Below are 143,522 nucleotides of genomic sequence, written 5' to 3'. Positions count from 1 at the left end.
TTATCCAGGATATGTTTGCTTTTGAATATTTCTTTAGCTACCATTGGCTTTAATGACGAGAGAGTTTATTATGTCTCTCTTTCTGATTTTCGATTTCAGTTTTGTTGGGAGCACTTTAAGAATAAAGTCCTGAATGCACCAGGTCCATACGAGGAATTGAGCTTTTAAAATTGCCCGAAAATGGTCCTGTCAAGGTGTGCAAAAGCTTATCCCGACATCACTTGAGTGTTTAACATTTCTTACCCGTGAAGGTTGTGAGTGATTGAGACAAAAATATTGAGTCCTAGCTGCTGGAAACAGTAAAGAGGAGAGAAAATTCAGCATAAATAGAAATAGAATAGGGAACATTGGGGTTGAAGAAAAGAAGAATGATTGAAATTATTTGCGTTCACGCTATTAAAGAACGTTATCACATGACCATGTTCACACCATCTTTGCTTCGAAATTAAATAAGGAGTAGATTATGTGCGTTCACATTTGGTTTCCAACAAGTCAAAGGATAAAACATGGGAATTGGAGCTGTGCATGTTCATAGCAACATGGTACCAGGGTTGTTTAAAAACTTCTCGTCTAATAAAATATTTTTGTCTAATATAGTTTACAAGTCATAAGGACTTACTTTCAACTAGCTGTCTTGGATTTATATTCGATTTCAACTTGATTGCGAGTGTTCTGATTGAATTGTGGGGTACCTTCTGCACCTGTATGCTTAATGACCCATTTATTCCCTTCTCTAATCTCATGAAGCCCCTTTACTCGTCTTCTTCCATGTTGGATCGATAGAAAAAGCAAAAAGGCATGTGCGATGCATGCACTGATGGAGTAGTGTGAACACTAGATTTGTTGAAATAACTTACCGAGACAAAAGTAAGGTAGTTGTGTTAGTGGTGTGAACTCTAGATTTGTTGAAATAACTTATTGGGACAAAAGTAACTTCTAAGCTCTCATGGAAGAATGCATATTGACAAGAATTTGAAGTTGGTGAATTATCTTTTCTTAATCTAGAATATAAAAGTAGTCGTGACTATGACTAGAGCTGGGCCCAATGATCTCTTAAAAAATCGTAATTTCACCTTGATCGAGGGTTTTAAATGGACGATAATGTTTACACGCTTCGGGCGTCATGACTGATGCATTGAGATTATCACCTAAAGTAAGTGCGATATTATGTGGGAAGTGATGATTAGTTTCATTTTGTTCTTTATTATACGCCAATGAAAAACAATGCGCTAGAGTAAACTCTATCGGCCAAAGCCGTGATTCGTGGATAGTGACTATGATGATCGTGAAAGCTGCCATGCTTGTTAGTGAGAAATAGCTAATTTTCAATTAATTGGGTGTTAGCTCAATGATTTATGCTCAAAGAAACTTCGAATTAGATTAAGTAATGTATATAAGTCAACTTTGTTCGGTGAATCTTACGAGGTGAGCTGACACAGTATATAATATAACAAGGTAGAAATGCATAAACCACCTCTACTTATGCATATAATGATATACATGTCAACACATACAAGAACTTGCAGGCCCTTATAGTATCAATGCATAATGTAAACGTACATGTACATAGAACTTATAGTCCTGACTACCTGATCATTTTTCACATCTTGTCCAAACAATTTCCTTCAGTTTGCATTTGCCTCCAAATTCTTTTGAGAACGAGACCCAACGGGGTGTTGCCTCCGTGGTTGCATGCTGCTTCAGCAATTTTGTAAAAAGAATTCTTTGACAACTTTTTAAAATACACTTTGCTGATTAGCTAGTTATAGTACCTCATCGTATCCAGTTGATTCTGTAACTACGTTTTCGTTCGTGGCTGGATTCTTCTACTCATTGCAAGGCCTGTAGTGATTACTTGAGAGAACCTTCACAGTTCATTATCTTAAATTTTTGCTGGGGAGATGAAATTCATTGCTTCAACACAAAAGATTTCTCAAAAGGATCACTACTTTTTTGTACATTAATTAAATAAAATATGACCGTTGACAATTATTTATTGGGGTGATGGAAAAATTATTGTCACTACACTTAACGATACCTCCTATATTTGGAGCAACTCCTCAGTTTTACGATTATACACTTGTTTCAAAAAGGCCAAAAAAGTAAGGGGGAAACAAAGGCTGATCTCTCTCTGCAATTCGTTGTACCTAGATCTCCATCAAGATTTTGCAGGTTTTGTAAGAGCAGTAGAGAAGCCAAGGTCTTGGTCTTATCAGACTCTCACGATGAGTTATTACAATCAACCGCCGCCTCCGTCCGGTTCCCATCTTCATCCATCTCTCCTTCTTTCGTTTATCTGCCTTCCCATTTCTTGATTTTGAATACTCCGCAAAATGAGTGCTTGCATCTCCTGATTTTAAGTGTCGAGGCATTCTTGATGCTCACAGCAATCACAGATTTGATTGAAAATGGCAGATCTTAAGTTTTTTTTTTTAGAGCTTTAACTGACTCTTGTAAGATGAACTTCAAATTAGGGTTAACTTGGGTTTATGGTTTTCCTTGTGGGAGTGTAGCATATCCGCCGGGACCATCTCCAAAAGATACTTATCCACCGCCTGCTATATATCCACCACCGGGTTACGCTCCGCAATAACCCCCGCCGGCCTATGCCCCGCCACCTTCAGTCGTCCAGCCTCCTCCTCCCCCCCACCAAGACCAACAAAAAGTCGGTTTTTTGGAAGGCTGGTTAGAGCCCCCTCTCTCTCTCTCTCTCGCGTGCGCACTCTCTATCTTCAATTCTTGAAATGAATTCCCAGTTTTTATATCTAGTTTGTTCAGGGTCAGTAGTAATCAGAAGAAGAAAAACAGTCCTTCAGTTAGAACTAGTGAACAATGATGCAACGATATGTTAAGATATTGACAGGCCAATTTAAAACACGCTTATGTGATGTGTCTTTCTCTTTCTTTATTTCTGTGAATTTGCAGTTTGGCTGCTCTGTGTTGCTGCTGTCTCTTGGACGCTTGCTTCTGATCTCAGCTCCAACACCTCGTGGAATGGGCTCCTGTTAGTTATCTTTGTTCTGTCTATTTGAGATTGTTGAATAAATTCGGGTCTTTTCTTTTCTGAAAAGGAAACTCGCCATGATGTTGAATTAATAATTTCATGAATGTCCTTTTTATTACCATAATATTTCATTGGGGGTGTGCTATTCAATTCAGCAGCATGATAATGTATTTTCCAGCATTATCTGTAATGAATGAAGCTCAGAGATGTCCTGTCTTCTTGCAACGTTGTTCATTTTCTATTCTGTTCAACCATCTTGATTGCATGAGCTATCTGTAATTGAAGAAAATGCAAAATGATAAGGAAAAACTTCAACTGTAAGATCTATATCTTTTTCAAAAAGGCTGCATTTGCCATTAGATACACTTGAGAGATACCCTTCATAGTTTTCTTACGGACAACCTTCTCGAGCAACATTCCAAGAGAAAGTTCTTCATCGCAAGAACAAGATGGCAAATTAAGGATGAGTAAAGCTAGAGCTACAAAAATCGGTTTACAAAAATAGTGTAAACACTTCCAATATCTTGGCAGAAGTTTTTGCTCATCTACATAGGAGTTGATCAAGCACGACACAACAAAGGTAAAGTACTCCATCAAAATAAAACCAGTTGCATCCATACAGTGCCTCAGCTGATTTTCAGCTCAACTTTGGAAGTAAATTATTGTTTATATGTTCTACTTTAAGAAAATTACAGTCTATACCCTTACCAATCTCTGTGGGACATGCATACATACTTACATACATACATATGTACCTAAGTAGATACGGTAGAAGATCAAGCGAAAGAAAATGTTATTGCCATTCAATATGGTACATTGGGTTGTCATCAAATTCCATTTGGCAATTCTTTTCTATTTTTTTGCCAAATCAGTCTTTCGTGACAAAAAATATTGAACTTTAGCTCGAGAACGTGGATCATTCTATAGGGCGGGCAACCTAATAAAGACAATTTCTTATTGACTTTGGATCTATCGAAAAAGCAAGACGACGAAATGTCAGGTTGTCTAGATAAGTTTTTATATATCATACAGACTGGCAAGAGAATTTAAATACTTCATTTCATATTGTCACTCCAAAAGAATAGATTTTACCAAGATCGATCGCTCTTTGTCGCGTGTTCACACAAGTCACTCGTTAACCTCAAAAATTAATAACCCCATGATGTCGCATTGAGCAAAGTAAAAACTTCAATAAATTGTTCCTTGAGATCAATAGTTTAGTAATTCGGAATTTAAGTTAATGTCCACTTCCAAGATCTAGGTGATATAGCTCCAGAGGTAGACTATAATCGTAACACAACTACTAAAAGGAAAGAAGATGGATGAAGTCTGGTCACATTCTCGAACTCAATAGACCCAAAAACTTAGTCAATACTGTATTCTAGCGATTTGACTTTGTATTCTAGAGATTTCATGGAATGTGCCGTCCAGTAGAGGAAAATGCATTGGTGGGTGTTTATACAACGTTATAATTAGGAAATTGTTTAGTTACTTCCACATAGACACTTCTGAAGATCGTTGGAGACGATTTTGAATTATAGGGTCTGAGACAGCTTTCTGGTTCGCCAACCAAGATCCACCGGCGTCTCACTCCTCTTAAGTGCAGCTCGTTCATTTTTTTTTTATCGAGAGATCACCATGCATGTGACGCCACTAGATAGTTTCAGACAAAATTATGCTCAAAACCGTGAATCGCTCGAAACTACAACTTGTATCTAGACATCTAAAAGATTCTCCTTTTCCGCTAATCTCTACCTTGATGTAGGTTCATCATATGTCATTCTTATCTAGGGAAGCTTTATCCCACAAATAAGCCCATTGTAAAAGAGTGTTGGGATTTATGTTATGGTGAAGGGCACAAAGCGTGCTTTGTGAACCAATAATGAAGATCTCTGAAAACTTTAAAGTAAGTTAAAAAAGATCTCTTTGGCAAATTTATAAAAGATTGGAAATCTTATTTTATGGAATAGAGGACGTTTCCATCAAGCATTGTTTCATATTATTCAATAGATATATAGTTTATCAGTAAGTGAGTATTTATTGCATCAGGAAAAACACTCAGCAGGTGTACGAGTCCTGTATACAAGCCCTCGTGAGGTTACAAAACTGTTACACAAAACCCCCCAACTATCACAAAAAGACCTGTGAACAGTGTTGCTCAAATCAAATTTCCCTGACTAATGAAGCCTATATCCAATATCACATTGTACGGCATGTTTTGGCTTGTAAAACCGTGAGAACAACGGAGTTAATGATTTCTAGCTCTCCAATCAAGGAAATGAAATGCATTTCAAGCCAGTTTGTATAAGCGACAAGAGAAAGATTTGCCTTAAAACTGGAAGAAGACCATTCAAGCTCTGCTTCCCACGATCCTGGATTCCTTTGCATGTTGCACAGCTGCCGAATAGAGTGTCATATACCTCTTGGAATAAGAACACTCAACGAGGATGAAGAGCCATAAAAGAATGCCTGGGAATATGAGAGGGAAACCAAAGCAATGATGCCAAATTACTCGAGGCTGCTTAAACCTTATCCCACTCCAAGCGCTACTCACCGAAATGCTTTATTTCGAGCAGTATTCCATATGATTTTTTCCTCACTGGAGTGAGGAAATGTAATTCCACAAACCGCTTGTATATGAACCAGATTATTAAACCTTGCACTAGGCCAAATCCAGTTAAAACTATCTATAATAGCAGCTGCTTTGGCTTGATAAGGCAAACCAGTGTCTTGAACCACTCTCCATCCATATTTGTCGAAGAGAGGACCATGCGTCCGGATGCCGTCGATCATGCCATAAGAATGTGTTATTGCCATTACCAATGATGTGCTCCAACTAAAGGTCTAGCATAAGTCCTTAGCCTTACGGTAGCTCCCCAAGAGTAAGAAGAAGAAACTAAAATAGGCAGTGTCCAAATGCTCCTGCCCCTTAGCATACAAGTATCAATTATCCAAGCCGCCCATCTAGAACCTGCCTTGGTCATAAGCAGCCAAATATCAAGCAAGATGCAAGCAATATTCCAATGACTAAGATCTTTTAGCCCAGTCCACCCTCTTTTTATGGAAGGCGTACTATTTTCCATGCAACTCTTGTAACTTTAGTACTGGTGGTATTTCCCTTCGAGAGGAAAGGTATACCCTTGCTTTCAATCCCCTTGATGAGTTTCTTCGGGAGAATGAAAACATTGCACCAATACTCTGCCCAACAGAGGTTACAAGCTGCAATCTACCTGCGAAAGACAAATCCTTAGAAATCCAGCTACATACCGCCTGCAGTGTTTTATCCATCAAAGGCTTGCGATCATTTCTTGCCACCTTGCTTGGAGTTTGAAGAATTCCCCGGTATTTAAGGGCGCGTTTGGTAACGCTTCTGTTTCTCTATTTTTCTATTCTTCTGTTCCCTGGAACAAAAAAAGAATAGAAATCCGTTTGGTAACGCAATTTATTTTTCTATTTCCTGGAATAGAAAAGTGGCCAAGAAATAGATTTGAAGCAGAAATAAAAAGTAGAAAAAATCTACTTCTTTGTTCCTAAAAATAGAAATAGAAATAGAAAGGTCCGGTCCTCAAGTCGCGACCTCAGCTCCTCCTCCATCCTCCGTCGTCTACAAACCGTCTCAAAGCACCGGTCCGGTCCATTCTCGGCGGAAATAATAAAAAAATTATAAAAAATTAAAAAATTCCAAAAATTCATAAAAATCAGAAAAATTCTCAGAAAATCCATAAAAATCAGAAAAACTCAGAAAACCCATAAAAATTTGCAAAATTCCGAAATTGAAAAAATTTAAAAAAATTCATAAAAAGCCTTCTGGAAAATAAAAAGAGACAAATTTCGGGAAAGTAAAAAGTTTTAATAAACTTTTCCCCAAAAAAACAAAAATAAAAAATTCACATAATGGCTTAGAATAAATTAAAAAATTCCGAAAATTCATAAAAATTAGAAAAATTTCAGAAAAATCCCATAAAAAATTAGAAAATTAAAAAATTCCCAAAATTCATATAAATCAGAAAAATTCTCAGAAAATCCATAAAAATCAGAAAAACTCAGAAAACCCTTAAATATTTGCAAAATTTCGAAATTGAAAAAATTAAAAAAAATTTCATAAAAAATTTTCGGAAAAATAAAAAGAAAAAGATTTAGGGAAAGTAAAAATTTTTAATAAATTTTACCCCAAAAAAATATAAAAAAATTCACATAATGGCTTAGAATACCTGTGGCCACCCACTTTGAGTGAAATTTAAATTTTTGAGGTGCCCAAGTGGTATTTTTGAAGATTCCTTAGTTTAGGGATTAAAAGGGGTTTTAAACCCATAAAAAGGATTAGACAAACCAATAAATCATGCTTATTGATTTTTTTCACTTATAACTTGTACTTATAGTTAAATAAAAGATATAGATTTGAATGCAAAAAATTGGAAATAGAAATTTTGTGCAGTTACCAAACGCATTTCTGTTCTTTTTCTATTCTAGGAATAGAAATTTTGTGCAGTTACCAAACACATTTCTGTTCTAGAAATAGAAATTTTGTTCAGTTACCAAACGCATTATTTTGCTCAGAAACTCTTCCAGGAAATAGAAATAGAAAAAACTATTTCTGAAAAGAAATTGTTCCCAGAAATAGAAACGTTACCATACGCACCCTAACAGGAAGTTGGCTATGCTTAAATCCAGAAATATCCAAGATAGCCATTGAAAATATGCCTCAAGTTTGAGCATGAAGAGGAAACTTTCCTAATTCAAGTAAGTTTTCTATTTTGAACTCAATTATTGTGTGTGTGTCTATATATATAAGAACAGTGACTTCTTGTGAAGAGTATCAAAGAGGCTTCTTTGTGAATTACACCTGAGAACTTTTAGGGTTGAAGCCAATTAAATATTGTAAGTAAAATTTTGAATTTCTTCATGAGATTAAGAGATTTTTTGTGAAGAATTGTGAGGCTAAATACTGTGTAAGTTATTAAGTGTAATTGAGAGCTGTGAAACATTGAGAGTGTTCAAGTGACTCAAGTGCAATTGTAATATCTATCGTCTTACTTAATTTATAGTGAAATTTTTTGTTGCTCTCCCCGTAAACGTAGGTTATACCGATCGAACCATGTAAATCCCGATTTATTTTCTTGTTATGTTTACTTTATTGTTTGATCGCCTGCTCTCATAACAATAGCTTGAAGATGGTCACCAAATATTCCTGCTCTATAAATCTCAGTCTTCACGGGATTGAGCTTAAGGCTAGACATGTGATAAAACTCCTCAAAAAGAAACGAGATATCTCTAACTCCTTCAGGTTTTCCATCCAAGAAGATAACACGATCATTGACAAAACAAAAATACAGAAGTGGTCCAGAGAAGCGTGGCCAGCTTTATGGGTAGTTAAAATTGTCATATCACAGGCATTGTCCTGAAATCTGGAAGTCAAGTGTATGAAGTGGTCTTTGACATTAAGTACATAATAAATAGCGAGCAGAAAAGGTTTAGGTCTTGTAGGATCTCCATCTGTCATTAGTAGAGTCTAATTAGGCTCAAACAAAACTTGATCTCAGCAAAGCACCAGTCACCAGTCCATAGGATTTTCCTTGAAGATGAATAATCTGTTAGCTAAAACATTTAAAAAAAAATTCTTCGCTATGCATTAGAATGAAAATAGTACTTTCCTTCTTATTTAAGTTTTGTGATAGTCATCGTTGCAGTTGAATCAGCATTCGCTTAACGATCTTTTTGAATTATCATACTGAAAATTGAGGAAGTTGTATTAAAAGAATGATTAATTTTGTCTTCGTTTACCAAACTTCGAAGGTTCCATCTCGTGCAAATCGCCAACAGCTTACAAGGAAGAGGCACCAAAGTCTGAGCCGTCGGGGGGCAGATTTAGTGCTAGGGTTTTATGCTCGACCGAGCATTAGAAAAATCAGTGGCAGTTTTGTCATTCCACCAAATGGTGATCCAAAGTTTCAAGAACGAACCTAAATAATTTCCATTCCTCACCCCTAGATAGAGCCTGCTCAAAGACAATCACACACTACTACTTCTTTCTTTCTTTCTTCTTCTTCTTCTTGCTCTGCTCATTTGAATATTCTCTTTCTGTTCTTTCGTGTGTGTGTGTAAGACAATGGCTGGATATGGCTACGGGGGGCCATATGGAGCTGGTGGGAGGTACCCACCTCCAGCTCAGCCGTATGGGAACCCATACGCAGTGCTGGCACCGTCCTCCTTTCCGCCGGGCACCGATCCGAACGTGGTCGCCTGCTTCCAAATGGCGGACCAAGATGGAAGTGGCCTGGTTGACGATAGAGAGTTGCAGAGAGTTCTTTCTTCTTACAACCAAAGCGTCAGCCTCCGCACAGTTCGCCTTCTCATGGGACTCTTCACTTTCACAAACACCAGAAAGATTGCTTGACCTCCCTCCCTCCCTCCCTCCCTCCCTCTCTCTCTCCAACTTGGGAAAACCCTATTTTTGTATCTAATTTCCCACAATGATCAAAGAGCAATTAGCTCCGTGCAAAATTCTTATGTTATTTCTCATTCTCTAGAGGGCGACAAGTATGACTCAAATTTACTTTGAAATGCTTGATATTTTGCAGGGCCAAGGGAATTCACAGGACTCTTTCACTGTCTTCAAATATGGAGGGTAAGAGCCCTAATTTTTTCTCATAGTCTTTGATCAGATCCACTCATCCGTAATTTCTAATCAAGGGAAAATTATTCAGGGCACATTTGAAAGATTTGACAGAGACAGGAGTGGGAAAATTGATGGGCCAGAGCTGAGAGACGCGCTCTTGAGCATGGGGTTTGTGGTGCCACCAGTGGTGGTTGACATGCTGGTCACTAAGTATGACAAATATGGAGATGGAAGCCGGGCAATCGAATATGATAACTTCATCGAGTATGCTCCCTCTTACATATCTTTTTTAAATGTATATGTGCCATTTCCACATAGTACTTTCAGAATTATTAAACATTTTCTTTCTCTTCCATGGTTTTATCTCGTGCAGGTGCTGCCTCATTGTCAAGGTAATTTCCTAGCTTATTAACATTATTTATTATTGGCAAAGTAGTCTTCATTCACTGATTACTTCCAAGGGTCAAACCTCTCTATTTTAGTTTGGAAACTGTTCTAACTAGCTATCTAATATGATGCCTCAGAGTTGAGGAAACCTTTACAATTTGCATAGCTAAAATTGTTATCTAAGAACTAGTTATTGATTATCCCATTTATACCATAAAAATGCATGATTGATTGTAAAGAGTAATCATGGGCACTGCGCGGCATCATCATATTCCCAACATATGGCGTCGCTTTGGCAGCGGCCTTAGGTCATAGAAAATTTAAAAATTCGTAAAGTTTGGTACATAATTAGTTTCTTTAATTTTTTTGGCTATATTCAACACGTGAACTGTCGGGAGCGCCAACAGAAGTCTAATATCGTCACTTGGGGTGATCACAAAGACGGAGCTCTAGTCTGTGCTCGTCAACATATCCGGTTGGACCCACATTCACTCAAAGGCTTAAGTCAATGAGCAATGGGCCAACTATGATATATCAACAATCTCTCCCTCACTTTTGAGCTCAATGTTAAGTATGCTTCCCCTTAGTTAAGGTATCCTACTGCACAAGATGTCTCAACTTGAATAATCAACGCCTATCGTCATCACAAGTCACTTTCTCCGGACCAAATCATGAAGGCCGCAATTGTACCGTGTTGCTGCACCACAACGCCCACCTTCACCTCAAGTCTCTTTTGCCAAACCGAACTATGAAGACTATCCTAACCACGTTGGTCACGTGATTCCTTTCTTGAGATATTCACCAAATACCAATACACATTGAGAGTGGCCATCAATCAACCATTGACTTTGGTACCATTTATTGGGAGCACCACAAAAGTTTGGTACTTAACCAAGGGAGATTGCTAAGATAAAGCTAAAATTTGAGCCTGTTAACATATCCAGTTGGATTCGCCTTCGCTCAAAAGCTTAAGTCAATGAGTTATAGGTTAATTATGATATATTATGTCACGCCCCGAACCCCAACGGGCTCGCGACACCCCTTCAACGGTCGTATTTAACGCGACGTCCCAGGACACACCGCCGACCCAAACGAACTACGCAAGCGGAAGCGAAATAAAACAACCTAGACAACTAACATGATGACAAAAGGATAGCACGAAACAATAATTGCATAACATCATAAAGCAGTCACTATTACAAAACGATAACCCAGGCTACCAATTTAAAATCACAATTTTCAAAAGAGGGCGGTGGTTGACAAGCTTATCTCCTCTACAAAAAAGGAACTCAAAATACCGGGTACTTGACCCATCCTCGATCTCCGAGACACCCTTGCAGCGTCTCCAATCACTCATGGTCGCGAATCTGAAATGGTTATATAATAACCGCGAGAACGAGTCTCAATAAGCAACCCCCTATACCCCACATAGGCCAATGTGTACCCAGACAAGTCGTACATGCAATCTACCCCATAACATATAAAATTCGCATCATTGTACTTACCTCGCCATCAAGCCCATGCCAACTCTACACGTCAGTCACAACGTGATAATACAATAATAATAATTCAATAACATATCACAATCGCTCAAACACCAACCACACTTGCACTCAATCAATGCAATTAACTCAACCACATATCCAACCAGCCAATTCAATCACACGCTCAACCAGTCAATTCAATCACACTCAAATCGCATGCATGGCCGAAATTCTTTCTCACGACCCGCGCCACTGCGCCTCAGGTCTATTTTCACTGCCCGCGCCACTGCGCCTCAGGCCCATTTAACACACCGGCTATTCATGCTTTCACACGGACCGCCGTCAACACGTCCCAAGTCCGTAGCCCTCCGATCAATCCGGGCTCAATTCTAATGACCGACGTAAACACGTCCCGGTCCAACACACCTTTAATGGGCCACCGTCAACACGTCTCAAGCCCGCATCCATTTGGCACACCGGCCATTCATGCCTTCACACGGACCGCCGTCAACACGTCCCAAGTCCGTAGCCCTCCGATCAATCCGAGCTTATAATCGACAGGCATACACACGTCATTCAATTCAATCAATTTCACGCCAATTGCACCAAGCGATCCACATTCACAACTCAATTTAATTCATGACACGCCACACCAACCCACAAACTCGACATTTAATCGGCCACGTATGAACATCCAAATCATGCATATAATCTCATCCAATCCTACTAACACAATTATATAATAATATGATTAACTTAAACCGCGTCCTAACCGTTTTGAACTCTAAACAAGTCTATAAAATACCCAAAGTACTAGGTAGGGTTTAGGAAGTCACTTACTTGGTTTTGGCCCGGAGAAAATCGGCTCGGGCCTAAAATGGCCCGGGTGAACAGTGCTGGGCTAGGCACGGGCGCGGGCCAAACGGGCGCGCTGACCGGCCAACACGGGCACGGTGGCCGAACGGTGCGCCTGGCGCACGGGCGCGGTGGCCGAGCGACGTGCCTGGGGCGCACGGGCGAGCTGGACGGGCGACGTGCCTTGGCGACGGGCCGGCTGAACGGGCAACGCGCCTGGGCGTCGGGCGAGGCGCCGGGCCGGTCGAGCGGGGCGCCGGGTGCACGGGCGAGCGGCCGAACGGGACGGGCCAAGGGCCGAGTAGCGGGCGAGTGGCCTGGTCGTGCGGGTGACGGGCCCGGCCACGGCCTGAGCAGCTGGCCCGGGGCGACGACGGCGACGGCTGGGGCGCGGCGACCACGACCAGGACGACGGCGGCGACTGCTGGCGTGGTCGGGTGGCGTCGGGCTGGCCGGCTGGAGCGACGGCGAGAGGCGGGAAAGCGAAGGGGGAGCTGGAGGGGAGTCGCGACGGCAACAGGGACGTTGGGCGACGGTGACGGCGGAGCTAAGTCGTCGGGGCGGTGCTGGGGAGCTGACTGGACGACTGGACGGCGGCCGGGACTCGTCGGACGCGGCGGCTGGACGAGGCGGAGCCGAAACAGGGGAGAGGCCGGGGAGGAGAGAAACAGGGAGAGGGACTGGTCTCTTGGCGGTCGGAGGCGACACGGCGGCGCCACTGGTGGCCGGGCAACGGAGGACAGGCCGGCGGGCGGTGCCGGGTCGCGGCGGTCGCAGCGACGAGCTGCTGCACGCGCGCCTCGCGGGCAGGCCGGCGACGGGCGTCCCGGCGACGGACGGCGGCAAGGCTCGGTCGGGGCGACGGCGGCGACGGGGCTAGAGGCGAGCTCGGTCGGCGTCGGCTGGGGCGAGCAGAAGCAGACGCACGAGCAAAACCAGAAACGATGGTGCGGCGAAGGAGAAGGAAGAAGAAGAAGAGAAGAGGAAGGGAAAGGAGGAGAGAGAGAAGGAGGAAAGGGACGTGCATGGGGGAGAGGGGGAGGGGACGCGCGGGCAGGGGGGAGGTGATGGGCGCAGAGGAGAGAGAGAGAGCCAAAAGTCAAAGGTACTCGAGCGCCATCGAATGGTCCGATTTCAAATCCGGAAATGATCTAACGGTCCACGAAAAATCTCAATAATAACTAGGACAAAAGCCGGACACCCACACTAAATAAAATACACTAAGAAGGAGGTCTACTACTCCAAATCAGCACCCGGTCCAAAATTTCACTTTTCCACTATTCCTGGCAATCTCGAGGCTGGTCACAATAATATCGACACCGTCAAATTAAATTCATCCCGGAACTCCGAGAAATTCGGCACCAAAGTTTGGGCTCTAAATAACGGCCAAATTCGATCGAGTGCGATTCTAGCGAAATCTCTAATTTAAAAATAACAACCGAGAGAGATCAGTTCTCGGGCGAGATTTTACTATAAGCACAATGACGAATTACACGTTTTATAAATCCCAAAAATGGGCCGAAATTCGGAATGTCACGTATTAACCTCCTATATCAGGGAAAATTACCAAAAAAGTCCTAAACCTTTTGCAATTGTGCCAATTCAATCTTAAACCTTTTTTTTTAGCCAATTCAGTCCTAAACCTTTTCCAATTGTGCCAATTCAGTCCATCTGGCCACTTTTGGCCGGGCGACGCTGACGTGGACGCTCGCCTGCCGGCGTGGCAATATTTTAATGATTTTTTTTTCGAATTATTTTTATTTTTTTTCTTTCTTTTTTTTCCCTATCTTCTTCCCCGGTCGCCGGTGCGGCGACCGGCGAGAGGTTGTGTAACAGCCCGAATTTCGATGTAATTCCGGGATCAATAAAATTGACATTATTTTGCATTTCATTTTAGTAAGTCTCGCCCAGAGCTGATCATTCTCGGGATACTAACCAATAGGGTATGGCTAATTAGGAAACGATACGTGGACCAAGGACCTAATCGCGAAGCGGACACCGATCACGAGAAATGATGGGAGAATATTATGAACCAATGTGGATCGATCTTAGGAAAGGTGACAGATTTGGTTTGGCCAAGGCCAACGATGTACAATCGGATCGCAGGTGATTCTGCATAACCGAGAGTGCACGTGGCCAATCAGTCTTGAACTTAAACCGGACGATCGTGACTTCCGGGACTAGTGATAATTTCTCATTCTCTCAATGATCGGACCGTTATGACTCGGATAACCCTAGGTCGATACGCGTAACCTCTAAACAGCCGCCCGTTAGTGAGAGACCCTGAAATTGAAAATTTAGCGAGTTTTGGTCACGAAATTGGACCCGGACTTCGGTGTCGATCTTCGAGGACTTGTACAGCTATTTTCACGATTCTGACATCATATTATGCTGACCACGCACGTTTGGGGATAGTACGGTCGAAAAATGGAATTTCTACCCGGAAGTCAAAAATTACGATTTTGCCCCTCGGGACCCCGACGTTGATTCTGAGGCCGTCTGAGGTTACTTTTCGCGGCCGATATCATTTTAGGGTGGCCACGCGCATTTAGATTGGTTTCGGTCAAAAATTGGAATTTTGGCTCGGAAGTGAAAAATAATATTATTTTATCCCCAGGAATTTGCAGTCGATTTTCAAGAGCTTAAGAAGCTATTTTCGCGATTCCGACGCCATATTATGTTGGCCACACTCATTTAGGATTGATATAGCCAAAAATTGGAATTTCGCCCCGGGACCGGAAAAATGACCGTTTTGCCCCTGGGCCGTTTCGGGTCCGAATTTTTGAGAAATTATTTGGGATAATTATGGAGGGTTTATCAGCTCAATTATTGGCCCAATTACCTTTTCGCCCTCAATTATTTGGATAGGGTTAAATTAAGGCCGTTAGATTATGGGTGTTTTGGTCATTTTCGCGGATTGGCGACACTTGGCACCCCTAGCCCCTATTATTTGACCAATTTAAACCTGTTTCTCTCTCCTCTCACCCCCATCTGGCCAGAACTCTCTCTCTCTCCTCCCGAAATCTCTCTCCCTCTTTTGTTCTCTCTCGGCCGGCCGCCGGAGCGCCGCCGCCGGCCACCGTGCCTCGCCGTCGACCACCTCAATCCCTAGCCTCAGCCTTAGCCTCACCCGACCCCTTTCTCTCTCTCCCTCTCTCTCTTTCTTTCCCTTTTTCTTCCTGGGATAGCACCGCCGCCGCGCCGGAGCCTCACCGCCGCCGCGCCGGAGCCCGATCGGCCGAGCTGTTGCCACTATGACGTTTCCGACGTCCGTACGTCACTGTTCATCTCGTCTGTACAGTGTCCGTACGGTCCGTACACCGCCGTCCGTACGTTGCCGCCGGGAACGCCGCTGCCGGTTCCACTGTTCACTAGTGATCGGCAGCCGTTCCTCGTCGTCGTGAGTTGGATTAAGTGAGTGTATTTCCTAAACCCGGATTAGGACTGATAGTGCATTTTCTAGACTGGGTTGAGTATTGTCGGTGTATATTGGAAAAAAATTAGAGTACCATTTGATGAGGTATATTACTAGAATAATATTGGTGATTTATTGGGCGAGCATGGATTAGTTGAGGATTAGGTGACTGGACTGCCGGGTATGCCCGGGGCTAACTGACTTGTTGATTATTGTGCCCATTTATTGGGGAATTGAATAATGCCATGTCGTGTGCTCGTGTGGCCGACTCGTGCGGAGTGTGATCGGCCATTTGATGGCTTGAGTGGATTATAGAATTACATATTGTAAATTTGGGCCACATGGTATTAATAGGCCAAGTAAGCACGTGGCTTGTGAATTAGGCACTGTGGATTAACTTTGATTGAATTGTGTGCCTGTGCTTATGTTATGTGGATGCTCATGTTGCATTTCATGGCACGCGTTATGAATGCCGAGAATGAGGCTTGTGAGGAAATTGTGTGAGACTGTGTGCCTGTCATGAGCATGTGATCACCTAAAATACCCTGATGCGTGTTACGCGGGGTTCAGATAATAACTGGATGTGTGTATGTGTGATCACATTTTGCCCTGATGCGTGTTACGCGGGGTGTGCCGTCCTCATGCACTTTGAAGCAGGACGATGCCCGGTTCGTCCGGAAGACGACCATCCTGATGCGTTTTACGCGGGCTCTGGTTCATGAGGAGATTAGTGTTGCGCCTCATGCACTTTGAAGCAGGCAAGAGACACTGGGCCAGATCGGTGTTGCGCCTCATGCACTTTGAAGCAGGCTAGACACACCGGGCCGGGAATTGTGTTGACTCGAGTCGTAATAAATATTAATAATTGAGACAGTGTGCAGTGTGAATTGAAACGGGAGCATGGCATAACATTGACATCACATGCATAGAATGCGTGACCCGGCATGCGAGATGAACGCTGTGAGCATGAGCATGTGTGTGGCGCACGTATGATCATTGTATTCGCACACGTATCTTGAGGACATTTAATGAACTGCCTAACCTGCAGGGAAATTCCTATGTTCTATCTGGGCCCGAGGGCCCAGGTTATTGTTTGCGTATTATGTTGTTTTGACTGTCAGGAGATTGCATGTTAGCCTAGCCTAGGTTTAGGGGTTATACTCATTGAGATTCGTCTCATGGTTGTAATAACCCACCTTTTCAGACCCCCAGCCATAAGAATGCCGAATCCATCGCTTTTTGGAATACCTATACAGATATATCAGTATACAAGTACATACCCCGCAGGAAATGGGGAATCGTATGTCAGATACCGATCCATGGTGTTTGTAAACGTGGGAGAGTATTTTCATCAGACTCAGGAATATGTAGCTTGGTGCTTGAGAGATGCAGATGGAAACCTCGGGCAACCCCTTAGGACTTTTGATGTGCCGGTTGATCAAGATGGATTGATGGATCCACAAATGGCTGATGGTGAGATTGTGGATCCCCAGATCATAGACGAGCCGGTCAATGAAAATCCGATACCCGCGATGTGGTATGAGGACCCCGAACCGATGGAAGAGGAGCCGGAACCCGAGCCGATGGATCAAGACTCAAGCGAGGACGGAGAAGTCGCTGAGGTAGGATCTGACGAAGAGCTGGGAGTGGACGACGATCTCTACCTAGATCCAGAGTTGGAGTAGGACTCTGAAGATGAGCGAGCTCAAGCCGAAGATATGGATTCTGAACCGTCCGAGTCTTCAGAGAATCCTTTCGAGGAGCCGTCGGATGACACTACTGGATCTTCCGACCCTGAGTGGGAACCCTAGGTTTATCTTGAGCCATAATTAGCAGTGAGGACTGGCAACTTTTTGGCTGTAGCCCTCTCTTTGAGTTAGTCTGACCTCCCTAGCCACTTCCCTTTTTGACCTCGTGGCATGCTGATCGTATAGGTATGGACTTGTATCTTTTCATGGTTGTGTATGGATGTTTGTAAAGAAGTTTTCAATAGCAATGTAAAGTGCAAGTATGTTTTCTTCGTTGTTGGTTACTTGTTTGGTTATCCTTGGCTCATGTATATACTGTCAGGGTTTATTATTTATTATTTCCGCTTGTGCTTTACTCTCTGTTTGGGCGTTGGGTCGGCGACGCTTCCTGGGAGCGTTGCACCATAATCGACCAAGGTAGGGATGTTATCGCTTCATGGGGTACGGGGCGTGACAGGCTGAGGCCGGCGAGGGCGAGCCTCGCTGTCGCCGAGCGAGGCCTCGCCAGATCTGGGCGGCCTCACCGTTGCCGGGTGGGCTTGACCTCGCCCGATCATGGTGAGGTCGACCTCGCTCGGTGACGGCGAGGCCGCCCAGATCTGGCGAGACCTCGCCATCGTCGGGCGAGGTCGAGCCTTGCCATGGCCGGGCGAGGTCGAGCCTTGCCATGGCCAGGCGAGGTTGAGCTCGCTCGGCGACGGCGAGGTCTTGCCAGATCTGGGCGGCCTCGCCGTCGTCGGGCGAGCTTGATCTCGCCCGTTCATGGCGAGGCCGCCCAGATCGGGCAAGACCACGCCGTCGTCGGGCGAGCTCGACCTCGCCTGGCCATGGCAAGGCTCGACCTCGCCCGGCGATGGCGAGGTCTCGCCAGATCTGGGCGGCCTCGCCGTAGCCGGGCGAGGTCGAACTCGCCCAGATCTGGCAAGGCCTCTTTGGTGCCAGCGAGGGCCAGCCTCGCCCATGGCCGGCAAGCTGGGAACTCGCCGGCCTCAGCCTCTCGCCGGTCGCCGCATCGGCGACCGGGGAAGAAGATAGGGAAAAAAAAAAGAAAGAAAGAAAAAATAAAATAATTCGAAAAAAATAAAAAAAAATTATTAAAATATTGCGGTGCCGACCGGACAAAAGTGGCCGGATGAACTGAATTGGCACAATTGCAAAAAGGTTTAGGACTTTTTTGGTAATTTTCCCTCCTAAACCACATCAATTCACCGATGTGAGGCTTTTTTTATTTTTACATAACTCAAATTTGAATTTCAGCTGTCTCCCCCTTATGTATGAGCTCAACGTTCGGTCTGCTTTTGCATTAACACGTCTCAACCCGAATCTCCAATCATTCGCCAATTAGTAAAAACACGCCTTTCACCTCCTCCTGGACCGAACCGTAGTGGCAAACTGCACCCGGCAACCGTGAACATCCATGGGATTCCTTGTTGAGTCAAAACAACCAATTAACAATCAGCTTTGTTACTATTTGTTGGGACGGCGCAGGAGAAGCTTGATACCTTTAGGTGGGGAGATCACCAAGTGGGAGACAAGTCCAAGCCTGTTAACATATTTAGTTAGACATACTTTTGTTCAAAAGTTTAAGCTAATGAGTTATAAACAAACTATAATTTATTAACTGCTCAATACCACGGCAATTCACCAATGTGTGACTTTTTTTAACCCGACTCACACATGCATCTCAACATAGATGATCCATAAATAGTTTGATTGTTTTTTCCCAATTGACTTCGGTGGATGGGGTATACACCAGTACCGAAATGATATTACTAAGTTATATACAACTAGTATATTGACGTCTTCCTTTGATCTATATGTCTTAGGGATTAACCGAGAAATTCAAGGAGAGAGACACCATGCTTTCTGGTTCAGCAACATTCACTTACGAGTCCTTCATGCTCACCGTCTTGCCCTTCCTCATTGCATAGAGACCAGAGTGTCTGGAATTTGGATCGTATATTCGAGTGCACTCGTTTCATTTAAATGTTCTCCAGAGTATGCTGTATAATGAGAGTTGATGTTTTTGTGTGCTGTTTAATTTTTAATTTTTTTTGTTACTTTCATCGCCATTTCCGGCAATACAATGCATTGCAAGTACTCCAATGGAGTTAGCTAAGATTTGAATGTAGCACGGCTGTAAAATAGATTGCCAAATACCACTGGAACAGTAACACTCAGTCAGGAGATGATCTCTTGTTTCATTAGCAGCTCCACATAAAAAGTTGGGGCGAACCCCAACTATATTATCAATTGCATCAATCTTTTCGTCCCGAAGATCATCAGAGCACTTACTATCATCAAGATTGTACTTCGAGATATAAGCTTGAGCAATCCTCCTCAAGGTCCGATGAAACCGGAACACCCCCATCACCAAAGGAATCTGTTAATCCAGTTTGAGGATCGAGGAAACAAGAAGCGAGCTTACGATCACCATTCGTCTGCAAAATTCGAGCTAGACAATGGAGGAGATCTCCTTGGTGCACATCAGCAATTTTGCGCCTCAAAGAATCAGGTTTCCCGCTGTGAGATTTTGGTGGGATCACAGCTAAATATTCTAAAAGCTTAAGCTGTTAGATAAATGCGTGATTTAATATTTTATTCTAATACTCCTCCTTACGCTTAGTCTGTCTTTTTGCCTAGTAATAACTGTGGACATATTTAATTGGGGAGGCAAATGGGGCCTGGAAAGGTTTGAATTCATGACCTCTAGCTCTGATATCATGTGAGATTTTGATGGGATCACAACCAACTATTTAAAAAGCTTAAGCTGTTAGATGAACGCGTGATTTAATATTTAATTATTCTATCACCCGCCATCGACGGTTTTGAGAGAATTTTCTCTCTTTAGGTGGTTAGAGTGAGGGTCCATTTTTTCTTTTTGGGTATAAAAGTTTGCTTGGAAAGGGAAAAATTGAACCTGAATTTTATTTATGAAAGTAATCGCAAAACATGCATTTTGGAAAGTTGCAAAAAAAATAAAAATAAATATATATATCTAATTCTCTCTTTATTACGCGAAAAATTTAGATATTTCTGAAAAATATTTTTCAAGAAGTCAATTTCCAAAGAATATGCAATGTTTTTTGGTGTTTGGTGGAAATATGAAATTAACTACAAATTATTTTTCGTTGTTTAGAAATGAAAAGTTGTTTTATTTTCCTAAATAGACATGCATTGTCCATGTGATACAAGAGCTATGCATATTTGTGTATTAGATTATTCATGCACTTTTCCTAATGACAGTCCTTGAAATTTTTAATTTGTCTCACAAAGGCCTTGAACGTATTATGATCAAATTCGTCCGGCTCCATATCTGGTTAAGTGAGCTGATGTGATTGTTAGAACTAGCAAGAGTTTTAATGTGAAAAAATTAAGTGCATTATATGTGTTGAGAAATTTCATTGCTCAAATGTTGGTCTTTGATTTTAAGTCTAATGAATTAAGCAATAAGTCACGGCATCAGACTTTTGCCGGCTTCGATGCATACGTCAATTACAAGTAGCCAAATTCGGAGCTGGCGGGAATTTATTAGAAAAGTCATACTATGCAAGTTCAGTGACTTGATTAGAAAACTTAAAAATCCAATGACTTCATATTGAAATTCTTGTTGGGTTTGCTTTTTACATATTAGAGATTAAGTCAATTCATCACCTAAATGGGGAAAATCCATAAGCTTACCTACCGAGTGGAGGCATATTTGGGTCGGATCATATTTAACATTGGGAGGACATTCTTCGGATAATAGAATTTTTTTTATGTAATGAGATGATTTTATTACTAGCAAGTGTCAAATACGAAACCACTACTAATTACAAGTTCATAGATAGTTGCTCTATTTAAATCTGAGACATAATATGATCTTACAATGTTAGGAAGAGAGTTAAAAACAAAAGTCCGATGCAGCTCTTTCATCCCCAACTTAGCCAATCGATCAGCACATTGATTCACTTCTTTGAACACATGGGAGATCCTTCATTAGGACCTTGAATTCATCAACTAGTAGGTACAAGTTTCTATCAATTCTCGAGCATGGTTGCCAAAAACACAGGCATGGGCACAAAAGTCTTGGGCCAGGGCTTGAGGGACTCGGGCCCAGCTGCTGATGTCCTGAGCCTAGGTGCCAAGGCCTAAGCTCGAGGTTCCACGTGAAGGAGCTAGGGTTTCTCAGGCCCAGTCGTTAAGAACTCGGGCATTGGTATCGGGAACCTGGGCTTGGCCTCGATGGACCCGAACTCAAGCCTCAATGACTTGGGTACTGGAGCCGAGTATCGGGGCACAATCGATGGGGACCTTGGTTACTTGGACATAGGCACCAAGGTCCTAAGCTCAGCCTCGAGAGACTTGAGTCTAGCCTTTGTGGACCCAGGCTCGATTGCCGAGGGCTCGGATACTGGTGTCTAGGTGCCCATGCCCATGTGTCGATATCTCAAGTCCAAGCGTCAAGTCTAGTCATATTTTCAGGAAATGATTTTTAATTTTTTTTAAAGAGGATATTATTTTTTTGAATTTAAGCATAAAAATTCCGTTGACTTTACAAGATTTTTCATTGACTTATTTTCTAAGTGTATCAAACGTTGGAAAATAAAGAAAATATTTTTCCATAATAAATTGTCTGCGAAAGAATCGGATAGGTTAAGTTATAGATTAATTTCTCTTTAACAGCTAAAACGCATATACTTCTTTTGAAGCCATTGATTGAATACATATCTTAAAGGTGAAGATATGGATATATGGTCCTGAGAGAATTATATCTTTCCCTGACCAATACCATTAATGAAGTGTGATTAGGCTTAAAGCCATTGTTGTTCTTTTTTCCCCTCTCTCAGGTAAATATCTATGGGGATATAATTCGTAAAAAATTGTCTTGTTAAAGAAAGAACATTATAGTGAGGTCCAGAGCAGCATCGCCAGCTTTATGGGTAGTTGATATTGCCATATATCGCATAGGCATTGTCCTAAAATTTGGAAATCAAGTGCATGAAGTGGTCTTTGACATTAAGTACATAATAAATAGCAAGCAGAAAAGGTTAGGTCTTGTAGGATCTCCATCTGTCATTAGTAGAGTTTAATTAGGCTCAAACAAAAACGTAATGTCAGCAAAGTACCTAAACTTAAAGCATCCAAGCATCCAAATGAGTCCACAGGATTTGCCTCGAAGATGAGTATTCAATTTGCTGAAACATAAAAGACAAATTCTCGGATGTGCATGATAGCCACTTGGTTCATCGTTCGGCAATCTGTTGACCGTTTCAAATTGTCGTATCGAAAATCAAGAAGTTGTATCAACGCACTTACCGAGGTATTGAGGGGGCAGGTCCACCAAGAAATTTGAAAAATCAGTGGCAGCCTTGTGATTTTACCAAATGGTGATCCCAAAATTTCAAGAATGAACCTATATTATTTGTTTTCTTCACCCCTAGATAGAACCTGCTCAAAGACGATCACACACTAGTTCTCCTTCTCCTTCCTCTTGCTCTGGTCATTTGAATACTTTCTTTCTTTCCGGGTGCATGTGAGAGAATGGCTGGATATGGCTATGGTGGTGGGTACCCAGCGCCAGCTCAGGCGTACGGGAACCCGTTCGCTGCGCTGACGCCGTCGTCCTTTCCACCGGGCACCGATCCAAGCCTGGTCGCGTGCTTCCAGATGGCGGACCAAGACGGAAGCGGCCTGGTTGACGATAGAGAGTTGCAGAGAGCTCTTTCTTCATACAACCAAGGCTTCAGCCTCCGCACCGTTCGCCTTCTCATGTACCTCTTCACTCACACAAACACCAGAAGAATTGGTTGGCCTCTCTCTCTCTCTTAATCTCTCTCTATCCAAGTTGGAAAAACCCTAGTTTTATATCTAGCTTGTCACATGTAGAATGATGCTAAATCGAGGAGGGAGAAGCATGGTTGAAAATGCCATGAAAAGAGTAAAGTAGTTATGCACAGTAAAAAAGGCCCTGGTGATGAAGCTAAGCTAGAACTTCCCACAGTGATTAAAGAGCAATTAGCTCTGCACAAAAACAATCTTATGTTATAACCTCCCGTTATTTGGGCTCATCATTCTCAAGTGAGGGACAAGTATAACTCAAAGTTACTTTGAAATGGTTAAAATTTTGCAGGGCCAAGGGAATTCACAGGACTATTTCACTGTCTTCAAATGTGGAGGGTAAGAGCTCTAATCTCTCCTTATAATCTTTGATCAGATCCTTTCATCTGTAATTATAATTAAGGGACGATTGTTCAGGGCACATTCGAGAGATTTGACAGAGACAGGAGTGGGAAAATTGATGGGCCAGAGCTGAGAGAGGCGCTCTTGAGCATGGGGTTTGCGGTGCCACCAGTGGTGGTTGACTTGCTGGTCACTAAGTACGACAAATATGGAGATGGAAGCCGGGCAATCGAATATGATAACTTCATCGAGTACGCTTCCTCTTATGTATCTTCTAATTTATCCTTAGTACTTACTTAATGTTTCTTCCAAATATATGTGCCATTTCCAAATAATAATCTTAGGATTTCTGAACATTTTCTTTTCTTTACATGGTGTTATCTCATGCAGGTGCTGCCTCATTGTCAAGGTAATTTCCTGGCTTATTAACATTACTAATTATTGGAAGGGTACTCCATTTTTTCACTAATTACTTCCAAGGGTCACGCCTCTCCATTTGAGAACAATTATCCTATTTATAAACAAATGCAGGATTGATTGGAAAGTATGGCCACCGGACTAGTGGCCTGGATTATTAAATAATAAAATGTTTGTAAAGTTTGGTATGTACTTTAGTTTCTCCTTTTTTTCGGCTAAATTCAACACGTGGACGATTCATAAATAGTTTGATTTTCTTTTCAATTGGCTTTGTGTGGATGGGGTATATGCCGATACCGAAATAATAGAACTAAGTCCATGAATTATATGCAATTAGTATATTGACATCTTCCTTTGATCTCTATATGTTTTAGGGATTAACCGAGAAATTCAAGGAGAGAGACACCATGCTTTCCGGCTCAGCAACATTCACCTACGATTCCTTCATGCTCACCGTCTTGCCCTTCCTCATTGCATAGATTCTAGAGAGATGGGAGTTGTTGCTGTTGTTTGCTTCTTAATTTTCGGCAATAAGGTGCATTGCAATTACTCCGACGGAGTTAGCTGCAATTTGCGGAGTAATATCTGGGGTTGATGTTTGGGGAACTTTTCTGCCATGCCGTCAATTTCAATGTTCTTCGGGATAATATTATATATGGATGTGTTTATACCAAAAAAATAGTTAACTCTTTGAAATCGACGATCACTGAAGTTTGATCAGTTGATTGGTTTTAATGAAGATGATACTCACATGGAGAGAATCGATAATTACATGGTGTGGCTTTCGTCAACAATATGGCAGTGGTTCATCATCATCACGCACACAATTTCCCAGATGTCAAAAAGCCGTACGATTCTCCTATCCGAAATAAACGCAGAACCCTTTTTTTGTACAAAAAATTAAAATCAAATTTTTGGTGAAAGATTGTCCACTGTTTAGGGAAAACCCATTTTTAGTGAAACGAGATGTGTCTAAATATGATGTGCTGCAACGAGTAATTAACTGCCTCTAATGTGTATTAATGCAAATTTAAGGACATCCTTTCGTAGCTATCATACAAAAAAGACATCAATCCGGCCCAAGTTCTTTGGTTGTTGACAAGACTAATCTAAGAACTTTAAATTCATCATTAGAGAGATGCTACTCAAATTGATAGCGTGTTCTTACTTTTAAGACTTAAATCACTCATGACATGTTCTCAGCCACGGTACATAACAAGTTCAGCGAACAACACACTTCCTCTGGCCTCGTGGCTTGAGTGCCTTTCTCTTAAACCCTAGGTCAGGAATTGGAAAACGGTATCGAGAGAGAAGAGGGAGAGATTTACTGTTCCACTGGATTCCATATTTCATATATGCATTGATGTTTCAAATACACATTTACAATAGGATAGTGACACCGCAAATACCTGAACTCTTACCCATTTCACAATCGAGTATCTAAACTTTTTTTTATCATTCAATCGAGTATTTCAAATTTTCAAATTGGGCTCAATGCGAGGCCTTCACTACAGTTGCGAACAGTAAATGTCAACCTGTACACTCCACCTCTCTCTTCATCACTCAACACCTACGTGGAGATGACATAGTTTTCATTGAGTAAGTGAGCCACATCGGCAATTGTACTTATTTGGTATTGAGTAAGCGAGTCATGTAGAAAAGTTGCGTGATGTGGTTATATTCTTTGTAACGAATGCCTCGTATTAAGCCAAATTTGAAAAGTTGTGGTAGCAAAAAATTATAAAACGGACAAATATTTCAAGTACTTATGATGTCATTATCACTTTATAATAAGAATGACATGCTTTCCTCTCCTGAACTTTTTAATCTTTAGCTAAAAATAGGACGTTTTTAAATTTTGTGTATGGTTTCTCCCTTAGAAAGTATTCTCAAGAAAGTTTGTAATAGATGGGTAGGCAACTGTAGCCTGAGAAATAGAGTGTGTTTGTAGAATGACTTTTACTTTTTATTTCTTTGTTAATATTGCATTTACACATGGCACTTTCTAAATTCGAAACACTCGAAAGCTTTCAAACTTCACACGTAGATTGACATATAAATCTTTTAAAATCTTTTGAAATTTGAATAATAGATAGAACTTTGGTGGAAACCATGAAAAATACATTCTGCTTATAAGAAGTCCAAACAGACATTGAAAATAGACCTGATAAATAGTAAGTTTAACATCTCAAGAGTGCTTCATTAGCTCGGTCAAGTAACAAAGTGCGATGAGAATTATTGCGGATCCGTTGTTCTTGGCTAGCCAGGGGAAAGAAAAACTAAGCTATGTTACTGATATCACATTGAATTAAGCACATCTAAAGTCAAATGTAATCTATATAGCTTGGACTTTGAGCGGTTGTATCACACAAGTTTTTAATCCACTAAGAACATTTAACTATCTTATTCCTAAGCATATGAAGGTATGCTACAATTAGTTTTGATGGTATCGCAAAGTACAGTCGTCGGAGAGAACTAGAGTTGTGGTTGCTCCTCAAAAAACTAGGACTGTATTTTGGCACTACCATATAATTTACAATCGTGAGTTTTATTCTTTAGTGGGAAAATGAATTGCAGTAAGTATCCATATACATAAATTATTGAAGGTGAGAAAAGAGATTCAGAAACAAGTACCCATCCATATGTAAAAAGCTCTTCTTTCCTGGCCTCTAGATCTGATAGTAAAGATGCCCACTGTAACAACTGTTCAATGATTCCAAAATCTTTTCGGAGTTTGAGATCTCCACATGATGATGAGTTATCCGAGCAAGTGAGCACGAACAACAACCGCAGAAGATTTTGCAGAAGTGGCAGATGATGTCCCTTATTTAAATTGATCATATCAAGGATTCGCTTGACTAGTCCTCTGTAATGGAAACACGGGAAATAAAAGCTCAAGTCTGAAAATCATGACATGGTGGTAGGAGAATAATTAACTATGGACTGCATTGTCCCATGATCAAAAAGATTCTGTCTTATTCGTAATCGGCACATGGAAATGGACGAAATAGGAGGCAAAAAGAGATTTTGGCAGATGATCATTGCACGTTCTGCTTAGGGCGAAGTAAACAATGCTGCGTTCACACTCATAAACCAGGAGCAGGATTGATTGTGTTTGCAAACCCTAGATCCTCGGTTCCAGAAAGCCATGTCCTGAAACTTTTTGTGTTCACACCTGATTTTCAGTTAAATAATCTGAGGCCAAGTAGTGATGATTTAGGGTTCTCTGGCACGCATGATGTTTATGTTCATGAGCTATTTATATGTACATCATTATCTTCCCTGCATTTCGATCATTCTACTGATGTTGTCTGGTCCAAAAATAATATCAATCGACACACTCATTATTCGTGTTCCAAAGGTCTAATGTAGATGTATGGCTTGTTTGACTGATGATGAACCCATTGGACACGATAATAATTTCTCGGAACTGATTACCTACAAGCTTCTCTCTTTTATTTGACGAGCTTTCGAGCTTACCTTGACCTTTGGATCAATATGGAATCAAATGGACTACAATCTCCGCTCGGTTCCGTAATTTAAGTGGGGGGCCCTGGCGGTGGGTTGCTGGGCTAGTCTTCCCCGAGGTATAGGTGCTCCGATTACCTGTGCGGGCTCGTCCCCTGGAAATGGTGGTGGATCCTCGGTTATCAAAAAAAAAAAAAAAAAAAGGACTACAATCCCTAGTTTCATTTGAAAGAAGCAAATGGTTAGACATTTTAATAATCTACTTTGCGCTGTAAAGTCATTTTTGTAGTTCTCCAAATAAGTACCGTGTAAAAACGATGACAGTTATAGATCCGCTCATGATATATCCAAGATTTTCAGTTGATGATATGTAACTTTCATATTGAGCTGTGTTCCAAGGACCTCACTCAGGTTGCAATCCATTGAATCACCCAACCTCACAAGTCAATATATCGACACTTAATTACTACTCTTATCGAAGAAAGATATCAGGTACCCAGGTTGCAAATGCACTTGGTGGATACTATGATGCCCCTTTTTAAGTTTCACTCAACTGATAATGTGTATACGATACATAACATATAAAGTATACTGGTTACATTTATTGAGCAAGTACATATGGGAGAACAAATTCAACACAATGGTTCGTGTCAATTGACATGGGTGTAAAAGACTATAGCTGATTCTAAGGTTAAATGTATGCAAAAAGGTATACGTCGCCTGAGAAAATGTAATTCTACACCACATGAATCCACTTTTATTTGTAAGTATGCCGTCGTAGGAATTCATCTGTAGGGCAGCATATCCAACATTCCTCAACGGCCATGACTATCTGCCATCAGATGCAACGAACAAACGAACAATGAATTGATCTTGTAGTTCGTAGACAACAATATTTGTGGTCCATAATGGAATAGAGACTAACGTGGAACACGTTCGGGCATGTTTCTTCAAAGCAGAATCCTTACAGCTATCCACTTGCAGATTCTTGCGCATCCAAAAGATAGGGCTTTGGTTGCAAGCTTAACTGGAGAAGGATACGTTCAGGCATGTCATCTTTAAACTGTATTGCTTGAGCACCAATCTTGCTCGTATCTTTACTGGAACTACTTTCGGCAGAAAACTGAGACAGAGGAACCGATTTGAAATATTGATAAGTTGGAAAAACTGTTGAGTCCAAATGTTGGACAATTACAAGAAAGCAGCATGATTCCAACACGGTGAAACCCTATCTGAGAAATTTCAAAGTCTTTTCTTGAGAAAAAAGAAAAAAATGTTTAGGTGTTTGTAGAAGCATGAGTTCCTTATCCATCCAACCGAATCATTGACGGTCATCATCGACTCGAGTCCAGGCAAGTCCTTCCCATGTCCAGGAGGGACTTGTCTATTATGTGACAAATAGTTCAAGCATTGTCCTTTATTTTGACCTTGGTAAAAGAAGTGATTTTGTAGTGAAGGCAAACAATTCCTTGATTGGTCTATGGGCTCTTAGGAAAAAAGTATGTACCTCCCCCTTTGATTCTCTATGATCTCGACTTCCGACTCTCAACTTCTTCCGCAATTCTACATTTTCTTGTTCAACATCATCAACCTGCAAACCCCTCAAGAAATCAATTATGTGCAAGGATGAAGCAATTCTATTTTAGGATCATGAGAGAGAGAGAGAGAGAGAGAGGGGATATTGTTTTCCATGCTAAACCTTTCTCTTTAACTCCCGCATTTCTTCCATGAAACTCTGGTCCTATGCAGATGAACAATAAGAAATTATCGTAACATGAGAATACAAAAGCATGCCGAGAACAAATCAAATAAAACTGAATCAGGATCTTTCTCACAATATCAATGATAGGGTCATCATGTATATTACCTTCCTTGAGCGGACATTTTTCAAACCCAATTCTAAGACATTTTCCAAATTTTTCAAGTCCTCCAAACTCAGTTTAGAAAGCTCTTCTCCCCTCAGTCGCCTGTGTGCTCGATCACGATCAAATTAATGGCAAATGCTCAATTTTTTGACAAAACATTCACGAAATACACTAATGAAATGCATTATTCTTGTGGCAAGGACCTCGAGTTTCACCGGCAAACTTAATTTATTTCATTTGTACATGATATTTCGGATTACCAATCCAAGAATGAACAGTTGTTTCGATTCATATATGTAGAAGAGGAAACAAGTACACAAACACATATATTTTTCCGCAGAAGGAAGATCATCACCTCATTTCTACACAATGCTCAACGATATCAACAGACATAACAAGAACATTAATGACATGATCCTCTGGTTGGAAAAGGTCATATTTGTTAACTGCATGTTCACTAGTGGTTACTTAAGACTTCAAATCTAGCCAACATTGTCAATGGAAACCCATTTACAATATCTTTCATCAAGTTTGGTTTTTCATTTACTTCAAAGTAAATTTGGGGGACAAAAATAATATTTAAGATGGTATGTTGACGTTAATATAAAGGTTACGTATGTATAGGCGAGAATCTCTATCATAGGTCGTCTTACTTTGATTTCCTTCACTTCCAAGTGTGATCCGAAGTTACATATTAAACTACTTGTAGTTACAGTATTAGTTAAGCTTAGCTTGCATAGCTTTTTGAAAACTCTGACTATATGCTGGTCATTTCCAGGTTGAATTAATCCTCATTTAAAAGGAAAAAACAACGTAACCCAGTCATTAAAAATGGGGTAAAGCAAAAGATGTACCTGTTGCATTCCTGCACACAGCTCAGCTGTTGCATCAAGCTATCCGCCTCCTTTTTAAAAAACTAATGGAGTAAAATTAGTGCACAGAATTGGACTCATGCAATTAATCATGACTTCTACATACGGATGCTGTATCAAACTTAAATTACTCTCTGATCCTTCACATTCTTACTCTGAATAGTACTAATCTAGCTCTCTCCGTTTTGTTTGCAAATTTGTAAGATAAAAATTGTTGGAGCTCGTAAAAACGAGAGGGCCTTTTATCTCATTTGAATATAAGATCACACGATTTACAAATCTATCTACTAGTTAAAGCTTCTAATATTGAGAGAGGGGCACAAGATTTCACTAGTATTGGAGTCAAGTTCAAATACTACATGCCCCCTTTTACGGCATAGATTATCTGGTTCATCTTATTTTTTATTCTCCAAGCTTCAAGTCCAAATCTTTATTCTAAATGCACTAAGCGGTGGTGCGTTAAATTAACATCTGACCATGCTCTACCTATATGTTGCTCAAGTTTTTAGATTAATATTAGCGTCCCCATAGAATTTTTCATATGGTATTGCCAATGGAGGTCTTAAATTTAGCCCAATTTATCTAGACCATCATTAGTTTGCATCCCTCATCAGAACTAACTTTCAGTTCTTTAATCTTTGGTCAAGAGCCAACATGCATGTGCCTAGAACATCTGAATCAAATTATGCCTCCATTAAAAACCATAATCATTTAGAAGGATTGGCAGTGATCTCACAATAGATACAAAGATCATACATATCTCGCGATAAGATATTTTAAAGCTCTGGGATATAATATAAGATAATTGTTTGGGTCTTCTCCATCATTGATTTGAATATCTTGTTAGTTCATGAACTTCCATGGGCAAGCGTTTGGCATGACTTAAAGTTGAACCTCCAATGCGGTTAAGCAAAAGAGAGCTTTAGTTTGTAGGTGTCAAGTGAAGTGTCAGCAAAAGAAATGATTAGCTATCGCCAGTTAGGGGGTACATGTGTGTTTTTACTTGGTCTTTGGCAATTACCTGGATCTCCGTGGCAGTAATTGATTGTTGCTGGTTAACTTGCTTCATTTTGTTGTAGCGTTCGATAACTGAATCCATGCTACAAAGACAAAACAAAAAAAAGAACAACTGCATGAGAATGCAAGAGTAGACATCGAGCTTGAAGAAAAATTAATTTCGTGACAATTTTTCAGAAGATTTGTCTTTTTTTTTTCCACAAAATTTGTACGGAATTATACGAGAACTTCTAAGTTTTAAGACAAAATCAAAATTCCCCCAGTTTAGCTAGCTAGCACAAATAATTAGCCCAAGGTAAATTGAGAATTGGAACTAATTGATGAAATTCAACTTTCGAAATACATTTCCTCCATATTTTATTACAATGGAGTATTATTAAAGATATTCAGGCTCTGTTCTTCACAGAAAACAAATGAATCTCGTTGAAATGATTGAACACACAAAGTCTATGTATTTTCAACCACAAGATTGAATTCTTTGATCTCGATCTTTAATAGAGGCTCCAATCAACTGGACTTAAAAGGGAAATATAGATCACCAATGGATTTCATATGTCCAATTTTTTCTACCAAAATTATTACACCTTTTCTTTTTCTTTTTATTGGGCACCAAAGAAAATTTATTTTGATGATGGGAAGAGAGAGCTTACCTGGTGCTTGCGTAGTCGTAAAGCTTGCCGGTGCAAGAGAAGATGATGACACCGATTTCAGCGTCGCAAAGAATGGAGAGCTCCTTTGCCTTCTTTATCAGCCCAGTCCTTCGCTTGAAGAAAGTCACTTGCCTGCTCTTCGAGCAATTAATCTTTCGGATCGCGATCTTCCCCTTCACCATTTTTGCTCCTCACCACTCGGAAACAAATCTTTCCAGATCAGGAGGGATGATGGTTCCTCTTTTCCAGGAAAAAGATGAGAAACAGATGATGGAAGAAGCTCGCCGAAACGAACGATGATGACCACAAACCAGCGCCTCGCTGAAAACCCTTTGTGATTTATAACCTTCAAGAAACAGAAGAAGACAAAAGAGAAAGATCAGTAGGACTCGCGAGTTCTTGGTTAGGTCTTAAATGGAGGCGTTTCCTTGTGAGGGAAGATTGAAGAAAGTCGTCGGTCGTCTTGAAAATGTTCTTCGTAGCTAAGGCTGCGATTTGAAGTGGGTTACAATGAGGGATAAAAAAACAAGAACAAAGAGCAAACTAAATTTATTCTAATGCTGGTCAGTTTTTTTTTAATGAGATGGGATTAGGTATCGCAAAGCCCATTGTGTTTTCTAAGGCTTTTGCATGAGGATCAGACGGCTAAGGTGGTGAAGAGAGACATAAAGAGATGTGTCAGTTTTAATGTGTGCAAAGGTCCACTTACCCTAGTGTAAGATATATTGTCTTTGACAACTTTTTTTAGCATTTGATTCGTATAAATAAATATGAAAAATGCCATTAACTCTGGACATTTTTCCCTAGTTCAAAATATAAAAAAAATGAAGAAAAATAGAACAAAAATGAAATGAAAAGGCATAAGGAAATATATATGTGGAGATTGGGGTGTTGTGGTATTAAATTGGATACAGTGATCTTAACTGTTGTGTGGCTTTAACTAAGGGAAAAGCCGAATGATTAGTTGATTCTACTTGGGGGAGGTGTTAACTCGGTTCTGCAAGATGACATGTCTTGTTCCGCACCATATGTTCACAATCTTGTACTGTTATATGGTGAAAGCATTATTTTGTGATCTGGTATTTCTCAAATGGTGGATTAACTATGCTTCTTTAATTAGTTGCAAACGACGTAAAACTGATCGAATTTGTTATTTTGCAATCAAAGCTAACCAATCGCTATCAGTAGCTTTAATACATGAAAATTGAATGATTTAGATCTTTCTTTCGACCATACTTCAGTTTTATTGAGTTCTACTCGAAATTTGATGCTAGATAATCACGAAAAAGCATATAGAAAATGAGATATCCAAGTTACGTAGCTTTACGTTCACAGTTGCAAAAATACGTAAATATCTTCGATTCTTGATTTAACATATACACTCATGTTTCAGAGCCATTGAATGCATCTAGGGTCAGGACGCATGAGGCATCCGGTCGTTGTTTAATAGGTGGATCCCCATGCATCCAATTAATGGGATATTTGATTCACGGTGAGCGGAAATCTAGCATTTCCCATTGGTGTTCCGGGTTCAAATATGGGAACCCTTTGCTTCGGCCGTCTCTAGAACTTCTAGCATATGGTGTATTCAATTTCCTATTTAGGGTTTTGCTTCTTTTTGGGGGGGTCTAGGAAAGTGGGATGGAGTTTCCAACTTGCTTGGCTCACTGCTCAAAACGGACCCTGAGATAAACAATGGAATCCTAATCTAATTTGACTTGTGAACTGGCCTTTGCCAGTTCTCCACCAGATGACTTCTTGCCAGCTTCTCTATACAACACTCCTCAGGGAAAGATTCAATCCCTCTAGCTTATTGTCTATGAGAACAAAGAATTTACCTTTAAAGCAACATGTTAGGTGTAATAGTATATATTGGGTCAATGTCGTGAACCGTGCCGAAAGCTCATGCGATGCGACTGCCGATTATAACTTGACTAAGTCATATGTATACAGTGATGTCGGTTTTTAAAATCATGTAAAATGATCGAAATGAGAAGCAGTAATCATACCACTTCAGCGGCATGAGACTTACCACCACATTTCAAATCGATGGTTGTCAAGCATGCATTAGGAACAATAAATGAAGGAATTGCTTCACGCATGTATTATTACCTCGTCCAATACCGCCCAGAGAAATTTGATTCCCCATTCTGCTGTACTCAATATACATGTTGGATATCAAAGTATATATATAATATAGATCCACATGTACACTCATATGTGTGTGTGGATGTCTTAAGTTGCCTTTCCTTAAATAGAGGCTTTTCCACATTTGGTTTGAAGTAATTTAAAGGAAATGGGAGAGTTGGGTGCTGTCTTTGTCTCTTGAGTGGCAAGACACTTTTGGCAAGAACGTGAGAAGACTCTAGATCTTAATTATAAAGCGTGGTCATTGGCAGCGATTTTAAGACAGGAGGCAAAATCATCCCCGGCTAGATAAAACCTGCAAGTATTATTTTACAATTTATTTCTGCTCTATCTTCAGATGAACCTTGTTGTTATCGAATGGTATGATAAGTTTCTGACCCGTTTTTTTCACTAGAGGGTGGTCCATTGATTCCTTATTTGTCTCCACTGTTGTCTCAAACATAAAATTAATCGTTAGTGCACTCACTTTGTGCCATCATTAGGTCTTTCGAGTCATCTTACTTTGTTTCCCGCCAATTCTTGTCTATTTGCATATTCAAATTAAACACAAAAACACCTCTTAGGACACCTTTAATCACATATTAAAAATTCATGGAAGTTACCAAAGAAGTCCTAAACATATTGCATTTGTACCGGTTCAGTCCTAAACCTTTTGACAATTTGCCAATGAAGTCTATCCGGCCAATTTTGGCTTGATATCGTTGACGTAGATACCGACCGTCCTACATGGCAGAGCCGGCGCTAACGTAGATAACTTTTAGAAAAATTTTAAAATTTTTCCTTTTTTTAATCTTTCCATTTCTTTCCCTTTTTTTTTTGGCAGTGATCGGTCGCCGGCCATTGCACATAGGTGATGGTCGGCGAGACGCCCCCTCACCAAATCTAGCTAGGTTAACCCTCGCCATGCCTCGCCCTTGCCCATGCGATGCCCGGCGAGGTGACCTTAGCCTAGGCAAGGGTCGACCTCACCAGATCTGAAGAGGGAGGCCCTCGCTGGCACTCACCCTAGGCTTAACGAGGCCGACTATAATGCTTCGAAACATCATGTGCAGCACATTCTTTTTCGATTATTACACGTAATTACTATTGGCATGCGGAAGGACAATAAAATTTACACAACATACCATATAATAAATCGCATGAGTTTAATATACATATGCCTCATCTTTTATAAAAACTTCAGAAGTTGCTATCATTATATAGTGGCCAAACAAAGTACAAATACAACACATTACATAAGTCTTGAGAAAGGTCGAGGTCACCTATCATCGACACACCACTCCAACACCCAAAAACTTGGTTGTACGAGGCCACACTTCTAAATTACAGATTAACAACCTCACCCCGACAAGCCATCGTTGTCGAAACTAGGGGGCCCATAGAAACCTCCAAGTGGTCCAACAAACTCCTCGTCAACCCATATCACAGAAATGCACTCAGTATAAACTACGGCTGGTTCGGGTATAAACATATCGTAATAATTACAACGAAAATAAGCAGAAACTCCAAACTGGCATGGTGGAGGGCGATCCATCCTACAAATTTGAAAAAGAAGGGGTGAGTCCAATTTAGTAAATGAGATCTCTAAGTTTAAGGTATGAGATCATCTCACTACTCAATTTAGTACTAACAAACAACGTGAGTTTAAGTAAAGTGCAGAATAACTATAAGAGGCAATTGAATGAATAAATGCACTATTCTTTCCTATCATTACATGTTAATGAAAACCATTAGCAACGTTACACAAGATTATTCACTCAAATGCATGCGGATGGCATAATATATTACAATGCACAATTTTCACCAATTAGTTCATTAATAGACATGCATCATATCCGTTATTAGCATGTCATTTCATCCAAACTCTTAGGGCATCTAGACACACGAGGCATATTGCCTCCCGAGACATCCCGAACACTCTCGGGGCATCCCGACACACTGGGCATCTCACCTCCCAAGGCATCCCGAATACTCTTAGGGCATCTCGATACAAGGGGCATCTCAGCTCCAGGGCATCCTGACTCATGGGCTTCTCAACTCTGAGGCATCGTCACCACCAATATGTGGGCGACGGAAATAATTTTCATATTATTTTCCATATTTAATCACATAGCAACAATGCATATGATAACATTATAATCATATGATCACCCTTGAATCAACAACGAAACCAACGTTCTTTTACATCCGGTACACATCATATTTTCATGCAAATCTCTTCCAAAACATACTTACCTTGCTCTTTCATCTAATCACATAAGAGGTGATAACATTCTTACCTCCTTTCTATTCTCATGAGAGCAATATTAACAGATTCAAAAAACCGACAAATGTGTAATATTGACCAGTGGCTAAAACTAACAAGTAGGTATAATCGACAAGTGGATATAATGGATAGGTAAGTACAATTGACAAATATATATATATATATATAACTAACAAGTGGGTATAATCGACAAATGGGTATAGTTGACCCGTGGATATAATCAGCAAGTACGTGTACCCGGCAAGTGAGTATAACCAATAAGTGAATATAATCGGCAGGTGAGTATAAGCGGCAGGTCACTATAAATGGCAAGTGTGTATAGCTGGCGAATGGGTATAAACGGCAAGTGGATATAAGCTACAAGTGAGTATAAGCGGTAGGTAAGTCAAGCTTGCGTAAATAACACTTTCAAGCCTAATATCGTCATTTTCGCATACAACTTGCTACCACAACTCAAGGAAATCAATCAAAACATCTCAAGGTCATTGCAATATCGTAACTTGCCATTATTGACTCTTGCTTAACATCAAATTCAAACTAAATTAACAAACATCAACTAACCAAGTCAAAAGTATTAAGTTTATCAATCTACTTAGCCCCTAGAGTTTTTTACTTACCTTGAACAAAACTTGGACAAAACAAAACTTTAACCACCTTTAAAGCAAGATAAGCAAAAACAAAGATTAGCATCTTTTTATCTTTTAACAAAACTTGTTTAAGAAAAGAGAATAAAGTTCACCAAATCACATTGTGACTCTTGAAAGATGGAATTTCAAAGCTTGGACAACACAAGTATGAAATTTTTGCTTTTAAATCGAAAGAGCAGAAAGTGAAAATAGAAGATGAAAGTGACAGGAGATCTCCCTTTTCTTTGCAAGAACAAGTTGGAATTCTTTTGAAACTTAAAGACATAAGGAGATACGGTTATACAAGCAAGGGAGATAAGAACAAGTAATGAAGATTAAAAAAATGATGACTTGAGGTTAAAAAGTGCTAGGTGGAGAATGCAAGAGATGTGTTCGAGTTAGAAAGTCACAAAAGGCAAAATCATATAGTTCCTCCCAATGATGCGACCAAGGGAAATGAACTTAGAAGATCAAGACTTATCAAGAGATAAGAATAACCAATCAAGCTTAAAAGTAATGATGATCTTTGGTTAAAAAACACTAGGTGTGAAGAGAGAAATAGGTGTTCCAATCCAAAAGATACAAGTTGCTTAATAAGAGTAGCTAAAAGGAGATATTTTGATTGGAAAAGACAGAGCTTCTTCAGCCAAGTGAAATGCATGAATGAGTCATCAAGAGCATTAATTGGCTAAAGTTGAAAGAGTTTATATAATACATGATATCATTGTTAGACTAAGTTCAATGTCACCAACTAAGAACATGTGGGTAAAATACTTGGTGGAAAATGAAGAGACACGTGTACAAATTAAACAGTGACAAATGGCTCAATATATGATTTTCAAAGTATAAATTTCGATAGTCTATCAAGATATTTTGTACTCCAATAAATAAACAATGATGTTTGTTCTAATTATTGATAAATGAAAAAAAATATTTTGAACTCGCTAAAATTATCAGTGACATATATCAAACATTAGGAAAATCTTAACTCAGTCAATCTAAAATTCGAAAATCATCAAATATGTAATTCAGAGCATAACAATCCCTTTCTACAATTACCGTCACTCTACACCATTAACGAATATGTTAACATTTATCAATTTAATTTTAACGCATCGGACTTCGGGCGACTACGGTCATGAAAACCCATCATTCATACTTTTCATGCGTCACAAAATTATAAACCAACGAGATTCCATAGGTGCCATCCAATACTCCTAGCTGATTAGTACTTAACTTTACATCCCAAATATTATTATCGAACCTAGAAAATTATAGATGTCACTCCGACCCTCTCCGATGGCAGCATGGGTGACTCTCACCTAGACGAGGCCATCCCTTGCCGACCATCGCATGTGGCTGCCGGCCATTGACAAAAGGAAAAGGGAAAGAAAAAGAAAATTTCAGAAAATTTATTTTAAAATCATAAAAATTGTCCACGTCAGCGTTGGCCGTATCACGTAAGATGGCCGGTGTCCATGTTAATGATTTCCGGTCAAAATTAGCCTAATGAACTTCATTGGCAAATTGTCAAAAGGTTAAGACTAGATTGGCCAAATTGAAAGGATTAAGACTGAATTGGCACAAGTGCCATATGTTTAGGACTTTTTTGTTAAATTTTTTTTTTAAATTGTTTTCAAGTGAAGACTTTTTTCAAATTCTTTTACACCTACCAAACCAAAAAAAAAATTATTTTCAAAATTATTCATTTTGAATGAGAACCTCGTCTACTTTAAATTCAAAATGTGCTTCTTAACTTTAGAAAAATAAACCACAAACATTTTCAACATTTATTCCCGTTGAAAACTTTTTATGTTCGGGAACCATGTGTTTTATAAAAACGGACAATTATGCATAATGGGCTGTTTTCATTTTGTGTAAAATGAAAATTGAAATTGTTATCACGAACTTAATGGGTCTCTATATGTTTCAATTGTTAGATGTATGCCCTAAAGTCACCATGTAATAGTTACATGTTAGGGATTTAAGTTGTATCAATTTCATTATTTATTTAATGGCAAGGACGTATTCATTCATTTGTTCAATTATTTAAATATATGAATGATTCCATAAAATCAGTTGTGACTAGACCTATTCTTGAGACGTTAAGAATATGTGTGACAGGTTCACAGTTAGATTGACTCTTTAAATTGTTCCTGGTCGATGGATCATTGAGTGGATATTAATAATCCTGTTAAGACCGGTGTATTCTTAACTTCACCATTAAATATTGGATACTTAAGGGAATGACGAGTCATGAGTCATTGGGTATTGTGATGCCCAAGTTAGAAAACAGGTGCTTATACTAGACAAGTTCATTGAACGTGACACGCATAGAACGATTAGCAACATGGAAGCTTTTAGCGTGGTCAATGTCTAATCGTTCATGCTCTGGTCTTGTGTAAATAATCCTTAGACCTGAGGCACAATGTTGACTTGTATGTTGGATGGCTATGGTTCATAGGTGCGCATATTGCCGGTTCGTTGATCCGTCTCTGTACTTGTTGGCCATAATTCGTTCACATACGAAGTTACACATGTGCGCAAAATGGAATCTGTCTTCTTGTTATATGCAAGGTACAATAATGATATCCTATGCAATCTAATCTTGACACTATATTAAAATCCTCGGCCGGGGTTGTAACCGAGAATGAACTGTTCATGTCTCATATAAAATATATGTCAATTAGGTTTGTACATATGATCGAATTGGTGGCTTGACAAATATTCCATGGTCTTTGTTCGATCGGAACATAGTAAGACAGAGGGATTGAATTATATTATAGCCAAAGTTGACAGGTTTGTTATGTTATTAAAGCATTCACACTGTCTATGTAGCCATGACATATTGCTAGATGTCAATCGTGGCTTGTAAGACCTAGAGGTTGATCGGGACAATCAATTCTCTTGGGAGTACTAATGTGTTGGTGCAAGTCTTACTACCAGCTCAGTGATGAACCTAGGGATGTCACACACCATAATTAATTTAGGATGACGTTGTACGGAAGAGACGATATTGTAAATATGTTTGCAATCGACTTGAGTCGGACTGAAATTAAATTAAATGGGATTTAATTTAATTTAATTTTTGTCATGGGCATGTGTGCATACGATGCTCACGAAATACATATATAATGATTGTGCACTTTTATGTTTGTATATATATATATATATATATATATATATATATATATATATATATATATATTTGTTTATATATATAAATTTAAAAGTGAACACCGACGCTGTCTGTGACATTCCGAATTTCGGCCCATAGTTGGGATTTATAAAACGTGTAATTCGTCAGTGTGCTTATAGTAAAATCTCGCCCGGGAACTGATCACTCTCGGTTATTGTTTTAAAATTGAGATTTCGCTAGAATCGCGCTCGATCGAATTTGGCCGTTATTTAGACCCCGAACTTGACAGTCGATTTTCGGGAGTTTCAGGACGAAATAAATTGGACGGTGTCAATATTATCGTAGCCAGCGTTGAGATTGTCAGGAATAATGAAAAAAGGGGAGATTTTGACCGGGTGCGAATTTGGACTAGTAGACCTCCCTCGATATAGTTTGATTTAATTAATTCGGCCTTTGTCCCTTTTTTATATGCGAGGCTTATTTTGGACCGGTAGATCGCTTTCGATTTTGAATTTGGGTCATCGGATCGCATTTAATATTTGATTGAAGTTAAATTTTTTTATTGTTTTCTCTCTCTCTCTCTCTCTCTCTCTCTCTCTCTCTCTCTCTCCCCGGTCACCTCCCCCTGCGCACGTCTATCCCTTCTCCCCTGTGTCGGACCCATCCCTTCTCCTTCTCTCTCTTTCCTTTTTCTTTTTCTTCTTCCTTCTTTCTTCTTCTTCTTCCTCCTCCTTCGTCGCTCGATCGTTTTTGCTTCGCTTTCGCACCGCCTAGACGCCGACCGAGCTTGCCTCCGCCGTCGCCGTCTGCTCGCCGTCGCCGCCGTCGCCCGACGAAGCCAGGCCGCGCTCGTCGCCCGCGACCGCCGCTCGTCGGCCTTGTCCGCTTGTCGCCGGCCACATCCGCCCACGCTGCACGCGAGCAAGAAGCCTTGTCAGCGCGCTCCGCCGTGGTCCGGCGCTGCCCGGCCGTCCGCCGGCCTGTCCCTCCGTCGCCCCGGCCACCCGAGACGCCGCCGTGCCACCTCCGGCCGCCGCGCGACTTCCTCTCCCCGTTTCTCTCTTCCCCGACGCCTTCCCCCGTTTCGGCTCCTGCCTTCATGCCGCCGCGAGCCACCGTTCCGGCCGGCCGCGCCCGCCTCCGCCACCCGGTCTCTCCTCGCCCACCTCCGCCGACCTCCGCTTCCCCTTGGCCGCCACCACCTTTCTTCCTCTCGTTTTTTCTTCCTCCCCGACGCCTCCCCTGTTTTGGGCTCTCCCCGCCGCCGACCGACCAAGCAGCCGCGCGCGCCGTACCGGCCGCCGTCGCCGCCCGTCTACCACCACCTAGCCCCGGCGACCCTGCCCAGCCAGCCCGAGAGTGCCCCGAGCCGTGGCCGAGCCCGCGCCCTTGCTCGTACGGTTCAGCCGAGGGGGGGAGGGGCGTCACTGTTCATTCCGAGTACTGTTCATCCGGGGCCCATTACTGTTCATTCCGAACCTTTGTTTCATTAGGGCCCGTTCTTGTTCATTCGGCCTTTGTTCATCCGGCCCGTTTTTGAGCCCGTGCGGGTTTTTCCCGAGCCAAATTGAAGTAAGTGACTTTCTAAACCCTACCTAGTACTTTGGGTATTTTATGACTTGTCTCGGGTTTAGAACGGTTAGAGCGTGATTTAATTTAATTATATTATGATATGATTGTGCTAATTGGATTGGATAAAATGATGTGCATGATTTGGGTGATCGTACGTGGCCGACTTGAACGTCGGGTTTGTGGATTGACGTGGCGAATTGTGAATATGGATCGTTTGATGTAATTGGCGTGAAATTGATTGAATTGAATGGCGTGTGCATGCCTGTCGATTATAAGCCCGGATTGATCGGAGGGCTACGGACTTGGGACGTGTTGACGGCGGTCCGTGTGAAGGCATGAATGGCCGGTGTGCCAAATGGATGCGGGCTTGAGACGTGTTGACGGTGGCCCGTTAGAGGTGTGTTGGACCGGGACGTATTTACGTCGGTCATTGGAAATTGAGCCCGGATTGATCGGAGGGCTACGGACTTGGGACGTGTTGACGGCGGTCCGTGTGAAAGCATGAATGGCCGGTGTGCCAAGTGGGCCTGAGGCGCAGTGGCGCGGGCAGTGAGAATGGACCTGAGGCGCAGTGGCGCGGGTCGTGAGAAAGATGTTCGGCCACGCATGCGATTTGAGTGTGATTGAAATGTCCGGTTGAGTGTGATTGAATTGGCTGGTTGAGCGTGTGATGGAATTGGCTGGTTGAATGTGTGGTCGAATTAGTAAGATGAATTGCGTGCAAGTGTGGTTGGCGTTTGAGCAATTGCGATGTGCTATTTAGTTACTATTACTGCATTACCATGTTATGACTAACGTGCAGTGTTAGCATGGGTTCGATGGTGAGGTAAGTATAAGGATGCGATTTTATTTTATATGTTATGGGGTAGATGTAGATTGCATGTACGACTTGTCTGGGTACGCATTGGCCTACGTGGGGTATAGGGGGTTGCTTATTGAGACTCGTTCTCATGGTTATTATATAACCACTTTCAGATCCGCGACCGTGATCGACTTGAAGATGCCGCCAGAGTACTACAGGGATTGAAGGATAGATCAATTTACCCTGTCTTTTGAGTATATTTTTGTAGAGGAGATAGGCTTGTAAACCACCGCCCCTTTTGAAAATTGTGGTTTTTAAATTGGTAGCTGGATTCTTGTTTTGTATTAATGACTGCTTTATGAAATTATTGTTTCGTGCTATCCTTTTGTCATCTTGTTAGTTGTCCGCAGGTTGTTTTATTTTGCTTCCGCTTGCGTAGTTCGTTTGGGTCGGCGACGCGTCCTGGGACGTCGCTTTCAATACGACCGTGGAAGGGGTGTCGCGAGCCCGTTGGGGTTCGGGGCGTGACATCCCGTTGATTTGGTATCGTAGCAAGGTCGGCTCGATCCCGGTGGTCGAAACACGGAGTGATAAGGAGCGATGACTTTGGGGTAGCCGAGTTAGGGAGATTTGTGTGCCATGCGTACCCCAGACTGTGTGATTATGATTTGATAAGTGATTTTTATGCAATAATGTGTGAGGTGCAGGTGCGTCAGGACTTGAGGTAAGTGCACGAACTATGTTGGTTGTGATTGGTTGTCGGTTGTGATTGGCTGCCTGCTTAGTGAATTGTGTTGTGATTCACTGCCTAGGGCTTAGACTGGTATAGTTGGCCTAGGTTTTTAATTCCTGCGTGGAACTTAGCAGGTGAGCGTTTGTGAGAATCGGTAAGATGAGCAGTCGAGGTCGAGGTCGAGGTAGAGGTCGAGGTAGAGGTCGAGGTCGCGTAGCCCCGTTAGCTGGAGTTATGGGGGACCCCAGGGTAGATGAAATGTGGAGGGCGCTAGAGGATGCGGGAATATTATCAGGTAGACAGACGGGGGAAAGAAGTGCTACTGTTGCCGCTGCAGCTGCTAGTGAGATTATTGGGGATAATGGAGGTCAGGGGAATAATGTGATTGGTGGAAATCCTGGTTCAGTGCGAGTAAATGCGATCAGGCCAATGTCCAAGCTGGTCGAACAGTTTCTGAGGTTGAAACCCCCAAAGTTTGATGGGAGAGGTGACCCCGAGGCTGCACCGAGATGGGTAGAAGAGCTAGAGAAAGCTTTTGAGGTGCTGGGGTGTGCTGAGGAAGAGAAAGTAACCTTAGCAGTCTACCAGCTTCAGGAAAATGCCAGCGATTGGTGGAGAGCCACCAGAGGTCAAGTATTCCCTGCTGGTACTGCTCCAAACTGGACCATCTTCACTGAGACCTTCAATGGCAAGTACTTTTCGGAAAGCGCCCGAGAGCAGAAATTGGCGAAATTTATGAGACTTCGCCAGGGTCAGATGTCGGTGGATCAGTATGAAGCCGAGTTCGCAAGGTTGTCCAAATTTGCCCCCAGAATGGTGGAGGACCCAATGGACAAAGCTAGGAGGTTCCGGGATGGGCTGAAACCGGACCTTCGCAGTCAGATGATCTCATTGAACTTGAGGGGCTATAACGAGATATATGAAAGGGCCCGGAGCAATTGAGCGAGATCAAACGGATCGGGCCGCCGCTCTGGATCGCGGTATGCCCCGACTAGGGATGACCATCAACTTGGGAAAAGGCCCATGGCGAGAAATAGTCGCTTTGTCCCTCCCGTTCGGAGGAATATTGGGAAGCCAAACCGTTATCGAACGCCCCATGTAGGCTATGTGGAGGAAGGCACTTGGAATGGACCGTGCCCAAATAGGAGCGAGTCCTGTTTTGTATGTGGCGGAAGGGCCATCGATGAAGGATCGCCCCCAACAATAGGCAGGCCGGGTCGCCCGCACTCCCCGCCGCCGCCCGGAATGGAAATCAAACTAGAGCTATCCACCGGCCAATCGGGAATAGCCGCCGCCCAAGGCCGGTGTATGCAATGGCAAGGAGGAGGCTCGGGACGCGCCTAGCGTGGTCACAGGTACTGTCTCTCTCTGTGATCATGCTGCATATGCCTTGTTTGATCCGGGGGCGTCGCATTCATTTATATCTGAGCAGTTCGTTAAATTATCTGGGATTGAGCCGAAATCGCTTGATGTTATGCTGTGTGTTACTACTCCATTGAATGATAAAGTACTGATTGCGTTTGGATGTCCCGATTGTAAGATAGTGATCGGTGATAGGGAAGAAAGGATAGATTTGGCGGTTTTATCTATGCATGACTTTGATGTGATTGTCGGTATGGATGGCTAGTCAAACAGAGAATTATGGATCGTAGTAGCGGGGTGATCCAATTTAATCCAGTTGGACATCCTAGATTTGAGTTTGTGGGAAACCGAGGAGGAACCTCGATCCCTTGGATTTCGTCGCTCGAGGTAGCCAAGCTTCGAATGAAGGGTGCCAAGGATTTCGGCAAATGTAGTTGATTCGACGGCCTGGAGAGCCGAGGCTAGAAGATATAGCCGTGGTGTGCAATTTTCCCGATGTCTTTCCTCAGGAATTGCCGGGACTGCCACCTGATAGAGAAGTGGAGTTCGTGATTGAGTTAGCCCCAGGGACGGAACCAATCTCGAAAGCGCCCTATAGGATGTCACTGTCTGAATTGAAGGAATTGAAGGTCCAAATGCAGGAGTTGCTAGATAGAGGCTTTATCCGTCCGAGTGCGTCTCCATGGGGAGCACCGGTGTTATTCGTGAGAAAGAAAGATGGATCTTTGAGGTTGTGCATAGACTACAGACAGTTAAATCAGGTGACCATTAAGAATAAGTACCCACTACCAAGGATAGATGACCTATTTGATCAGTTGCAAGGAGCATCGATGTTTTCAAAGATCGACTTGAGGACGGGGTACCATCAACTGAGGATTAAAAAGGAGGATATCCTAAAGACGGCATTCAGGACGAGGTATGGGCACTATGAATTCACGGTAATGCCGTTTGGACTAACTAATGCCCCTGCTGCTTTTATGGACTTAATGAATCGGGTATTCAAAGAGTTTTTGGATCAGTTCGTCATCGTCTTCATAGATGATATTTTGGTGTATTCAAAGAGCCCCGAGGAACATGAGGTACACTTGGAAAAGGTTCTACGAACGTTAAGAGAGCATGCACTGTACGCTAAGTTTAGCAAGTGCGAGTTTTGGCTGAACCGAGTAGCATTTCTTGGGCATGTAATTTCCGGAGAAGGAATCTCCGTGGATCCGGCAAAGATTGAAGCAGTGATGGATTGGCCGAGACCGACGACGGTTACTGAGGTTCGAAGCTTCTTAGGACTGGCAGGTTACTATAGACGATTTGTGGAAAGATTCTCAGCAATAGCCACTCCATTGACAAGGTTGCTTAAGAAGGAGACTAAGTTTGAATGGACGGAGAAGTGCGAAGTGAGCTTTCAGGAGTTGAAGCAGAGATTGACGACTGCGCCAGTGCTAACGATCCCTTCAGGACCGGGAGGATATGAGATTTATAGCGATGCTTCGCTCAAGGGATTGGGATGCGTGCTAATGCAACATGGAAGGGTGGTTGCTTATGCATCGCGTCAGTTAAGGCCTCATGAGATGAACTACCCAACTCACGACTTGGAATTGGCAGCAATTGTTTTCGCACTTAAGATTTGGAGGCACTATTTATATGGAGAAAGGTTCCAAATTTATACGGACCATCAGAGCCTCAAGTATTTATTTTCGCAGAAAGAATTGAATATGAGGCAAAGGCGTTGGATGGAGCTTTTGAAGGACTATGACTGTGATATTTTGTATAATCCCGGAAAAGCCAACCGGGTAGCGGATGCCTTAAGCCGGAAATCGAGCATCGCGCAATTAATAGTCAAAGAGTGGATTTTATTGGAAGAAGCGCGAGACTCGAGTTTAAGTTCGAGGTAGGACGCCTCCAGGTTTGGTGGCAACGTTAAGGATTGAACCGGAAGTGCAAACCAAGATTAAGGCGTTACGATCTACGGACCACGAGATTCGAAAATTCGGAGATGGATGGCACTAAGAGGAAACCGGACTTCCAAGCGTCCGAGGACGGAATTCTTAAGTTTCGAGGACGGTTGTGCGTGCCAGATGATTTGGAGCTTAAGGAAGAGATTTTATCGGAAGCTCATAGGAGCAATTATAGCATTCATCCGGGCAGCACGAAAATGTACCAGAACCTTCGACAGCATTATTGGTGGAATGGAATGAAGGTGGATGTAGCCAAGTGTTTGACGTGCCAACAAGTGAAGGCACAGCATTGTAAACCTGGTGGAATGTTGCAACCGTTGGAAATCCCAGAATGGAAATGGGAGCATATTACGATGGATTTTGTAACGGGATTGCCAAGAAGCCAGAGGGGACACGACTCTATTTGGGTGATAGTGGACAGATTGACCAAGTCAGCGCACTTCCTGGCAGTGCGAATGGATTTTGAGCTAGAAAAATGCGCAGATTTATATGTACGGCAGGTAGTCCGATTGCATGGAGTACCGGTATCGATCACTTCGGACCGTGATCCCCGGTTTACTGCGAATTTTTGGAAAAGTCTGCAATTGGCCATGGGGACTAAGTTGCAATTCAGTACGGCCTATCATCCTCAGACGGACGGCCAGTCTGAAAGGACGATTCGAGACATTGGAAGACATCTGCGAGCATGTGTTTTGGATTTTAAAGGTGATTGGGAGGAAGTTGCATTTAGTCGATTCGCCTATAATAACAGCTTTCAGCAGAGTATTGGGATGGCGCCGTTTGAAGCACTTTATGGCAGAGCGTGTAGAACACCGTTGTGTTGGGATGAAGTGGGGGAAAGAAGTATAACGGGTCCAGAGTTGGTTCAACAGTCGGTAGAAACAGTAAAGATTATCCGGGAAAGGCTAAGAACAGCTCGTAGCCGTCAGAAAAGTTACGCAGACCGAAGGCGTAGACCGTTGGAGTTTCGAGTTGGCGACCATGTGTTTCTTAAGGTCTCGCCGATGAGAGGACTATCTCGATTTGGCAAGAAAGGGAAACTAAGTCCAAGGTATATAGGCCCATTCGAGATTTTGGAAAGGATTGGGATGTTAGCATATCGTCTCGCCTTGCCGCCGAATTTGTCGCAAGTTCATAACGTCTTCCACGTGTCAATGTTAAGAAAGTATGAACCGGACCCGACCCACGTGCTGAACTACGAGGAAATAGACGTGGACGACAGAGTGTCGTACGTGGAAAAGCCAGTTCGGATCGAGGACAGAATGGAGCGAGTGTTGAGGAACAAGACAATTCCGATGGTTAAAGTGATTTGGGAACACCATGGAACCGAAGGTGCGACGTGGGAAAGTGAAGAGTTGATGCGACACCAGTACCCCCATTTGTTTGAATAGTTGGGTTGGATTGTAAATTTCGAGGACGAAATTTTTGTAAGGGGGGAAGAGTTGTGACATTCCGAATTTCGGCCCATAGTTGGGATTTATAAAACGTGTAATTCGTCAGTGTGCTTATAGTAAAATCTCGCCCGGGAACTGATCACTCTCGGTTATTGTTTTAAAATTGAGATTTCGCTAGAATCGCGCTCGATCGAATTTGGCCGTTATTTAGACCCCGAACTTGACAGTCGATTTTCGGGAGTTTCAGGACGAAATAAATTGGACGGTGTCAATATTATCGTAGCCAGCGTTGAGATTGTCAGGAATAATGAAAAAAGGGGAGATTTTGACCGGGTGCGAATTTGGACTAGTAGACCTCCCTCGATATAGTTTGATTTAATTAATTCGGCCTTTGTCCCTTTTTTATATGCGAGGCTTATTTTGGACCGGTAGATCGCTTTCGATTTTGAATTTGGGTCATCGGATCGCATTTAATATTTGATTGAAGTTAAATTTTTTTATTGTTTTCTCTCTCTCTCTCTCTCTCTCTCTCTCTCTCTCTCTCTCTCCCGGTCACCTCCCCCTGCGCACGTCTATCCCTTCTCCCCTGTGTCAGACCCATCCCTTCTCCTTCTCTCTCTTCCTTTTTCTTTTTCTTCTTCCTTCTTTCTTCTTCTTCTTCCTCCTCCTTCGTCGCTCGATCGTTTTTGCTTCGCTCGCACCAGCCCGACGCCGACCGAGCTTGCCTCCACCCTCGTCGCGTCATTGCCGTCGCGCTGCCGCCCGACCGAGCCGCGCCGCCGCTCGTCGCCCGCGACCGCCGCTCGTCGGCCTTGTCCGCTCGCTCGCCGCCTGTCCACGCTGCACGCGAGCAGCCAGCCTTGTCAGCTGCGCGCCGCGCGTGGTCCGGCGTTGCCACCGTCCGCCGGCTCGTCCTCCGTCGCCCGGCCACCCGAGACGCCGCCGTGCCACCTCCGCCGCCGCGCACTTCCTCTCCCCTGTTTCTCTCTTCCCCGACGCCTTCCCCTGTTTCGGCTCCCAGCTTCGTCGCTGCCGCGAGCCACCGTTCCGGCCGCTGCCGCTCCGCCTCCGCCACCCAGTCTCTCCCCTCAGCCACCTCCGCCGACCTGCCGCTTCCCCCCTTGGCCGCCACCACCTTTCTTCCTCTGTTTTTCTTCCTCCCCGACGCCTCCCCTGTTTTGGGCTCTCCCGCGCCGCCTCGAAATCAGCAGCCGCGCGCGCCGTACCGGGCCGCCGTCGCTGCCCCGTCTACCACCACCTAGCCCCGGCGACCCTGCCCAGCCAGCCCGAGAGTGCCCCGAGCCGTGGCCGAGCCCGCGCCCTTGCTCGTACGGTTCAGCCGAGGGGGGGAGGGGCGTCACTGTTCATTCCGAGTACTGTTCATCCGGGGCCCATTACTGTTCATTCCGAACACTGTTTCATTAGGGCCCGTTACTGTTCATTCGGCACTGTTCATCCGGCCCGTTTTTGAGCCCGTGCGGGTTTTTCCCGAGCCAAATTGAAGTAAGTGACTTCCTAAACCCTACCTAGTACTTTGGGTATTTTATGACTTGTCTCGGGTTTAGAACGGTTAGAGCGTGATTTAATTTAATTATATTATGATATGATTGTGCTAATTGGATTGGATAAAATGATGTGCATGATTTGGGTGATCGTACGTGGCCGACTTGAACGTCGGGTTTGTGGATTGACGTGGCGAATTGTGAATATGGATCGTTTGATGTAATTGGCGTGAAATTGATTGAATTGAATGGCGTGTGCATGCCTGTCGATTATAAGCCCGGATTGATCGGAGGGCTACGGACTTGGGACGTGTTGACGGCGGTCCGTGTGAAGGCATGAATGGCCGGTGTGCCAAATGGATGCGGGCTTGAGACGTGTTGACGGTGGCCCGTTAGAGGTGTGTTGGACCGGGACGTATTTACGTCGGTCATTGGAAATTGAGCCCGGATTGATCGGAGGGCTACGGACTTGGGACGTGTTGACGGCGGTCCGTGTGAAAGCATGAATGGCCGGTGTGCCAAGTGGGCCTGAGGCGCAGTGGCGCGGGCAGTGAGAATGGACCTGAGGCGCAGTGGCGCGGGTCGTGAGAAAGATGTTCGGCCACGCATGCGATTTGAGTGTGATTGAAATGTCCGGTTGAGTGTGATTGAATTGGCTGGTTGAGCGTGTGATGGAATTGGCTGGTTGAATGTGTGGTCGAATTAGTAAGATGAATTGCGTGCAAGTGTGGTTGGCGTTTGAGCAATTGCGATGTGCTATTTAGTTACTATTACTGCATTACCATGTTATGACTAACGTGCAGTGTTAGCATGGGTTCGATGGTGAGGTAAGTATAAGGATGCGATTTTATTTTATATGTTATGGGGTAGATGTAGATTGCATGTACGACTTGTCTGGGTACGCATTGGCCTACGTGGGGTATAGGGGGTTGCTTATTGAGACTCGTTCTCATGGTTATTATATAACCACTTTCAGATCCGCGACCGTGATCGACTTGAAGATGCCGCCAGAGTACTACAGGGATTGAAGGATAGATCAATTTACCCTGTCTTTTGAGTATATTTTTGTAGAGGAGATAGGCTTGTAAACCACCACCCCCTTTTGAAAATTGTGGTTTTTAAATTGGTAGCCTGGATTACTGTTTTGTATTAATGACTGCTTTATGAAATTATTGTTTCGTGCTATCCTTTTGTCATCTTGTTAGTTGTCTGGGTTGTTTTATTTTGCTTCCGCTTGCGTAGTTCGTTTGGGTCGGCGACGCGTCCTGGGACGTCGCTTTCAATACGACCGTGGAAGGGGTGTCGCGAGCCCGTTGGGGTTCGGGGCGTGACACTGTCCGTGTTCGTTTTAATAAAAAAAAAAGGGGAGGGCACACGGTCAGCAAACGGTTGCTGACCGTGTGCATGTCACACATGATCAGCAATGGTTGTTGATCATGCATGCGATCAGCAACGGTTGCTGATCACCATATTAAAAGCGCGATCAACAACAGTTGCAGTATGTTGAAAAAGTGTGTATGCAATTATCATGTGTTCATGAGAGTTAAAAATTACGTTTTCTCTCTTCCGACGCCATGACTGAAATATCGAGATCGCGGAGAATTGTCGGCACAAGATTGCTAGCACAATTCTATTGGTGATTACCCGCAAGTTCTTCCTTTTGTTCGTCGTGAGATTGGTGGTGTGTCTAAACTAGAGGTCCGACGGTTGTGGGGCTCGAACTGAAGAACATCCGAACGGAAATCGTTTTGGACACACTACGAGAGGTAATCCGTTTAACCTCCTATTGTCTTTCGATTTTTTATTGAAACACACGAACAACGCCTTTGGAGATACATGTATGGTTATATCTTTCCGCTACGTTTATATTTAATTTTAACTATTGTCGCGACCTAAAATTTCTCTCAGGCTAATGGATTATTAAGTCTAAGCTTAACTCAGGCACTCCCAAGCCCTACAAATTCGCAACTTAGGGTTTAAGTTTTTTAACATGCAAAAGTTTTCATGCTTGGAGTCGCCACTAATCTATTTATGGTAGGTCGATTAGAAATCTAAATAAAACATAAAGAGATATGTTTTATTCCTACGAACCAGAGATTCTAAGCTCGGGGACTTGGTTACGTTAGATCTAGTCTAACACCCTTTCGATACCTTTTCTTTTCAAAAAATGTTTATGCATGCAGTCTGGATCCGTTTTAACTTAGTCACTAGCATGTGAGGTGATCATGCGGGTGCGCAAACCACCAAAGTAACACCCAATAATCAAAACATTAAATAAATTGCAAGATTTGGAGAATTACTTACCTCGAAGCAACGTAAGTATCTGCATTGTTAGCTAGAAAATCACATCATCAATCCTAATATGATTTCTAATTAACAAGCAATTCACTCAATATTTTTTGGATTTTCACTTATTTAAATGAAAGCTAACCTATATGTAATGACGTGCAAAAATTAACACGCGATTAATGCAGCCTAACATGCAAACTATATGTCATGCGACGACGTGACCTAATTAATGACGGACAAATGATTTATTTTTGGTATTTTTTCAATGAAATTCGGGATTAAAAAAAATGCCTAAATTAACATGCAATCTATTCTAAAAAAAAGATAATTTAATCTATCCTAAAGTGGCTTCTTTTTGGTATTTTTATGAAAATTCGAAATCAAGAATTACCCTAAAATGAACCGTCGAGATCAGGATAATATGTAAATTAAACTAGGAAATAAATTACTCTAATTCCTAATTTAAATTAAAAAGTTATCCTATCGACTTATTCAAAAAAAGTTATTCTAAACCTATCATAAACATGCATCATTATCTTCATATAAAATCAATTCAAATCCTAACTAATCTTTTTTTGGAATTTTCTTTTTAAAAGAAATAAATCAAACAGACAGATAACCACCGCGATCAAAATCAATCCACGCGATCCGCAAGATTTGTTTTATTATCTTTGAATTAGGGAAACGATATAAACCGGTGATCATATCCATGTGGTTATGGATATTGATGGAAGGCTATTCGTTTGAATTTGGAAACAAAATAAAATCTATTATCGTATCCAAATTGTTATGGACAGGATAAAGATTTTCCGTGCCACCGAGTATCGTATCTCATGATTGAGATCGGATAGTCGTCCCGACACGTTGTTAAGTTAGGAATTTCCTAACTTAGTGTATTTTTTGGAATCTTGCGAATATGCCATGCATCATTCAAATATATCTACTAACCAACCAAAAACAACAAAATCACTCGAATTAGGAATTTAAATATTTGAAACGATATCGGATAAAGTTTCTTACCTAATTTATGGATAACTTCCAAATTCGAGCTTGATGCCGGATCGGGTTTGCGGATCACGGGACGGTCGACTGCAAGTGGGACGGCGGCGTAGACTCAGCTCGCAGCGGTTTCCGGCTCAATTTGCGGTGATGCTCGCGAATCACGGGAATTGGTGATAGTGGTACTCGACGGCGAGGACGGTGGGATAATGAGGCGATGCTCGGCCTTGGCGTGAAGCTTTCATTGGCCGATGGTGAAGAGTAGCGGCGATGTAAGTGACTGTCAACAGACCGTAGGGAGCACCTAAGAATCTGCAAGAAAAACCACCAAAAGCACAAAATTGTTTCGTCGAGTTTCTAGTATCAAGATTAACTCGGTTGAGCACGTCGGGGACTGATCACTCTTTTCCAATCCAACTCTTTTTACTTTCTATTTATTTCTTTCGCTGGGAAGGTCCATGAAAGAGATGGAGTGCACGAGAGAAATTCAACAGATCTACGTGTCGATGGAATGCTCTTGAGGTTCTCCCACTTTGAACCCTTTTTTATTTTAATCTTCAATCCACCACTTGACTTTTGTCCTCTTCTCTTCTATCAACTTTCGGTCACTGATTGTGCGGCGGTGTGGGACGGACCGAGGTTGCGGGGACAACAGGGAAGTCAAACAAACTTGTTGGTCGCAAGAGAAATCGTCAACAAACTGGGATCGCCTGGAACCGGGAGGTCAGAGACGCAAGAGCTCGCGACGACTACTTTGACGTTCATTGGATTCGCTGGACGTCCTGGATGAGCAGCTCTCGGTGGCAGGTGCAGCAGGAACCAGTGACGGTACAGAGTGCAAGCGTTTGTTCAGGTTGGTGATGACAGCGGGAGCAGCGGCGGGCCAGGCGCGGGAACAGCGGTGGGGCACGTCGGATGGCGGCGGCAACGATCAGCCCTCTCTCTCTCTCTCCCTCCTTGCTCTCGCTCTCGTGTGCCTCTCGTGCTCTCAAAAATCGTGTTCTGGAAATTATGAGAGCTCCATTGATTATGACGCATAACCACATATTTATATCGCAACCCTAGGTTAATTAACCGGGCTTCCTAGTCCTAATGGGCTTAGACTTAGGCTTTATCATTTAATTTAATTTTAATTGCAAATTGGCTAAATTAATTCGGGCTGATTTAAGCTCAAATTAAAACAACCAAAGCCTTTCAGACCTGTGAATTTTGGCCCCCAATCCCTTGAGTGAGCTGAGTGCTCGAGCTCGGTTTACACGATGAATTTTCAGCTTTCTCGCCACCGCCGGTCCGATGTGGAATGCAACTAACCTATATGAACTTAAACTATATGCTATGCAATTTTAATATTTTTGTTTAGGGGTTAAAATTTAATCCCTAATTTTCTATGCAAATTATTATTAAATGGTCGGTCGAAATTTAGGTGTCAACAACTATGCATGTTCCAACGAAAACCAACATCAATCACAACTTCGATCGTTTATTTACTACACATCAAGACATAGTGAGATTCATGGTAGATTTCTTTTGCCTCCTCTTCTCTGTTGAGGTCTATCTAGTTTAAAATATAGAATATTGGAATGAGCTATCTTAAGGAAAATGAAAGCACTTAACAAAAAAAAGGCATATACTTCCCCCAATTCCGGATGTGCAAAACATTGTCTTTAACTTGTGCAAACAGATAAGAATCTGGCCGCGCAAGAGTTTCCAATCAAAACTTTCATTTAAAGACAACTTACGAGGTTGAGGTCTTAAAAACTCTATGCATTAGGTCAGACTGGGATTATTCTCTTGAAAGTAAGAATAAACTAAGTTTATAAATGTTTTAATTCAGATGCTTCAACCAGGATAAATGTTTTAAATGTTGAAAGTTTTGAAGAACCTTGAAGTATTCCGGTTATTCGTTTTCCTTCCAAAACCTCACTCTGATAACATATAACTATTTAATATATATGAAAAATGGAGGAGTCTAATCTTTTGTACCAAAAAAAGTGATTCGTACCGATAGATTTCTAAAAGAATTGGTAAATGTCCAAAAAACCATGGTAAAAGGAAATTATTTGTAACCCAAGTTAGGTTGGTAACTTATTTTGACGAAATTTATGAAGCCGCTCTAACTTAGGTTGTTAATTTCATATAAGAGTTAATTCATCTAAAGCACTAGTGAGTTTTGCAAATTATAAAAAGGTTGGTAATTTCATAAAATTGTTGATAAGTTACCAACAAGTTACCTAAAAAAAATTCGCAGGTCCTTTTTTATCGCACTAACAACTATTTGACGCTTATGAATACTTATTAAAATTCACTAGCAAAGAAAAAATTCATACTTTAGGCTCCGTTTATTTTGCAAAAAACGATTGATTTTTTGGAAAATATTTTCTTCAAAATAATCGCTTGTATTGTTTGAAATAATTTATTAATGAATATGACTTCATCATTAATAACAATTTATGTCTAAATATTTTCGTAGATGATAATAATATTTTTCGTTCATCTATTTTTATAAGCAATACAAAACATCATTTTTAGAAAAAAAATTTTCAAATTATTCATTTTCAGCGAAACAAATAGAGCCTTACTATGCATTCGAAAATTAGGCGAAGGCTCTTTTAGAATCTACTCACTCTATTATGCAATATGAATTTTTTGAAACTTCCACATGACAAAGTGAAACCCGTTGAAGTAAAAGGTTTGGTAGGGTGATGGTCAATCATTGGATGATCTAATGGTGTTATCTACTCGTTGGATCACGTGATACCTACTGGTACATCATTAAACGTGATGAATTCAGTAAGACTAGAATTTCATCGAGGATTGGGCATAACATTGCATAGAATAAAACCATGCTATCATTCTTCAGCAAGTTGTTTTTCATCTAATGATTTACTTGATCTATGCAGATCAATCCTTAATTTTTTTTTTCCAGTTTTGGGTCCATACCAAGGTGTTGTAATCGCTTCTTTTATCTCACTGAACTTTCGTTTCCCTCGAGAAGCAAAACGTGCAGAGGAAATTAGAGTAAGCACCTGCATATCTTTCTGCTACTTCAAAAAATTAATTGATGTAACCAAACTGTGCAAGCATGTTCAAGTCAAATTGGAGCAGACACTTTTGACAGTTCGTACAATGTGGCAGCGCACCAAGAACACAAAACTGGCACATACAATTCCCCGGTCAGAGTGGACTCTTTATACTGTCGGGAATATTATATATCGTGTTCACACTCGGGGTTCGATTTTAATATCTCATATCTGATTTGTGTTCACATTTGGGGATTCACTTATTTTGAATGATCTTTCATACAATTCATGTCGCTTCTGCATCGTGGATGAACCCTAGCTTTGCCGGAAAATCACTAAATATTTTCTGGGTTAGATCTGTGCTTACCATAAATTGCCACTAAGTTGATGTTGAGATGATATGTTGCATAAAAAAAACATGTCATCCTAGATATAATCGGATCTCTCACTTTTTTGATATTATAAGTTGGACATATATTGTTATCCATTGTTGCCTATTTCATCAAGGTAATCATGTTGTGTTTTTAAACCGTCGAATGATTTTCAATTTTGTGGATGCCACTTTATCCGTTTGACTATGTGAATTGTTAGTTCCATCCAAGACTTAGAAAGGACGTTCATTACTTATTTGCCATAGACGAGCATAGACATGTAAAAATAGTTACAGCTGCTCGCTTTTTTGGTTCCTTAAGAAACTCATATCAAAGTAATCAACTACAGTGGACATCTCTTTTTTAAAAAGTGGCGACTCTTAATAAGTTTTATCGTATACGTGCCTCACAAAGCAACAACAGATCTAGGAGATGGTGGTGACCTCATTTCACCGCTTTAAAAATTATGAGCCTGAGGAGTACATTTGCAAGAATAAAACTCAAAGGAATTGATGGGAGCCCACACAAGCGGGGGAGCATGTGGTTTGACCCTTATTTATGTGGTTACCAGACACTCATGTAGAGGCACATTATAGTATTTGTATTCTTCTAGCCAAAACTTTTATTAAAATGGGAGCATATGGGTTGTTTAGTGCCTAACCTTGAGATGTGGATCATCCAAGGCAAATTAGCACAATGTGCTTCTCCTGTTCGAATCGGGGTTGAAACCAAACCTCTTCTCAGGAGGATAATTGGGGCCATTTAGCTGGGATTCGATGTAGATCTAACTTTCTGTTCACTCGAGGTCCGGGCAATACCACCACTAGCTCCTCTTTACTCAAGAATCTATACATCATTTATTAGTGTATGAACAGCTATCTCTCTGATACAATGCCCAAATTATTACACCTTTCTTGCAGATCGGAACTACCTAAGAAGGATTGTGATTCTTCAGAGAGAGAGCCATCTCACGTCCTCAGGTATCCTCTACCTATTTACCTGTGACGGTTTCGCTTACACAAACCCTTTTTTTGAAGTTTGTTCGAGCTTTTTCTAGGAGTATGGCATAGGTTACTTTAGTGTCGTAACCCTGGTACTTGAACATTTGGTTGGGACATTTTCTCAACCTGTTCTTACCTTTAAAAAGCAATGGCACCTTCATCTTTCAACTAACCAAGCCTCCTCTATCCCTCGGGACCAACAAGGAGTAGTACAGGAATATTCGCCCGCTGTCCATCTACTACGTAATTTTGGCATAAAGAAATTTTGTCGTGAACTTCTAATCGCAGCCGCCTCAATCTACTTATCCCCTTCACCTAAATTCGATGTCCGTCTCTGTCATAAAGAGTGGGTGGGATCACACTTATCTAAAAAAGAAACTAGGTGAGGACAATAAATTAGTCTCTAAGATATAATTGAGCAACATCTTAAGCTCATTGTATATGCATCTAGATTAGATCATTAATTATGACGTAGTCAATTCAATGAGAAGTACTATAGTTTGAAACGCCGTTCGCACCAAGCTTTGCAACAAGCTCTATTTGATAAGTAATCAATATATTCGATTATATCCACTTCACACAAGTGATCAGAATGAGTAAGGTTAGTATGAACAAGTTTCTCAAGAGCTTCTCCAAGCAGCGCGCAACAACAATGCAGAGAATTATCAACAGTGTGGTCTTCCTCAACATGCATGTATTAAGCCAGTTTAATCCGTAATGTAGTTGCAACCTGTCGAAAGACATCACATGTAAATGGTCATTTTAACTAGAATTTGGTTCGAGCTGCGAGATGAGAAGTTGAAATTTATTGTATTACTGATCATACCTTAGCTCCATGTCGATCTGTGCTGCTTCACTTACTTCAGAGGGTGAATGACTTGAATGCACAAATTGTATGGAACTTCCGTACTTATAACTTCGCTGGATTCACTTGCATTCGATGCCTATGATGCAAATCATAATATGATGTTATTGTCTTTTGTTCGAGATATAAACAGGATGTAACTACTAAAGAAATTAGGGAGCATTTGCCTTTTGTTTATTTTATCCCACTTTAAGTAAACAAGTTTGAAGAAAAAGTAGACCATAATGAATAATATTCATTATTTTCCAATTAAAATCCAAATTCTCATGATCGTGTCCCTACAATGTCACTAGATATCAGCATGAAAGAGTTCACATAACTTCGAATGAGAACCAAAAGAATTTGATTAGGGTTGAGAAATTAGTATCCTAGCACATCATAGTGAGAGATTCCTAGATTTTTTTATATATTTTGCGGGGTTGCCTATCACCCATGTCAACCGCTGCAAGGAAAACATTATGGGAAGAACAAAAAAATTCATAATACGGCGATTGATTTGAGTAGATAGGCTTACGCTCCGAGAGGACCTAAAATTTCCCTATTTTTATAAACCAAGTTATTTACGCATCAAGAAATAATGAGAACCCCATCCAATTTCATAACACTTAAAAATGTATAATAATATATATTTTCTCTACTATGATCCAATCCGCGTATCATGCTGCATCCAAAACGCTGTGAACCTATATGACTTTTTTCCTCCATTATTGGGCAGTTATCAACAAGATGAACAGATAGAGAACCTTTTTATAGATCTCTTCTATTTCTTCATTCAAAACCTGATCCTGTGGTGGGGCAAAAATCAGAATGTTAGGGTCGAGTTACCACACAAGAAGAGAAAGTACTTGTCTTGTGACATGCTTGTCTAGTTAACTACATGTACTGTGGTGCTCCTTGGAGAAGTCAATGACAACTTAGTAGGGAAAAGGTAAAATAATAACACTAACTTTCTAGCTAAAGTTTTTACCAAAACGATTCAATTGAAAGTAATTATAGATTCTAAGACCCAAGTCCTCGATATCGAACTTTTCTTTTTGATGAAGTTTTGAAACATTAAGGGGAGAAATAGATGCAACCTCCTGAATATTAGTTAGGAATAAGTAGTAAGTGAGTAATTGTTTCTTTGATGCAATAATTGAATGAATGATCAAGGTGGGATCAAAGTAATACATTAATTAAAAAAAACAAAAAAAAAGAAACTAACAGTTCATGCGTTATCACACTTACGTGAATAAATTTGAAAAAGCTTGAGATGATAATTTATGTAGGTTCTATGTAAGGTATGGTTGATTGTCATATAATTGGTGTATCATTACTTTACTACTTATTTGCAGACACTTTGTTGTCTTGATGGTCCTATTGCTGTACGACAAGCGACATGCTTTTCCAAAGCTCATGTTTCGATAAAAGGTAGAACAAAATGTGGTTTTAACCAAGTCTTAGTACATAGTAGCCCGTGCATAGCACGGGTCACATGCTAGTTTATCATGAAATTTCAACAATGCGTACTTATACCTTTCTCATCCGGACACCCTTCAAGGTCTTCTCAAATTGCTTTTCCAAATTTTGAAAGTTTTCGATGCTTAGGGTGGAAAGTTCTTCGCCCATCAGATGCCTACGTATTTATATAACAAGGATATGTCATTATGCCTATATCATGTCCTGCAAATTTTATTTGGGAATCTATAGAAATATCTTTGCAGGTACATAGTAACCGAAATCATAGAACGTACAGACTTAGTTTCGAACCAAAACCTAGCCCATTTCATCTTAGGAAGATTGAGTTCCTGGTTGAAATTTGGATTCACTTTCGGTGATCCTGTTTGTCGAGTAGTTGCTGCCTTAAACATGCGACCTCCTCTTGCCAAAGCTAGCATAATGATCAGAACTGTTAAGTTAAGCCTCCATTTTGAAGCAACCAAAGTAACCAATCATCCTTCTTAAGAATATCTGGGGAAGTATACATCTAAAACTTATGTGCATATATATGATTCTGGGTAGCATTGGTTCATTGAGCTAGATAACCGGTTTGAAATGGTTCCTTGCAACCCACATTTTTCATGTTCACGGAAGAGAGCACGGCTACTTATTCTTTTCATGGCTAGATCAGATAGAATTCACAGGTTCACCTAAGTAAATCTTAAAAGGGAACCTTAAGAGAACAAGGACGAACCATAGATCTATCTGGAAAACAGACAAGGAATATGGCCACGACACACTTAATTACCTTGAGTTCTTCGACGGGATTCTTCTCTCCATTATGACTTTTTTTGGATTTAGTCTACCGGTCGATTGTGGACCTCATGCTGATTCAGTAGGATTTAATTTGAAATACAGATTTTAGTATACTAGAGAAGTGGAATCATAGGCAATAGCAGATATGAAATGATCCGCAATCCTTACAGCAGAATAAGGGCTCCATGGATGATGGAGGAACTGATAAAGCTGTACGATTAGAGAGAGAGAGAGAGAGAGAGAGAGAGAGAGAGAGAGAGAGACCAAGAGCTGGCGAATTCATGGAGCTTGCCGGTGCAAGAGAAGACGATGACCCCAACCACGGCGTCACAAAGAATGGAGAGCTCCTTGGCCTTCTTGAGCAGCCCATTTCTTCTCTTTGAGAAGGTCACTTGCCTGATAGCCGAGCTGTCTATCTTTTGGATCACAATCTTTCCTCTCCCCATATTGATCTGCACACTTTCTCTTGCTAACCTCTACTAAATTCTCTCGGGAAAATTGTCAAAAAAGTCTTAAACCTATTGTACGGCGGCCAATTCAATCCTAAACCTTTTAAGTTTGCAAATTCAGTCCTAAACCTTTTTAATTCTTACCAATTCAGTCCTTCCGGCCAATTTTGGCAGGCCGGCGCTGACGTGGCAATTTTTTATTATTTTTTTTTCAATTTTTAAATCTTTTTAAATCTTTTTTTTTTCTAATTTCTTCCTCTGGCCGGTCCTGCGACCGGCGGCCGGCCAGAGGGGAGGGCCGGCGAGGTCGACCTCGCCGGCCTCGCCCAGCAGAGGCGAGGCCGACCTCGCCGTCGCATGGTTCGCGATGGCGAGGTCGAGCCTCGCCGTCGCCTAGGTCGACCTCGCCGTCCCGACCCAAGCGACGGTGAGGTCGGCCTCGCCGTCGCGACCTAGGCATCGGCTAGGTCTGCCTCGCCTCGCCCAATAGCGGCGAGGCCGACCTCGCCGTCGCGACCCAGGCGTTGGCGAGGTCGGCCTCGCCTCACCTAGTAGCGGCGAGACCGACCTCACCGTCGCGACCCAGGCATCGGCGAGGTCGGCCTCGCCTCGCCCAGTAGCGGCGAGGCCGACCTCGCCGTCGCGACCCAGGCGTCGGCGAGGTCGGCCTCGCCTCTGCTGGGCCTCGCCTCCCCCAGCAGCGGAGAGGCCGACCTCGCCGTCGCCTGGGTCACGACGGCGAGGTTGACCTAGGCGACGGCGAGGTCGGCCTCGCCTCTGCTGGGCGAGGCCGGCGAGGTTGACCTCGCTAGCCTCCGGTCGCCGGACCGCTCAGAGGAAGAAATCAGAAAAAAAAAAAGATTAAAAAAGATTAAAAAAATTGAAAAAAATAATAAAAAATTATCACGTAAGCGTTGGCCGGACGGCCGGCGCTGGCCGGCGGCCACGTCAGCACCGACCGGCCAAAATTGGTTAGAAGTACAAAAAAGGTAAGAATTAAAAAGGTTTAGGACTGAATTGGCCGCCGTACAATAGGTTTAGGACTTTTTTGACAATTTTCCCAAATTCTCTCCCTTGTTTAACTGATCATACATCAACGCAATACCACACAAGAGCGACCTCAGCAGTTAGCAGATACACAGATCTAAGCGAAAGAAATCTTCTTCTTCATGGAAAGACGTATCTTTCAATACAATTCTTATATGACAAGTGGTCTTTTTATTGCATAACCCCGTCCAAGTTTTTCATAGTAGTACCCACGTTGACTTCGGCTTTACTAATAACTAAATTGCTTCGTTTAATCCCATACTATGACTAGCATTTGCTGCTGCTACTACAATATTTCTTAGAGATCTCACGCAAATTACCTTGGACGACAGACAAAGAATCACCTGCAGATTGCTGATGAGCAACCAAGAAAGCAAGGTATCAAAGGGGTTCACTCCGAATGCTTTTGATCTGATGAACTAATGAACCATTAGAGATCAGAGAAGGACAACTCAAATTAAAGACAAGAAAAAACGCCATCTCTTTTTGTACACATTTTTTGAAGTCATATACCCATTACATGTGATGTACTCATGACTTTGCTTAAAACCTCGTAAGAAGGAAATAATTACCCTATAGAGTACTAGTTGCAACCGTTTCGGACTTATCATGATCATCGTGGTATCCTGCTATCATAGATTGACAGATCAAATTAAATTAAGTAGCAGAAAAAGTCAATCACGAATTTCAATAAAAGGTATTTAATACAAAAATGATTTAGTCGGTAGAGATCACATCTAGAAACAATTATAAAGTCCATCACTAGCATCCAATGATACGATTCATTTGCAGACACTAAAGTTAATTTATATAATGAGTTATAACAGAGATAATCCATGAATGATGACAAAGATTATTGCACAGTTTTGATGGAAAAAAAAGTAAATAATGTTAATTAATGGAAAGCAAGGAAAAATTGTTCACCTTGCCCTTGTTGTAAGCTCCAGAAGAATTAAAGTAGTACCCACCACAACAACATTAAACAAATACAAATGAGAGGCAGAAAGCCAAAAACAGCGAAGCATTTTGTATCTATTTAATTGGGTATCTACATAAATTTAATGACAACTTAGAAGGTGGCCTCATGGAAAGAGACTTCTAATAAAATGTGCACGCATGTTATATCACCACTTGCTTGGGAGCACCAAATTAGAGTTTACATGGTGTAACAGTCTCAATTTTCGATCTTTTTCCCGGGATTTAAGAAATGAATATTTTGGCCAATGCACTTATAGTGAGATCTCACCCGGAAATGCGCATTCACGGGATGCTAACCTTAGGGGTAAGGCCATTACGGGACTGAGTTCGCACGACCAAATAACTCGACCTTGGTTCGACCTTCGACCATAAGGATTGATGAGGGAATGTTTTGAGCCAACCGAGACCGATCTAATTGATTGATCGTGTCCGAAGGGAACTAGCGACAGACCTTCACAATTACATGACAATCGAGGTCGCCTTGGTACGAGTAAACTTAAACGTGATTGGACTTAGTGTCGGTCACGAGTCGAGAGCGCATAATTCCAATGAGCCACCCGTTAGCCAGAGATAAGCTAAAGTTGCGATTGTTCGATTTTAGTCATTTCTTGGAATTCGGGCTCGGGAATCGAGAATTTTAAAAGTGACAATTTTGAGCGGCCGATGACGTTTTTGGCTTGGCCAACCTTGGGGCCACCCATTTCTGCAAAAAAATGAATTTCGGTCCGGGACCGGAAAAATGACCGTTTTGCCCCTGGGACCGCGAACGAATTTTTAGGACTGGATTAAGTTGGGGGACTGAGAAATACCCAGTGTGGCCGAAAATTGAAGGACAAGAATGCCCTTTGACTTTTTGGGCAAGAACGATCGTGGGCCGTCAAATTTTGGATGAGATTGAATCGTGGCCGTTAGATCGGAGGGTAGTGAGAAGGGTATTTTGGTAATTTCCGGGAGGCAATTATTGGGGTTAGATTATAAAATTAGTTTTTCTCTCTCTTTCTCTCTCACTTTCACTCTCACGCTCTCTCTCCTCACCCCCCCTCCCCACCGATCGGTCTTTCTCTCTCCCCTCCCCCGTGCGTGAGCCCCTTGGCCGGCCACTAGTCTGCCCAGCCGCCTGGTCGCCCCCGGCCAGCCGTCCGCCGCCGCTGCCCTTCCTTCGTCAGCCGCGCCTCACCACCGCTCGTCTCCCTCTCTCTCTGTTTTCCTGTTCCGATCAACCCAGCCACCGCCGAGCCACCTCTGGTCGCCCTCCCCTGTCCTGTACGACCAGGACGCCGCCCCCAACCGCCCGTGAGCCGCCCTCCAGCCGCCCGTCCACGGAGGAGCAGCCGCACGCCCGCCTGGTCGCCAGCGACGCTGCTGCTGCTGCTGGTCCGGCTGTTCTAGCCCCTGTCCGGCCAGTTTGCCCTGTTTTTCTTAGGTAAGTGACCTCCCCAAATGTCGTCTAGGACTTCGGGTATTGCTAGGCTCGTTTAGGGCTCGGTTTAGGGGGTTTATGTGGCTGTTTTGGGCGTAGATCAAGGCTGGATGTTCGGGTTGTTATGGACTGATTTAGTGGTTGAAAATCTGTGGTTTGGTAGGTTCGGATAGGGCTGAGATAGGGCTGAGGTGTTATGGATTGATTGTGGCTAAATTGTGCGATTGATTGGTAGGAATATGCCTTGAATCGAATTGTGTATGTGGTTGTGCGAATTGTGGATGTTGGCTGGTTTAGAATATGTTCTAGGCTGATTGTTGTTTGGCCGTGTGCCTCGTGTGTGTGGCCGTGAGATGTGGTGGTGTGGTAGTGCGATTGCACAATGAGTTCGCGTGTCAAGTATGGGTGTTTGTTTGGTGCTTGTGTGGTGAGAATGTATATTTGCGAAGTGTATGTGGAATGTGAGATTGGGTATGGCCGTGAGTACATGTGGTACGTGTGGAGAGTGTGGAACGAAGGTACGGGAATGTAGGATTGGTTGGAAAAGGTCCGTCCTGAGGCGTGTTCGTTTACGCGGGACGATGCCGTCCCTGACGAGGTGACGATGCCCGGCCCGACGGGGTGTCGATGCCTGACGAGGTCAAAAGACCGTTGGCCTGATGCGTTTTACGCGGGCGCGGTAGAAGGGAAGTTGAGTGTAGGATTCCGTCCTGAGGCGTGTTCGTTTACGCGGGACGATGCCATCCCTGACGAGGTGACGATGCCCGGCCCGACGGGGTGTCGATGCCTGACGAGGTCAGAAGACCGTTGGCCTGATGCGTTTTACGCGGGCACGGTAGTGGTGGAAAAGTTGAGAATGAGTTGGAATTGGCAGACGTGGGGGAATTAACGCATGGCGTGAGTTTGCGTGCGAGTGTGGTTGGTATTGCGTAGCGTAGTGTTCGATTATAGGATAAAAACTACTAGGCATGGTATAGGACGTGCACAAGTGGGTTTTACATTATAATCGAGGCACGCGCGCGGCTGTGTTGTATTACTATGGAATGTGGACTGTAATGTTATCTAACATGCAGGGACGTGCATGATGGGTTCCAGGTAAGAGTGCATGTGTTTGTGAGCATGATTGATCGTTGGGTGTTATGTGTGTTTCGTCTGGCGGTACGTGAGTGCCTACGTGGGGTTTGGGATTGTACACTTATTGAGATTCGTCTCATAGTTGTATAATCCATAATTTCAGACCCCCAACCTTAGACCCAGGAGGCTCGTCTCCTCTTTTTGGAATTTTGAAGAGCTGCCCATGGTGCCTAATGGAGCTGTAGGTGATCCTCCGGAGCATAAGCCCGAAGACTCAAGCACAGAATGGAAGATGGCGACCGGTAGTTTCCCCCTAGGGTATTTTAGGGGTTGTGCAGAATAGGTCGACCTATAGGGAAGCTAAGTTAACCGGGCCATCTGACCTTTTTGTTATGTCGGTGGTTCGAATGCTTGTCTGTTAAGTTTGCTGTAATACTCTGTTTGTATGCGTGGTGTAATAGCGTTGTATATATAAATGAATGGTTGTTGTTCTTTGACTGTCCTGTAGTCGTCTTTTATAGTCAGGGGTTTTGTGTTCGCTTCCGCATGCGTTTCTGATATTTGGGTTTGGTCGGCGATATTCCTAGGACGTCGCAATATTTCGATCGGAGCAGGATGTCGCGAGCTCGATGGGGTTTGGGGCGTGACACGTGGCAAAATCAATAAGGTCACTCGTCAATAAAATTTTCCAATCTGTATACTTATAGAACCTCCAGTAAATAATTCAAGGAGGACAACGTGATTGCTACAATAGGAGGTTTGTATAAAACAGGAAATCAACTGTAAACACATTTGTCCAATTTATCGTTAATCATGCATTGATTGATAAAACAGTACCAATGTGTCCTTTCATTCATTCATTTATATTTTTTCACTCCTCTTTTGACTTAGACACTCATTTATTTTATGTTTTGACCTTACTAACCCTTGTATATGTAACCACTTCAGTTACCATTCTCACTTTTTTGTTTTGTTTCTTCTTTTTCTTTCCTTGCGGATCCCATCTTCCTTTTGTTATTACTTCTCTTTCTCTGTTAGAGACAATTCTTTCTTTACATGCTTTTGATGTCTCTGATCTCGTCTTTCTGTTCATGAATTTGAGTTCAAGTCAAAGAGTTTCAATTAAGCATATAAACGTGCAAGGGCTAAGAACTCCTGATGGAACCTTCATCTTTCTAGTGAGAGGCTTCCAGGAACTGTCCATGAAATTTTTCATGCTCATTCTACCATCATGAGCATCCTCTTTCCACAGCCACCGGGTGGGGTTGAAATCCCTAGTTTGGCTCCTCAAGAGCATCAACTTATTTGACTTCATCAAGGACAAGTTGCGGTCCACCTTTGCCCCCACTGTTCACACCGCCACCTGTGTCGCCCGGCCATTGCATTTCAGAGCTGAATCGGGTCGATTGGTACCCCTCGAAGTGTCCCTTTGGAGTCCAAGGATGTGCTCGGCCTCGTCAACTCAGCCATTGGATGTGTCGCGACCTAAAATTCCTCTCGTGCTAATGGATTGTTAAGACTAAGCCCTAACTCGGGCCCTCCCAAGCCCTACCAATTCGCAACTTAGGGTTTAAGTTTTTAACATGCAAAAGTTTTTATGCTCGGAGTCGCCACTAATCAATTTATGGTAGGTTGATTAGAAACCTAAATAAAACATAGGGAGATATGTTTTATTCCTACGAACCAGAGATTCTAAGCCAATTTATGGTAGGTTGATTAGAAACCTAAATAAAACATAGGGAGATATGTTTTATTCCTACGAACCAGAGATTCCTCTCTTTTCTCTCTTCTCTCTTTTTCTCTTAAAATTCTCTCGTGTCTCTCTAAAAATCCGATCTGAAAAATTATGAGAGCCCCCTAAAATCCTAACCTAATGATGTATATATAACACTAATCTAGGTCAATTAAATGCAATTAATCTAAAATGAATTTAAACTATATGTTATGCAACCTAGATATTTTTGTTTAGGGGTTAAAAATTTAATCCCTAATTTTCTATACAAATTACGACTAAATGATACGTCAAAATTTAGGTGTCAACAGGATGGTTGCCTAGCGTGGGCGGCGTGATGATTGTTTTGGCCCACGAACTTGCCAGACATGTCCAACACATCACCTTGGGATAGGCTAACGATGTGTCGGCTGAATGTCCATCTCGAGAACTTGACAACCCAAGGTGGGGGCTGGCCACAACATGGAGGATAATCTTTTTGTGGGACTTGTTGGGTTGCCACTGTATGTTTACCTTGTCTTCATGCATTCAATCTTTATTACTGTGAATGCAAGCCTATGGGATTTCATGGGATTGTAAACTTGAACATAAGAGAAGCAACACAACGTCTTGAATTGTGAAAGAATTGTGATGAATGTGAGACCCGCAAGATTACTTGCAAGAGAGAGGAGAGAAATTAGAAGAAGAAGGAAAGTGGGACCAGAAAAAAAGAAAAAGAAAAACAAAACAAAACGAGTGAGAGTTGTCACTAAAGTGGTGGGCCACCCAAAGGGTTACTATCATCAAAACACAAAATAGGGAGTGTCTCAGTCAAAGGATGACTAGAAAAAGCTCGACGCTTTATTTATTTATCAGTGCATTACTTTATTGGAGGGTGGTTCATTCTCCCAGCGACTAGACAGCATGGGGATCCCGCTCCCTGAGCCGCTAAAGAGCTCTTATAGTTTGAGCTCGAAAAATGAGAATTTTCTAATTCAATTAGGTTTCCTGTTTTGAATAGATTTCCTAATTAGAGTAGGTTTTTTAGAAATAAGTTTCTTATTTTGAATCAAATTATTGCACATATATATATTCCTTTTCTCTTGTAATTGAGAGATGTAATAGAGAGGTACTAGGTACTAATTATCTTGAAATCCTCAGCTAAACATAGCCATGTTCATGTGCTTTTTCATGATCACTCGAGCGAGCTACAAAGAACAAGAAACCGCTAGTGCCATGGATATATGCTAAACTGACCCCTGGAAATGGACTGATCTGATTGGCGATCGCACAGAATTCAAGTAATTCCATGGGCAGGGAATCGGAGCCGTCCTAGAAAGATCTGATTAAATTATATGGAATGTTGCTCTGATATTTTCTTCCGTCTCCCGAGGCTCGCTTTCTCCACGCGACCACTCTTCACTATAAAGAGTGTACAGCTTCCCCACTTTCGACGAAAGTGCAGCAGGCGATCAAGCTTCGTCTTCTTCTTTGCATTTAAAGTGGAGGGTGTGTTTCAGTGCGCCAAGGAGATCGCTGAAATGGCCTCTCTTCACCAAAGGGTAAGAGCGCATGAACCTGACCGTCTTGTTTCTGCGATCTCTTAACATCATTTACCTTCGTCCAGGATTTGTTCCTAATCATCTACTGGTTTTCCTTCTTCCACATCTTCTTCTTTGTTTCTTTCGTTGAGATGGATTACGAAGAAAACGGGTCGTTAATGAGTATGAGAAGATCGGAAATCGACCTTTTTTGATGCGTCTCCACCCGACTGGGCTCGGTTTCGTGGCGACTTTTGCTGTTGATTTCTCTCGGCCAACAAGCATACCAACACACAGTTACGGAGCAGTTGAATGGAGGAGAGATTCTCATTTCTTGTTCGTGATTTTCTTCAGTCTTTTGTTTGATTTGTGACGCCTGTGCTAATCCGAGCGCGTATCGGGTTATAGATAGGTTTGAGGCACCAAATTAGTCGCTGAACTGAGCTCTAGTTCTTAGTCTTCTTTTGTAGCTTAACTCATCGTTTTCAGTTGGACATTGTACATTCTGTGCGTGCATCTGCTTATTGCGTCTGCCTGTCCACACTCTTCCTCTATCTTTTCTTGCTTTGAAGAGCTTCGAGGAATGTCAAAAACCAGCTCGATTCTTTCTCATTTTTTTTTTGCATAAAATGCCAGTATTATAAAGCTGATGAATTACAGCATCTTAGGAGTATCCCAGCATTACAAAAAGTGCTAATAATTAGAAAAGATGGAGGAAGGAAGTCTCCACATTATAGCCAATACAACATTTATCTAGGAGTATTTAATTTTTTGGTAGAGTAAGGCTCTACCTCTTATATTTTTACGCGCCTTAGCCAAAATAATATGGATGTCAGTGGACTTATTTTGAAACCATCTTCAGTTGCGCTCCATCTAAATGCCATAAACTGGCTCGATTCTGAAAAGCCATATCATGTCCTTGGTCGATTTCTGTTCTTCTTTTTCATGAGGAAGCAAATTGCAGTTCTCAAATGAAGTAAGTAGCCAGGAATATCTGCTTTTTTCCATAATCAGATCCTGTTTCCATAATTCAATCCTGTTCTTTCTGGGAATACTTTGCTTTAGATAATGAGTAGAAATTCTTTTTTAAGCTGTTACGCCAAGTTTGTTCTACATTTTCGTCCTTTGAGATTTGTTTTCCCATGTTATGCAGTATCTAACATGGTGTTTCAACCAACCCATCTAGATCAAGATTATCAATCTCATTCAATGGGGCAAGGCTTGATCATTGATGTTGTTTTTACAGTCAGGTCGAACTGCTGGGAGGCTGTCTTGTGGAGATGGAGTATGGAGGAACTGCATAACTTGGCAAAGCTGATGCATGCCTGATAGAGCAGAGCCTTTTTGCCAGCTCTATTGAAATGTGAGTAAGATAAAATATATCAGTTCCTATCAGACTGAGGGGTCTCCACCATAGGAATCCATCGTCTGCAAAAATGTAATCCTACACCATATGGATCCCCTTTTATTTGTAAGTACACCGTCCTTGGAATTCATTTATTGAGAAGCATATTTGACATTCCTCGACGGCCATGGCAATCTGCCATCGAATGCAACATACAATGAACTGATCTAGCAGTTTGCAATCAGCAATTTTAGTGGTTAATAATGGAATAGAGGGTAACATGGAATATAAATTGTATCCATATGAAAAAACCAATATCTTTTCTCGAAACCTGTTAGGCAAAGCAAAAGACTGACCACTATCCACTCGTTGTTTTTTGCTCATCCAAAAGATAGGGCTTTGATTGCAAGCTCAATTGGAGAAGGAGACGTTCAGGAATGTCATCTTTATCCGGTATTGCCTGAGCACTCATCTTGCTGATTTCTTTACTGGAACTAGTTTCTGCAGAAAACTGAGACAGAGGAACCAATTTGAAGTATTGATAAGTTGGGAAAAGTATTGACTCCAAACAATTGCAATAGAACAACATAGTTCTACATGGTGAAACCCTATCTTAGGAGTTTGAAAGTCTTTTTCTTAAGAAAAAAACTATTGCTGTTTGTAGAAGTATTACGTTCCTATCCATCCAAACCAATTGCTTTGTGTCAACTTGAAGTTCATGAATTCGCAAGTTCTCTTTCCAAAAGGATAACACTACTTATGTGGTGATTGATTTGCATGAACAGAAAGGTTGTGCTCTTGCGGCACCCAACGGAAAAATTCTCGGACCTGGATACATCCCACCCGTTGATCAAATGGCTACGTGGAAACCCATATAATCAATGATTATCACAACTCGAGTCCGAACAAGTCCTTCATAAGCACAAGAGTGACTTGTTTATATTGTGACAAATAGTTCAGACGTTGTCCTGCTTTTTTTTTACCTATGTGCATGATAAATGTCTAAGGAAAAAGAAAGGAAATTTTGCAGTGAAGGTAAAATTCCATGAATGGTCTATGGGCCATAAGGAAAAAGTATGTACCTCGCCCTCTGATTCTCTATAATCTCGACCTATGACTTTCGACTTCTTCCGCAGTTCTACATTTTCTTGTTCGACGTCGTCAACCTGTAACGCCTCATGAAATCAGTCAAATACAGGGATGAAGCAATTCTACTGTACTATTACAGAGAGAGAGAGAGAGAGAGAGAGAGAGAGAGTATTTTTTCCATGTCAAACCTTCCTCTTTAGCTCCCTCATTTCTTCCACGAAATTCTGTTCCTGTGTAGACGAACATTAAGACATTATTGTAATGTGAGAACATAAGTCAGGATCTTTCTTGCACAATAAGTGATAGAGTCTTCATGTATATTACCATAGAGTCTTCATGTATATTACCTTCCTCGAGCGGACATTCTTCAAACCCATTTCTAAGACATTTTCCAAATTTTTCAAGTCCTCCAAACTTAGTTTGGAAAGCTCTTCTCCCATCAGTCGCCTGCGTGCTCAATCACAGTCATATTCATCGCAAATGATCAGTTTTTTTACAAACATTCATGAAATGCTCTAGTAACATGCATTATTCTTGTGCCGAGATACATGTTGGAGCATATAGCAAAAGCTCGATACCTTCACTAGGGGAAACTGCAAAGTGGAAGGTTATATTTGAGCCCGTTTACATATCTAGTTGGACTTGCCTTCACTCAAAAGCTTAAGCTTATGAATTATGGACCAATTAGGATTTACTAGCTACTTCACACCACATAAGTTCTCCGATGTGAAACTTTTCTTAACACAAATCACACGTGTATCTTAACAAGGAAAATATAATGTGTGTTAACTCCATGTTCACTAATGGTTACTTAAGACTTCAAATCTAGCCAACATTGTCAATGGCATCCTTTTATGCATTTACTATGTCTTTTAGCACCTTTGGTTTTTCACTACACTTGAAAATAAATTTGGGCCTCATAGTAAAAAATTTTTTAGGGTAAGTGAACATTCATTTTAAAGCTTACATACTGGCAGACGAGAAACTCCACCATAGGTTGTCTTACTATGATTGACTACACTTCCAAGCGTGATATCAAGTTACATATTGATAGAATATTTAAATATTTAAATCACGTTTTCATTTAACAGTTTAAACTTATATAATAGTTGACAGTGATCTAACAAAATCTCATGTACTATCAAAGTGGAAGGTTTTGAGTTCAAATCTTTTCATACCCTAATTGCCTTCCTAATTAAATATGTCTATGCTTAGTACTAGGCAAAAGACCATACTAAACATGAGTGATAAAACATTTAAATATTAAAACAACGCATTTATCTAACAGTTTAAGCTTTTATAACAGCTAGCAGTGGTCTCACGCATACTAAACTACTTATAGTTACAGTATTAGTTAAGCTACGCTTGTATAGCTTCTTGAAAATTCTGTCTATATGCCGGTCATTTCCAAGTTGAATTAATCCTCAGTTAGATGGAAAATGCAACTTGCAACCAAGTAATTAATAATGGGGTAAAGCAAAAGATGTACCTGTTGCATTCCTGCAAACACCTCAGCTGCTGCATCATGCTCTCCGCGTCTTTTTTCAAAAACTAATGCGGTAAAATTATTGCACACAATTAGACTCGTGCAAATTATTACGATCTTTACATCTGGATGCTGCAATAAACTTTAATTACTCTCTAGTCCTTAAAACTCACATTCTTACTCAGGATAGTACTAATCTAGTTCTCCCTGTTTTGTTTGGAAATTAGTAACATAAAAATTGGTGGAGCTCGTAGGGAAGAGAGAGACCTTTAAAGCATTTAAATATAAAGTCACGCCATTTACACATATGTCTACTAGTTTAAACTTTTAGATATTCAGAGAGGGGCACAAAATTTCACTAGTATCGGAGTCAAGTTCTAGCATAGATTAGCTTGCTCATCTTATTTTCCATTCTTCGACTTCAAGAGCAAATCCTCATTCTATTTGCACTAAGTGGGGGTGCGGTAAGATTGACATCTCATTTCTCATTTTAAGCTCCATCCCACCTTATATATTTGCACCATGCTCTACCTATATGTCGATTATAAGTTTTTAGATGGAGTAGTGCCCCCATAGCATTTTTCACATAGTATTAGAAATGGAGGATATATATCGAGACCGTCATTAAATAGCATCGTTTTATCATAACTAACTTTTAGTGCTTGACAAGACCAAAAAAAGAAAAACTTTTAGTGCTTGAATCTTTGGCCCACATGCACATGCCTAGAAGATCTTAATCAGATTGTTCCTCCATCAATTACCTTAAACCTTTAGAAGAATTGGCAGTGATCCCATAATGAATATAAAGACCCTACATGTCTCACGATACGCTATATTAAAGCTTTGGAGATACAATATAACTTCTTTTCGCAAATTTAATTCTACTAGTTGTTCGGTTCGTCTCCATCATTAATTTGAATTTCTTCTTTGTTCATAAATTTCCATGTGCAAGCATTTAGCATGACCTAAAATTGAACCTCCAACGGGGTTAAGCAAAAGAGAGATTTAGTTTGTTGGTGTCAAATGAAGTGTCAACTAAAGAAAAAATTAGCTATTACTATGTTAGAGAGTAGTGTTGGTCTTCGGCATTTACCTGGATCTCCGCAGCAGTAATAGATTGTTGCCGGTTATCTTGCTTCATTGTGTTATAACGTTCGATAACTGAACTCATGCTACAAAGAGAAAAAAAAATGAACATTTTCAAATGCTGCATGAGAACTCAAGAACAGATTCCATGCAGATTGTTAAGTTACTAACAAAATCCACGAGGCACATTGTTCTTGTCTAGATTTGTTCGTGCTATCTGGTTATTTCAATCGCCACATCTAATATTAGATTGTAAGCAAACAGATCCTGAGCAACTGAAGTAATCAGCTATGAAAGACTAGATATCGAGCCTGAAGAAAAATTACTTTCATGACAACTTTTTAGAAGATTTGTTTTCTTTTTTCACAAAATTTGTACGGAATTATGGGAGAACTTTTGAGTTTTAAGGCAAGATGAAAAATCCCCAAGTTTAGCTAGCACTAATAATTAGTCCAAGGTAAATTGAGAATTGAAACTAATTGATGAAATTCAACTTTTGATATACATTTCCCCCATATTCTATTGCAACGGAGTAATACTGGAAATAGCCCGGCTCTGTTCCTCACACAAAGCAAATGAATCTGTTGAAGTGATTGAACAAATGAGAGGGTCTATGTATTTTCAACCACAAGATCGAACTTTTTATTTATCTCGATCTCAAATAGAGGCTCCAACTATTTGGACTGAAAAGGAATATCTATACCACCAATGGATTTCATAATTCCAATTTTTTCTACCAAAATTATTACATCTCTTCTTTTCTTTTTATTGGGCACCAAAGAAAATTTATTTTGATGAAGGGAAGATCGAGCTTACCTGGTGCTTGCGTAGTCGTAAAGCTTGCCAGTGCAAGAGAAGATGATGACACCGATTTCAGCGTCGCAAAGAATGGAGAGCTCCTTTGCCTTCTTTATTAGCCCAGTCCTTCTCTTGAAGAAAGTCACTTGCCTGCTCTTCGAGCAATTAATCTTTCGGATCGCAATCTTCCCCTTCACCATCTCGCTTCTTACCACTCGCAAACAAATCTTTCTAGATCAGAAGTGATGACGGTCCCTTTTTCCTGGAAAAAGATGAGGAAAAAAAAACGACGGAAGAAACTGGCTGAAATGAACGATGATGACCAAAAACAGCGTTTCGTTGAAAACCCTTGTGATTCTTAACCTTCAAGAAACAGAAGAAGACAAAAGAGAAAGATCAGTAGGACTTACGAGTTCTTGGTTAGGAACTTGTGACGGGAGATTGAAGAAAGTCGTCGGTCGTCTTGAAGATGCACTCTCAAAGTGCAGTTCTTTTTAGGTGAGGCTGCGTTTTGAAGGGTGTAACGATGAGGGGAAAAAGAACAAAGGCAAAGCAACTTATTTTAATGCTTGTGAATTTTTTTTAATGAGATGGGATTAGGTATCACAAAGCCCACTGTTTTGAGGCTTCTGCATGAGGGATCGAACCATTAAGATGGTGCAGAGAGAAATAAAGAGAGGTGTGTGTGCTCTTATGTGAACAAAGATCCACTTACCCTTTGGCCAAAAAAACTAAAAGGATCCACGAACCCCGTAAGAATTTCGTTTTTGTGACACCTCTTTTCAGCATTTGATTCATATGCATAAAAATGGAAAAAAGGATATATAAGCGTGCCATACATACCATGGCCATCGGAAAAACTATAGAATAAATTGGGTACAGTGACTTTAAATGTTGTGTGGCTTTATTAATCCCAAAAAGGGAAAGCCGAATGATTCGTTGATTCTCCTTCGGGGAGGTGTCAACTTGGTCTTGCAAGAAGACATTACTTATGCTCTGCACCGTATCTTTACAATCTCTTACAATATTTGGTGAAAGCGTTATATTTGTTAATCTCGAACTTTTTGCTCGGAGCTGATCTGTTAATCTTGTACTCTCTCTCTCTCTCTCTCTCTCTCTCTCTCTCTCTCTCTCTCTCTCTCTCTCTCTCTCTCTCTCTCTATATATATATATATATATATATATATAATATTTGTGTGTGTGTGTGTGTGGTGATAATGTATATCCAGGCTACTTCTCAAATCATGGACGAAGGTTTTTCATTTTATTGCAAATGAGGTAAAGTTAATCAATATTGTTTCTGGCCATCAAAGCTGATCATTAGTCGCTCAAAATGTTTTTGATATGTGAACATAGAAAGAATATATACTGATTTAGACCTAATCACAACCACACTTCAGCTTCAATGGTGTTCTATTCTTAATTCGATGTTCGATGTTTTGTTTTTTCGTCGATAAATGTTCGATGTTAGATAATCATGAAAAGAATATAAAACATTGAGCTATCCAAATTATTTGTTATTTCGACACACACATAAATACTCGCAGATATATACACACTTATATTTTGGTGTCAATTAGTGCAACCAGGATTAGGGTGCCTGAGACATCAAGTGGTTGTTTCATCCAAAACCGCCGGGACAAATTTGATCCTCCATATTGTCCACAAATCTTCATTTGGCTATGAAGGCATATATTAAGGTGTTGTAAGTTGCCTTTCCTAGATAAAGGCTTTTCCACATTCGATTTGGATAATAATCTAAACGAAATGGGAGAGTAGGGTGCTGTCTTAAGTCTCCTGAGTGGCAAGACACATTGAGGTAGATCAACCTGCCAGTGTTTCACAATAGACTTCTGCTCTATATCTTCTCAGATGGAACTTGTTGGTATTGATGGTTTAATAAGTTTCTGTCCCATTTTCACTACAGGATGGCCCATTGGTTCCTTATTTGTCTCTCGTAATGTCTCATTCGTAGCAATTCATGTTTCCATGTTGATCATATATCATGTACTGGAGTTTGTCATCTTTGGGACATTATATAATGGGTCGTCTTACTTTTGTTACAGCCAATTCATGGCAACTTATAGTAGGGCCTGTTCGTCAATTCTTCTGTTTACATCTCCAAATAAAAATCAAAACACCTTTTCAGTTAACTATTTCTACCTACAAACTATAAACCAAAGTTACTTTCATTTCAAATGAGAACCTAGTTCCCTTTAAATTGAAAATGCGCTCAACTTAGCAACAATGCAACAGAACACATCTTCAATTTTTATTCGTCTTGAAAATCTTTATTATTGAGAACCAAACATGTTTTCAAGAAGTATAAAGCTGCAGATTATACACGAAAGCCCGTTTTCTATTTTGAAAGTCGAAAATCGGAAAAATTATCACCAACTAAATGGGTCTAGGTGAAACAGAGTTTCTAATCAAAACTTTATGTGTAGGCAACATCTGAGGTTGACGTCCCAAAAAACTCCATTTATAGGTCAGACGAGATTTTTCTGTTCAAGCTAAGAACAACTGCGTTTAGAAATGTTTTCACAGATGCTTCAACCAGAATATATACTTTCGTACGTATATACACGCATATTCATAAACTGTCCTTGCATTCAAAGTCAAATGCTGAAAATTTCCAAGAAAGATAATTTAATGCTCGCGAGTTTTTTTTAATGGATTAGGATTAGGTATCGCTAAGCCCAAGGTTCTGAGGCTGTTGTGTGAGGATCAAATCATTAAGATGGGCAAAAGTACACCACAAGTGCCATAACTTGTGTACGGCGATCACTTTGGTGCCATAACTTTTTTTCGGATCACTTTGGTGCCAAGTCGGAGGAAAATCGATCACTTTAGTGCCAATGCTGACGTGGCTCGCCGGAAATCCGAAGTGGCGCTGACACAGCTCGCCGGAGAGGTCCACTGCTCCCCGGAGAGATCCAGTCAGCATTAAAAACAAAAAACGAAGCCGTTTAGCCCGCTGACGTGTATTTTTTAAAATATTATATTAAATTTAATTAATTAATTAATTTAAAAAAAAAAACCCTACAGCGGCGGCGAGGGAGCCCTCGCCGCTGCTGCCGCCAAGCCACCACCGCCGGGCCCCGGCCAAGGGTTGGCGACCCTCGCCGACTACTGCGCCCACCACCGCCGGCCCTTCCCGGCGGTGGTGGAAGAGGGGCAGCGCGAGGGCTCCTCGCCGCCGCCGCAACACCTTTTTGTTTTTTTTGTTTTTTTAATTATTTTAATTATTATTATTTTTCTAAAAATTAAAAAATTCGAAAAAAACCACGTATTTTTCACCGTGTACAAGTCAGACCATTTTTTTAATATAAATGCCATGTCAGCTTTTTGGCCGGAGTCACTAAAGTGATCGATTTTCCTCCGACTTGGCACCAAAGTGATCCGAAAAAAAGTTATGGCACCAAAGTGATCTCCGTACATAAGTTATGGCACTTGTGGTGTACTTTTGCCCATTAAGATGGTTTAGAGAGAGATAAAGAGAGGTGTCTGTCATTAAGTGAACAGAAAGATTCACTAACCATTTGGCCAGAAAAGGAACAAGACCCACGAAAGTGTTAAGAATATCGTCTTTCACATTTGTTTTTAGAAATTTGATTATAAACAAATATGAACAATAGCATTATCTATGGGCATTTTTTTAAATAAAGAACGTTTGGTGGACTTGCAGCGAGACTAGTTTCCCATCATATGTTATATTCTGTCACGCCCCGAATTCTATCGAACTCGCGACATCCGCCTCTGGTCGATTTTGCGACATCCCAGGAATTATCGCCGACCTCGAATACGATCATCAGAGATTTAACGCACGGCGGAATCCATAATTAACCCGGACAATTAAACTGGGGAGAATATTCAGGGAGAATACACATATTTCTTTTCATTACTCACTTATAAAATATTTACAGATTACAACCACCATAAGCACCAGCACACTGCAACTAAGCCACCAGTACACCAAAAAGATCATTGACCTGGTATTCTGATTTCAAAAATGGTACTCATCCAAAACACCTATTCTTAACCCCTATATTAGCCCCTAAGCCCCTTACTAGGCGTCCATTCCGAGTCTGACTCCCCGTCCCCTGAATCTGAACTCTCCTGATCGGTCTGTTGCTATGAGGATTCTGACTCTGCATTAATCTCAATCGGGTGATTGATATCGCCCGATTCCGCTGGAATTGCATTATGATACTCCTCAACCAGAAAATCGAAGAAATTGATCTCAGGTACGTAATTAGGATCCATGTATTCCTCAAACGAAAGTATATATTCCAGATCTCCTACCGGCTCTTCCGATTCCTCAGACTCGTCATTAGGCTCTACCTCGGGTTCTACTTCGGGCTCCGCTTCCTCTGGTTCTTCTTCGGGGATCGGTTCCAAGTCTATGTCCATCGGGTCGTCCTCAACCTGAGATGCTTCAGGTTCTGGTTCATGCTCAGCCCCTGATGATACGCCGGATGCATTCCTGACTGGGCTAGACTAGTCTCTACGCTGGTCAACTCACTGTCAATAGGGGGTATTGCAGACCGGTCCCAGTCCCCTACTAAATCAAATGGGACATCAAAACCCCTAACGGGCCCGAACTCATCCCCTCACAAGATCCCTAAGAACCAGGCCGTATATACATGAGTCTCCCAAAGAGGTAGTCCTACCTCTACAAATACGATAGTAGTATACCTAATCCAGGTCATGTTTTCTGGCATAGGGAATTCTGCAACATCGATCTCGGAGTGCACTGGTACCCCAAAACGCACTGGTGGCGGTGGTGGAGGATTCATGAGTCTTGTCGGGGTTCTGAAATTTTTGGTTGAAACAACCGTAAGAACACTTCTCAGTAAGTTCACCCCTAAACCCCACCTAGGCTATCACGTACCTCCAGACAATTTCATAAAACACAATCACACACATGCGCCACATAATCACATAGCAGGCACATCAATTATTTTTGCTGCGCTTATCCTGCTTGTGCCCTACACGTTAGTCACACTCACATTATATACAATCACATGCATAATAAATTCTCATTCTCGCGCATTTCCGTTTGCCTCATCACATTCCTTTCCGTACCACTCGCCAGTGGCCCGCGTTACAGTGCACGCCTCAGGCCCACTGCGACTATCTCATCACAAAACTCCAGGCCCGCGTACCCGTACACGCCTCAGGCTATGTTTCTTGCCCGCGTAAACGTACACGCCTCAGGCTCAACATCTACCACCTACTGCGCAACCCGCGTTGAAGTACATGCCTCAGGCTGGCAGTCTTCCGGTAGTACCGGGCATCGTCCCGCGTTGAAGTACACGCCTCAGGACGACACAAATTCCACGATCACCCATGCCATCTCATATTCACTTTCTTACTTATGCACATGCTCAACAAGCATTTGCCACACACAATTGGCCCTTCTCACGTGGCCCGTGCACGCATTAATTACACGAAATCCATGCACACTCAGCATTTGACATGGCCAATGATAATAATTAAAATGATCTGGCCCACGCGTGCACCCAACAAACATAATTAACTCAACCAATTGCACAATCACACATTTAATTTCACCACCACAATCTAATTATTTTCAAACGCTTGTAAAACACAGAAATCACTATTTTTCTCCCACCAAACGATGCCAAATCGATTCCTGTCCTTCACGGGATTTTTTCACCATAAATTCCCGGTTCTAAAAATCCGACTTGTGTCCCAATCGGCCCATCACGGCCTCATGAACAGTAGACCACAGCCACTGTTATCCTCTAATTTCCAATAAATATTGCCCGAATTAATTCTTAAGGCCCGCCACAAAATTTTCCCTCCTAATTCATGCAATTCCGCACCTAACTTATACCAGATTTCGCCCAAAAATCGCCCATCGATACCCGAAGTCCTAAGTTGGGTTTAGAGCGCGACTTACCCGCGTTCTAAGCTATCGCGGCTAGAACGGAAAGCGGCGGCACTTAATCGGGAACGGCGGCGACGACGTACGGCTCCCGGTGGGCGGCGATCGGCTTCGGCGGCGGCGGCGCGGCTTGGGCGTGACCGGCAAGGCTCACAGCCAAGAGAGGGAAGAGAGAAACCGAGAGGGAGAGGGATGGCGTGGGGCTGGTGGTGGCGCGACGGCGAGGACGGCATGGCACGGAGGGTGTACGGGCGGCGATGATGGTGCGGCGACGACGGCAAAGGGAGAGAGGGAGAGATCGGTGGAGGGGGAGGGGGCTCACAGCAAGGGGGGGCTGCTCACGGTGGGGAAGAGAAAATGGAGGAGAGAGAATGGTCAATTTAGACCTAAATAGTGCAATTTGACCCCTTTTGGCAATTTACCAAAATGCCCTTCTCTCACATTTTTTATCCAACGGTCCAGATTTGATCTAATCTTGAAACTGACGACCCAGATCGAATCTTATCAAAAATATCCAAGGGTATACTTGTAATTTCTCAAAAAGTCCAAGGGAAAAATTGTCCAATCAAAAAGTTATGGCAAAATGACCAAAATGCCCTTTACCAATAAAACATGCCCTTTGTTAATCCTCAAGGGTAAAATGGTCTGATTCTTCGTTTCTCATCAAAATCAGGTTTTTCTGAAGGATTCAGGCACAACAAAAATTGCACGTTACAACCGCAACGTCATCCTAACGTCCCGTTGTGACTTCCAAATTTTCCGGTGTCCGATTTGGGCTGAATTAAATAATTAAATCCTATTAAACGTAACTCGAGCGTTTCTCAAGCTAACGGGTGGCTTGTTGGGGAAATTTGCTTATTCGACCCGTGACTAACACTAAATCGAGTCACGTGCAATTTATTCAGACCGTCACGACTTCGGTTGTCAATAAAATCGCGAGGATTAATTACTAGATCCGTGGGGCACGATCGTTCGGTATAGGTTCAGGATCGTTCGTCAATTCATTTCGTGGTCCAGCGGTATCACCCGCGATCCACTACTATGACAGTGGCGAACTGACCCCTGACTATCCTTAGATCGGCCAACAGTGGCTCAAAATATCACCTCGACGATTTAATGGTCGAAAGTCAATCCACGATCGAATTTTCTTTAGTCGTACGAATTTAATTCCCCAATTAGCTTTTCCCTAATGGTTAGCATCCTAGGAATGATCAGTTCCCGGCGAGAACTAACTACGAGTACATTCATAAAACTCAATATTTTATAAATCCCAAATGAACTATTTTTCAGGATGTCACATATTCTCAATGGATATGTATATACTCATTTTAAATATATATATATAATATATATCGTGGAATGCATGATATGGCCATGGCAAAAACTATATATTAAATTGGGTGCGGTGGTTTCAGCAGTTGGTGGCTACTATCAGTCCCAAGAAGGGAAAGCCGAAGGATTAGTTGACTCTACTCGGGGGAGGTGTGAACTTGGTTCTGCAAGAAGACATTACTCCTGCACTGCACCTGTTCTTCACAGTCTTATAGTACATATGGTGAAAGCATTATAGATTAATCTTGTACTTCTCAAATCAAGGATTATATATATTTCTTCCATTAATTGCAAAAGAAGTACACCTAATCGAATTGTTTTTTTTTCTTTTGGCCACCAAAGCTATAACCAATATTCTTACACTTCAGCTTTATAGAGCTCTACTCTGCATTCGATGTTAGATAATCATAAAAAGCATATAATAAATGAGATGTCCAAGCTACGTCGCTTTATGTTGACAGCACAAATTTTTGAAAGGTTGGGAAATTACGTCAATATCTTCACTTCTTGATTCTATATATATACTTATATTTCAAAGTCACTGAGTGCATCTAGGATCAAGACGCATGAGGCATCAGGTCGTTGTTTAATCGGTGGATCCACATCAGTCCAGTTAATCGGATGTTTGATCATTTTAATTGGCTTAGAGTGAGCGAAAATCTAGCCTTTCCTTTCGAAATTCCTGGTCCAAACATAGAAACACTTTGCTTCTGGCGTCTCTTGAACTTCGAGCATGTTTGTCTTCTCTTTCCTATTTAGGGTTTTGTCTTCTTTTCGGGGGTGTTCTAGGAATTAGGATGGAGTTTCCAAATAATTTCTCGCACTGCTCAAAAGGGGCACAAATATCAACAAAAGAGTCCTAACATAATTTGACTTGGGAACTTGCCTTCGCCTCTTCTCCACCGGACGACACCATGCCACCTTCACTATTCAACACTCCACATGGAAAAACTCGTGACTCTAGCTTTTTGTCCATGAGGACAAAGAATTTTCTTTTGCAAGCTATATGTTGGGTGTAATAGTAATTATCGGGTCAATGTCATGAATCGTGACAAAAACTTATATGATGTGACTGCTAATTATAAAAGTATTCACACACACATATATAGTGGGGTCGATATGAAAAGTGATTAAAAGGAGAACCGGTAGTCATCTATTACTTCAACAAACATGATGTGCATGATGCTTACCCACCACTTGCCAATGCGTGCATTGGAGAAAAATACCAAAGGAAGTGCTTAACGCATATATTATCACTTCGTTCAATACCACTAGATGAAATTTGATTCTCCATTTTGCTCTACTCTATATATTTTTTGGATATCGAACAATACATATAATATAGATCCATACACACACATATATAGATATTGGAAAAAGTATAAAAAAAATTTATAAACCTATTGCAATAGTACCGATTCAGTCCTAAACATTTTCATATTTTGCCAATTGAGTCTATTTGGCCAATTTAAGTTGGAAATTGCTAACATGCACGTCAGCCGTTCTACATGGTATAGTTGGCGCTGACATAGACTTTTTTTTAAAATTTTTATTTTTATTTTTTTCTTTCTTTTATTTTCTTTTTCTTTATTTTCTCTTCCATGGCCTGTATCGGCATAGGCCATGGCGGCGAGGGCTGGCCTCACCTGAGCGAGAGTCGGCCTCACTAGCCACTGACACAGACCATGGAAAAAAAAGAAAAAAAAGGAAAGAAGGAAATTCAAAAAAAAATTATTTAAAAAATATTTACGTCAGCGGTAGCCATGCCACGTAGGACGGCTGGCATCCACATTAGCAATTTCCAGCCAAAATTGACCGGATAGACTCAACTAGCAAAACATACAAAGGTTTAGGATTGAATTTGTCTAACTGAAAGATTTACAAATGAATTGATATCAATGTTATAGATTTATGATTTTTTTGTTATTTTCCCCCGTGGATGTCTCAAGTTGCCTTTCCTAGATAAAGGCTTTTTCATATTTTGTTAAATAATTTATACGAAATTGCGGAGTTGGGTGCTGTCTTAGTCTTCTGAGTGGCAACACACTTTTGGCAAGAACGTGAGAGGAAGACTCCAAATCTTAAGGATAAAGTGTGCTTATTGGCAGCTACATTAGTAGAGGAGGCAAAATCATCCCTGGCTAGATAATACCTGCGAGTATTATTTTACAATTAATTTCTGCTCTATCTTCTCAGATGGACCTTGTTCTTTTTAAATGGTGTAATGAGTTTCTGACACATTTTTCACAAGAGGGTGGTCCATTGGTTCCTTATTGTCTCTAATGACGTCTCATTCATCACATTGACGCACTCACTTTGTGCCACCACTAGGGTTTTCGTGTCATCTTACGTTGTTTCCCTTCAATTGTTGGCAACTTATACTTGGCTGGGCCTGTTTGGCATCGAAAGAACTGGTCAATTTTTCTATTGACATCTTCAAATAAAAAATTAAAACAAGAAAAAAGTTATTTTCACAATTTGTTCAGTTTCGAATGAGAACCCGGTCAATACAACCACATATACTTTCAATTTTGATTCATGTTGAAAATTTCTATTTTCGAGAACCATGTGTTTTCTAAAAGAAATTGAGAAATATATACAATAGTCATTTTCATTTTTGAAAAGCGAAAATAGAAAATATTTTCACAAACTAAATGGGTCACCATATGTTTCAATCACAACTTATTTGATCGTTTATTTATGACACATCAAGAATTACAAAGATTCATGGCCTCTTGTTTTCTTGGTTAAGGTCCATTTAGTTTAATCATAGAATATTGCAATGAACTATCTTATGGAAAAGGAAAGAACTTAATCAAAAAAGGCATATACTTCGCCTAATTCTGGATGTGCAAAATATTGTCTTTAACTTGTGCAAACAGATAAGAATCTGGCACTGGCAGAGTTTCCAATCCAAAACTTTAATTTAAAAAACAACTTACGAGGTTGAGGTCCTATAAACTCTATGCATTAGGTTAGACGAGATTATTCTGTTGACGGTAAGAACAAACTAAGTTTATAATTGTTCTAATCTAGATCCATATCCTTCATTTGCATTGAGAGTCAAATGTTGAAGGTTTTCAAGAACCTTGAAGCATTCATCAAGGTACGAGTCCATTTGTTTTGTACCAAAAAAATGATGTTTTTTTCATACTAGCAGATTTTTGAAAGAAATGATAAATGTCAAAAAACCGTGGGTAGAAGAAAATCACTTGTTAGCTGAGTTCATTGGGTGTATTTTGACAAAATTCAATAAGCCATTTTAATTTAGGTTGGTAATTCGTACAAGAGTTAGCGCATTCAAAGTGGTAGTAAGTTTTGCAAATAAAAATTGGAAGTTCATAAAAAATGTAAATTTGCAAATTATTAAAAAAAATTATAAAATTGTAGATGGTTATCAACAAGTTACCAAGAAAAAAGTCATTGGTCATTGTTTTTACGGACAGTTTTTTGACGCTTCCCAATACTTCTTGAAATTTATCAGTATGGAAGAATATATATATCTTTTGACTCGTGACAATATAATTATGCATAAAAAAGTCAGGTGAAGGCTCTTTCAGACTCCTCTTATTCTATTATGTATTATGGATTTTTCGAACTTTCAACTTCACTAAATAAAAGTCATTGAAGTAAAAGGTTGTTGTCTATCATGGGCGAATCTGATGAACTTACCTGCTCGTCGGATCACGTGACACTCACCGGTACATCAATGAGCATGATGAATTAATTAAATCCAGAATTTTGACGAGGATTGCGCATAAAACTTCATGTTAGAAAACAATGCTATCAAATCTTCGGCAAATCGTTTTTTATCTATCGATTTACTTGATCTATGCAAATCATTCCTTCAATTTTTTCCACATTTTTGCGTCCGTACCAAGGTGTTGTAATCGCTCCTTTTATCTCACTGAACTTTCATTTCGCTCGAGAAGCAAAAACTGCAGAGGAAAATAAATTAAGCACCTACATATCTTTCTGCTACTTCGAAAATTAATTGATTAAACCAGTCAAGTTCTTGGCAGACACTTTTGACAGTTCGTACAATATTGTAGAGCATCAAGAACACAAAACTGGAATATAAAATTCCCCGGTCAGCTAGTGCTCCTGATACAGTTGGGATTATTATATGGCGTGTTCACACTCAGGACTCGATTATAATATTCATGGCTGATTCGTGTTCACACTTGGGGATTCGCTTGATTCATGTCGCTTCTGCATTGAGGATGTACCCTAGCTTTGCAAGAAAATCACTAAATCTTTGCTGGGTTTAAATTCTGCGTTTATCATAGGTTTTCCACTAAGCATGTCATCTTAGATATAATCGTATCTCTCTCTTTTAAGTGGGTTTGAAGATATATTCGTCATATTCAAGGTTGGACATATATTGTTATCCATTAGTTGCCTATTTCATCAAGGTAATCATGTTGTGTATATAAACTGTTGAATGATTTTCTGTTTCATGAATATCACTATTACTTTTAACTCTCTGATCTGTTACTCCCATCAAAGACATGTGCAAATACTTATAGCTGCTCGCTTGTTCTATTCTTTAAAAAACTCAAACGAAAATAATTATGTAAACACCACAGTGGACATCTCTTTTCAAAATGTGGCGAATCTCGCCAAGTTTTAGGCCATTGGAGATTCTTTTTTAAAAGATACGAAGCATTTCTTACGCATAAATACCTGAAGAAAAATCTTGTCATGGGTTTTTTATCCCCTTCACCTAAATCCGATGTCCATCTCTGTCATATTGAGCGGATGGGATCACACATTGCTAAAAAAGAAACTCGGTGACGACAATATCTATAAGATATAATGGAGCGACATCTTAAGCTCATTGTATTGCATCTAGATTATATCGTTAATGATGATGAATCTAATGCAATGAGATGTTCTATAGTTTGACAAGAAACTGTCTGCACCAAACTTAGCATCAAGCTTTATTTGATCATTGATCAACATATTGGATTGGATCCACTTGACATAATTGATAAGAATAAGTAAGGTGTGTATGAAAAAGTTTCTCAGGAGCTTCTACAAAGAGGCCACAACGTCAGTGCAGGGAATTTTCGACGATGTGGTCTTCCTCGACATGCATGTATTGACCCTGGTTACTCCTTGATGCAATTGAAACCTGTCAAGAGACTTGAAATGTAAATGGTCATTTTCACTAGAATTTGGTTTGAGCTGTGTTAGGAGAATTAAAAACTTATTGTGATAGTGATCATACCTTAGCTCCATCTCAACCTGTGCTGCTTCATTTGCTTCAGAGCGTGAATGACTCGAATGCAGGCGAAAGTGAATGGAACTTCCCTACTTATAACTTCGCGAGATGCCTATGATGCGAATCATAATCTGATGTCGTTGTCTCTCCTTGGAGATGTAAACAGGATGGGGCAGTTATCAAAAAGCGAAAAGAGAGAGAACCTTTTTTTATTGAGCTCTTCTATTTCTTCCTTTAAAACTTGATACCGTGGTGGGGCGAAAATCATTAGGGCAGAGTTACTAGATAAAGAAAAGAAAGTATTTACATTGTGACGTCCTTATCTAATTAAATGTATGACACGTACACTTTCTAGCTACAATATTTACCGAAACGATTTGAATGAAAGTAATTACATAAAATGTTAACACCACAAAAAACTCCAAACTATGTACACTGTAACATAACTATCCTGAACTTTTTCTTATGTCACATAAAATCCTAAACTTGTTCATTGTGACACAAATACTCCAAATTTTTTTGTCATGAAAAACCCCGAACTTATGCCAGTGTGACAAATATATCCTAAACGGAACTGAAATAGAAGGTATATATGTAACACATATATAAGTTTGGTTTTTTTTTCACGACACAAAAAAAAGTTGAGGGTATTTGTGTCACAGTAAGCAAGTTTAAGGTCTTCGGCGACAAAAAAAAAAGTTTTGAGTATTTGTGTCATAATGAGTATAGTTTGGGGTTTGTTGTGGTATTTGCTCTTGCATAAACCAAGACACGTGTCCTCAATACCGAACTTTCCTTTTCTTTTTTTATTTTCTACGAATTCTAAAATATAACTTCAAAGAATTTTTTGAGGCTTTTGCACGAAATCAAACCATTAAGATGGTGCAGAGAGAGATGAAGAGAGGTGTCTGTTTATATGCGAACGAAGATCTACTTACCCTTGTATAAGCATATTTTCTTTGACACTTCTTTTTAGCATTTGATTCACATAAATAAACATGAGAAAAAAATTAAGTCTGGGAATTTTTTGAAAGTGAACATTGGATGGACTTGTAGCGGGGCTAGTTTCCCATCACATGTCCTTCTCAATGGACATATACTTATCCAAAAAAAAAAACATAAATAATGCAGTACATAATATGGCCACAGGGAAAAAAGTAGGGAAATTGACACAAATAGTCCATAAATTTTGGCTCAATGTGTAATATGGTCTCTGAACTTTTAATTTGTTCGATATAGTCCATGAACTTTAACCTAATGTGCCATGTGATCCCTGAACTTTTAATTTGTTTAATGTCATCCCTGAACTTTTGGTGCATATTCAATTTAATCTCTAAACTATATAAAAATATTCAATATAATTCTTCAATTAATTCAAGTTCAAGGATTACATTGAATATTTTCTTATAGTTTAGGGACTATAATGAATATGTACCAAAAGTTCAGGGATCACATTGAATAAATTAAAAGTTCAAGGATCACATTGAACATTAAAATAAAATTCAAGGATTGTATCGAACAAATTAAAAGTGCAGGGGCTAAATTGCACATTTAGCCAAATTTCAAAGATTATTTATGTCATTATCCCAAAAAAGTATATATCAAATTGGATACAGTGATTTGAAATGTTGTGTGGCCTTTGCTAGTCCCGAAAAGGGTAAAGCAGAATAATTAGTTGATTCTACTTGGGGGAGGTGCGAACTTGGTTCTGCAAGAAGACATTACTTGCTCTGCAGCAAATGTTCAGTCTTGTACTATGTATGGCGAAAGCATTATTTAGTAATCATGTGTTGTAATTATAATGAGTTAATGGCTCAATATGTTTCTTATCATTTTTCTAGTTTTCTTTGTCATTAATAGACATGAATATGTCTTTTCAGATCATTTTCTGTAACAGTTTTTTTTGTCTTTAATAGACAGGAATATGTCTCTTTTGATCACGTCCTTTCAATCTCTATAAATTGAAATAAACTATTCTTCATTTAAGAAGTAGAGATGAAAACACAACATTTTCAGTGCCTCTTCTCTTCAATTTTCTCTTTGGTTAAATCTTTGAGTGCGCTAGTTCAAGGACAAGTTCCATTGAGTCCTGCATCTATAATGCTAGTACAAATAGATTCGAGGTGTTGTATATTGAGAGACATAGTTCGTAAATTTGCAAAGTACTGTTGGCAAGAACTAATTGACTTAAGGAGATTTGATAATCCATACCTCACATCCTATCTAATTTTGTTACAATTTTATAGCAATTTTATAAGTTTATATCTGGTTTGTAATGCAGTCTTCTTTACATGTTAAGAAGATTCATTCAATAAATTTATTCATTGATTTGGTCAATTTTTAAAATTGTTATGACTTTCTTAGAGTTATTATTTCAATTTAATTTTTCCAGTTACAACAAGCAATATTGTATTACGTTTCCTACAACATCTTGTACTTCTTAAATCATGGATTAAATATATTTCTTCAATTAGAGATAATCAATCGCTGTCAATATGATCTAGCAAACAAAATCGCTAACAAAATTTTTAATATATGAAAATCGAAAGAATATAAACTGATTTGGATCTTTCTTGCGACCATACTTCAGCTTTATAAAGATCTACTCTAAATTTGATGTTAGATAATCAGGAAAAGCATATAAAAACTGAGACATCCAAATTCATGAGAGGGTCATAAAAATACATCAATATCTTCAATTCTTGACTCAATATGTACACTTACAGTTCAGAGTCATTCGGTGCATCTAGGCTGAGGACGCATGAGCCTTTCCTTTTGGGGTTACTGGTTCAAACCATAGAAACACTTATGCTTCTAGCGTCTCTAGAACTTCTATCATGTGTTATTTTCTCTTTCCTATATGGGGTTTTGCTTCTTTTTGGGGGGCTTTCAGGAAGTTAGGCTGGAGTTTCCAAAATATTTGTCTCACTGCTCAAAAACGGACACTAAGATCAACAAAAGAGTCCTAATACAGTTTGACCTCTGAACTTGCCTACGACTCTTCTCCAACAGATGACATCTTGCCACCCTCACTACACAAACACTCCTCTTGGAAATACTCAATCCCTCTAGCTTGTTGTCTATGAGAACAAAGAATCTACTTTCACAAGCTATACGTTAGGTGTCACAGTAATTATTGTGTCAACGTCGTGAGTCGTATCAAGACGTGACAGCCAATGACAGCTTAACGCACACATATGTATATAATGGCATCGATATTTAAAATCACAAAAACTTATTGAAAGGAGAATTAGTAATCGCATACCGCTTCAAGAGACATGATGCGAGCGACGCTTATCCACCACTTTCCAAATCGATGGTTGTCACGCATGCATTGGATGCTTAATTTGATGAATGCCGTCCAGTTAAATTTGATTCTCCGTTATCAACACCTAATTATTATATTGATGTTGTAATCTGTCTTTCCTAGATATAGGCTTTTTCCACGTTTGGTTTGAAATAGTTTAAACGAAGTAGGAGAGTTGGGTGCTATCATAGTCTCCGTAGTGGCAAGACACTTTTGGCAAGAACGTGAAAGCAAGATTCCAAAGTGTTGTTATTGGCAGCTAGATTAAGAGAGGAGCAAGATCATCCCCAACCAGATAAAACCTGCGACTATTATTTTAGGATTAAATTCTGCTCTATCTTCTCAGATGGACCTTGTTGTTATTAGATGGTATGATAAGTTTGTGACCCATTTTTCACTAGAGAGTGGTCCATTGGTTCCTTATTTGTGTCCACTGATATCTTGCTCACAACATTAGTCATTAGTGCACTCACTTTGTGCCATCATTTGCCCTTTTTGTTGTCATCTTCCTTTGGGTGGGCCTGTTTGGCATGATAAGAACTGGTCAATTTTTCTGTTCACATCTTCAAATAAAGAATTAAAACACCTCTCAAGACACCTTTAGTCACACGTTGAAAATTGCTTTCATGTGAAAACTGTTTGCCACTTTTTTGGACCTGCCAAACCACAAAAACAAGACAAAATGTGCTTCTTAACTTTAAAACAATACAACCACAAATATTTCCAAACTTTTACTCATGTTGAAAGTTTTTATCTTCGAGAACCACGTGTTTTCGAACAAATAGAATAATATACATAATAGTCTATTCTCATTATTGATAAACGAAAATCAAAGATATTATCACGAACTAAATGGATCTCTGTATATGTCACTCACAAGTTATACGATAGTTTATTTGTTACACCTCGAAAAACAGCGAGATTTATGTTAGATTTCTTTTGCATCTTTTTCTCGATTGAGGTCCATCTAGTTTAAATATAGAACATCGGAATGAGCCATCCTTTTTTTTTTTTTTCCATTTTTGGGTCCATAACCTTGTATTGTAATCACTCCTTTTTATCTCACTGAACTTTCGATTCACTCGAGAAGAAAAGAAGTGCAGAGGAAATTATATTCAGCACCTGCACATCTTTCTGCTACCGAACGATTAGTTGATGGAAACCAAATTGCACAAACATATTCAAGTCAAATTCGAGTAGACACTTTTGAGTCGGGAACACAAATCTGGCATCTACAATTTCCCGGTCAGCTTGTCGGGAATATAATATACCGTGTTCACACCCAGGATTCGATTTTAGTATCTCATGTCTGATTCGTGTTCACACTTGTTTTGCAACTTGGATGAACCCTAGCTTTGCAAGAAAATCCCTAAATTTTTACTGGGAGATAGTTCTGCGATTATCATATGTTTCCACTAAGTTAGTATTGAGATGATGTGTTAAATAAAAACACGTCATCTTAGATATAATCGAATGTCTCGCTTTTTTTCTGGGTTTGAAGATAAATTCATCATATTAAAGTTAGACAAATGTTGTTATCCATTATTGCCTATTTCCTCAGGGTAATCAAGTTGTGTATATAAACCGTCGAATGATTTTCAATTTTATGGATGCCACTCTATCCTTTTAGCTGTCTGATTTGTTAGTTCCATCAAAGACATAGAAAGGACGTTCAGCACTTCTTTGCCATAGACGAGCGTAGACATGTGCAAATATTTATAGCAACCCGCTTTTTCGGTTCCTTGGAAAACTCAAATCAAAACAATTATGTAGACCCCATAGTGGACATCTCTTTTTAAAATGTGGCGATTCTCAACAAGTTTTATCGTACACGCATCTCACAGAACAATGACAGATCCACAGGATGGTGGTGAGTGCAAATCACTAAGCCACTGGAACTTTTGATATAACAACAAATGAGCCCGAAGAGTGCCATCGCTAGAATGAAACTCAAAAGAATTTACAGGGGCCGGCACAAGCAGTTGAGCATGTGGTTTATAACCTTACATACAAGGTTAACAAATAGCTACGCAGAGGCACATTACACTACTTGTATGTGCCGAACTTTTATTAAAAATGGGAGCATAAGGGTCGGTTAGCGCCTAACCTTGAGATGTAAATCATCCAAGGCACATTAGCATGGCCTGCTTCTCTTGTATGAATTGGGTGTTACCCCAAACCCGTCTTAAGAGGATAGATGGAGCGATTAAGGTGGGTTACCCTTTTGTTGAATCATCCAAGGCACATTAGAGAGAACTGTCTCACATCCCTAAGTAGTCTCTACCTTACCTACCCACTTGTGTCAGTTTTAGCTACAGGTACCCTTTTATTGAAGGTCATTCGAGCTTTTGCTAGAAGTATGACTTGCGTTACTTCAACACCTTAGCGCTTGGTACTTGAACAATGGCTTGAGACGTTTCCTCTACCCGTTCCCACCCTAAAAAAGTAGGAGCACCTTCCATCCTTGAACTGATCACCTTTCACATAATCTAGGCTCTTCTGTCCCTCGAGACCGAGGTAGCACGGGAATAATCATCTGATGTCCATCTACTAGGCATTTTGGCCTAAAGAATTTCTGTCGCAAATTTCTTGTCTATAACCGCCTCAATCTACGTAGCCCCTTTGCCTAAATCCGAGGTCCGTCTCCATCATAAAGAGCGGGTGGGATCACAATTAATCTCTGAATTATAATGGAGCGACATCTTAAGCTCATTTTATATGCATCTAAATTGGATCTTTAATCGTGACCAAATCAATGCAATGAGAAGTAGTACAGTTTGACACGAAACCCTTCGCACCAAGCTTTGCATCAAGATTTATTTGATAATTAATAAACATATTGCACTGGATACACTTACACACAGTTGATAAGAATGAGTAAGGTTAGTATGAAAAAGTTCCTCAGGACCTTCTACAACCAGCGTGTAATATCAACGCAGAGAATTATCGACAATGTGATCTAGAATGTGCACAATTATTCCTCGACATGCATGTACTGAGCCAGTTTATTCCTTAATGCAGTCCCAACCTGCCGAAAGACTTGACATGTAAATGGTCATTTTCACTAGAATTTGGTTTGAACTGCGTGTGAGAAGTTCTAATGTATTGTTATACTGATCATACCTTAGCTCCATCGCAATCTGTGCTGCTTCATTTACTTCAGAGCGTGAATGACTTGAATGCAAATGGTGGTACAAGTGTAAGTCACACAGATCGGCGAAAGCGTATGGAACTTCCCTACTTGTATCTTCTCCGGAACGACTTGCATTCGACGCCTATGATGCGAATCATAAACTGATATTGTTGTCTTTCGTTGGAGACATAAACAGGATGTTAGGGAAGAGTTACTACATAACAGAAGAGAGAGTACCTTTTTATTGAGATCTCCTATTTCTTCGTTCAAAACCTGATACTGTGGTGGGGCAAAATTCAGAAATGTTAGGGCAGAGTTACTACATAAGAAAAGAAAAATTACATAAAGTAAGACAAAAGTATTTAACACAAAGTTCAAACTAAAACATTAGCATCATTTATCAACTACATCTGACTTAAAGGCTTTTAACAAATTATGAACAAACAGTGCTAAGAAGCTGTACTTTGGCACTGAACGAGGCTTAACTCAATTTAATTTCTTACATAAGAATTAAAGAAAGACCGTATTCATGTTAAATCATAAATTCCACGTGCTTGAGCTAGTCTATACAGAAAAAGATATGGTCAAGGAGGGCGAAGAAGCGGAACAAATATTTAATCTAATGTGTAAGAGGAAGAATTCAAAAAATTTTGGTGTACGAAAAATTACGAGGATCTGGCAAGTAGAAGGAAGAATTCAAGTCGGTGAGGAAAGGAATACGAGATTTAATTGTGGGGGACGCATCTTAGATACCTCATTCATATGTTATCGTTGAATAACAGTATATATTTCCATCTGAAATAGATGAACTTCTTGGACATTAATTAGGAATAAGTAATGAGAGGACAAATGTTTCTTTTGTGCAAAAATTGAATGAATGATCAAGGCGGGATCACAATAATCGGTTCATGTAATGAAAACAAAACAAGAAATACTGAACACGCTAGCTTATGACGAAATTTCGACATATGTGTACATACCTTCCTCATTCGGATAGCCTTCAAGCTCCTCTCCAATTGCTTTTCCAGATTTTGCAAGTTTTCAAAGCTTAATGAGGACAGGTCTTTGCCCATCAGATGTCTGCACATTTATATAACAAGGATTTGTCTTTGTGCCTACATATTTCTCACGTCCTTTAAATTTGATTTGGGACTCTACAGCAATATCTTTGCAGGTATATATTAACCGAAGTCGGGAAAAGCACAGGAAATTCAGGCAATCAATCTAAGAGCCAAGAGGACGGTTTACTTATGTGTGTTGCTGCTAAACAACTTATCACTTCTCTGGTTAAGTATAACTCGAGTGGTGTTATAATGTGAGGAAGTTCACAATTTATCAGACCTAGTTTCAAACCAAAACCAAGTCCATTTCATCTAATGAAAACTGAGTTGTAGGTTGAAATTTGGTATCACCTGCGGTTATCCTGCATGTCGAGCAGTTGCTGCTTTAAATCTGCGACCTCCCTTTGCCGAAGCTAGCATTATGATCAGAAACTGCTAAGTCAAGCCTCCATATTGAAGTATTAAACCAAGCAATCATCCTTCTTAAAAGATCTGGGTAACTATACATTTACAACATATGTGAGTATATATAATTCTGGGGAGCATTGGTTAATTGAGTTTTATAACCGGTTCGATCTGGGTCCTCGCACACACGCTTTTTGTGCAAGGAAGAGGGCATGAGTACGTTTTTCATGGCTAGATCACATAGACTTCACAGGTTCAACTTAATAACTTTTCAAAGGGAACCTTAAGAGAACAAGGATGAACCATGGCTCCGGAAAATAGAGAAGGAATGTAGCCATGATACACATAATTACCTGGAGTTCTTCGACGGGATTCTTCTCTCCGTGATGATCTTGTTTGGATTTTGCGTAACGGTCGATTGTGGACCTCATGCTGATTCGGTTGGATATAAATTGAAAGACACATTTTAGCAGATATGAAATGATTTGCGATCCTCACAACAGAATAGGGCTCCACAGATAATTGAAGAACTGCTAAAAGAAATGACGCCTTGCGACTAGAGAGAGAGAGAGAGAGAGAGAGAGAGAGAGACCTAGAGCTGGCGAATTCATGGAGCTTGCCGGTGCAAGAGAAGACGACGACCCCGACCTCAGCGTCACAAAGAATGGAGAGCTCCTTGGCCTTCTTGAGCAGCCCATTTCTTCTCTTTGAGAAGGTCACTTGCCTGCTCGCCGAGCTGTCTATCTTTTGGATCACAATCTTTCCTCTCCCCATATCGATCTGCACACTCTCTCTAGCTAGTCTCTACTAAGTTTTCTCTCCCTTGTTTGAGTGATCATATATCAACGCAGTAGCACACCAGAACGAGCCTAGCAGTCAGCAGATCCGCGGATCTGCTCCAGTATATTTCTCAGAGATCTCAGGCAAATCACCTCCGACGAAAGAAAAAGAATCACCTGCAGCTTGCTGATGAGCAACCAAGAGAGCAAGGTATCAAAGGGGTTCACTCCAAATGCTTTTGATCTGATGAACCGATTGACCTTTAGAGATCAGAGAGAAGGAAAACTCAGATTTCAGATAAGATAAAAAGCCGTCTCTTGTACAGCTTTTTAATTCATGTATACCTTGAAAAATGGTGCCAAAACCTCGTAAGAAGGAATCTATTATATTATAGAATAGCTATTCGTCATTATTTTGAATTTATTAGATTTATTATGACTGTTGTGATGTCTCGCTATTATTGCTCGACAAATCTAATTTAATTGAATTATATAAAAGGCTAATCACAGATTTTAATAAAATGTATGAAAATGACTTAATAGGTACAGATCACGACAAGAAACAATTATGAAATCCATCTCTAGCATCAAATAACAATCAATTCATTTCACAAATAGTAAACTAATTTTATATACCGAGTTTTAACCAAGAGAATGCATCGAATGATAACAAAGATAAGTGCACCCTTTCCATGAAAAGATTTATCCACCGGAGCCCTTGTTGTTGGCTTCAGAAACCACAAAATAACAAAGCATATTGCATCATGTAATTGGGCGTCTAAATCAAATTAATAGCGACTTACAAAAGTGGCCTTATAAAACTATAGTCTAGGAAAGAGACTTCTAATGAAAAAATGTGCATGCATGTTGTATCACCACTTGCTTGTGAGCACCAAATTAAAGTTTACACGACAGAACCAATAACATCATTAAGGTTTTGCTTGTTCATATAGATATCATGGGCCACTCATCCGCCATCACTATCTTTCCGATCCGCATGCCTACAGAACCTTCAGCAATCGTTCAAGGAGGACAACATGATCGCTACGATTCTCAACGGAATTCAAGTCGCGTCAATACAAGGTTCGTGTAAAATAGGAAATCGAGTGTGAACGCGACATATAATATTTCGTCAATCATGCATTAATCGATGAAAATAGTGGGTCCGCGATGACGGAATTCCAATCCCGCTGCTGTACCAACGTGAATGCGAATTCTGTAATGGGAGGCTAACCCCATGTCCTTTTCATTCGTTCATCTTACTTGTCGGTTCCCTATTTTGCGCGTGCTTAATTAGTCTCAATTAGGGACATAATTGACTTCAACTTTTCTGTGGGCTTAATTGTCCGCGTACATCAATTAGGCCCACATCGATGACAGAAATTGGGCCGTGATGTAACAGCCTGGCCCATATTATGCAGGCCCATTAGCGCATTGCGAAAAATAGGAAAATCGACCAATCTGATTGGCGGTCGCACAGGATTCACGTGGTCCCTAGGGCAGGCAATCGAAGCCGTCCTAGGAAAAGATCTGATTAAAGTAAATGGTTAATATCACGAAAAACCCCAAACTGGTTGTGATAATTTTATCATAAATTAATTTTTTTACTATCAAAAATCTTAAATTGATATACCTGTGACAATTTTACCCTACGTTAGTTTCCGTTAAATTTTACTGTTAAATTACTTTGTTAAATGACACACAATAATTGACGGATATATATTTTACCATCCATTTATCACAAGTGTGTCAGTTTGTGATGTTTTTTTGCATTAATTCAATTTAACTGAAATTAGCGAAGGATGAATGTATTATACATGTACTAGTTTAAGATTTTTTGTAATTAAAAAAATTAATTTATGATAAAATTATTATAAATATATTAATTTTAAAATTTTAATAATTAAAAAATTAATTTAAAATAAATTTATTATGAATATATTAATTTGAGATTTTTCGTAATATCAACTTAAACCAAAATGCGGCTGCCAGCTGTCTGTATGCCGCTCTGACATTTTCTTCTCTCTCTCCCGGGGGGCTCGCTTTCTCCACACGACTACTACTCTTCGCCATTTTCCATGGAAGCAGAGCAGAGCAGGCGGCGATCCAGTCGCTCCTCCCTTCCGCGTCGGAGGCGGGAGGTGGGTTCCGGCGGCCCGAAGAGATTGCTGAAGCGGCCCTCTGCTCGCCGGCGGCGAGGAGCCGCATGGACCTGACCGTCTTGTCTCCGCGCGGTCGCTCGTCGACGGTTGGCTTGGCCCAAGGATGTGTTCCTGGTCATCATCTTCTTTGTTTTCTTTCTTCGTGAAGATGGGTTACGGAGGAAATGGGTCGCTGAAGAGCATGAGAAGATCGGAGCTTGATGAGCTGAATGGAAGGGTCCGAGTTTCGGGTCTGAAAATGGTGTCCGGTGGGTGGAGCGAATGGGCAAGTGGGTCTCCCCTGCTCCAAGCCTCCCGAGGTGTCCTCCGATGCTCACGTCTGCTGTGACGAATGGGCTCTCCCTCCATGTTCGTTGACCAACTTGCCAAATCGAGAATTCCTGAAATTGTCTGGAATGGACAGAAAAAGCTCTGGACTTTCCGTCCTATGGGCACTGACGTAGCTTCTCCATTTCGGTCCCTATCTCTCGTTTTTTTTTTTTTTTTGGGCTCCGCCATCGGATCGAGGTCAGTTCTTTGGGACTTTTGCTGGTGATTCTCAAGTGAGATGAGTATGCTGTTCGCAGTTACGGAGCAGTCGAAACGGAGGAGTGATTCTCATCTCTTGTTCGTGATTTCCTTTGGTCTGTCGTTTGATTCGGCAACGCCCGTGCTAATTCGAGCGCGTCTATCTGGTTATAGATGGGTTTGAGGCACCATATGAGTCGATGAACTAAGCTCCAGTTCTTAGTCTTTGTTGTAGCTGAACTCGTCTTTTTTTTTTTTCTGTTCGACATCGTACTTTATCAGGGTGCTTCTGCTGATTGCGTCTCTCGTCCCACACTCTTCCTCTGTCTTCTCTTGCTTTGGATCAGTTTTGAGCTTGCCCGAGAATTGTTGGCCTTGTTTGAGAGCTTCGAGGACTGTCAAAAAAGAGGCTTGATTCTGAGTAGCCGTATCATGCTCCTTGGTCGATCTCTGTCCTTATGCTTCATGAGGAAGCAAATGTTGGAACACAGACCGCAAATTGCAATTCTCAAGTTGAAATATTTATCCAGGAATTATAATATCTACTTGTTTCCGTAATCTAATCCCGTTTCCATATTTTGGGGCCACTTTGCTTAGATAATGAATAACAATTCTTCTTTTAGCCGTTACTCCAAGTTTGTTCTGCATTTGCGTCCTCTGTGATGTTCTTTCCCATGTTATGGAGGGGGAGCTAACACGGTGTTTCGGCCACCGCAATTAGATCAAAATCCCAACCTCATTCAGTAGGATAAGGCTTGGTCACTAATGTTGTTATGGTCAGGTTGAACTGCTGGGAGGCTGTCTTGGTGGAGATGGGCAAAACTGATGCATCCGTGATAGAGCAGAGCCTTTTGGCCTACTCAATTGAAATGTAAGTATGTAGATATGTCAGTTCTTGTCGGACGTATTGATAAAATCACTCCAAGCTGTTTTTCATTCATTCAACGATAGTTACAATACTAGGCTAAAGTTAGAACAAGACCAGTTCATCCTTGAAATTTAGTGATGGATGAAAAGATTACTGTCCTCTTCCATTCTTGACTGTCATATTCAAATTCTTAATGTTGCCAACTAGCAGCATGCCCTTGGGACCTTCATCACTTCAACATGAATTCCATTCTAGGCTCCCATCATTATCCTATATTTTGTCTCTTTGCCAGGTCTGATAATATCTAAAACCAATGTATGTGTTTCTCTGTTTGCTGTAGGGTCCATCTTTTTGTGCACCATAGGAAGACTCACTAGAATAGTTCCAGCAATTTCCAGGCTAGACATTGCTCCATGTGACACTTATTTTGCGGTTGCACATTGCCATTATGTAATTGTTATGGGAGCCGTTTTTGCTTTATTTGCAGTATTTCGCTATTGGGTGGGTAAAATCTCTGGTCGGCCATACCCTGAAACTTTAGGCCAATTCCATTTTTGGATCATTTTTTTCAGTGGTGACCATCCTCTAGATGTAGCACTTATGTATCTCCTCATTCTTAGTTCTGAATTGGGGGATGCATCAACATGAGCAATGACTTATAAAATTGTGCTTTAAATCCCCTATATTTGCCTTTTGTGGATAAACTTGTTTCTTGCAATTATTATTCTCTAATTGTCTGATGATGTGCTGATGGTTGCCTTATGCACCCTCACATGGAGTCTGCTGTTTGTTCCTGGAGACAAGGTACTTGCTTTAGTAATGCTTTAGAAATAGTTGAACTCTTAATGCACTTTATTATTTTTTACCGTTGTTTCCTATAGCAGCTTTGATAGGATTTTCCAACTGTATTTTGATTTGCAATTTATTGTGGCACGGTGGTTTACATTTCTTCACTGAAAAGATCTCCTGAATTTATAATGGATTTTCACTGCGGTTTCCTTTTATTGGCTTGTTTTACTTACTTTGTCAAATTAGTGAACCACTAACTCTATGCGAATGTATGCACCTTCTTTGGTTACAGAGGAAGTTTCTTCTCCTTATTTAAAAAGGGCAGCACATTGGTGAAGCTCCCACTATGCACGGTGTCTGGGAATGGTCAGACCACTTTGGGTCTAACATGCATAGCCTTACCTTGCAATTTTTGCAAGAGGCTGTTTCTGTGACTTGAACCCATGACCTCCAGTCACACGGTGACAACTTTATTGTTTGCACCAAGGCTCTGCATCATTTCTCATAAATCAATTTTTTCTTCTGTATTCAAATGTATCAAAAAAATAGGTAGAATAGCAGCATAATCTATCAGAAACATCCATTCATAGATCCCGACAAGCTTGAAATAAGTAGGAAATCAATGAAAAAGTTGCTTCCTTTATTTCGCAAATATAATCATACATAGCAGTGATATCCATTCAGAGCAATCAGAAATAACGGGACATCATAGAATTACACCATGCCTCAAGGTACATCCACTAATATCTTTCAGAGTCAAATACTATATCTCACTCACGGAAGCTTGACTGTAGTTTCTGCTCTGCTAACTGATGGTAATGAATGTCTCTCTAGCACCCTTAGCCACAAAATTGTGCTACTGTAGTTGCGATCTGATTTCAAAAGTAAATAGTAAGAGATCATATTTATGGAATGCTGTGACTATGAAGATTAAAGTTGCACTTTTGGAATTCTAGGTTACCCCAATTTTGTCACTTTTGCTGTATATTCAGGCCTCGGTTGGCTTAACTGGAGATTCATGGGTGAATGTGAGCCATACACATCACATGTATTGTATGATATGGGGCAACTGTTTGCTTTAGTCACATCACTTGCCCCGTAAACCTGACACCAAAGCATCATTTTATTTAGCCAAAATATAGTTTAAATAATGCATAGTCCAACTTATTTTACACTGACTCCTACTGTGCTTCAACTCAGAGATTGAGATATCCAGACAGATGGCTTGATCTGGCTAAGTTGGTTGTGACTCCCATAGGTTTTATTTGGCTGTAACTCTCATAGGGTATGGATGAAATTAGGTGTTCATAACAATTTTTTTTTATGGAAAAGATTGTAGTGTCTTATGTTAGAATTTCCCTTCATGGAATTATTTTATAAGGTAGAAAAGTTCTTTGCTGTCTAATTAGTACCTTGTATTGTAGTTCTGTGTTTTCATGGCCAGTGAGATCCACCTTCTTGTACAGCTCTCTATTTTCCTGATGCATGAGAGCTCCCTGAAATAAATTGAATTAGTGCTACTTGATGTGAAATCGGTGGAAAAGAGTTTTTGGGTAGGAGATTTTAAACTTCTGTGAAAACCTTTCTGTTAAGTTCTCTTATTTCTTCGATCAGAATTTGATCCTGCATGGCAAAACAATACAGCGATGTAAGTACGTATGCATGTGGTGCAGAATTCAATGGACTTCGAGCAAATATGGGGTTGAGCAGGGATGCACAAAAAGGAAATTGGTCACACCTTTTTCGTACGAATACCCTTCAAGCTCATTTCCAATCTGTTTTCCAAATTCTGCAGTTCTTTCACATTGAGACCAGATAGTTCTTGTCCCATGAATTGCCTGCATGTATGGAATGAAGAAAAGAAGTCCACATTGTTGACTTTTGGTTTGATTTATTTTCAGACTCGGATTGATTGAAGTACCCATGAACTTATCCAATAATTACCATAAGTTTTGTCTTTGAAATCCTGAGTTGGGCATGATCTACTTAGCAATCTGTTATATCTCAGTGCACATTTTGCATCCTGTGATATTGGTGCAAGTTTTCGACCAAAAAAAAAAAAGATATTGGTGCAAGTGACGACTTGTTTTTTTCATGTCTTCATTTCAGTAAGAGATGAATTCTCAGGGAAGGGGCATTATCCATCTATAGTTTGCACTCTTTCATTTCAATTGTCAACCTACGTCCATTCTTCTTAGCACAGTCAAAAATTGGTCACATAAGTCTATGCCAACCTCCTGTTATTCTAGCAAGACCACTAGATGAAACACTTTGGTCGCTGCTCTTAATTCTGTTTTCTTAAGCATAAGAGACGTGCCACTTCAAAAGTTTTCCCGGGCATATGAGATGTTATACCTGTGACATTCTTGCAAATGCTGCAGTTGTTGCTTCAGGCATGCTAACTCCATTTGCCAGAACTAGTGAAAAAAAAAGGAGATCATTCTCCTTAGTGTGATAGAAATGATAACGGGAGCATCTAGATTTAATCACGCAAAAATTCGTCCCTGTCGTATGAATAGAACCCTTAAATCGTAGAACCCTTACTAATGCATTGAGGACAGATGACTCTGAACGTAACTAGCACAATGATGTAGAGTAACTCATATAAGAAAAGGCAACACATGAATGTGACGTGATGATGAGTTGCTAGAAGATCGAAACGTATCAGCTAGATGGAGAAGTATCTCTTCTGATAAAAGAAAGCTAACAAGAATAACTTGAGTGTTACCTTGACTTCTGAAGCTGGATTGAGAAGTTGATATTGTTCCTCTTTTAGCTTTTTGTAACGTTCAACTACAGAAGTCACGCTGTCAAGAACCCAAAAAACAGTAAAGCAACATAAGACTCACTGAAAATTATGATGCGTCGTTATATTATTGCTACGGCTACATACAAACCAAAAGAATGCAACATTATAGAGCTGAAGTATATCTGGAGTGTTATGTGGCCTACCAAAAGCTTCTGCCAAGATTTGGACATTTATTGGAATTCCTAGTTTCTTGTCAAAATCCATATTTCTCATCTGTTCATCTACTTAATCTATGTTTTTGTCCACAGCTATTAGCAGTGATATCTTCTGCAGCTTTACCTTTGCCTTTGGCTAGGTTCATGGGAGAGTTTGAAAGATGAATGCAACGTCAAAGTAAACATTGGGTCATGCCGCAGAACATTTTCGACTGCCTAAGTGTCCTAATGAAGAACCAACATGGTCAAACTTTGCTGTCATATTCAATTCATAAAAAAAAAAAAAATTGGCTTGACGTGTTACGACAATCACTAATTACGGATTAACTCAGTTTAGCCGGGCTAGCATAATGGAAATATGTCGGTCGCTCAAGTCCTGGTACCCACATGGCATCCCATTTATGCAATAAACTTTATATTGTAAATATGTTAACTATTAATGGATCGGTTGGTTTCTGCCATAAAGTAATCACCCAAACTAATATTTGGCTACTAAATTCCCATCTACCTGCTCAATGTTATGTCTAAGGTCGATCAAGCAAGTGAATGGCTTCTCAGCCTCTTGCTTAAAAGAGGCATAATAAAGCACTACATTAGCTGCATGCTCGGTTATAAAAGATCAGCTGCAACGGCAGCTTCTGCAGGAATTATGTTGAACTGCGATCAAGTCCCACCCCAGGGAAGGGGTAGTGTTAGAGCAATCCAACAGGACAGACGTCCAGATATGATCAGTCAGATCTTTCCCATGCACATTAAAACCCAAGAATTGTAGTTGCACTAGGTCTGTAAGGATGACACTGACACATAGCGTTCCATAGCAACAACCATGGGCAACCCCTTGCCTAATGCAAAGTTGACCGGATGTCCGTGAACGATGAATATGTATATGACCAATTTATTTAAAGATCCGATCTTAATATGCATCAGCACATTAGCAAGGTAAAACGTGAGGAATTACCAATTAAAACAATAAAAAAAAAGATCCGTAATTTTTCAAAAATCAACTTCCCCGGTTGAGGAATGTAGTGAACAATAACGGTTGGGGAACATCCTAATGGAACAACTAAAGTTGTAAAAATACCCATGAGCACTGCAAGATCAACCCTATAACTATTTCATCTACCACATGCTTTTTTATGTTTAAGTTCATCAAACCCTATGTCATGGCGCTACTTCAGCTTTTTTAAAGCAGCAAACAACATGCTCCAAAGCACCACCAAGGAGGAACTAAGTTGGAGTTGGTCTTTGAACTAATTATCAGAGCTATGATGCATATGGAACTTACTCTATCTTACAATCACCCAAGAGAAGACCTTGTGTGTACAAAGCATGATAAAGCAAGACTTAATTAATCTCCTGACACAAGAGGTTATCGATTCTGCATACTTGTGTTGTTTAATGCAAACTAGTGTTAGGTTATTATGACGTGAAAGGTTTATGTTCCTCACATGGATCTGTTATCCTTCTCGCAAAATCATGAGTAGCTCTGGGGTTCAATTCCTTACAATGAGTGGACAACATCACTTGATAAGACACAGATACACAGAGCTGAAATATGATGCAACCGAACGCGACTACCTTGGAACCGGTACTCTTTTGCATGTTTTGACCCATTCTCAATGTTTAAAAAATTATCATCACATTAAAATATTTTTTTTGTAATTAAATGAAATGACACGAAGAACCGACATAAAAGGCGATAACATGACATGAGCTGGTGGTAGGGTGTTCGGTGTTCTTACAACTTAGAAAAATCATCCAATCAATCATTAACTTATTGTACAGATGTCAATCAAGTCCTAAACTTTCCATTTTTTTTCCAATTTAATCATAAACATTTGCGCAAAATTCAAATGTAGTCATTCCGGTACTACATTCAAATTTCGAAAAAAGGGTGAGGACTAAATTGACAAAAAAAAGTTTAGAACTGAATTGGTATCCGTACAATATATTTAGGATAAAGTAGGCAATTTTCTCTATAAAACTTCTGCCGATTCTTATAGTCAGTAAGTGATGTTAAAAATCCAAAGTTAAACCAGTTATATCCCCGACCAAAAAAAAAAAACCAGTTATATCGCTTCCATCCATTCAAAAGCATAAAACTAGTCCAATATGAATTCATTTATCCTTGTACTAAGCAAAAGAGAACAAAAGACTGGGTCAATGTGATTGTCCTACACCTACACGCCCAAACACCCCTCTCCAATACCAGTCGGGCAGTACCACCACGTCGGATGCTTGATGCTAGAACTTATTCTATGATAAGGTATTTAATGAAAGTTATATATATCTTGGGGAGGGTTGAACAACACTAAAGATAGTAGAAGTTACATCTTTTATCAATGGTTTAGCATGAAGAAATTCATTGAGGCCGTAAGACAGATGAAAATGGAGAAGCAGTCAGATATGACCATATGTCGAGAAAAAAGCGGAAGTTGTTGGCATTTCAAAGCAATAGGCCTATCTTCTTCCTAAAGTCATCTGACTGAAACCTTGAAAATTAAGAAAACTTTATATGAGTGGATCAATGAAATAGAAAAAAGACAGTAATTAAGGCCATTAAAAAGATGAATGGAAAAGCAGACAATTTTATGACCCTATGTCAATAGAAGAGCAAAATGTTTTGGCTTTTAAAAGAGATAGGGATATTCCCATCGAAAAGTTTTATGAATAAGATCAAGAGAGTAGAGAAGATGGGAAACATTGCACAATCAGTCCTAAATTTATTTAACGAAAACCAATCGATTCTTATGCATTTGATTGAACCAATTTAGTTTTAAATATTTGAGTGACAGTACAATCAAGTTCTCTTGGCTGAACTTATTGTACAATCAAGGAACCACTAAACTAAATGTTAATGCAGCCATTGCTATGGTTCTTCTGGCCAAATTGTGTTGGTGGGTATTGCCGTTGTAACTCGAGATGCTAATGGGGAACTAGATGCCTTGGGCAAAGTGTTTCTGCGGGCTCGATCATTCCAGCTGAGGGCAAGACTGGAATTGGGATTTCTCGAGGGAATTAGGTTCGAGCATGACGGATCGATTTGGCGATTTAAGGGCTGATTTCGGGCTATTATGCAAGACCAAGAAATGACACCATTTATCTAAGCAAAAATGGCGTCCTTTGGTTGAAAATCAGACCATGTCACGCCATTGCCGCTACTTGTAGGACAGCTAGCGATGAATGGAATACAACAATTAGATAAATCAGGCAAAACTTCGTTGAGAGGACTTGATTGCACTTTCTATCAAGGGTCTAGCACTACATTAGTTCAATTAAAAGGTTTAGGACTTGATTGGTTTCCATACAATAAGTTTATAACTAATGGTGAAAATTTCCTTAGAAAATGTTATAGGGGATGTTAAGAATTTTGTGACCTATAGGGAGATCGAATCATCATGTCACAAAATGAAGTTAAGACATGAAGCAGTCATTGAGCACATGTTCAAGCAAGAAGCATGAATGAATTTAGTTTGCTATGGAGAAAGATCAATATGGTTAAAAGGTGGAGGATATTTTCAAGAAGCTAAGAGGACATAAGGATTTGTCCACAGTTTTGCATAGATATGGATTGAGCATATGCGTCACCCTAGATGTCATCAAAGGGTTTTTAAGAAGAGAGATATATATGTTGTAGTGTGCATAAAAACGACTATGATCATGTATGACTGAAGTTGTGACTTCCTAAAGAGACTTGATTTCCTAGAATCAGAAAGAAGATATCAAGGTTGTGCTTTAATATGCAGGATAGGTAACTATTGCTTCTATCAATCATGTCTTTGGAATTTTTTTGTTTCTTCCTTATATAAAAGTTATGTTTCGATGTGTATGATAGATAATTCTTGCTTTTATCAAGTGTGTTCTCAGAAATAGCAATTGTTTGCAGCTTGTTATTGTCATTTCTTGGCAATATGGAATCATTTATGTTTCATGTTTCAATAAATAGTCATTTTTGAAGCGTACCTTAAAATCTAAGTACCTCTACCATCTTAAACATTACAGATCAATCTAAATCAGATGAGGATTTAATTCTGGCGATTACATGTCAACATCTACAAAATATTCCAACATATAATTTAAAATTACAGATGCCTCTCACTAACAAAGTGTGTCAAGTACACCCTTAAAAAACAAGTTAAATTAAATGATATTAATAAGAACATAGCTGGTGATCGTTTCTAAAAGGAAAACGATTTATGTCAATTATAGAAAAGTTTAACATTGTTTTAGTACATTGTCTTGCAAGTAAAAAAGATTTATCCCGGTAATAGGAATCGTGAATAAAAATTATACTTGGAAGTTTCGTTTTGTGTTAGATATATAAGTAAAGATTCAAGATGGTTGAAAAACATATTACTGGAAGAAAAATAATATGATTTTAAATGATTATTATCTCTTTGGTAATGTGAAATATTGCTGTATTGGACAATTTATTTATGCTTCTGAATCAAATCTCTATCTTTTATTGAAGGCATGCCATCATTCATACTCAAAGTAAGGAAGTCGATCAAAATATGAACCTTTTATACATACTCAAATCAGTCTTTGTAAATTTATTCCAAGAAGAAAGATCAAAACATCATGGTTACCTATTACCTCCATAGTGCAGTAAAACAATCAGTGAACTTATTTATCGTGTTCGACCAAAAAAAAAACTTATTTATCGTGGGTGATGATACTAAAGAAAACTTTCTCTTACTAAAACTACTTACCATATACACAATTGATGCAATCTAAGGCAAATCATGTGAAGGGAAATGACACAGATTACTTTGGTCTTTTGAAGGGATACCGAAGGAAGACAGTCTGTTTATGCCAGTTGCACTGAAGTGGTCCTTTCATTTTTCTTCTCGTGAAATAAATTAATTAATTAAAATACATGAAAGCAGGCAATGACCATTGGCACCATGTTTGCCTGCCAAGCTCTTCTAAAAAATTTCTCGATCAAAGAAGCAATACAACAAAAGACAGGAAGATGTAAAAATGCAAAAATAGAATGAATGTCATCAAATATATGCGGGTGAAAGCAGGAAACGCAAAATCAACTGAATTTGCACAATGCAATGACATTGCTACCGATAATTAATCTGAAAGTCCAACTGTTAACGCCAATTCATCAGCCGAACTATACTAGGGGAAAAGAAAGGCAGCTAAAGAAAAGCTAAGAAAAAAAGATATGAGAGCCAAAACAAGAAAAGAAAGTGTGTATACTAAAATTAAGACTCTCTTAGTGACCAAGAATAGAGAGAAAGAGAGAGAGAGAGAGAGAGAGAAGTGATGATATCTAACCTAATGCTTGATTGCACTTTATCTCAAAGGTTTAGCACCACATTAGCTTAATAGGTATAGGATTGGTTGTGTAATTTTCCCCAGAAATGTTATCAGGGATGTTAAGAATTCCATTATCGATAAGGAGTCCATTAAGCAAGAAGCATGAATGAATTTAGTTTTCTACGAGAAAGATCAATATGGTAAAAAGGTGAAGGATGTTTTCGGGAAGGTAAGAGGATCAAAATAAGGATTTGGCCGCAGTTTTGCATAGATATGGACTGAGTATATGTGTCACCCTAGATGTTATCAAAGGGTTTTTTAGAAGAGAGATGTATATGTTGCAGTGTACATATAAACTACTATGATCACGTATGACCGAAGTTGTGACTTCCAAAAGTGACTTCATTTCCTAGCAGCAGCAAGAAGATATCAAGGTTGTGCTTTAATATGCAAGATAGGTAACTATTGCTTCTATTAATCATATCTTTGGAATTCGAACATTTTTTCCTTATATCAAGGTTGCGTTCCGACATGTATGATAGATAATTCTTGCTTCTATCAAGTGTGTTCTCAGAAATAGCAATTGTTTGTAGCTTGTTATGGTCATTTCTTGGCAATATGGAATCATTTGTGCTTCATGTTCAATAAATAGTCATCCCGCGTACTTTAAATTCAAAGTACCTCTGACATCTTAAACATTACAGGTCAATCTAAATCTGATGAGGATTTAGTACTGGTAATTACATGTCAACATCAGCAAAATATTCCAACATATGATCTAGAATTAGAGAAGGGTCTCACTAACAAAGTATGTTAAGTACACCCTTAGGAAACAAGCTAAAGTAAATGATTATTATAAGAACACATATGGTGATTGTTTCCGAAAGGAAAAAGATTGATGTCAAATAAAAAAGGGTTTAGTATACTGTCTTGCAAGTAACGAAGATTTATTCTAGTAACAGGAATCACGAATAAAAGTTATGCCTGAAAGTTTCGTTCTCTGCTAGATATATAAATAAATATCTAAGATAGTTCGAAAGCATATCATAGGAAGAGCAATAATATGATTGAGATGATTATTTTCTCTTCAGTAATGTGATATTTTGCTGTGTTGGACCCATTTATATATGCTCCTGGACCAAATCTCTATGGTTGGTTCAGTTGAAGGCATGCAATCATTCATACTCAAAGTAAGGAAGCCGATCAAGAAGTGAACCTATAGTCAAAATTAATCTTTGTATATGTATTCCAAGAAGAGAGATCAAAACACCGTGCTCTCCTTTTAACTCCGTAGTGCACTAAAACAAATAGTGAACTAAGGGATTAATCGTGGGTGGCGATAATAAAAGAAAACTTTTCCTTACTAAAACCGCTCACCATGTACACATCTGATGCAATCCAAGGCAAATCATGCAAAGCGAAGCGACAGATTACTTTGGTTTTAGCCATGAATGACATGTCTTTTGAAGGGATACTGAGGGAAGACAGTCTTTTTATTCGAATTGCACCGAAGTGGTCCATTCATTTTTCTTCTCGTCAAAAATAAAAATATATATAAAAATACATGAAAGCAGGCAATGATCATTGGCACCATGTTTGCCAGCCAAGCCCTTCTAAAAGATCTCTCGAGCAAAGAAGCAATACAACAAAAGACAGGTAGATGTAAAAATGAAAAACTAGAATGAATGTTATCAGGCATATGCGGGTGAAAGCAGGAAACGCAAAATCAACTGAATTTGCAAAATGCAATATCGCTGCTGATAATTAATCTGAAAAGTCCAACTATTAACTCCAATTTATCAGCTGAACTATACTAGGGGAAAAGAAAGGCAGCTAAAGAAAAGCTAAGAAAGCAAAGATATGAGTGAGTGCCAAAACAAGAACAGAAAGAGTGTATAACAAAATTAAGACTCTCTTAGGGGCTGATTGATAACCGGCCAAACAGTACCCGTTTCTATTCTTTTTTCCCGAGAACAAAAATCCGTTTGGTAAATTTTTTGTTTCCAGGCACAAATTTGTTCTTAAAATCAGTCTTGGAATAGAATTCTTGATTCTGGGAACAAGAATCAGAAATGGAAAAGAAATTTTTTTTTCTTCTTCTTCATTTTTCCTAGCCTGTAACTGGTCGCCGGTGTGCTAGGGCCGGTCGCTGGCCACCGGTCACAAGCCCAGGCTGACGACGGCGAGGGCTAGACCCTCACGGCCTGGGCGAGGGCCACCCTCACCGGATTTGGGGAGAGCCGCCCTCACCCAAGCCGCGATCTGGCGAGGGCAGTAGCAAGGGTCCAGCCCTCGCCCTCACCCACGCCCTCACCTGTGGTCAATCGCCGACGTCGGCAACGGCGACCTGGCCATGGGCCAAGGAAGAAGAAGAAGAAAAAAATAAAAGGAAAAAAAAGGAAAAAAGAAAAAAGAAAAATTCAAAAATTCAAAATATTATTAATAAAAAGAAATTTTATGTAGTTACCAAACGTATTTCTGTTCTTTTTCTATTCCAAGAATAGAAATTTTGGGCAATTACGAAATGCCTTCAAATACTTAGAAATTATTTCCAGAAATGAAATAAAAAAATCATTTTTGAGCAGAAATTGTTTTCCAGAAACATAATGGTTACCAAACGCACCCTTAGTGAGTAGGATGAGAGAGAGAGAGAGAGAGAGAGAGAGAGAGAGAGAGAGAGAGAGAGAGAGAGAGAGAGGGGTAATGATATCTAACCTAGTGCTTGCATATTCATAGAGCTTGCCAGTACTGGAGAAAATGATGAGCCCAACCTCAGCGTCACACAAAATTGAGAGCTCTCTCGCTTTCTTGAGCAGTCCCGTTCTCCGCTTCGAGAATGTTACTTGACGATTTGCTGTATTGTCGATCCTCTTTATCACAATCTTCCCTCTCCCCATCTTGATTACCACCACCCACCTCTCTAATCTGCGCAATACCAGCTCTAGAGTTTCCTTATCACTCCAATTATCCGTCAAATCGACAATGAGTAGAGTAAAAAAGTAAAAGAAAGAAGCTCTCCGTCACCTATACCCTCTAGATATCAAGAAAACATACGGGGAAAGAAACCACTACAATAGTGAAGAAGCGAACAAGGAAGTATATTCAAGATTGAAAGATACAGTTGATTCTTAAAAAACGAGCGTCACGACACGAAAGAATTCGAAGTAACAACAAAAACAAGCTAAAGGAAGCTTACTCATTTGGAGGTAAACGCTGGACAGTATCAGCGACGGCAAATGCAGCTTTTTCTGAATAAACTTGGGGGGGATTTATAAGTAAATGAAGTGTAGAGAGAGAGAGAGAGAGATAGAGATAGAGATAGAGAGAGAATTTTCAATTCCGGGTTAAGAAAAACCGCTAATTTGCAAGAAACATGGAGCGGCTATGTGCTTATAAAACAGCCAAGTGGGTCTTAGCGTGGAGATCAGGTTTACAGCAGAAGACCCACGCTCGCGAGTGTCGGAACTCTCCAGTACTCGCTCTGTCGAGGCAGTAACAAGTCTAGTCTACCGAGACAGGTTCAGGGCGTTGTCCCAGCCCGGACAGTGAGATCTCTGTCCACAAATTCCAGCCGCTGGGTGGCGAGTACCGACGACCGATACTCGAGCGAGTGGGAAGAAAGACGGAGCGCCCCGGCTTCCTGTGGACCTGGAAATAGGAAATTCTGGTGACGTGTCGATGGTTACCAGCATCTTTCTTAGGCAGAACTAATAGATCGCTGACACGTCATACTCAGGAGAACCAAAGGCTCCTCAATATTCCTTCCTTTCGTTTTTTGTTTGGTGCCTCGCCCTACCTTCTCTTCTTACGACATCGCCGGGATTTGGCGAACGCATGTCACCAATCACACCACTTACAAAATCAAATTCTTAACATATTTTATGAACTTTGGATTGAGATGCCACCCATAATTTCTTCTCCTTTCGGAATAGTTAAGTAAAACTTTTTCATCGGGGTGAACCGAACATGGCAATTACATTTGCCGTTTCCTTGTGAATTACGTTGCGGTATACTTTTTTCCAACAAGGGTTTGGCGGTTTAAAACCCATTGCCATACCAATCGCCCAAGCTGGTCGTTAAAAGGCTTAGTCATAACCTTGGATTCTCGTAAAGGCAATACTTTCCATGGCCATGTTAGTCTAGCATAGTAACAACGCAATTACAAGGTGATAGGTAGACCATCGTGACCAAATGGGAATCAATCGAATACGCGAATACTCCAACAGGCTCGGACAGCCAATCTTATCTTTAGGGATAAAGAAAATGAGTGGCAATAGTTTGCTAGTAGTTATTAAGAACAATAAAGGTTATCCATTTTCCCAAATATTAGGCTAACAATGTTATTGATCACAAGGTCAGCCCTTCGGAAAGTATTTTATGTATAGCTTAGTATCATGAAGGTCCTGAGTTCAAATCTTTTCAGATCCTATTTGCCTCCCTAATTAAATATGTCCACGCTTAGTATTAGGCAAAAAACCAGACTAAGCGTGAGGGAGAGTGTTAGAATAACGCATTCATTTAATAGCTTAAACTTTTAGAACAATTAACAATGGTTTCGCAAAATTTCACAGTTAGAAACATTGCCCAAGTAATATGCATCGAAATCGAATTTGCGTTTAAAACCCTCTCCTACATTGACTTGTTCATATGTCACTAAAACAAATGATGTATTCGATGTACGAAATACTTAATCCTCAACTTTGAACGTCAAATGAAGAGTTTCTAGATTATTAATGCAACTGCTAAAAAATCCACTGAAAAAAAAAAAGAAAGAAAAACAAGACTAAGTCCCGAAAGTAGGGCGTGCTTTAACAAGTGAAGTTTTCCCACAAAGAGGCAATTAAATAACTCCAAGAGGCATCCCTCTTGATATTGAAGAATAATAAAACCCGACCAAAGTCGACGATGATCACAATAGAAATTGACTGTTGCCTTAGGGACCTTTATCTCACTATTACAAAGTTTTGACTAAATCAAGAAGATAGGTTAAGATAGCTACATGCTCTGGATTTTAGCGAGTACAAGGGGGGGATAAAGAAGAAAGTATAATGCAACTAAAAAACCCTAGTTTTCCGCCACTTGTTGCTTTCCTATTGCTGGTTAGTTTGGTTGGAGGTTGCAACTGTCAACCATCAAGTCCGGCCAAAGTGAAATTAAGAAAAAGTATCAATCTTTGTTACCACTTAATAATGTGAACCTCAACACTAGCTAAAACTAGAATAAAGATACGATATCAATTCCCTGGACTACTGGGAAAGTCCATATGTTGGGTCATATGATTTACTTGGCCAATTAGGGAAAGTCCCGGATCGAAACATTGCAAGCAAGATTCCAACTTAACCATCCACGCTTGTATGCGGATCAAAGGAATAAAGATCTTGACTATGTGAAAACAGAATCAACTAGCTATTGAAAGGAAAGGAAGAATATAAAGAAAAACAATTAGATAAAAGTGGTCCAGCGCTGAAAATCACTTGATTCAACGTTTGGTTGGATTTTGGCGCCATATATAATCTTAATTACCTTTTTTTCATAATTTATGTATAATTTCTGCAATTTCTCTGACAATGGTTACCTAGAAAGCAAATTCAACTCTGAAACCCGGAGTAGATTAAAAGTATGATGCACCTGAAGTGCAAAAGTTATCATAAAATTTGCTATTTTTACGTAATGCCTTACGCACTTCGTCCCGCAACTTATCACAATAAGGGAATATTTGGACAGTAAACTAGGACAATGTGAGTGATCTCAACTTTCTTGCATTGACTATGTTCATCACTCTACTTTATTTAGTACAATCGTACCTCTCACACTCCACAAATCTTTATTCTATTTGGGAATTGTCGTCGAAAATAAGTTGTAATTGGTGGTAACCCATGTGAACAAGATTCTGCAGATTAGTAGAGAGATACGATATTCATTCTACGAAAAGATTATACAATTTAATATGCAAAACCTAGGACTTTGGGACCATACAAAAAGAGCCTTCCTGAGATTTGTGAATATTTATTAGCTTGCAAGAACCTTGGACCCAAGTGCTAACTGGCCAAGTGTCAATCATAAAGAAATCATGCAACTTCATGGACCAAGCAAAGGTACAAAAGCGACATGCTTTGATTGTATAATTTATTGGAGGATCATTATCCCAACAATAGCTACACATACATTCAATTCTTTTCCAAGTCATGCCATCAATATCAAACCTTGGCAGTTTCGATCCACAATAAGCAGCGGGACCTGACCCTTGAATAAAATACTTCTCGGGTATGTGATTCTCGTTGGACTTTTATTTGGTATACTGACGATGTAAAAAAATTCGGCAAGTATGGGGAAGATATAAAATACAGTTTTTAATTTTGGTTAATTACTTCTTTTCATCTATATCGGTTGTGCATTTACTGAAAGTGCTTCTTTTTTGAAGTTCTGTTTGAATCTTTAATTGAGGTACAGAGAAAGCATCATGGATGTTCTATACAATTTGTTGACTTGTCTTTGTTGACCTTTACTAGATTGGTCAAATTTACAACCTTGAATGTATCAATCCTTGGCAACGTACAAGATCTAGGCAAGAATGACCCGCTGTCTAGCTAGGAGGGCCTATAATTAATTCCTAGTTTGACTGATAGTGATCTGAAAAAAGGCAAATCACACACTTTCTTGCAAATACGTCCTTGTTGGATTGACCTAAGATACAATGTCTTCCATTTTTACTAACTTTAGTGCCGAATTAGGTATGACCTTTTAAGTCTAAGTCTAACAGCAAGGATGGTCTACTTTTTACTACATACAAGGAGTTTATGAACTTGATAAACTCAAGTTGACATAGGAAAAGATACTAAAACCAGTAGAAAAGAACTTTATCTCGAGACCTCTCGTTCTTTGTTACACTTGTGATTAGTATGTAGAGAGATTACGCGGTTTGTAAACAATATAAAGACTTATAAACTCTACAGAATATAAGCTACATCAAAGATGGCATACTCGCCACTAGTTTTAAGTCTCTTTGCTTTCTCCATTTTCGAAAACCAAGGAACTTCTAAACAAGAACCTGAAAGGTGTTGTATTCCTCTTATGGAAGCAGCTCTCTCTATTTGACCCCCACATCTAAAAAGATGTATATGGCATTGATCAATAGGTTTGCTTTTCACACTCAGAGATTCTCATCCTGAATTTACATCATTTGAGTTCGAAGTTTCAAAAGTTATAATAGCAAGTGGGTTCGACGTCAGTAAGTACGAGGATTATTCATGAGGACAGATTGAAAATCATATTTTGAAGAACAATTGGCAAGCTGTAAAGGGTCTTTCTTGAGTGATGTTTCCCATTATAAATCTTTCCCCTCGTTAATCTCGGCAGCTTTCATCACGCCGAGCCGTACTCATTTCTGCATTTCTAAAACTGAGGCTCTCTCTCTCTCTCTCTCTCTCTCTCTCTCTCTCTCTCTCTCTCTCTCTCTCTCTCTCTCTCTCTCTCTCTCTCTCTCTCTCTCTCTCTCTCTCTCTCTCTCATGAGTCAAGCTAATGCTTTTTATTCCTAAGTAAGAAACTTTGTACTTTGTGACCACTCAAAACTCTTTCACCTTTTGCGAAAATTCCTAATGAAGCATGAATATATAGTTGCAAGTGAAACCCCACCTTTTCTTCCCCTCTCAAATCTCATAATTCGCGCCTCTCTCCCCTGGACAAATCTCTATAATCGGTCTCGATATTATAAATTTATGAGCACATCGTACGACTCTCACGGGCTTAGACAACGCGAAATACGCGCTTTACAGATAAAGATCAAACCTGCTGAATACTCGGGCCCTTTCAAATAATAAATTACTCATCAGTGGAGCTTCATCATTTCACGATCTGACGGACACGAGAGAGAAACTAAATAAAATAATTAAAAAATTGTCATTAGGAAGGAGTGGTGCACCAAAAAAATCTTTGGAGTGACTTTCATGCTCAAGTGGGCTTTGAGAATTAGGTTATTTATCTCCTCTTGTTCATTAGTCTCTAAGGATAGGTAGATGTTAGTTGTTCCACTGTTACATCTCTATAATTTTTTTCCCCCAATGAGCTGTTGCCATACCTGAAGCTCAGCTTTCTGGGATCCTTTTGTGAGAGAACTCTGCAACATCTTTTCTTTGTTCCTAAAGAAAGGCCATAAAAAAGTTCAAAGTTCAAGAGACCGGTGTCGGCCTGCCTGCACCAGATAACCCCATACTGCTCTGATAAACTTGTACTCGTCAATGGCAATACATGAGCAGCGTGCTTTGTGAGTCGTTCAAGAAGAGGAAACCGGTTTGGTTTAATGATGTTTTATCGTATCTCCATCTTTCCAATCCGAGGCATATTCGGCCTGCGCAGTTCTCCATTGGGCTTGTGTATTTTATGGGATCACTCCTATTTCGAGGTGGATCTTCTCACATGTCTTTACAGAGAGCATGTAGTAATAGTTTGATTTTCCTTTTTGTCTTGTTCCTCTAACAGGATCTCTATGCTCATGTGAGTCGTCGTCCAGAGATTAGACCTTCTCAGTTTTAGGTGGGCTATGTAAGATCATCTCTTCTTCAGCCCATAATTCACTGCAGAGGATAAGCCGACGAAAATGATTTGTTGCCCAAACAAGATTTGACTGGGAGACCTAAGATCAAGGCCGAATATAAGCCCCATTCGTTCCCTTTCGGTACAATTGCACCGGAGTTCCTAGTTAAATTCGACCGATGAAATTTTTACGGAAAAATTATTTAAAAAGTCTTAAATTTATTGTATTTATATCAATTCAGTTCTAAAACTTTTTTTTTTGTCATAAACCTTTCAATTATGCTAATTTAGTCATAAAAATTTTTACGTTTTGCAAATTGAATCAATCTATTTTTTTTGTCCTAAATTGTGTCAATTTAGTCAGAACGACAGTGTAGGTCGCGCGTCGTTAGTCGAGCTAATCCAACTCTATGACAACCAAGGCAACCACACCAGCTTCACCACCCATTTCTCCTTTGTCATTGACTCGCTCAACCGGACCAAGTATGCCGATGGCCTGACATTTTTCCTTGTGCCCAACGGCTTTTCCCTTGCGCCCAATGTCACCAATCGTCGTCTACCCAAGCTTCTCGCGGGCAGCAATCTCGGGTTGATAAGCAGTGAAGAGCAATTAAGCCAAAGTGTGGGTTCTTTCGTCGCGGTGGAATTCGATACCTTCTCGAGCGTTTGGGATCCAAAATTCGAGCATGTGGGTATCGATGGCAACTTTCTCAAATCTGTTGATCATGTGAAGTGGAAGAGTAGTATTTTAGAAAGGTACAAAGCAGAGGCTTGGATTAGGTACGACTCGAGCGCAAACAACTTAGAAGTCAAACTTCACGAATTTTGGAGATAATGGTATGGTCGAAATTGGTACCCTTAATTATGCAATGAATTTGAGCCAAACCCTAAGTGGGTGGGTCATTTTTGGCTTCTCAGCTAGCACCGAAGGCTACATGGAGTTCCATAAAATCCTTTCATGGGATTTCACCACATATTTGCCACATACAAATGTCATGGACCGTAATTTTCTCGTGCCCTTGTGAGTGGAGCTTGGAGTTATCGGGTGAAGAGGGAGTGATGTAGAAGGGATTAAAACAACTAGGTCGTGGGAGTGGTGTAAGGATAGTTGGTCTTAGGAGTTCTAGGACTGAATGAATATATCCTTAGGAGCTCTAAAGGCGGGATTGGCCTCCCATGCATAAACTAATCAGGAGCTGATGCCGCTCTTCAATGGGGCCATGGCAGATCGAAACCAGTTGTATGCCTAAAGTATTATGTGTGTATCGTTTGATGGACTAGACGCCCGAGCTATGCCAGGCATTGTAAGATCTGATACGATGAAGTTATTCACCGTATTGTTCTTTGGAACAACTATAGAACGAGGGCTGGCCTGGTGTAAACAACCCACCAAGAGCCGCAAGGGCTATTCCACGGCCAAGGAATTGTTCGCCCGTGATAGATGGTATCAGAGCAAGATCCCTCCAGTAGGTGAGTTAAGTCGAATAAAACTTGTGGTCTACCCGATCCTTCAAGGGCGGAGAGTAAATCGCCAAGGCAAACATGCTCGGACAAAGTATGGCTTTCAACTTGCTTCAAGGATGACAATAAGGGCACAGTAAAGAACCGATTCCTCATTGAATAAGGAAAAACATTCCTTGATCGATTTGGCGAATCTCAATATGAATCTACTACCACGTTATCAACAAGGGGAGAAACCTCCATTGGTCTGCTGAGATCATGAGAAAGTAGGCGAAGAATGGTGCTGCAAAAAAGTGCAGTTGGCAAAAAAATGCCACACTTGTCGAGGAAAGCACAACTGACCGAAAGTATTGAACGGCTTTGATCGAGAAAAGCCACTAGTGAAGTGAAGTTGTTTTGTAGTGCGAGCATCCACCACTCATGTAAACCTGGAAAAAATGGCATTGATGGGCAGAAGCGACGCAGGGAAGCGACAAAACAGCCTGCAACGAGGGCATTGCGGAATTGAGTGGGGGAAAATGTTATGGATTGTGATTCTCTCTACTCTCGTACTCTTGAGAGTGGAGCTTGGAGTTATTAGGTAAAGAGTGAGTGACGTAGAATGGATGAATACAACTAGGTCGTGAGAGTGGTGTTAGGACAGTTGGTTCTATGAGTTCTAGGATGGAATGAATATACACTTAGGAGCTCTGAAGACGGGGTTGGCCTTCGGGAGCTGATACTGCTCTCCTAATGAGGCTATAGCAGGCCAAAAGCAATTATGGTGCCTAAAGTATTCTACATGTATTGCTCCATGGACTAAATGCTCGAGCTATGCTGGGCGTAGTACGATCCGATACGAGAAAACTATTCGTCGTATTATTCTTTGGAACAGCTATAAAACGAGGGCTGGCCTGGTGTGAACGACCCACCAGGCACCGCAAAGGGCTATTCTACAGCCAAGAAACTGCCAGCCCATAACACAAGCCTAGAAGTCCCCTTCAATAAACTAAACACTCATGCTTCAAATAAGGAAAGGAGGAACAATGCTTTAATATTTTGGTTGTGTATTGGTGCAAGTGCTTTGGTTGCTAATCTACTCATTGGTTGGCTTGTCCGAAGTTGGAGAAAAAGAGTAAGAGAAGAAGGTGATGATGATGTTGTTGAGGTAGAGATCTCTATTGATCGTGACTTTGGAAAGAGAACAAGACCTAGGAAATTCTCTTATGATGGATTGGCTATTGCAACAAGCAATTTTGATTAAAAAGGGAAGCTAGGAACGGGAGGATTTGGGGGTGTTTACAAAGGTCAATTGAAGGATTCAAACTATGACCCAGTGGTTAAGAGGGTTTCGAAGGGATCGAGCAAGGGGTTAAGGAGTACGTGTTAGGAGTGAAGATCATCAGCCAAATGTTACATCGAAATCTGGTGCAACTCCTCGGATGGTGTCACGAGAAGGGGGAATTGCTGCTAGTCCACAAGTTCATGCCGAACGGGAGCCTGGACCGGCACCTCTTCAAAAGGGGCGGCCCTTTGTCGTGGGAGAAGAGGCACCAAATCGTTCAAGGCCTTGACTCGGCATTGCTCTACTTGCACGAGTTTGGCAATTAGTGCGTACTGCACCGGGACATCAAGTCGAGCAACATTGTGCTGGACTCTGAGTTCAATGCCAACCTTGGGGATTTCGAGCTCGCTAGGCTCGTGGACCATAGCAAAGGTTCGCAAACCACAATTAAAGCAGGGATGAGAGGATACATGGCCCTCGAATGGCTTAACCAGCAAAGCAAATAAGGAATCAAACATATACAGCTTTGGAATGGTTGCTCTCGAAATAGCATGCGGAAGAAGGCCGGTTGAACAAGTGTAAGAGAACCACCAGCCATTGGTTAGTGGGATTAGGATCCCTACGGATTGGGAAAGATTCACGAAGCAGTCAATCCGAGATTAGCAGGAGAATATGGGAAGCAATAAATGGAGTGTTTGATTATCGTCGGGCTTCGGTGTGCTCATCCGGACTCGACACTCCGTCCATCGATGAGACAAGTGATCAACTAGTTGAATTTAGAGGCGGCAATGCCGATTCTCCCACCTAAGATGTTCTGAGGTGCATTGCTCCGGTGCTAGATATCATTGCCTTGATGCTTGTGTCGCCAAATATCACTACCTTGATGCTTGTGTCGCCTTACACCGCCACGGATTGCAATGGTTCAAGCAAAAATCAGAGCTCAAGCATTCCATGCACGATTATCTCCTCAAAGGATACCGCTTCCTCTGGACCATCTTCACCATCGCATGCCCCATTGACTACTATTAGTCAGTGTTGTTTTGTACGTATGTTTTCGCCCTCTTGATTTACTCCAAATCAATCGTTAACAATAGTATTCCACATATTTGAATAAAGTATTCTTAGGTACGTCGCTCCGTGGCTAGATATTACCGCCTTAACGTCTGTGTTGCCTTACGCCACCATTGATTCCAATGGTTCAAGCAATAATGAGAGCTCAAGCATTCCATACATGACTATCTCCCCCAAAAACACCATTTCCTCTCGTCTCCTTCATAAACTATAAGCTAGAGCATTCGCTAGTAACAAACAGTGCAGTTACACATCATTTGTGCAGTTAGTTGACCCGGCCTAATTATGTGGTATTCTCCTTTGCTAGTATTGACAAAAGAAAAAACAAAGATGCTTCTTGTGTTTCCTCTACTAAAAATTCATACTCAGCTAATTTTGTCCATCTTCTTTTCGTCCTCCCGCACGTTCATTGTTGCAAATAGCTCAAAAAGGACGTTGACTCCTAAGATGATTATCATCAACATTCAAGTCTTTGACCAGGATTGCCAATCCTATTCCTTAAAAAGTGCAGAATGTGCGAAATGAGACAAATAGACCAGAAATAACACAAGAAGAAGTCAAATGAAGCGAGGAAAAGACAATCGGGGTCTGTAATTGTGAGAAAACATTGTGTACACAAGCAATGCCACGTCATGGTTACACTAGCTCATTCAATGAGCGACACATGTCGCTTTTGGGTCCAGCTGTCAAAAATTGGCAAAGTCTCTCCCCTCTTTCTTCACGATCTCTCTCTCAAGTGAGGCCGCGGCGAAGGCGGCCATGGCCTCACCGGTGGCAATGGCCTCACCAGCGACTGGCAAGGCCGCCTTCACTCACGGCTTGCAGGCCATCGTGAGGCTCGCTTCACCCAAATCTGGGTAAGGCGGGCTCGCCCATGACTGCTAGTGCCTTGCCCGCATCTGAGCGAGGCCGAACGAGAGCTTCGCGACCCTGGTGGCATCTTTTTCTAAAGGCTCGGCCATAGCTCAATCGAGATCTAGAGAAGGAGTTGCTCCGCCATGGCTTAGCCGAGATCTAAAGAAGGCTTGGCCGTGGCTTGGCCGAGATATGGAGGAGGAGTTGCTTGGACTTGGCTCGGTCAAGACATCTGAAGAAGGTTTGGCCATGCCTAATGTCCGGCGAACTCCGGCAACCCTCGCCGGCGAACCACATCGCCACCCCCACCTTGTCCGTTGTCTCCGCCGCCGCCTCTGTTTCATATTTTCATATCGCCCCTTATCTCTCTTATAAGTTTTCGTTGTAAGTCGAGAGGGAGAGACAATAGAGAGTGTGAGTCAGGTGTGGGAGAGAGAGACCATGAAGAGAGAGGGAAGAGTCTTTGCCAATTTATGACAGGTGGGCCTAAGAGCGACATGTGTCGCCCACTAAATGAGCTAGTGTGGTGTAAATATGAGATGGCAACATTTGTGTAAACAATATTTGCCAACTGCTGATGGATTTATCTTGTAAAAATTATTCAAGAAAATAGGTTATGACACTTCATATGTATTCGGGAAATCATCCAAGTTCATTACAAACCCTAGAAATGGTTGCTGGTGAACTACACAGTAGAGAATTCGCACCTTCTTCCCACTTTTTCTTTATTGAAAAATGAAGATAAATGTAGCAATGGACATTCCACCTGGCAAAAGATAAAATATTAAATGATGGAATGAGTATAAAGTGATAATTACGTATTTAAAGATGGATCAATCACATACCAACTCACATTCGATAATTCAACTTTCAAGACGTCCATCACCAACGACCAGAACATATTTAAAGTTCTTATTGTTAACGCGGATGGCTTCCTCTTATCCTATTTTATAGCTAAGAATGAAGGAATTTAGAAAATTTTCATGTACCAAAATTGTCCTGATTTTTTTCTTCTTTTCATGTATCAAAACTGACCCGAACATAGTTACATGGGCTTGCAATATACGATACAGATTTCTTATGATTGATTTTGCATGGTCACGAGCGAGAGTCAAAATAGTAACTCCATACACTTCTCACGTATCCTTTGTTTATACTATTTGACTTGATTTTCATAAAATTATGTTTTAATCGAAGAACTGTCTGAATTGACTTTTATCTTTTTATTTTTTTATTTAAATCTCGAGATTCATGTATTTTGACTTTGCTTTAATTTGAAACTACTAAAACTTTCACAAGACGCAGCTCTTGACACAAATATTCACATATAATTGTGTCATATTCTTCAAAATACTTTAATAAGATTTTAAATCTTGACGGTAAATAACCTTTTTCCTTTTCCATAAGTCCAAACAATCAAGTCCTTTAAGTTTAACTTGTCTTCTAAAAATAATGACTTCGTGTTTTATTTTTATTACTAAGAGATTTCGCTCATCAATTAATGCAATATCATTAGTTTACATTAATGTATGTAGGTATAGATGTAATGAAATCATTTTTCCAGTTATTTCATTCTTTCCGGCAAAGAGAGAATTATTTTAATTTCAAAATTATGCTCTGACTCCCCTTTTATAAAATATTTTGTAGTCCTAAGACCTTCTGTCAAGATCTGCTCCAGTAGATGGATCCCACTTGTTAGAATTTTGAAAAGGGCACCATTTTTTCCAATCCTCCTTCTTAGCTCTGTAACTTTTGTGTTTTGTTCGTACTATTTCTTGTGGGGCCCAACATTTGTGTTACAACTCTACAAAATGATATTTTTTAGGAAAAACCACCAAAACCCCAACTTTCCCACTGTGACATATTTACTCGAACTTTTTTTGACACCAAAACCCCAAACTTTGTTATTTGTGACACATTTACCTCGATATACATTGTCCATGGGCATTTTCGTCTTTTTAGCTTTTTCTTTTCTTTTACTTTTTTTTTCTTTCCACGAGGCTCGCCTCGCTCGCCCAGGCGAGGGCGAGGCTGCTATACCCCGGGGGCGCCCCGGGGGGAGGGCGGCCCCCCGGGGGGGCGTCGCGCCGGCCCCCCCCCCGCGGCGACCCGCCGAGCTCGCCCCCGCCCAAAAAAAAACTAATGCAAAAATGATACCCTTTTTTTTTTTTTTTATTCAACCCTTTTTATTTTGTTTCTTTTTTTCCCTTGCGGGTCCCACTTTCCTTATTTTTCTTTATTTCCACACTTGTCTATGCTCTTAGCTCTTGCAAACCTTCTTTGTTTTCTTTCTTGCAGGTCATTCTCTTCTTTATACACCTCCCTACTCCTCAAGTCGGAAGGCATTGAGAAAAGGTTGTCTTGCGTTCACTCTAATAAAGATCAAACTCACAAAGACAAGGTAAACATCCATTGGCAACCCCAACAAGCCCCACAAAAAGATCGTCCTCCATATCGTCGCCGGCCACGGACCAACCGCCTTGGGCTATCAAGTTCTCGAGATGGATGTCCAATTGTCGCATCGTCAGCTTGTCCCGAGACGACAAGCTAGACATGTTTAGCGAGTTCTCAAGCCAAAACAATTACATCAACTACACGATCCTCATGCCCTGCCACACTAGACAACTAGCCGATGGCAGAGTCGATGGTGACGAGCACATCCTCAGATTCCGAACGGGATGCTTCAAGGGGGTACAAATCCACCCAGTTTAGCTCCGAAATGCAACGGCTGGGTGACAAGGGTGGCTGAGGGAATGGTGGGGCAAAGATGGACCACGGCTTGTCCCTGATGAGGCTCTTAAGGAGCCAAACTGGGGATTTCAACCCCACACGGTGGCAGTTCGAAAGCAAAGGAAGTATGGAATTAGGAATACATATTGGCAAAAAGACCAGGGGGATGCTAATAATGGTGGAATGAACATGGAGGATTTCATAGGAAATCCTTGGAAGCTTCTCACTTGGAAGTTCGAGGTTCCATAAGGTGTTCTTAGATTTCAAAGTTCAAGAAAAGGCTGCATGTGGCAGAGAAAAGGGGCTCGTTGGGGAGGTCAATATTAAGCCCAATGCTTGTGTCAGCGAAAGTGTGGAGGACAACGAGGTTGGCATCATAGATTTCCAACTTCTCAATGCCCTGTGAATCGAGGAGTAGGGAGGCATTGAAAGAAGAGAATGGTCTACACGAGTGTTGTGACCTCCCCGCGGTGGCTAAAGCCCCCAAAGGTTTGAGGCTAATGGATTATTAAGTCTAAACTAGGACTTAACTTGAGCTCTCCCAAACTCGTACCAAATCGTGACTTAAGATTCAAGTTATTAACATGTAAATCATTTTTATCTAGGAATCACTACTAATCAGTTTAGGGTGGGTCAATTAGAAACCCAAGTAAGGCGACGAAAGAATCGCCTTACTCCTACAAACCAGAGATTCTAAGAGTTCCGGGACTTAATTACACTAGTTACACAACTAGTGCTCTTTCGGTACCTAACCTCGCTTAAACACCACCTAAAGTGTTCGTGCAGTCTTCCTATCAATTGTGAATCCTAGGGTTTTAGTCCTAACCAGTCTAAGGAAACAACAATCAATACATCAGAAGTGCGCAAACAACGGCATAACAAGCCTCCAAACATCCACCTATAAGACTAAATTAAACACGCAATTCAAATATGCAAACCAAACAACGTGCGATCAAGCATGTCATTAATCACACAAAAAGGGCAAGAAAAGGCAATTTCCTTAGCCGATTACTAATTTTCCATTATTTTTTAATATTAAAATAATAATATAAACGGACCAGGGTCAGGACCGACCCGGGCACGCCGACTCAGGTCTATCGCTGGACCGGGCTCACCGACCAAAATTAAAAAAAAAACGACAGGCCTAGCCCAAGACCTAATTCTATTATCTCAGCCCAGCCCATCGGAGAAAAGAAAGAAAAACGAGAAAAAAAAAAACCGGGTCCAGCTCGTCGCCCGACTCCGCTCTCGCCTTGCCCGCAGACCCAACTCCCTCTCGACATTCCCTGTGCCTCTCGGGAGTTTGACAAAGGCAGTGTCGCCTCGGCCACCACCTGGCCAGACGTCTGGCCAGGCACAGCCGCCGACCGAGACTCGGCTTGGCCACCTCAGGCCCAAAGCTTGGCCGAGGCTCGACTCGGCCAAACCTGGCCACTTCAAACTCCATGCCTAGCCTTAACACGGCCACTCCGACGACGACACCGCCACCTAGGCCGTCGTTCCTCCGCCGACCCCGACACTGCCGGCCAAAACGAAAAGGATAAAACTGGATATGGTTTCGGCATTTCAACAAATAAGTAACGGGCGCTTCAAAAACGATAGATCCTCAGCTCAACGGAGATTCAAATCCGAGCCAAGACTCTCAACACGCAATGTACACGGATGCCAAAACAGAACATAAGGGCGACGTGGGCCAGAGCTCACGCAAGTCGGACGGCTTTGAGCTCCGGCCCGAGACGCCCAAAACAGGGCAAAAACAAGGGCCTAAAACAGGGGTGCTGGCCGGAGCTCGGGCGAGACTCAACCGTGGTCCCTACCTAGCTTGGCGACAACGACCGGAAGACGATCTCAATGAATCGAGCAATAGCCGACCGTCTTAGTGCCGCCAAGCCGAGATCCTCAGGAAAACGACCCGAAAATCAAACAACGACAAAACACAGGCGAACCCAAACGAGCCGAGGCTTGGTGCGAGAAAAAGGGCGACGTCCAGGGTTTGACGGCCACAGAGTGGATGCGGCGGTTGCCGAAGGAGCTCCCTCACTCTCTGTCTCGTTAGATCTCGCTCTCATGGCCTCACTCTCTCCTCTGTTTTTCCTTTCCAAAACCAGATGGATGCCTTATGCACCCTCACATGGAGTCTGCTGTTTGTTCCTGGAGACAAGGTACATGATTTAGCAATGCTTTAGAAATAGTTGAACTCTTTATACACTCGTAATTTTTTTACCATTGTTTCCTATAGCAGCTTTAATAGGATTTTCCAACTGTATATTGATTTGCAATTTATTGTGTCACGGTGGTTTACATTTCTTCACTGAGAAGATCTCATAAATTTATAATTGATTTTCACTGCAGTTTCCTTTTATTGGCTTGTTTTACTTGCTTTGTCCAAATTAGTGAACCGCTAACTCCATGCAAATGTATGCACCTTCTTTGGTTACAGAGGAAGTTTCTTCTCCTTATTTAAAAAGGGCAGCACATCGGTGAAGCTCCCACTATGCATGGTGTCTGGGGAATGGTCAGACCACTTTGGGTCTAACGTACATAGCCTTACCTTGCAATTTTTGCAAGAGGCTGTTTCTGTGACTCGAACCCATGACCTCCAGGTTACACGGTGACAACTTTATCGTTTGCACCAAGGCTCTGCGTCATTTCTCATAAATCAGTTTGTTCCTCTGTATTCAAATGTATAAAAAAAATAGGTAGAACAGCAGCATAATCTACCAGAAACATCCATTCATAGATCCCAACAAGCTTGAAATAAGTAGGAAATTCAATGAAAAAGTTGCTTCCTTTATTTCGCAAATATAATCATACATAGCGCTGATTTCCATTCAGAGCAATCAGAAATAAAGGGACATCATAGAATTATACCATGCCTCAAGGTACATCCACTGATATCTTTCAAGGTCAAATACTATATCTCACTCATGGAAGCTTGGCTGTAGTTTCTGCTCTGCTAACTGATGGTGATGAATGTCTCTCTAGCACCCTTAGCCACAAAGTGCTGCTATTGTAGTTGCAATCTGATTTCAAAAGTAAATAGTAAAAGATCCTTTTTACGGAATGCTATGGCTATGAAGATTAAAGCTGCGCTTTTGGAATTCTAGGTTACCCCAGTTTTGTCACTTTTTCTGGTTTTTCGCTATATTCAGGCCTCGGTTGGCTTAACTGGAGATTTATTGGTGAATGTGAGCCATACACATCACATGTATTGTATGATTTGTGGCAACTGTTTGCTTGAGTCACATCACTTGCCCTGTAAACCTGACACCAAAGCATCATTTTTATTTAGCCAAAATATAGTTTAAATAATGCATAGTCCAACTTATTTTACACCGACTGATACTGCAGCACAACTCAGAGATCGAGATATGCAGACAGATGGCTTGATGTGGCTAAGTTGGTTGTGACTCCCAGAGGTTTTCTTTGGCTGTAAGTCGCATAGGGTTATGGATGAAATTAGGCGTTCATTAGATTTTTTTTTTTTTATGGATAAGATTGTTGTAGTGTATATGTTAGAATTTCCCTTCATGGAATTATTTTATAAGATGGAAAAGTTCTTTGCTCTCTAATTAGTACCTTGTATTGTGGTTCTGTGTTTTCGTGGCCAGTGAGATCCACCTTCATATGCAGCTCTCTATTTTCCTGATGCATGAGAGCTCCCTGAAATAAATTGAATTAGTGCTACTTGATGTGAAATCGGTGGAAAAGAGTTTTTGGGTAGGAGATTTCAAACTTCTGTAAAAACCTGTCTGTTAAGTTCTCTTATTTCTTCGATCAGAATTTGATCCTGCATGGGGAAACAATACAGCTATGTAAGTATGCATGCATGTGGTGCAGAATTCAATGGACTTGGAGCCAATAAGGGGTTGAGCAGGGATGCACAAAAAGGAAATTGGTCACACCTTTTTCGCACGAATACCCTTCAAGCTCATTTCCAATTTGTTTTCCAAATCCTGTAGTTCTTTCACACTGAGACCAGATAGTTCTTGTCCCATGAATTGCCTGCATATGTGGAATGAAGAAAAGAAGTCCACATTGTTGACTTTTGGTTTGATGCATTTTCAGACTCGGATTGATTGAAGTACCCTTGAACTTAATTATCCAATAATTACCGTAAGTCTTGTCTTTGAAATCTTGAGTTGGGCATCATCTACTTAGCAATCTGTTATATCTCAGTGCACATTTTGCATCTTGTGATATTGGTGCAAGTTTTCGACCAAAAAAAAAAAAAAGATATTGGTGCAAGTGACAACTTATTTTTTTTTCATATCCTCATTTCAGTAAGAAATGAATTCTCAGGAACGGGGCATTATCCATCTATAGTTTGCACTCTTTCATTTCACGTCAACCTGCGTCCATTCTTCTTAGCACAGTCAAACATTGGTCACATAAGTCTATGCCAGCCTCCTGTTATTCTAGCAAGACCACTAGATGAAACACTTTTGTCGCTGCTCTTAATTCTGTTTTCTTAGGCATAAGAGACGTGCCACTTCAAAAATTTCCCTCAGGCATATGGGATGTTATACCTGTGACATTCTTGCAAATGCTGCAGTTGTTGCTTCAGGCGTGCTACCTCCAGTTGCCAGAACTAGTGAAAATAAACAGGAAATCATTCTTCTTAGTGTGATACAAATGATCACGGGAGCATCTAGATTTAATCATGTAAAAATCCATCTGTCGTATGAATAGAACACTTAAATCGAAGAACCCTTACTAATGCATTGAGGACAGATGACTTTGAATGTAACTAGCACAAATGATGTAGAGTAACTCATATAGGAAAAGGCAACACATGAATGGGACGTGATAATGGGTTGCTAGATGAGTTGCTAGAAGATCAAGACGTATTAGCTAAATGGAGAAATATCTCTTCTGATACAAGAAAGCTAACAAGAATAACTCGAGTGTTACCTTGACTTCTGTAGCTGGATTGAGAAGTTGATATTGTTCCTCTTTTAGCTTTTTGTAACGTTCAACTACAGAAGTCACGCTGTCAAGAACCAAAAAACAGTAAAGTAACATAATACTCGCTGAAAATTATGATGCGTTGTTATATTATTGCTACGGCTACATGCAAACCATAAGAATGCAACATTACAGAGCTGAAGTATTTCTGGAATGTTATGTGGCCTACCAAAAGCTTCTGCCAAGATTTGGTCTTGGAATTCCTACTTTCTTGTCAAAATCCATATTTCTCGTCTGTTCGTCTACTTAATCTATGTTTTTGTCCACAGCTATTAGCAATGATATCTTCTGCAGCTTTACCTTTTCCTTTGGCTAGGTTCATGGGAGAGTTTGACAGCTGAATGCAATGTCAAAGAAAACATTGGATCATGCCGCAGAACATTTTCGACTGCCTAAGTGTCCTAATGAAGAACCAACATGGTCAAACTTTTGATGTCATATTCAATTCATTAAAAAAAAAAATTGGCTTGACATGTGACAACAATTACTAATTACGGACTAACTCGGTTTAGCCGGGCTGGCAGAATGGAAATATGTCGGTCACTCGAGGCGTGGCATCCCATTTATGCAATAAACCTTATATTGTGAATATGTTTACTATTAATTGATCGGTTGGTATCTGTTATGGAGTAATCTCCAAAACTAATATTTGGCCACTAAATCTCCATCTAACAGCTCAATGTTATGTCTAAGGTCGATCAAGCAAGTAAATGGCTTCTCAGCCTCTTGCTTAAAAGAGGCATATTAAAGCACTACACTAGCTGCATGCTCGGCTATAAAAGATCAGCTGCAACGGCAGCTTCTGCACGAATTATGTTGAACTTTTCCAAGCACATTAAAACGCAAGAATTGTTGCTGCACTTGGTCTGTAAGGATGACACACTGACACATAGTGTTCCATAGCAACACCCATGGGCAACCCCTTGCCTAACGCAAAGTAAACTGGATCTCCATGAACGATGAATATGAATATGACCCGTTTATTTAATGATCCGATCTTAAAATGCATCATCACATTAGCTCAGTATAGCATTAGGAATTACCGATTGAAACAATAAAAAAAGATCTGTGATTTTTCAAAAATCACAGACCACAGTCGAAGAACGTAATGAAAAATAATGAAAGAGGAACGTCCTAATGGAACAACTAAGTTGTAAAAAAATATCCATGAGCACTTCAAGATCAACCCTACAACTATTTCATCTTCTGCATGCTTTTTTTAGTTTAGGTTCATCAAACCCTTTGTCATGGCGCTACTTCAGCTTTTTTAAAAGCAGCAAACAACATGCTCCAAAGAACCACCAAGGAGGGACTTAGTTGGAGTCTGTCATTGAACTCATTATCAGAGCTGTGATGCACATGAAACTTACTCTATCTAACAATCTCTCAAGAGAAGACCTTGTGTGTACAAAGCATGATAAAGCAAGACTTAATCATAACACAAGAGGTTATCGAGTTTGCATGCTTTTTCCAGATTTATTAACCATTCTATTCCAGTTAGGAATCAAATACTTATGTTGTATTATGCAGACTAGTGTGAGGTTATTAAGACGTGAAAGGTATATGTTCCTCACATGGATCTGTCATCCTTCTCACAAAATCATGAGTAGTTCTAGGGTTCAATAGCTTACAATGAGTGGACAACATCACTTGATAAGACACAAATTTATAGAGCTGAAATATGATGCAACCGAACGCGACGTACCTTGGAACCAGCACACTTTTGCATGTTTTGACCCATTATTAATGTTTTAAAAAATTATCATCACATTAATATTTTTTTAATTAAATGAAATGACACAAAGAACCGACATAAAGGCAATGACACAAGTTGGTGGTACAGTGTTCTGTGTTCTTACAACTTGATGAAATTGTCCAATTAGTCATTAATCATTTTACGAATGTCAATCAAGTCCTAACTTTTCATTTTTCCGATTTAGTCATAAACATTTGCGCAAAATTCCAATGTAGTCATTCCGATACTACATTGGAATTTCGCGCAAAGGTTAAGGACTAAATTGGAAAAAGAAATTTAGGACTAAAATTACATTCGTACAATAGGTTTAGGATTGGTTAGGCAATTTCCTCCATAAAACTTCAACGCAAAATCTTAAGATATTTATGCTGATTCCTATGGTCAGTAAGTGATGTTAAAAATCCGAAGTTAAACTAGTTATTTCACTTCCATCCATTCAAAAAGAATAAAACTAGTTCAATATGAATTCATTTATCCTTGTACTATTCAAAAGAGAACAAAAAACTGGGTCAATGTGACAGTCCTACACGCCCATACACCCGTCTCCAATACCAGTAGGGCGGTACCGCCACGTCGGATACTTGATGCTAGAACTTATTCTATCATAATGTATTTAATGAAAGTTATGCATCTTTGGGAGGGTTGAACAATACTAAAGATAGTAGAAGTTACATCTTTTATCAATGGTTTAGCATGAAGAAATTCATCGAGGCTGTAAGACAGATGAAAATGGAGAAGCAGTCAGACATGACCATATTTCGAGAGAAGAGCGGAAGGTCTTGGGATTTCAAAGCAATAGGCCTATCTTCTTCCTAAAGTCATTTGGATAAAACCTTGAAAATTAAGAAAACTTTATACGAGTGGATCAATGAAATAGCAGAAAGACAGTTTATTAATGCCATTAAAAAAATGAATGGAAAAGCAGTCAATTTTATGACTCTATGTCAACAGAAGAGCAAAAGGTTTTGGAATTTATAAGAGATAGGATATTCCCGTTGAAAAGTTTATGAATAAGATCAAGAGAGCGGAGAAGATGAGAAAAATTGCACAATCAGCCCTAAATCTATTGAACGAAAACCAATCGATTCTTATACATTTGATTGAACCAATGTAGTTTTAAGCATTTGAGTGACAATACAATCAAGTCCTCTAGGCTAAATCTTGATTGATTTATCTGACGTGATAGTCCAGTCATCGCCGACCATTTGATATGTAATGGCAACGGCCTGACATGAACCTAACACAAACTGATTTTCAATGAAAAGACGCCGTTTTTGCTTAGATAAACGGCGTCGTTTCTTGGAGCCCTCCGGCTGAAGGAACCATTAAACTAAATGTTAATGCAACCACTTGCTATGGTTCTTCTGGCCAAATTGTTTTGGTGGGTATTGCAGTGGTAACTCAAGATGCTAATGGGGAAATAGATGCCTTGGGCAAAGTGTTTCTGCGGGCTCTATCATTCAAGCTGAGTGCAAGACTGGAATTGGGGTTTCTCGAGGGAATTAGGTTCGAGCAGGAGGGATTGATTTGGCGATTTGGAGGCTGATTTCGGGCTATTATACAAGACCAAGAAATGACGCCGTTTATCTAAGCAAAAATGGCGTCGTTTTGTTGAAAAGCAGACCACATCATGCCAACGCCGCTACATTTAGGACTGATAGCTATGACCGGAATGCCGGGAAAAGTGTCAAAAAAATCCTAAACCTTTTGCATCGATGCCAATTTAGTCCTAAACCTTTTTTTTTTGCCAATTCAGTCCTAAACTTTTTGCATTAGTGTCAATTCAGTCCTAAACCTTTTACATTGGTGTCAATTTAATTCTAAACATTTTTTTGGTGCCAATTCGGTCCTAAACATTTTACATTGATGCCAATTCAGTTCTAAACATTTTGCATTTGTGCCAATTTAGTCCTTCGACATGTGAATAGCTATTAGCTGGAAGAACTGAATTGGCACCAATGCAAAAATTTAAGATTGAATTGGCACAATTGCAAAAGATTTAAGACTGAATTGGCACCAAAAAAAGGTTTAGGACTGAATTTGCACCAATTCAAAAGGTTTAGGACTGAATTGAAACCAATGCAAAAGATTTAGGATTGAATTGGCACCAAAAAAAGGTTTAGGACTGAATTGGCACCAATGCAAAAGGTTTAGGACTGAATTAGCACCAAAAAAAAGGTTTAGGACTTTTTTGACACTTTCTTTCCGGAATGCCACAATTAGATCAATCAAGTGAAACTTGGCTGAGAAGACTTGATTGCATTTTCTGTCAAAGGTTTAGCACCACATTGGTTCAGTTAAAAGGTTTAGGACTTTATTGGTTTCCATACAATAAATTTATAACTAATTGTGAAATTTTCCTTTGAAAATGTTACAGGGGATGTTAAGAATTTTGTTACCTATAAGGAGATTGAATCATCATGTCACAAAATGAAGTCAAGACATTAAGCATTCATTGAGCATATGTTCAAGCACGAAGCTTGGATGAATTTAGTTTTCTATGGAGAAGGATCAATATGACGAGAAGGAATAGGATATTTTCGAGAAGCTTAGAGGATCAACATAAGGATTTGTCCACAGTTCTAGATAGATATGGATTGAGCAAATGTGTCACCCTAGATCGATGTCATCAAAGGGTTTTTGAGAAGAGAGATGTATATGCTGTACTGTACATATAAACTACTGTGATCATGTACGACCGAAGTTTTGACTTCCAAAAGTGACTTGATTACCTAGCAGCAGTAAGAAGATATCAAGGTTGTGCTTTAATATGCAAGATGGGCAACTATTGCTTCTATCAATCATATCTTTGGAATTCGAACATTTTTTCCTTTTATCAAGGTTATGTTTCCATGTGTATGATAGATAATTATTGCTTCTATCAATTTTGTTCTAAGAAATAGCAATTGTTTGCAGCTTGTTATAATTTTTGTCATTTCTTGGCAATATGGAATCATTTATGTTTCATGTTTCAATATATAGTCATCTTTGAAGCGTACCTTAAATTCTAAGTACCTCTACCTCTTAAACATTATAGATAAATCTAAATCTGATGATGATTTAGTGCTGTTGATTACATGTCAACATCCAAAAAATACTCCAACATATAATCTAGAATTAGAGAAGGCTCTCACTAACAAAGTGTGCCAAGTACACCCTTAGAAAACAAGTTAAAGTATATGATAATAATAAGAACATATATGGTGATCATTTCTGAAAGGAAAACAATTGACATCAAATAGAAAAAAATTTAACGGCCTTAGTATACTGTCTTGCAAGTAACAAAAATTTATGATGGTAACAGGAATTGTGAATAAAAGTTATGCTTGAAAGTTTCATTCTCTGTTAGATGCATAAGTAAAGATCCGAGATAGTTCGAAAACACACCATAGGAAGAACAATAATATGATTAATATGATTTTTTTTCTCCTTGGTAATGTGATATATTGCTATGTTGGACCCATTAATATATGCTCCTGGACCAAATCTCTATCGTTGATTCAGTTGAAGGCAGGCAATCATTCATAATCAAAGTAAGGAAGCCGATCAAGAAGTGAACCTATAGTCAAAATTAATCTTTGTATATTTATTCCAAGAAGAGAGATCAAAACATCATGCTCTCCTTTTAACTCCGTAGTGCACTAAAACAAATAGTGAACTAAGGGATTCATCGTGGGTGGCAATAATAAAAGAGAATTTTTCCTTACTAAAACCGCTCACCGTAAACACGACTGATGCAATCTAAGGCAAATCATGCAAAGCAAAGCGACAGATTACTTTGGTTTTAGCAATGAATGACATGTCTTTTGAAGGGATACCGAAGGAAGACAGTCTTTTTATGCCAATTGCACCGAAAAGATCCATTCATTTTTCTTCTCGTAAAAAATACGTGAAATTAATAGATATACATGAAAGCACGCAATGATTATTGGCACCATGTTTGCCAGCCAAGCCCTTCTAAAATTTCTCGAGCAAAGAAGCAATCCAACAAAAGACGGGAAGATGTAAAACTGCAAAAATAGAATGAATGTCATCAGGCATATGCAGGTGAAAGCAGGAAACGCAAAATCAACTGAGTTTGCACAATGCAATTACGCTGCCGACAATTGATCTGAAAAGTCCAACTATTAACACCGATTCATCAGCTGAACTGTACTAGGGGAAAAGAAAGGCAGACAAAGAAAAGCTAAGAAAACAAAGATACGAGGGCCAAAACAAGAAAAGAAAGTGTGTATAACAAAATTAAGACTCTCTTAGTGACCAAGATTAGAGCGAGAGAGAGAGAGAGGGAGAGAAGGGGAAGTGATGGTATCTAACCTAGTGCTTGCATATTCATAGAGCTTGCCAGTGCTGGAGAAAATAATGAGCCCGACCTCAGCGTCGCACAGAATCGAGAGCTCTCTCGCTTTCTTGAGCAACCCATTTCTCCGCTTCGAGAATGTTACTTGACGACTTGTCGTATTGTCGATCCTCCTTATCACGATCTTCCCTCTCCCCATCCTGATTACCAGCACCCACCTCTCTAATCCCGGCGACAATAGCTCTAGGGTTTCCTTATCACTCCAATTATCTATCAAATCAACGATGAGTAGAGTAAAAAAAGCAAAGGAAAGAAGCTCTCCGTCACCTATACCCTCAAGAGATCAAGAAAACATACGGGGAAAGAAACCGCTACAAGTGCGAAAAAGCGAACAAGAAAAGTATATTCAAGATCGATAGATACGGTCAATTCTTGAGAAACGAGCGTCACGACACAAACGAATTCAAAGTAACAGCAAGAACAAGCTAGAGGAAGCTTACTCGTTTGGAGGTAAACCCTGGACAGTATCAACGTCGGCTAATTAAGCTTTTTCTGGAAACACTTACGGGGGATTTATAAGTAAACTAAAGTGCAGTGAGAGAGAGAGAAAGAAAGAGGGAGTTTTCAATTCTGGGTCAAGAAAAACCGCTCATTTGCAAGAAACATGGAGCGGCTCTCTGCTTATAAAAACCGCCTAGTGGGTTTTTAGTGTGGAGATCAGGGTTTCAGCGGAAGGCCCACGCTCGGGAGTGTTGGAGTTCCCCGTTACTCGCCCTGTCGAGGCAGTAATAAGTCTAGCCTAACCAAGACAGGATCAGGGTGTTGTCCGAGCTCGGACAAAGGAATCTCCGTCCGCAAATGCCAGCCACTGGGCGGCGAGTACCGAAAACTCGTACTCGAGCGAGTGCGACCCATGGCGGAGGGCCCCGGACTCGTGGGGACGTGGAAATAGGAAGTTCTGGTGACGTGTCGATGGCGACCGGCATCTTTCTTAGGCAGAGCTAATAGATCGCTGGCTGATACGTCAAGCTCGAAGGGAAGCCAAAGGATCCTGTTTATCCCTCCCTTTCTTTTTTGTGTTGGTGCCCTGCCCTACCTTGTCTTCTTGTGACAAATGTCGCCGGAATTTGGCGAACGCATGTCACCAATCACCACTTACAAAATCCAATTCTTAACATATTTTATGAGCTTTGGATCGAGATGCTATCCGATAACTTCTTCTCGTGCGATTGACTTTTGGGATCGTTAAGTAAAATTTCCTTATCGAGGTGAACCAAATATGGTAATTGCATTCGCCATTTCCTCGTGAATTACGTTATGTATGGTTTTTGCTACGAGGGTTTGGTGGATTTGAACCCATCAACGTACTAATTGCCAAGCTCGTTGTGAAAAGGGTTTGTCACGACTTTGAATTCTTGTAAAGGCAATACTTTCTACAGCCACTTTAGTATAGCATAGTGATAACGATATTACAAGGTGATAGGTAGACCATCATGACCAAATGGGAATCAATCGGATACTCCAACATGCTCGAACAACCAATTTTATATTTAGGGATAAAAAAAATGAGTAGCAATAGTTTGCCCGTAGTTATTAAGGGGTTATCCATTTCCCCAAATATTAGGCTAACAATGTTATTAATCACAAGCTCGGCCTTTCGGAAAGTATTTTATTTAAAGCTTAGTGTAATCGATAAGAACATTGCCCTAGTAATATGCATCCAAATCAAATTTGCATTTGGATTCTTTAAAACAATCTCCCACATTGGCTTGTTCACGCGTCACTAAGACAAATGATGTATTCGATGTACGAAATACTTAATTCTCAGCTTCAAACTTCAAATGAAGAGTTTCTATATTATTAATGCGACTGCTAAAAAATCCACTAAAAAAAATGAAAGGAAAAACAAGACTAGGTCCCGAAAGTAGGGCGTGCTTTAACAAGTGAAATTTTCCCACAAAGAGGCAATTAAATAACTCAAAGAGGCAACCCTCTTGATATTGAAGAATAATAAACCCAAACCAAAGTCTATGCTTATCACTATAGAAAGTGACTCTTGCCTTAGGGACCTTTATCCCACTATTACATAGTTTTGACTAAATCAAGAAGATAGGCTAAGATAGCTACATGCTTTGGATTTTTGCGAGTACAAGGGGGGAATAAAGAAGAAAGCATCATGCAACTAAAAAACCCTAGTTTAGCACTACTTGTTGCTTTCCTATTGCTGGCCAGTTTGGTTGGGGGTTGCAACTGTCAACCATCAGGTCCACCCAAAGTGAAATCAAGAAAACGTGTCAATCTTCACTACCACTTGATACTGTGAACCTCGACACTTGCTAAAACTATAATAAAGATAGAAGGGTGTCTTCCCACTTGCTATTGAGATGCATAAGCAAATCATACTTATGATATCAGTTCCCTAGATTGTTGGCAAAGCCCATGTGTTGGGTCATATGATTTTTACTTTGCCAATTAGGGAAAGTCCCAGATCTGAACAGTGCGAGCTGGCTTCCAAGTTAACCATCCACGCTTATTTGCGGATCGAAGGAATAAAGATCTTTACTATGTGGAAACAGAGTCAACTAGCTAATGAAAAGGAAAGGAAGAATATAAAGAAAAAAAATTAGGTAAAAGTGGTCCAGCGCTTAAAATCACTTAATTCATGTTTGGTTGTATTTTGGCTATATATATTGTAGAATCTTAATTAACTTTTTTCGCAATTTATATATAATTTATGCACCTTTCGTTAGGTAAGAAGGACCTTATCTGCTACAAATCAAGAGGTTAAATGCAAACAAAATCGTGACGTCAAATATCTTATGGAAGCTGCTAGATAGGGTAGAGTTCTAATTCGAAACATACAGTTCATGGATGTTGTTTAGATTATTAGGGTTCGTGATAAACACACTGCCCTTACTAAATTTTGTAGAAGGAAATAATATTGTTAAACGAAGAACCGTGTTGGAGATATCAGATCTAGGTCCTCATAGAATTCTTTTTAGGATACAATTATGTGTTAATCGTGAATCTTATTTAGAATGCTTATCTCGAGATTTTGAGGATGAACTTCCAATCTTGGGGAAAAGTGCTAAAAAAGTCCTAAACCTTTTGCATTGGTGCCAATTTAGTCACAAACCTTTTTTTGGTGCCAATTTAATCCTAAACCTTTTGCATTAGTACCAATTCAATCGTAAACCTTTTTGTCTTTGTGCCAATTTAGTCCTTCCGGTCAATTTTGATTGGATTGTGCTGACGTAGTCGCCGGTCGGTCACCGGCACTGACGTGGACAACTTTTAATAATTTTTTAAATATTTTTTTGAATTTTTATTTATTCTTTTATTCTTTTATTCTTCTTCTTTTCCTTCCTCCTTCCTCCAAGGTTGCTTGACCGGCGACCGGCTAGAGGCCGAGGCGGCGAGGTCTACCTCGCCGGCGGCCGGGCGAGGCATGACCTCGCCAGATTTGGCGAGGTCTAGCCTCACCTAGCCATGGCGAGGTTCACCTTCGCCGTTGCTGGCGAGGGCGAGCCTTGCCAGTGGCCGGCGAGCTCCTAGTCAGCCTCTGGCCGGTCACCGGTCTGGCGACGGGCAAGAGGAAAGAGGAAGGGGAGGGAAAAAAAAAGAAAAAAAGAAAAAAAAATAAATAAAAATTCAAAAAAATTATTAAAAGTTGTCCACGTCAGTGCTGGTGATCGATCGCCAGCCGGCCGGTGTCCACGTCAGCAAAATTCGGCCAAAATTGACCGGAAGGACTGAATTGACACAAAGACAAAAAGGTTTAGGACTGAATTGGCACAAATACAAAAGATTTAGGACTGAATTGACATAAAAAAAAGGTTTATGACTAAATTGGCACCAATACAAAAGGTTTAGGACTTTTTTGGCAATTTTCCCTCCAATCTTGCCTGGATCTTGTAAAGTGCATAACTACATTGTGGTAAACCTATTCAACCATCCTTTGCCCAAAATGAAAACTACTAACCTACTCTCATATGAGCAAGTAAGGAATGGAATGTTTCCATGACATTAACCCTAAGACACCTGAACTTTTCACGGCTCAAAAGGATACTCTTAGACATCCTAAAAAATTATCTAATTCAAGTAACAAAACCAAGATTAGTGCAACCAAATGAATTCGCGGCCTAGAGCCGACAGATATCATCAACTCCCACAATTTCTCTGACAATGGTTACCTAGAAAGCAAATTCAACTCTTAATCCCAGAATAGACTAATAGCAGGATGCACGTGAAGTGCAAAAGTTTTCATGAAATTTTTGCTATTTTTTACGTAATGCCTTACGCACTTGGTCGTAGCCTATCTCAATAAGGGACCATTTGTACAACAGACCACGACAATGCGAGTGATCTCAGCTTTCTTGCATTAAACTATGTTCATCCCTCTACTTTATTTAGTGCAATTGTACCATTCCACACTCCACAAATCTTTATTCTATTTGGGAATTGGGTTCTAAAATAAGTTGTGATTGGTGGAAACCCATGTGAACAAGATTCTGTAGATAAGTAGAGAGATACAGTATTCATTCTACGACATTAGTGTACAATTTAATATGCAAAACCTAGGATTTTGGGAACATACAAAAAAAAAAACCCTCCAGAGATTTGTGAATATTTTACGTCCTAAAGAACCTTGGACCCAAGTGCCAATTGGCCAAGTGTCAGGCATCAAGAAATCATGCAACTCCACGGGACCAAGCAAAAGTACAAAAGCGACTACCTTCGATTGTGTAATTTATTGGAGAATCATTATCCCAATAGTGGCTGGACATATATTCAATTCTTTTCCAAGTCATGCCATCAATATCAAACCTTGGCAGTTTAGATTATCAATAAGCAGTGGGACCTGAACCTTGAATATATTACTTCTCGGGTATGTGATTCTCGTAGGACTTTTATTTGGTGTATTGACGATGTAGAAAATTCCGTCGACGAGTATGGCGAAGATATAGTAATATGTGTATAGTTTTTAATTTCGATTAATTACTTCTATTCATCTATATCGGTTGTGCTTTTACTAAAAGTGCTTCTTTTTTGAAGTTTTGATTGGATCTCCAATCGGGGAAAAGCACCAAAAAAGTCTTAAACTTATTGCACTGGTACCAATTCAGTCATAACCTTTTAATTAGACCAATTTACTCATAAATCTTTTGCATGTATGAAATCGCTATGTGGACACTGACTGTGGCACGGATGGCGCTAACATGGATTTTTTTTTAATTTTTTTGATTTTTTTATAATTGTCTTTTTTCCTTTCTTTTTTTCTTTTCCTTTTCTTTTTGCTAGTGGCCAGTAGCCGATCACCGGCCACAGGCCATGGTCAGCGAGGGCGAGCGCCAGTGAGGGCTCCCTCGCCTAGGCTAGGGCGACGTCACCTGGGCGAGAGTTGGCCTCACCTAGGCTTGTGAGGCCGACCTTGGGTTTTTTTATTATTTTCTTTTTTGTCCTTTCTTTTTTTCTTTTCCTTTTCTCTAACCACTAGCCACAATTAAGGCCTGACGAGGGCTGGCCTCGCCTGGGCTAGGATCCCCCTTGCCGAGCCTTGTCTGGGCTAGGATCCCCCTTGCCGAGCCTTGTCTGGGCAAGGGCTCCCCCTGTCAAATTTGGCGAGGCCAGCCCTCGCCCAAGCCAGAGCGGCCTCGTTGAGCCTTGCCTAGGTGAGGGTGAGCGCCGCCGGTGAGGTCGACCCTCGCCTAGGCTAGGGCGGCCTCGCCCTTGCTCAGGTGATGCCTAGTGAGGCTAACCTTCATCCAGGTGATGCCTGGTGAGGCTACCTTAGCCTGGGCAAGGGTTAGCCTCGCCAGATCTAGCAAGGGGAGCCCTCGTCGGCACTCGCCCTCGCGCAAGCGAGGCCAACCCTCGCCAATCATGACTTTGTGGTCGGTGGGTGACGACCGGCCACTGGCAAAAAGAAAAGGAAAAGAAAAAAAGGGGAAAAAATAGAAATTATAAAAAATTTCACGTTAGCATCAACCGTCTCACGTAAGATGATCGACGTCAACGTCAGTAATTTCCGATCTAATTGGCCGGATGGACTCAATTAGCATAAATGCAAAATATCTATTATCAAATTGTTCCAATTGAAAGGTTTAAAACTGAATTAGTACCAATACAATCGAAGACTAATTTTTGTACTTTTGCCCTTCGATTGAGGTAAAGAGAAAGCATCATGGGTGTTCAATACAGTTTGTTGACTTGTCTTTGTTGACGTTTACTAGATTGGTCAAATTTACTACCTTGAATGTATCAATTCTTGGCAACATACAAGATCTAGGCAAGAATGACCCGCTATCTAGGAGGGCCTATAATTAATTCCTAGTTTGACTCATAGTGATCTGAAAAAAGGCAATTCACACACTTTCTTGCAAATACGTCCTTGTTGGATTGACCTAAGATACAATGTCTTCCATTTTTACTAACTTTAGTGCCGAATTATGTATGACCTTTTAAGTCTAAGTCTAACAGCAAGGATGGTCTACTTTTTACTACATACAAGGAGTTTATGAACTAGATAAACTCAAGTTGACATAGGAAAAGATACTAAAACCAGTAGAAAAGAACTTTATCCTGGGACCTCTCGTTCTTTGTTACACTTGTGATTAGTATGTAGTGAGATTACGCGGTTTGTAAACAATATAAAGACTTATAAACCCTATAAAATATAAGCTACATCAAAGATGGCATACTCGCCACTAGTTTTAAGTCTCTTTGCTTTCTCCATTTTCGAAAACCAAGGAACTTCTAAACAAGAACCTGAAAGGTGTAGTATTCCACTTATGGAAGCAGCTCTCTCTATTTGACCCCAACATCTAAAAAGACGTATATGGCATTGATCAATAGGTCTGCTTTTCACACTTAGAGATTCTCATCCTGAATTTACAACATTTGAGTTCGAAGTTTCAGAAGTTATAATAGCAAGTGGGTTCGATGTCGGTAAGTACGAGGATTATTCATGAGGATAGATAGAAAATCTTATTTTGAAGACCAATTGGTAAGCTGTAAAGGGTCTTTCTTGAGTGATGTTTCCCATTATAAAAGCCATACTCATTTCTGCATTTTTAAAACTGAGGCTCTCTCTCTCTCTCTCTCTCTCTCTCTCTCTCTCTCTCTCTCTCTCTCTCTCTCTCTCTCTCTCTCTCTCTCTCTCTCTCTCTCTCTCTCTCTCTCTCTCTCTCATGAGTCAAGCTAATGCTTTTTATTCCTAAGTAAGAAACTTTGTACTTTGTGACCACTCAAAACTATTTCACCTTTTGTGAAGATTCCTAATGAAGCATGAATATATAGTTGCAAGTGAAACCCCACCTTTTCTTCCCCTCTCAAATCTCATAATACGCGCCTCTCTCGCCTGGACAAATCTCTATAATCGGTCTCGATATTATAAATTCGTGGGTACATCGTACAACTCTCACAGGCTTAGACAGCGCGAAATACGCGCTTTACAAATAAAGATCAAACCTGCCGAATACTCGAGCCCTTTCAAATAATAAATTACTCGTCAGTGGAGCTTCATCGTTTCACGATATGATGGACACGAGAGAGAAACTAAATAAAATAATAAAAAATTTGTCATTAGGAAGAAGTGGTACACCAAAAAAATCTTTGGAGTGACTTTCATGCTCTCAAGTGGGCTTTGAGAATTAGGTTATTTATCTCCTCTTGTTCATTAGTCTCTAAGGATAGGTAGATGTTAGTTGTTCCACTGTTACATCTCTGTATTGTTTTTTTCCCCCAATGAGCTGTTACCATACCTGAAGCTCAGCTTTCTGGGATCCTTTTGTGAGAGAACTCTGCAACATCTTTTCTTTGTTCCTAAAGAAAGGCCATACAAAAGTTCAGAGTTCAAGAGACCGGTGTCGGCCTGCCTGCACCAGATAACCCCATACTGCTCTGATACACTTGTACTCGTCAATGGCAATATATGAGCAGCGTGCTTTGTGAGTCGTTCAAGAAGAGGAAAGCGGTTTGGTTTAGTGATATTTTATCGGATCTCCATCTTTCCAATCCGAGGCATATTCGGCCTGCACAGTTCTCCATTGGGCTGGTGTATTTTATGGGATCACTCCTATTTCGAGGTAGATCTTCCCAAATGTCTTTACAGAGCGCATGTAGTAATAGTTTGATTTTCCTTTTTGTCTTGTTCCTCTAACAGGATCTCTATGCCCATGTGAGTCGTCGTCTCAAGATTAGACCTTCCTCAGTTTCAGGTGGGCTATGTAAGATCATCTTCTTCAGCCCATGATTCACTGCGGAGGGTAAGCCTACGAAAATGAATTGTTGCCCAAACAAGATTGACCGGGAGACCTAAGATCAAGGCCGAATATAAGCCCCATTCACTCCGATCACACCGGAGTTCCTAGTTCAATTCAACCGATGAAATTTGCACGGAAAAATTACCAAAAAAGTGTTAAACCTATAGTACTTATGTCAATTAAGTATTAAACCTTTCAATTGTGCCAATTTAGTTATAAACATTTTTTCATATTTTGTCAATTGAGTCCATCCGGCCGATTTTGATCAGAAATCTTTAACGTGAACGCCGGCCATCCTATGTGGCACAGCCAGCGCTAACGTAAATATATTTAAATAATTTTA

General features: G+C 40.5%; 6 protein-coding genes, 4 long non-coding RNA genes and 1 pseudogene across 18 annotated transcripts; 5 read left to right on the top strand and 6 right to left on the bottom strand.

Annotated features, from left to right (window-relative positions):
- Nucleotides 1-9,110: 9,110 nt before the first annotated feature.
- LOC115679607 (calcium-binding protein CBP-like) lies at nt 9,111-19,440 on the top strand. The gene is made up of 5 exons (XM_056307275.1): nt 9,111-9,391; nt 9,581-9,629; nt 9,709-9,884; nt 9,994-10,012; nt 19,336-19,440. The coding sequence occupies exons 1-5, from the start codon at nt 9,111-9,113 to the stop codon at nt 19,438-19,440; spliced, it is 630 nt and encodes a 209-aa protein (XP_056163250.1).
- Nucleotides 19,441-23,032: 3,592 nt separating this feature from the next.
- LOC115662945 (calcium-binding protein CBP-like) lies at nt 23,033-24,567 on the top strand. Its single transcript, XM_030585034.2, has 5 exons — nt 23,033-23,297; nt 23,622-23,668; nt 23,747-23,922; nt 24,062-24,080; nt 24,463-24,567. Exons 1-5 carry the CDS (start codon nt 23,033-23,035, stop codon nt 24,565-24,567), a joined length of 612 nt encoding a protein of 203 aa, XP_030440894.1.
- Nucleotides 24,568-28,136: 3,569 nt separating this feature from the next.
- LOC115662947 (MADS-box transcription factor 23-like) lies at nt 28,137-74,551 on the bottom strand. Of its 5 annotated transcripts, none has more exons than XM_056307269.1 (8): nt 74,279-74,538; nt 73,470-73,548; nt 72,380-72,441; nt 71,238-71,337; nt 29,256-29,297; nt 29,064-29,147; nt 28,525-28,679; nt 28,137-28,388 (listed from the first exon to the last, which is right to left on the bottom strand). In XM_056307269.1, the coding sequence occupies exons 1-7, from the start codon at nt 74,458-74,460 to the stop codon at nt 28,527-28,529; spliced, it is 702 nt and encodes a 233-aa protein (XP_056163244.1). In that variant the 5' UTR covers nt 74,461-74,538; the 3' UTR covers nt 28,137-28,388; nt 28,525-28,526. The 5 variants fall into 5 exon arrangements, with proteins under 5 accessions (XP_056163244.1, XP_056163243.1, XP_030440897.2 ...); XM_056307268.1 differs by lacking the exons at nt 71,238-71,337; nt 72,380-72,441; nt 73,470-73,548; nt 74,279-74,538 and adding exons at nt 29,424-29,523; nt 30,276-30,337; nt 31,315-31,393; nt 31,961-32,387 and having other exon boundaries at nt 28,482-28,679; XM_030585037.2 differs by lacking the exons at nt 71,238-71,337; nt 72,380-72,441; nt 73,470-73,548; nt 74,279-74,538 and adding exons at nt 29,424-29,523; nt 30,276-30,337; nt 31,315-31,393; nt 31,961-32,387.
- Nucleotides 52,659-53,667, bottom strand: LOC130136840 (uncharacterized). Its single transcript, XR_008815552.1, has 2 exons — nt 53,446-53,667; nt 52,659-53,056 (listed from the first exon to the last, which is right to left on the bottom strand). It is a non-coding gene; the product is annotated as an uncharacterized LOC130136840 (long non-coding RNA).
- Nucleotides 59,511-60,682, bottom strand: LOC115668563 (agamous-like MADS-box protein AGL16; annotated as a pseudogene).
- LOC130136838 (uncharacterized) lies at nt 68,309-69,975 on the top strand. The gene is made up of 2 exons (XR_008815550.1): nt 68,309-68,477; nt 69,610-69,975. It is a non-coding gene; the product is annotated as an uncharacterized LOC130136838 (long non-coding RNA).
- An 18,260-nt stretch (nt 74,552-92,811) lies between the features above and the next one.
- Nucleotides 92,812-95,752, bottom strand: LOC115679751 (MADS-box transcription factor 23-like). Of its 2 annotated transcripts, none has more exons than XM_056307274.1 (7): nt 95,232-95,752; nt 94,993-95,071; nt 94,586-94,647; nt 94,154-94,253; nt 93,411-93,452; nt 93,164-93,315; nt 92,812-93,079 (listed from the first exon to the last, which is right to left on the bottom strand). In XM_056307274.1, exons 1-7 carry the CDS (start codon nt 95,411-95,413, stop codon nt 93,046-93,048), a joined length of 651 nt encoding a protein of 216 aa, XP_056163249.1. In that variant the 5' UTR covers nt 95,414-95,752; the 3' UTR covers nt 92,812-93,045. The 2 variants fall into 2 exon arrangements, with proteins under 2 accessions (XP_056163249.1, XP_030459305.2); XM_030603445.2 differs by having other exon boundaries at nt 92,812-93,068.
- A 1,670-nt stretch (nt 95,753-97,422) lies between these two features.
- On the top strand, nt 97,423-101,300 carry LOC130136837 (uncharacterized). Its single transcript, XR_008815549.1, has 2 exons — nt 97,423-99,759; nt 100,037-101,300. It is a non-coding gene; the product is annotated as an uncharacterized LOC130136837 (long non-coding RNA).
- Nucleotides 100,371-125,992, bottom strand: LOC115679758 (MADS-box transcription factor 23-like). 3 transcript variants are annotated; one of them, XM_056307264.1, is made up of 9 exons: nt 125,848-125,992; nt 110,695-110,904; nt 102,473-102,551; nt 102,100-102,161; nt 101,483-101,582; nt 101,326-101,367; nt 101,157-101,240; nt 100,706-100,848; nt 100,371-100,616 (listed from the first exon to the last, which is right to left on the bottom strand). In XM_056307264.1, the coding sequence occupies exons 1-9, from the start codon at nt 125,958-125,960 to the stop codon at nt 100,601-100,603; spliced, it is 849 nt and encodes a 282-aa protein (XP_056163239.1). In that variant the 5' UTR covers nt 125,961-125,992; the 3' UTR covers nt 100,371-100,600. The 3 variants fall into 3 exon arrangements, with proteins under 3 accessions (XP_056163239.1, XP_056163240.1, XP_056163241.1); XM_056307265.1 differs by lacking the exon at nt 125,848-125,992 and adding an exon at nt 111,176-112,180; XM_056307266.1 differs by lacking the exons at nt 100,371-100,616; nt 100,706-100,848; nt 101,157-101,240; nt 101,326-101,367 and having other exon boundaries at nt 101,477-101,582.
- LOC130136839 (uncharacterized) lies at nt 125,988-127,952 on the top strand. Its single transcript, XR_008815551.1, has 2 exons — nt 125,988-126,053; nt 126,332-127,952. It is a non-coding gene; the product is annotated as an uncharacterized LOC130136839 (long non-coding RNA).
- On the bottom strand, nt 126,661-135,536 carry LOC115679759 (MADS-box transcription factor ANR1-like). Of its 2 annotated transcripts, XM_056307267.1 has the most exons (9): nt 135,416-135,536; nt 134,933-135,185; nt 128,806-128,884; nt 128,421-128,482; nt 127,797-127,896; nt 127,640-127,681; nt 127,471-127,554; nt 127,004-127,155; nt 126,661-126,914 (listed from the first exon to the last, which is right to left on the bottom strand). In XM_056307267.1, exons 2-9 carry the CDS (start codon nt 135,112-135,114, stop codon nt 126,899-126,901), a joined length of 717 nt encoding a protein of 238 aa, XP_056163242.1. In that variant the 5' UTR covers nt 135,115-135,185; nt 135,416-135,536; the 3' UTR covers nt 126,661-126,898. The 2 variants fall into 2 exon arrangements, with proteins under 2 accessions (XP_056163242.1, XP_030459318.1); XM_030603458.2 differs by lacking the exons at nt 126,661-126,914; nt 127,004-127,155; nt 127,471-127,554; nt 127,640-127,681 and having other exon boundaries at nt 127,791-127,896.
- Between the last annotated feature and the right edge of the window lie 7,986 nt (nt 135,537-143,522).

The sequence above is a fragment of the Syzygium oleosum genome, unplaced genomic scaffold (genome assembly GCF_021117445.2).
Source record: "Syzygium oleosum isolate NSW1041296 unplaced genomic scaffold, Sole_v2.1 Sole_v2.52, whole genome shotgun sequence".
Classification (NCBI taxonomy): Eukaryota; Viridiplantae; Streptophyta; class Magnoliopsida; order Myrtales; family Myrtaceae; genus Syzygium; species Syzygium oleosum.
This window is presented reverse-complemented; position numbering and strand designations above follow the sequence as displayed.

What these genes read in the sequence shown, in the direction of transcription:
- LOC115679751 (XM_056307274.1), bottom strand. Translation starts at nt 95,413, where the DNA reads ATGGGGAGAGGAAAGATTGTGATCCAAAAGATAGACAGCTCGGCGAGC. An exon ending in GACATGCAGGATAACCGCAG is followed by an intron (nt 94,254 to 94,585) that starts GTGATACCAAAT and finishes ATAAATGTGCAG; the next exon opens with ACATCTGATGGGCAAAGACC. An exon ending in CAGATTGCGATGGAGCTAAG is followed by an intron (nt 93,080 to 93,163) that starts GTATGATCAGTA and finishes TTACATGTCAAG; the next exon opens with TCTTTCGGCAGGTTGGGACT.
- LOC115679758 (XM_056307264.1), bottom strand. Translation starts at nt 125,960, where the DNA reads ATGAGAGCGAGATCTAACGAGACAGAGAGTGAGGGAGCTCCTTCGGCA. An exon ending in ATCCAGCTTCAGAAGTCAAG is followed by an intron (nt 102,162 to 102,472) that starts GTAACACTCAAG and finishes TTTTTTCACTAG; the next exon opens with TTCTGGCAAATGGAGTTAGC. An exon ending in ACACAGAACTACAATACAAG is followed by an intron (nt 100,849 to 101,156) that starts GTACTAATTAGA and finishes CTTTGGTGTCAG; the next exon opens with GTTTACGGGGCAAGTGATGT.
- LOC115662945 (XM_030585034.2), top strand. Translation starts at nt 23,033, where the DNA reads ATGGCTGGATATGGCTATGGTGGTGGGTACCCAGCGCCAGCTCAGGCG. An exon ending in CACAAACACCAGAAGAATTG is followed by an intron (nt 23,298 to 23,621) that starts GTTGGCCTCTCT and finishes AAAATTTTGCAG; the next exon opens with GGCCAAGGGAATTCACAGGA. An exon ending in ACTGTCTTCAAATGTGGAGG is followed by an intron (nt 23,669 to 23,746) that starts GTAAGAGCTCTA and finishes ACGATTGTTCAG; the next exon opens with GGCACATTCGAGAGATTTGA.
- LOC115662947 (XM_056307270.1), bottom strand. Translation starts at nt 74,460, where the DNA reads ATGGTGAAGGGGAAGATTGCGATCCGAAAGATTAATTGCTCGAAGAGC. An exon ending in AGAATGTCCGCTCGAGGAAG is followed by an intron (nt 71,121 to 71,237) that starts GTAATATACATG and finishes TCGTCTACACAG; the next exon opens with GAACAGAATTTCGTGGAAGA. An exon ending in ATAGAGAATCAGAGGGCGAG is followed by an intron (nt 70,313 to 70,883) that starts GTACATACTTTT and finishes CCTCTGTCTCAG; the next exon opens with TTTTCTGCAGAAACTAGTTC.
- LOC115679607 (XM_056307275.1), top strand. Translation starts at nt 9,111, where the DNA reads ATGGCTGGATATGGCTACGGGGGGCCATATGGAGCTGGTGGGAGGTAC. An exon ending in TTCACAAACACCAGAAAGAT is followed by an intron (nt 9,392 to 9,580) that starts TGCTTGACCTCC and finishes TTGATATTTTGC; the next exon opens with AGGGCCAAGGGAATTCACAG. An exon ending in ACTGTCTTCAAATATGGAGG is followed by an intron (nt 9,630 to 9,708) that starts GTAAGAGCCCTA and finishes AAAATTATTCAG; the next exon opens with GGCACATTTGAAAGATTTGA.
- LOC115679759 (XM_056307267.1), bottom strand. Translation starts at nt 135,114, where the DNA reads ATGGGGAGAGGGAAGATCGTGATAAGGAGGATCGACAATACGACAAGT. An exon ending in CATTTGCAAGAATGTCACAG is followed by an intron (nt 127,897 to 128,420) that starts GTATAACATCCC and finishes CCACATATGCAG; the next exon opens with GCAATTCATGGGACAAGAAC. An exon ending in TAAGAGAACTTAACAGACAG is followed by an intron (nt 127,555 to 127,639) that starts GTTTTTACAGAA and finishes AATTTATTTCAG; the next exon opens with GGAGCTCTCATGCATCAGGA.